Here is a 144,179-nt window from a genome sequence, read left to right as displayed (position 1 = left end):
ATGTAGAACAATGTGATCAATGCTTTCAGATTTAGTGTAATAGAGTTCAAGCCTATTGACCAAACAAAATCCCCTTTTATTTAGGTTATCAATAGTAAGAATATGACCATCAGCAGTCACCCACCAAAAATAATTGATTTTTGGGATTAGCCCCTTAATCTAGATTGCCTTCCATAATACATTTTTTTCATTGTTTTCCTCCAAGAAATGGTAAGTAGACTTCACAGTGAAGTTCCCAAACACACTCTCTTTCCAAATCCATTCATCCTTCCCATTAGGAGTGTAAAGAGTATAGTTAGGAAGCAAGGCAGCGAGATCGACAACTTCCTTCAAAATTAGTCTTCTAGTGGAGGGTTGAACCTCCGGTCTAGATGAAACAAAACCACTTAGATCAATCCAAGAAGTGTGTCCCCTATCCCAAGTTATGAAATCATGTACCTTTCCCCCCCAATGTCTAATTAGGAACTTTTTGATATTCACCAAATGGGGGAGGGAATTTAAAGAATGATCAAGCAACTAAATGTCTTTCCGAAAATCAGTCTTTGTACCATTTCATTTAATCATCCTACCATTTATTTTGATATCATGTCCGATTTTAACCACACTATTCCAAATAGAAGAACCAAAGGGAATCTCTTCTTGGTTAAAGAATTTGTCCTCCTAGTTACTCTATAAGTTTTGGCTTTCAAAATTTTAGTCCAATCTTTCTTCTCCTTAGTTAATTGCCAACCAATTTTAGGAATAAGAGCTTTAATTAAAAGATTAAATCTTTCTTATGCCTAGTCCACCACAATTCTAGGGTCTACAAACAACATCCAAAGAGACCAGGGAGAGTGTACTTTTTTCTTCCATACTAGACTATAGGAAACTCCTTTTTATCCTTTCAATTTTTTAGCAACCACCCCAATTATCTTGAATAGAGATAGGTAATAAATAGGAAAATTTTGAAGGAAAGATTTAACTAGTTTATATTTCCTGCCAATATAGGAAGCTTCCCTTTCCAGCCAGCTAACTTCTTTTGAAATCTTTCAAGCAAACCATTCCAAAAAAAATTATTAGGATTTTTGGAGACAAGGGGCAACCCGAGATAGGAATCAGGGAGGGTGGAAATTTGACAACCAAGAATGGAGGATATTTTGATTTGGAGGGTGGGTTTGACATTAAGAAAAAATAGTTTACTCTTAACAAAGTTAATATGTTGGCTTGAGATGATAGCATATCTATCTAGGGTCTTTTTACATTGCTTTGCCACATACATAAAAGGTTCACCAAAGATAAAAGTATCATCAACAAATTGTTGATGGGTAGTAGGGATTAGAGAAGAGGCAACTTTAAAGCCTTTTATAACAACCTAACATCAAAGTTTTTCAATTTTTCTCCATAGCACTTTAGAGGGAATGATGAAAAGATAGGGAGAGTGGGGGTCACCCTGATGAAGCCCTTTGCCACAAGAAAAGTAGCCCTTGGGACAACCATTAAGGAGGATTGAGAACTTAGGGTGCAAACACATTTCTCAATTAGGTCTAAGAAATTTCCTTTGAACCCAAATCTCTTTAGAACTTGAGAGAAATTCCTAGGACTCACTATCATAGGCATTAGAAATATCCAGTTTTAAATCCATCTAAGGTTTCTTAATGCTATCCATGGAATGAAAAAGTTCATGGGCCATAATGACCGCATCTAAAATGTGTCTTCCTTCCACAAAACCATTTTGAATTTTGGAGATCATTTTATCAAGCAGGGGTTTTAACTACTATGGTTTTGGAAATAATTTTATAAATAGTATTACATAAACTAATAGCCCAAAAATCCTTACTGGATTTAGAAATGTCATTCTTCAAAATCAAAGCAACAAAGGTGACATTTAGTTGTTTAAGGAGACTACTAGTTCTAAAGAAGTCTCTGATGGCATTGAATAAGTCACCCCTATTCACAACACATTCCCCTTTCTTTCTATGTGCAGGAAATAAATGCATAGTTGTACTTCTCGATTCTATAACTCACTCTTTTCACATACTTTATATTCATTTTCAACACTTTTCCTTAATCCAATTAATCAACTTGGAAAAGAGGGTCAATTGCATTCCAATCACAACTAATATACTTACTTTTTAGTCCTTGCATCCTTTGGGATTGGATTTATTAGACTCATCCCACTCTTTTGAATGTAAAGTTTCCTGAAATGAAAATTGAGCTTAGTAAATTCCCACCCTTCCATATGGACAATTGGCTAAGTTCCTACTTTTCAACTTTACTAATAGAGTTTTTAGGGTCTTGGAAACTCCCCCTTTTCTTGTGGATGTTATAACTCACAATGCTATCAAAGAGAACTTTCTCCACAGCTGCCCCAATGGAAAGAATGACTCCCCATTCCTACTCTCTAGGAGGATAGGGATACTATCAATCGGTGGCAAATTGATTGGAACATTAACAACTCAATCCACAAAACCAAGTAGTGTAGACAAAATGTTGTATGGCATCCTCCCTCTATGGGCTGGATCAAAATCAATGTGGATGGGGTGGCTAAAAGTAATCCTGGGTGGACTACATGTGGGGGAATGGCTAGGAATCACTCTGGTCAGCTGGTTTTCGTAGTGGCACTACCCCTGGGCACCCAGACTAACCACTACGTAGAAGCTAGTTCTGCCCACATTGGGCTACACATGGCTAAAAGAGAGGAGTTTATTAAAGTGTGGTTGGAGTTCGACTTACTAAACACTGTCAACTGCTTGAGTGGTCACATGGATCCTAGGTTGACGATTGCCAGGATTGCCGAAATATAATTAATTAACTGATAGAATTCAAAATCTCGCACATATACTGGGAAGGCAATAAGGTGGCAGATCTACTGGCCAATCTGGTAGTGGGATACATGGCAACCAACTAGTGGAGTAGCAAGGATACTTTCCCCAAAAATATGTGTGATCTGGCACGTAATGATTACTGCATCAATCAATGATCCCTCATCATGACATGACTGAGTTGATAGGGAAATGACTCTTTCTAGTTTTCCCACATGACTGAGTTGTGTGGTTTTTCTACTACTGTTTTGATATCCTCTGGGTGTGGCCCATTTTCTGTGATTGGTTGGTGATTGTGAGCCCCTTCTCCTATTACCTGGCGACTAGGAGAATAATAGGAGGGGACAAGAACATACAAGAATCCTCGACTTGTGAGAAGTGGAAAATGAATAAAGATGTTTGGCAGGAAGTCATCGATGGTGGTCTTGTCCCCTACCTGGACCAACTTCATGGCCCCTCTCCTCTAATTACAGAGGCCTTTGTTAACAAATAGAAAAAAGGGAGTCTCAGGGCTTATGATGCCAATTATCAGATTTATGAACTTTTGGTGGTGATGGTCACTGGTCTGGCTACGACTGGAAGAAGTTTTTACAGGGATGGAAAAATTGGGGAGGAGGACTTGTCAATTTTCTTTGACAAAGACAAAGAGTACTCCAAAGTAACCAAGATGACTCATGGTGGGTATAATAGAAAATACTTCATGGCCCCTTGGGTTGACATGACAGAGTTTATAATTAGTTATATTACCCTATATGAAAGGTATGCAAGCATCTTCTCCTACCATTTCACTATCCTAAAAAAATTTTTGTTACGGTAAAATTATCTATATTCCCTATTATCTTGCCTCCTCCCTTGAGAATAGCCTAGAAAAGCACCTATAGAACCCTAACAACCCTATTCTTCATGAGGGACTTATTGTCCTTATCATGGAACACGCTAAATCCCTTGAAATTGTGCCCCCACTTGCCAAGATTGGTCTATAGATGGAGGTCCAAGATGTCTCTAATTCGGAGATGGACCTTGACGATAGTGGGGTTCCTATTGATGACCCTGAATATGAACCTGGAGATGAAAAGGAAAATATTGTCACTCCTGAGATGCTCGGCATCAAGAATCCCCCTAGATGGGTGGCTAGTAAATAAAAAACTAATAACAAGCTGATCTCCAAGGCTGAACCCATCACCAAAAAGAAAAAAGTTGGTGGTGAAGGATCATAGCCCAAAGATTACAAACCAAGGGATTAAACTGGACATCCCTATCAAAGTCTAGAAAGATAATCAAGGGAAGGATCGTAGTCTTATGAATCTTGTCATGGAAGCTACCAGATGCTAGGAGTGTTGTTGGAAGGGGGTCGAGCGTGAAATTGATACCCTCAAAATGAGGGTTAAAGAAATAATTAACATTTTTACTGCTACCCCTGAACCGAGCGAGCTAGAAAAAATCATGATCATGACTCAAAAACTCTCTCAGAATGTTGAGGTAATGAAATTTAACCACAAACAAAAGATTGATAAGGTGGAACAATCCATGACTGAGATTAAGAAAAATCTCAAGAATCTGGTCGACATTAGTAAAGAAGCCATGAACAACAACATTCAAGGGCTTGAAAAGATTAATGACATGGTTGCTGATTATAGATCCTTCCATAGTGACTCGGTGAGAGATCTTGGAGGAAATGATGTGGCTACTGGAGACAACAAAACCACTGGACCCAATTCCAAAACTAGGAGCAGAAGCAACAACAAGGGTACCTCCAGATTCATCATGGAGGAGCTTGAGGAAATAAACAGGATTTCCATCCAAAAGAACAAAGATCTGGTGCTCTCGCTTAACTGAGAGCTTTATTGCTTTGGCTTGTTTGTCTGCATTTCTTTTGTTTTTGTTTTTTTTGGGGGTTGCTCCCCTGTTTTGTTGTTGTTCCTTGTTGGATTGGCTGTTGGTCGGCTGTTGTAAGACTTTAGGTTTCGGGTCCTTGTAAAACCCGTTTATCCTTATAAAAACATTTACAAAACATAAAATGAGAGAATGGTTATTGTAGTCACATAAATCTGTCCAACTTAATTAAATAAATATTCGCTATTTATTTGATTAAAAATCCACTAGCCATCAATTAATTAAATTAATATTTAATTAATTCATCCCCAAACATTCTTCTATTAATTAAATAAATTATTCAATTTATTTTAATTAATTCATTAAAATCAAATTCCAATCAATTAAATAAATAAAATCTATTTATTTAATTAAATCCCCTTTTCCTCTTTTAAATAAATTAAATAAAACATTTATTTAAATCATTATCCCCACCCCACTTGCATTTTCCTACAAATGCAACTTGCACACATTTATTAAAATAAATGAATTTTTATTTTTAATAAAATCCTATTTTCCCTCACCCACCAAATCCACTTGCAAAATCTAATCCCCTTCTAGATTCTTCTAACCCCTTCCTAATTAGCCTAATCCATCTCCTAAATATTGTCACATTCCTAAGCAAAATGGAGTCACTTCTCAAAGTCTAAAAGTCTTTGATAACCATTAAAGGCTTTCAACCTTCAACCACTAAATTCCTCAAAGTCTTTGATAACCATTGAAGGCTTCCAACTTTCAACCACTTAATCCCCAAAGTCTCCAATAACCATTAATGGTTAATTCAACCCTCCCACATGGTTAAAACATTTGTTTTGACTCAACCTCTACCCAACCCAAAGGTCTCATCAGGCCATTAATGCTTTGACCATGATTATCTCTTAATCATTTGCACAAAGGTTTATCCTTGGATTAACTCCTAATCCAGTGGGTAATCCTAATTTAGGCTTGACCCTTAGCCTTTAGATAACCATGAAGTCTTCTCAGGCCTTTAATGCCTCCAACCTCTTCTTTCAACCCAACCCTATGTTGACACTTGTCACCATTTCATTGGTGCAAATTGTGCACATGGATCCCCAACTTTCAAACTTGGCCCTTGATTAAACCTTTCAATCCTGGCCATCCATTGCTCCATTTTTCCTATAAATAGAGCCCATTCCTTCATAATCCAGATCCTGAAAAATTGTATGCATTTAGACTATAGACATTTTAGAGAGCATTTTAGCATAAGCAATCTAACATCTTGTCTTTTTGTTTAAAATACATCATTTTAGCATTAGTATTAGCTTTTTATTTCATTTAGAGCTATACTACAATCTCAATCCTCCATAAGCATCCATAGTGCAAAAAGCTGCTGAGAGCTACACTATTTTGGAACTTGGAGAGGAGAGGAACAAGGGAGAAGAAACTAAGGCCATGCTAAGAGACAGTTGGAGATGTCTCATGATCTTTGTTTTACTTATTTGATATATTAGCATGTTTCTTTGTGTCTCTTTTGGAATGCCTTCATAGTTTAGTTTTAAGATTGACTAACGCTAATGTTTTGTGTGTTTGGTGTTCTTTGATCTTAGACTAACCTTGTGCCATTTAGGAGGGCATCATTTGGTGAACCCGACGTGAATCGAACACGTAACCTTCTGATTATTTTTTAAAAAAAATTAACATTTTGTTTGTTGAAACTGCCACATAGGTCGCGCTTCGGCGCTAATGAACACGTTTTAGCGCTATCAAAACAATTTATTTTAGCGCTATTGACCCTAAGATAGCGCTATTGAAAATGTTTTAGCGCTATTGACAACATTCCAGCGCTTTTGTCACAGTTCTGGCGCTATTGACACACTTCTAGCACTTTTGACTTCTCAGGTTTTTCTTTTCTTTCAGCGCTACGGTGCGAATTAGCGCTTCTACGACTGCAGACTAGCGCTATTGTATTAATTAGTGCTTCTGTCTAAAAAGCAGAATAGCGCTATTGCGACAGAGCGTTGTCTAAGTCGCTTTGTAACCAAAAAATTGAGTGTTTTAGGCTTGTGGAAGCCCCCCTTGAGCATTGGTTTTTATTAACTTGTTTTTTTTTTTTTGTGCAGGTTAACAACCCAACAAAAATCACAAAATTTTCATTTAGTGCTTAAAAAGAACTTAAAAACACAACAAAAACATTTTTTCATTGTTTTCTAGTTAGGCCTCATTTTCTTTTTGGTGCTTAAAATTAACAACACAAATTTGATTTCATTGCATCAATTGGGACCTAAAATTTACAATCCACACTTTGAAAATTTGGTGCAATAAAAAGAACAATCCACTTGCTTTGATTTTTTGGCAAAAACAAATTTTCCTTCAAGCAAAACGTGTTTTTCATTAAGTTGACCAGGATTTCCAAATTATAGATTACAAAACACATTGCCTTTGGAGTTAAAATGAACACCATGACTGTTGAAGCAACATCTCCAAATAGTTAGATCACATTGCAAATGCTGGATTAAAAAGAACAAGTGTTTTACATATTTGGCATGCTTGTGCAAAAAAAAGTCAGTCGAGTGGACCTACTTCTAACACACACTATCATCTCCCTTGGCTCTCGTGGTCCTAGGTGCAAGAGAAAAATGTTAGTAACACTCAAAATTTTATCTTTTTAAGAGAGGCCTGCCAAGGGATCGATACTCTTGGGAACGACCTCGAGCGGTAAATCCTTCGAGCCGCTATAGAAATCAGGTGAGAGCGAAAGCTGTAGCCTTGGGTATAGCTGTTCCTATAGTGTAACTGGCCGAAAGGACAAATGGGCCCCACCACCAGTTACAAGGCTCTTAAGTGAGTCACTACAGAATGAACTTATGTCCAAAGCCATCGAACATGACTAAACACCTTTAAGTAGTAGCCCACCTGTTCTATTGATTGAGGATATTTGAGATATAATTTAGTGCAAGAGCATAGATGGTTTTGCTCCCAAGATACTCACCATACATATTTCCTTGAGTAGAAACATAGCTTTCTGAAAAGTCACTTGTGGCTTGATAAAAGTGGTGACTCCCCCATCATAGGGATCATCTATTTGTTATGCTCGCACAAGACTTAGTATATCACATCCTTACCTGCCACGGCAGGATTCATAAGGTATGTAGTACCAAAATCGAAGAAATATCAAGATGTGGGCTAAATTTATCACAACTGGCCATTTGACCTTAGGGATACAAAGTGTTTGAAGTGTGTTCGTTTTACAGACCTAGTGCAAATTGAGCCAACTTCAGGCTTTGGAAATACACCTTAAAATATATCTAAAGGAAGGGTCATATACAAGTCCAAGGATTGGGTTGATCTAGACCCATATCATTTGTGCCTTTGGGGGCAACATTCTTGTGTTTGTGTGCTTGCTTTGTTTTCTTGTCAAAGAAAAATCAGAAAATCAATCCCAAAAACAAAGTATTCATCCAACATTTCTCAAAAACAAATAAAATACCAAAAACAAAGTACAAACAACAAAGAGTCAAATTTTATGACCATTCTTCACATCTTGCAAAAGAAGAAGTGTCATCAGAATACCACCTTGAAAAGGAGACCACTAAGCTCAAAGGCTTTAATCAAAAGGAGGAAATTCTTCTATCTCAATAGACAAATTTTTGTCTCACATAGAATCTTTCTACATCACATGCGTCTATACCTTCAAGGAAAAACAAACGAGTTTTATTCAGAATCATTGAACTGCAGAGCTTTTATGCAATATAGAGCTCTGAGTTATCACAAAAATCAAGGAGGAAAGATTAATCCCAACTTCTTCCCAAACATCTATATCACCTACAACACAGCTTGAGAAGTGCCACCAATGCTTGAAAGGGAAGAAGTAGAGTTTGTTCCATTTGTAACACAGTTTTTATTGAAAGTTGAAAACAAAGCATCCATCATCTTACTCATACATCATTATTCCATCATCAATCCATCCCAAAACTCTCAAAACATTACGAGGTTCTTGTCCCAAGATTCCTTTTTAGATATTGCTTGAAATCAAACACATCACATCACTTTTAGATTGTTTCTACATCTAGGATAAACTCATCCTAAGAGACACATCTACGCAGGTTAAAACTAGTTCATGAGTGAATCCTCTCATTGCTAGGTAGTCAAAATCTGTAACACATCTCAGATTTCTCTACACCTTATCACATCCAAAATCATCAAAACAAACAAGCAATTCAAAGAAGGAATTTCGGTTACATCTACCTTAAAAAGTGCTAGAGATCCCCATACAATACAAATCACCAACCATCAATCTTTCATTTCATCAACAACTCATCATCATCTTCAATCAACTTCAAACACAAAATGGCTCAAACTCGATCACGATCAAGGCAACAAGAAATAGAAATTGAGGAAGAAGAGGACAACCTCAATGAATTTCAAGAAGCACTTGGAGGAAATGTAAATGACGAAAATCCAAGTACTCCCACTCCTTCAACAATCGAAAGGGTTCAACATAACCCTCATTTTAACAGATTGTTTGATGAAATACTCAGGAGCAATGTGGATGCTCACTTCTTAAAACTTGCTCAAGAAGGGGCCAAACTCCCCTCTAACTTTGATCTTGCCCAATTAAGACAAGCATCAGAAAGACAAAGTCGCCATGAGGAGGAAAGGGGTAGAAATCAAATCAGATATAACATTCCTCGAGGTAATCCACCACCTCCTCCTCCAAATGAAATGGAGATGTTGCGGCAACAGGTCGAGAATCTTGCCCAACAACTTCATAGTGGTGTTAAGACCAATCAATTCTCACTTAATGACATCTGTCCCTATCCTTTTGATAGGAATCTTTATATGCCACCCTTTCCACGAGGATTCGAAACACCCAAATTTGAAAAATATAGAGGAAAGGGGGATCCCCGTGATCATGTCCGAGAATTTCATTCCGCTTGTCTCGGAGTGGCTTATGAGGACACATACCTAATGCGCCTTTTTCCCCAAAGCTTGGGAGGAACAACCACATCATGGTTTTCCCGACTACCAGGTGGCATTAGAACATTTGAGGAACTCATCCAGAAGTTCCTATCTCATTACTCTTATAAAATTGAACGCGACATCACCATGGCTGATTTGTGCAACACCAAACAAAAACCAGGTGAATTATTCTCAGTATTCCTGCAACGATGGCGCCAAATGTCTAGCAGACGTTCTCTTCAGTTACCTGAATGAGAACTAGTGGAAATTTTCATTTCCAACTTAAACGAAGAAATGGAATTTCACCTGGATGTCAAAGACACAGACTCCTTTAACGATATGATCACCAAAGGTATAAAATGTGAAAGGGCACTCATCAAAAAAGGACTCATCAAAATCTTTAATGAACCAAAAGATGGTCCTCGCCCGCGCTTCAATAGTGATAAACCAAACTTCTGGAACAAGAATAAGAATATCGTCAACGATGGGGTTGTGGATGCTCGAACTATCCAAAATGCACAACCTGTGGTTCGGTTTGCAGGACAAAATCCTCCACCTCAAAATAACACAAATGTTCCTTCCAATCAAGGTCGCATCACATCTCATGATGAACCAAGACCTCGTCCACAAAAACAAAAATACACATACACTCCCTTAGGGGAACCCATTGAAACAGTGATGCGACAACTCATTTCTCAGAATTTGATCACTCTACCTAAACTATCCAACTATGAGCCTCAGGTCAAACCAGCATGGTGGAGAGATACTGAGCACTGTGAGTTCCATCAAGGAAGAGGACACAAGACAAGTAATTGTCACCGATTGAAAGATCTCATTCAAGATCTTATTGATCGAGGAGAAATTGAGATTGAAGGACATGACCCAAAAACAACAAATAATGATCATCTGATGTTCAAAAATCTACTTCCATCACAAGATCAAAGGGGTCCTTCCACTTCCCGGTGAGGCACTGATACCACTGATTATACGCAGGCTGCGTATAACTACACTGTAAATCACCAGTATGATGCCAGTGAACAAATTGCAACTATAACCTTCAAAAATCCCACCTCAAATTGCAATGTTGTTACACGTCGCGGCAAAGTCACCATCAAGGCAGCTCCACAAGGCACCACCTCCATCTCAAAGCAATACAATCTTGTGGAACAATTAGACAAAACCCCTGCACTCATATCCCTTTTAGAGCTATTACGCCTATCACCATCTCATAAAACAATCTTGGATCAAGCACTCCAAGAGGTGTCAGTCCCTGCAAACCTTAATACGGACCAGTTTCAAGCCATGGTTGGAAATCTAAAGTCATCACCTTGTCTCACTTTTTCTGAAAGTGACAACTCTTCTTTCCAACAACCTCATAATGCTTCGCTACACATTGAAGGCTTTATCAACCAACACAGGATCAAGCGAGTCTTGATAGATAATGGAGTAGGCCTAAACATTTGTACACTGCAATTGGTCACAGCATTAGGATATGCAATAGAATCAGTAGATCCTCGCAAGAAGATCACCATCAAAGCCTATGATGATGCAGAGCGTTCATCCAAAGGAGCTGTGGTACTACCAATCCGAGTAGGCCCTGTGGTAAAGCACATCATCTGTCAGGTTCTGGACCTTCCTCTGCCATATAATCTATTATTAGGGAGACCTTGGATACATGCCATGCAAGCCATTCCATCTACCTACCATCAATGTATCAAGTTCCCACATAATGGTGCAGAGATCACAATCCTGGGTGATGCAAATCCCTTTGCTTTTTGCCATAATATCAGCCATTAACCGGAGACTACTGTTCCTAATAATAGGGAAGCCATTTCCTCCACATCATATGTAAATCCCACCTCTCTTGCCAGTTTGAACATCCCTATACCCAAGCAAGAAAAGCTTAAGATGAAAGTCGCAGAGGAAGGTCCCGGGGAATATAACTTGAGTCAGCTCTTTTGTGTGGGACAAATGCCCACCTCTCCTAGAATACATGGTAAACCATAGCAGTTACTCCAAAAACCCATAGTCACGCCCGCATGTGCCTTGACGCCTTTCGTCCTTGGAAAGATTCAAGAGGAAGAAACACAAGATGAGGACCTCGCGGAATGGATCTATAAAGATCCCATCACCACTGACAAACTGTAAGTTACACTTCCTATGGAACAGTATGGTAAAGGTTTCCTCATTATGCAAAGAATGGGATATGATGGTCAGAGTGTTTTGGGATCCTGCAAACAAGGACGACATGAACCGCTGCTGCCAGAGTTCAAACCCAAAGGTAATACAGGCCTAGGCTTTGAAAAAGAAGTCCTTCCTAAACTCAGATTCAAAGGCAAACCCAGCAAACCATTTTGCCCACCTACTACAAAGAGGACACCTTTCATAATCAAAGCACCATCAAGCATTATCCCCACTACCCCATCAAGGCTCATGATTCCACCGCAACCATCACTAGTGCCAAACATCCCACCAATCAAGCCAATAATCCCATCAGCAACACCATTTGTAGCAACAACTGTATCAGAACCCGCAGCAGCATCTATGGCACCAACCATTCCAACAGAAGCCACTAAATCAACACTGTCGATACTTCCAGTGACAAATCCTTTAAACCCCATCACAGTTCCTGTAGCACCGATCACCTCAAAGGTACATAAACCAATCACACCTGTAGTATTCAACTCCAGCGACATCCCAGTATGGTATAGCAATCGGATGCTGGAAAGTGATTCAAAGACCGACTCACATGAGTGGGAATTTGATTCTGTATAGCTTAACACTTCAGATGAGGAAGACACATCACCACCTCCACCACGCAAAGACATTCCTATTTACAGAGAAGCATAGATAAAGACCACTTGGGTACCTGAGCTGGAAACATCTTCCACAGACCCTACGTCTCATCCTACGCCCGATTCTGACAGGGAGAGTACCATCAACGACCTTCACCACACTGTCTTAACCCTCACTGATACCTCTAACGAACTTAATCTAATCGATGAAGTAATGCCCATTATCCACCCTGAACTCATCGAATGGAACCAACCAAATCCCCCATGCCTTGACCTCTTCCAAAATGATAAGGCTATCATTGACTTTTTGGAATTAAGGGATAATCTACCAAGCGGGGATCACAAAGATGGATTCGCCATTGAACTTAATAGCACAGCATACTTCAGGGCGGATGCCAAACCCTTCAGCTGCAAAAATATAACATTAAAACATGGATCTTCCAATGAAAACCACACTGTGGCACTGTTTGATCCGACAAAAGTAAAAAGAAAGAGCGTATCCAACGGTGAAAACCTCTCTGAGGCACCTGAGGATGAAGGGTTTGACATTCTCCCTGCTAGTACACAACAGGAACGATCGACGATTCTCATTGAGGAGACTAAAGAATACAATGTGGGGACTCCTGAAAACCCTCATATCATACATCTGGCATCTCTTCTCACTCTAGAGGAACAGCCTCAATTTATAGAGTTCTTCCAGCAGCGTCAGATCAACTTTGCATGGTCATATGCATACATGCCTGGACTTGATCCTGATTTAGTTATGCATCATCTCACAGTAGCAGAAGGAGCCAAACCTATCAAGCAGAAGCTTCGTAAGATGCATCCTCAGATTGCCGTGCTAGTCAAAACAGAACTCAAGAAACTCCTAGATGTTGGTTTCATTAGACCAATTGATTATGCAGAATGGATCTCCAACATTGTGCCAGTCGGCAAACCAAAAGGGGGCATCCGCATTTGTACTGACTTCAAAGATCTGAATAAGGCATGTCCTAAGGATGACTTCCCTCTACCAAATATCGACATCATAGTAGATTTGACAGCAGAACATGCCATGCTTTCACTCATGGATGGCTTTTCAGGATACAATCAAATAAAGATCGCACCAGAAGATTAGCATAAGACAGCCTTCACCTGTCCATGGGGCACATACTGCTGGAATGTAATGCCTTTTGGTCTAAAGAATGCAGGAGCGACCTTTCAAAGAGCAATGACCACCATATTCCATGACATGATGCATACTATGATGGAAGATTATGTGGATGATTTACTAGCAAAATCACTTACTAGAGAAGGACATCTTCACATCTTAGATAAAATCTTTGATAGACTGGAACAATACCATGTTCGACTCAACCCAAAGAAATGTGTCTTTGGAGTGACCTCCGGGAAGCTTCTAGGATATATTGTCTCAAGCAAAGGTATTGAGGTTGATCCAGCAAAGGTTAAAGCTATCATGGACATGCCACCACCAAAGAATATCAGTCAGTTAAGGACACTACAAGGGTGGCTTCAATCCATCCGCAGATTCATTGCACAATTGGCTGATAAGTGTCACCCATTCACACACCTGCTACACAAAAACATCTGCTTTTAGTGGGATGACAAATGCCAACAAGCATTTCAGGCGCTCAAAGACTATCTCATGAATCCACCATTGCTGATGCCACTAGATCCAAGTAGACCGTTGTTACTTTATATCTCAGCAACAAGTACAGCATTAGGTGTACTACTGGCACAACATAATGCAGAAGGTAAAGAGTGTGCTGTATACTACATCTCTCGCACACTAGTTGGCTATGAACTCAATTACACACCTATTGAGCGAGCTTGCCTAGCAGTGATCTTGGCAGCCACTAAATTGCGACACTATCTGTTGACGCACAAGGTACAACTCATCGCAAAGATTGATCCACTCAAGTACTTACTTAGCAAAGCAGCATTGACAAGCCGCTTGGCCAAATGGGTAATGATTCTAAGTGAATTTGACATTGAGTATGTGGACCGTAAAGCTATCAAAGGGCAAGTTATTGCAGATCAGTTGGCCAATGCACCACTCATAGGTGATCATCCCCTCATTTCCAATTTTCCAGATGAAGAGATATTCATGATCACAGAAGCACAACCATGGAAACTATATTTTGATGGTTCATACACTAGGCACGGCTCGGGGGCAAGCATTCTATTTATCACACCTCAAGGTGATAGCATCTCGAAGTCTTACAGGATCACATTTCCATGCACAAACAACATAGCAGAATATGAGGCTTTGATCACAGGACTCAGATTAGCCATACAATGGAAATTACAAGAACTACAAGTATATGGCGATTCCCAACTGGTCATTCGACAAGCAACAGATGACTATCAGACCAAAGATGATAAACTCATGCCATACAAGCAAATGGTGGACAATCTAAAGACATCATTTACTACTATCACTTTTGAGCAGATACCAAGAGATCAGAATCAAGCTGCTGACACCATGGCTACCATCGCATCTCTGCTAGATCTTCCACATAATTCAACACGCTATGAGTTCTTGGTAGAACAGCTTTGGATTCCCGCTTATGATATCCCCGAATCTGAAATGATATGTCGCCTTGTCGGTTCTGAATCGCCATGGTACGGTGAGTTCTACACCTATCTCCGTGATCACACCCTTCCTCCCGACCAATCAAATAACCAACGTAAAACATCCATTCGCCAAACTGCTCGATATACCATTATTGCTGAAACCCTATACTGACGCAGTCTTGATGGTACTCTCCTTCGATGTCTGGAACAAGATGAGATAACAAAGGCTTTGGAAGCGGTACATGAAGGAATTTGCGGGACTCATTCAAGTGGTCCATCACTAGCCAAGAAACTCATGCGAGCTAGATACTATTGGCCATCTATGGAAAAGGATTCCTACTACTTTGTCAGGAAATGCAAGAAATGTCAAGTTCATGGTGACCTAATACATGCACCCGCACAAGAATTGCAACCAATCACAACACCATGGCCTTTTTGTCAATGGGGCCTTGACCTTGTGGGTAAGATTCATCCATCTTCATCCAATGGCCATAAATTTATTATTACCGCCACCGAATAATTCACCAAATGGATCGAAGCTGTTCCACTTACCCAAGTCACCGGCAAGCAGATCGCCTCATTTATCCTCAACTACATCATCTGTCGGTATGGTGTGCCCATGTCCATTGTCACAGATAACGGTCTTCCTTTCAAAAATTAGGATGTCCGTGAGCTTTGTGAGAAATTTAATATCCAACACCGCTTTTCCACCCCCTATTACCCACAAGGCAATGGTCAGGCCGAAGCATCCAATGAAAACATATTGAGGATCCTAAAGAAGACAGTCAATGATGCCGGTCGTGATTGGCATGTTGCAAGAATCTTAGTTATCGATTTAAAAAGATAAAAAAAAACTTGTATGTTTCTAAATTGTAAACATAAAATTTAATTTTTCTAAATTTAAAAAATCAAAATCACATATTTGAACAAATAATTGTAGTGATCAAAATATAATGTTTCTATATTGAAAAAATAAAATTTATATGCACATGTGATTTTTCAAGATCAAAAAATATTTTTTATGTTTCTAAATTGTAGTAATAAAAATATAATGTTTGTAAATTATATTTGCATAGAATGATAGAGCATACCGTTTTTCTCTTTTTTGTTAAGATAATGTTGCAAGAATCTTAGTGTAAACATAGAATTTAATTTTTCTAAATTTCAAAAATCAAAATCACATGTTTAAACAAATAATTTTAGTCATCAAAATATAATGTTTCTATATTGAAAAAATCAAATTTATACACGCGTGACTTTTCAAGATCAAAAATAATTTTTAAGTTTCTAAATTGTAGTAATAAAAATAAAATGTTTCTAAATTATATTTGCATAGAGTGATAGAACATACCGTTTTTCTCTTTTTTGTTAAGATAATGTTGCAAGAATCTTAGTTATCAATTTAAAAAGATAAAAAAGAACTTGTATGTTTCTAAATTGTAAACATAAAATTTAATTTTTCAAAATTTAAAAAATCAAAATCACATATTTAAACAAATAATTTTAGTCATCCAAATATAAGGTTTCTATATTGAAAAAATCAAATCTATGTTTCTAAGTTGTAGTAATAAAAATATAATGTTTCTAAATTATATTTGCATACAGTGATAGAACATACCGTTTTTCTCCTAAACAAACTTGTATGTTTCTAAATTGTAAACATAAAATTTAACTTTTCTAAATTTAAAAAATCAAAATCACATATTTAAACAAATATTTTTAGTCATCAAAATATAATGTTTCGATATTGAAAGAAACAAATTTATATACATGTGATTTTTCAAGATCAAAAGGAATTTTTATGTTTCTAAATTATATTTGCATAGAGTGAGAGAACATACCGTTTTTCTCTTTTTTGTTAAGATAATGTTGCAAGAATATTAGTTATCAATTTAGAAAGATAAAAACAAACTTGTATGTTTCTAAATTGTAAACATAAAATTTAATTTTTCTAAATTAAAAAAATCAAAATCACATATTTAAACAAATAATTTTAGTCATCAAAATATAATGTTTCTATATTGAAAAAACAAAATTTATATTTCTCAAATGTTATACCCTTAAATAAGATTGTGGTTTAGTTACGGTTAGGGTTAGGGTTGTATTAGGGATAGCATTAATGTTGTATTGGGTTATCATTTAATTTTTATAAGAGTAGAGTTAGAATAAAACAAGTAATCTAAATCAAAAGAAAGTTTAAACTATTTTCGTATTTGTATTAATAAGATTATTTTAATTAAAACTAAGTTTAATCTATTTTAAAATGCCTTTATTTTATTACAACAAAATTTAAATGTATCAATCTCATAAAAATATTTAAATAATGAAAACCAATTCATAACAAAAGTACATAATAGTGAAGGATTTTTTAAATATTTTATAATAAACTGATAATAAGTTTTATGAATGCATTATCCTATAATAACAACTGCAACATAACCATAACTCTAAATATTTATTATCCTTGACAATAAAACCTAACCACAACCCTATAAACTTAACCCTAAATATAATGCAAAACATATTGCTAACCCTAACTCTATCCCTAACAATGATGTATACCCTATCCCTAAACATAATCCTAACCCTAACTTTAAATTCTAACCCTAAACCCTAGCCTTAGCCCTAACCTTAACACTAATACTAAACATGAAGTAAACCTATCCCTCGCCATAACCATAGTCCTAATCCTAACCATAATCCTAACCAAAAACATAAACCTTAATCATAAAAATAATCATAATCCTAACCCTAATCCTAACATTAATTGAACCATAACCCTAACAATAATCCTTATATAGATTTGCCTAGTTAAACCTTAACTTTGACCTTAAAATAAAGCTTTATTATATAATCCTAACCTACACACCATGCTTTATCCTTAAACCCTAACCCTATTTGAATACTATTATAGCTTGCATATAAAAAATTGAGATTTAAGTGCGTTAATTGAATAGATACTAATAATGCACAAAATAAATGGTACTAAAATAATATTACTCTTTTGATAAGCATAGAAATCAAATCAATGATGGTGCTTTAAGTAGATTATTATCTGTTTTATGTTATCAAGATTTTATTTCATATATTTAATATAAATTAATTTTAAATCATATTAATAATGGTTCCAATTGAATCTATGAGTACAATTTGCTAATTTGAATATTGTAAAGTTGGACATTTTCTTGGCGGTCAATTTTCTTGTCGATAAATATGTCTATCTCATATATATTAACAATAGAAAATCAATGTTAATTAATATTTTTACAATGCATTCAAAATTTTCTCTCATAAGATATCCAAATGAATTATACAATGCTCATAAATTTTACCGCTTGTGTAGTACCACGGATACATAGAAAGGTTGACCTAGATTCTTTCATAATTTTAGGACTTCAAGTTCATTTTTTGTGAAAAGTTTGATTGATAAGAACTTACAAATTGCTTAGAAGGTTTGAGCTCAATCTATGCAATTACCACCATCTTAGTCATGGATATGCACATGTAACTTATTTTGAATATTTCATAAAATTTATATAAATTATAGTATATACTATTTTATAAAATTTCATGTTTTTGGGTATAAAAATTAAAATCTGTTTTAATAGATTTATTATAATTTTAGATTTATTTTTGGTTTTGTATTTTCTTAAATGATTATATCCATTTCAAGTTAATTAAAACATATTGTAAATTTACAAATATGTGACTCACTAAACTTGGGGTTCTATCTTTGATACCAAGGTTCTATCCCTATCCCAAACCTTGAATCTAATTTTAATCCTAATGATGATCCAAGCCCTAACCCTAATTATAATTATATCCGTAACCCTTCTCAAACCCTAACCATAACCTTAATCATAATTATTATTCTCCTAATCTAAATATAAATGAATCTAAGCATTATAGCACAATAGTAACCCTAATTCTAGCCTAACCATAACCCTAAGTAAATGTAACCATAACCCTCAATATGCTTGAATCATAATTATAATTAAGCTATAACTTGAGCTATATTTAAACCCTAAAACTAACTACAATCTTAACCATAACCCTAAACCCTAACCCTAACCAAAACCCAAAACCTATCCTTAATCCTAAGAGTAAATCCTACCCATAATCCTAATGCTAACCCTAAACCCTAACTCAAACCATTACCCTAACCCTATCCTTAATCTCAAACCCTAACATTAACCATAATCCTCACCCTAACCCTAACCCTAAACCTAACTCAAACAATGATATTAACAATGACCCTAGCCCAAATCCTAACCCTAACCTTGACCCAACCCTAATCTTAACCTTGACCCTAGCTTGATGTAAATCCTAACCCTAACCATAATCCTAACTATGACCCTAAGCCTAAGCCTAATCCAAAGCCAAACCATCATCCTAAACCTAACCTTAGTGCTAAACATGATTTCAATAATAAACTTAACCATAACCCTAATCATAATCCTAACCCCAACCCCAACCCTAATCCTAACTCTAACCTAACCATAATCCTAAACCCTAACCCTGACAAAAATCCTGCCCTAAATGTAACCCTAATTCAAATGGAGATTTTATCGTAATCTATTCCTAACCTTAACCTAGCCCAAACCCTAATCCTAATAGAACATTAATACCAATTTAACCATAACCGTAATTCTAACCCTAACTTTGATGTAAACCCTAAACTTAATTGTAACCCTGACACTAAACCCTAACCATAAACTTATGTTCCTTATAAGTAAACCTTAACCCTGACCATAATCCTAACCCTAAAATTAACCTTAACCATAATTACTATTTCAACCCTAATTTGAATGTCAACCATAACCCTGAAGTGACCTCGATTATAAATTCAACCTATGGTTTACCTTATCCCCAATCTTTATGCTAACATAACCCATAACCCTAACTAAATTCTAATGCTAACCTTCAAACAAAGCTCTATTAATTTAGTTGTAATTCTAACCTTAATCCTAATTAAACCCTATCCCTAACCCTAATACTGATTCTAATTGAACCTGAACCTTTACCCCAAGCATTATCCTACCAATTACAACTATTATTTTAGTTATAATACTATTACCCCCTCTAATCTAGACCCTAACCCTAACCTGATAATGACCCTAAACCTAACCTTATATCTAACCCTAACCCTAACAACCCTAATCCTAACACAAACCCTAACTCTTACACCTCTCATCACAGAATATCTTTCCTTCCAATCTTAAGCCTAACCCTAACCCTGATCCTAATTTTAATTCTAACCCTAACCCTAACCCTAATTTAAATTATAATCACTATTTATAATCTTTAAAAATTACCCTAATTATAATCACTAAGACTAACCCCAATACCAACCTTCAACCTAACCCTAATTATAACTTTTACACTAATTATAATTATTAACCCTAACCCTAACCCTAATTCTAACCCTAACCCTAAAACCTAATCCTAACCATAACCCTAACAACATGCTTTATCCTTGAATCCTAACCCTTCCTGAGTCATAACACTAAATGTAACCTTAATTTAGTTGTAATGCTAACCCTAATCCTAATTAAACCCTATCCCTATTCCTAATATTGATTCTAATTGAACCTGAACCTGAACACTTACCCCAAGCATTATCCTACAATAATAAATATATTCGTTAACTAAAACCATTTATAACTATCATTTTATCTATAATACTATAGCTCCCTCTAATCTAAACCCTAACCCTAACAACCCTAATCCTGACGCAAACCCTAACTCTCGTAGCTATCATCATAGACTATCTATCTATGCAATCTTAACCCTAACCCTATCCCTAATCCTAATTATAATTCTAGACCTAACCCTAACCCTAATCCTAATTTTAATTATAATCTTTAAAATTTACCCTAATTATAATCACCAAGACTAACCCCAATACTAACCCTAACACTAACCATGATCCCATGCGAAAAACAAAACTTGATGCTAACCCTAACCATGATATACACCCCAATTGTTATTATATTCCTTACCCTAACCATGATATAAGGCTTAACCCTGACCATAATACTAACCTTAACCCTAATCCAAAACATAACCATAAACTGAATCCTAATCCTAAGCATACCCTCAGTTATAACTGTCACCCTGACACTAAACCCTAACACTAAACCCTAACCTTAACCATAAATTGAACCGTAATATTAAACCGTAACCATGACCCTAACCCTAACCATAATCCTAACTGTAATCCTAAACCTTAATGCTAACCATAATCCTAAACCAAAACCAAACCCTAATGTTGATGCTAACCCTAACCATGATATAAACCCTAAGCATTATCATAACCCAAACCCTAATCATAAACCTAACCCGAACCATTATGTAAACCTTAACCCTAACCATAACACTAACCTTAACCCTAATGCTAACCATAACCATATTACTCCAATTAAATAAAGTTTAATATTATCATTAAATAAAGTTTAATATATCTTAGATTTTAGTATTTGCTTTGATCTTGCAACACATAAATTATATAAAATAGTCTAAATAGATATTTAAAATTTCATATATCCTTATCGCCTATTTTAATCATGTACCCGAATTCTAATAGGCGTCTCCATAAGGATATCTGAATGTATTATATATATATTTGATTAAAATAAAATATATGTAAGCTAGGTCTTACTTTTTTAAAATTAGGAAGCCCGGCACTTGAATTAATTTTGGGAGATTTCTTTCATGCTTTCTTAAGATGCAATTAGTTAGTCAAAGCTTCTAATTTGAATAGGGAGCAGATCGTAATTTTTTTCGTCTCCACTACGGACAACACATTGAATGCATCATTTGACGGAACAAAGGTCCTCGTAGGAGCTTCTTAAATTTGGGGCTCCCTGTATATATAGATGAGAGTATTGCATTGGATGTCATATCAGTTTCCGGCTGCTAACTGATCATTTAGTTGAAACGTAAAGTGTTTTCCGTGCGCTTAACACAATAAAGAAATTATGGAGAATTTCATGCGTTGGAAACTGATAGTACTGTTTTTTGTGTACTTCCTTCTGTTTATAGTGCATGTTTCGGCCAGGTGCAGCCATACCACTATTCCATGTCCTTCGCCCCAACCGCCCCCAAAGAAATCTATTTTATCAGAGACGGATTGGGCACCTGTGCGGCCTCAGCAACCATATTCCATGGCCGTACCGCTCTCCAAGAAGTCTGTTTTATCAGACCAAAACTGGTCACATGTGCGCCTCTTTCGTAATGCTGAAGACCCTGCTTCCGAATCTCACCGTATGGACAGCCACTGAAACCAATTTTCGCTCCTCTCCTGTTCTCATCCATTCTCAAGACAGACAAATAAAACTGGATTCGTTCATTCTATAGTGCATCAATAGTCCACCCGGTGGTGCGGCTGTATTTACAAGATCGGTGTAAATTTTCAACCGTTTCTTTCACTTGTAAATTTTTATTCATTCACGTAGTCGAAATAAATGTTGATTTATTCTTCCCGGATTAGAATACATATTTAATACGTATGGTGCATAAATAAAGAATAAACTGCAGCCACCCGTTGGCACGGCAGTATACCGAAGATCGGTATAAATTTTCTAATACGCAAGCACAACCAATTCCATGAAGAACCTAAAGGCTATAAAATAATGTTGAGAAGTTTATACATGAATAAATAGTAAACAATTTTTGAAATGCCAAAAGATTATGTGTTGGAAAAGGTCAGTTTTAGAAGCAAGATATGATCTGTTCCTTGTTCAAATCTTGTGACTGAAAGTTCCAATCTTAATGAACGGAGAAAAGAATATCAAAGGCTAGTTGTTAAGGGAAACAATGCCATTCCAGGTATGGAAATAATTAATTAATTAATAACATATTCTATTTATTTAAGGTTATTGTCTTAGTCTTTTTTTTTATTATTAGATAAGCAGGGAGATGGCCCTGAATGAAAAGAGAAGCAGAATTACATCATAAACCAAACACCAACTATAAAATAGCTAACAAAAAGGAACCAGTTCTAATAAAAAATGATCAAAAATTTTCCTACCCCTGAGACTATTTCTACGGATGCTAGTATCATACCCAATGTTAATAGCAGAAGTATCACAATACCGATTATCATAAGCTATACTACTAATGATGTTTCCAGCATTATCTTTATCAACATAACCGAGCTAGTCTTAGTATAATTAATTAACATAAAGTCTGTCAAATTGGGCACGCAGGCCCCAAGTAGCCATCTAAAGAAAAACTTAACAAAAAGACCAAAATAGAGAAAACCAAGAGACCATTACTTCTTTATTAGATTCCATTCCCACTCGAGCCTGCCGACATTCTGCTTCCATGTCTCCTTTTGACCTTCTTCGTCCTCCTCTGTCATTTCTCTTATACCCTTCTTTCCATTCTTCTTCCTAATTTTATTCGGTCTACCTTTACCAGAAACCGTACCTAGGACTGCATTCTTCATTATCACATCTGTGATATTACAGAGAGAATTAAAAGCATCGCACTAAAGTTTCATTATACTATCATGTTCATCATATTTCTTTTCTAGCCTTGCAATTTTCTCCTTCATGTCATTCAATTGCTCCTAACTAGTGTTGTTAGCCTCCTGGGTCGACCTCAAAGGCAAACACGGACCCATTTCCATATCTTTAGAGGACACTAGGCCATTGTGCTCTTTGAAAAGGGACTAATGTTCCCTTTCCGATTTGTTGTTTTCTTCTTTAATTTCCTCTTCTTTGTCCATGTTCTCATTAGGGATTTCATTCTGTTTTTCCTCATCCACATTAACATCCTCATCATTAGAATTATCCTGAGAGTCAGCCTCATCTTCAATATAATAAATTTCATAAAAATTAGTCTCAGTCTTGGTAGGTTGATTCCTCTCTTTGTCACAAAGCCTAGCTGACCTTCTTTCCCCCAAGCTACTCTCAACTTTTTCTTGCTTTGTTCCTTTCACATCTTCCTCTTCCAAGTTATGAATCTCCGAGTCAATGGTCAAGCTCTTTTTGGTAGACTCACTACTAGACCTCTTAGCTTTCCTCAATTTAGAAAGATAAAAAAAAGCTTTTATGTTTCTAAATTGTAAACATAAAATTTAATTTTTTCTAAATTTAAAAAATCAAAATCACATATTTAAACAAATAATTTTAGTCATCCAGATATAAGGCTTCTATATTGAAAAAATCAAATTTATACACACGTGAGTTTTCAAGATCAAAAATCTTTTTTATGTTTCTAAATTGTAGTAATAAAAATATAATGTTTCTAAATTATATTTGCATACAGTGATAGAACATACCGTTTTTCTCTTTTTTCTTAAGATAATGTTGCAAGAATCTTAGTTATCGATTTAAAAAGATAAAAAAAAACTTGTATGTTTCTAAATTGTAAACATAAAATTTAATTTTTCTAAATTTAAAAAATCAAAATCACATATTTGAACAAATAATTGTAGTAATTTTTCTAAATTTAAAAAATCAAAATCACATATTTGAACAAATAATTGTAGTGATCAAAATATAATGTTTCTATATTGAAAAAATAAAATTTATACGCACATGTGATTTTTCAAGATCAAAAAATAATTTTTATCTTTCTAAATTGTAGTAATAAAAATATAATGTTTGTAAATTATATTTGCATAGAATGATAGAGCATACCGTTTTTCTCTTTTTTGTTAAGATAATGTTGCAAGAATCTTAGTTATCAATTTAGAAAGATAAAAATAAACTTTTATCTTTCTAAATTGTAAACATAAAATTTAATTTTTCTAAATTCTAAAAATCAAAATCACATGTTTAAACAAATAATTTTAGTCATCAAAATATAATGTTTCTATATTGAAAAAATCAAATTTATACACGCGTGACTTTTCAAGATCAAAAATAATTTTTAAGTTTCTAAATTGTAGTAATAAAAATAAAATGTTTCTAAATTATATTTGCATAGAGTGATAGAACATACCGTTTTTCTCTTTTTTGTTAAGATAATGTTGCAAGAATCTTAGTTATCAATTTAAAAAGATAAAAAAGAACTTGTATGTTTCTAAATTGTAAACATAAAATTTAATTTTTCTAAATTTAAAAAATCAAAATCACATATTTAAACAAATAATTTTAGTCATCCAAATATAAGGTTTCTATATTGAAAAAATTAAATCTATGTTTCTAAGTTGTAGTAATAAAAATATAATGTTTCTAAATTATATTTGCATACAGTGATAGAACATACCATTTTTCTCCTAAACAAACTTGTATGTTTCTAAATTGTAAACATAAAATTTAATTTTTCTAAATTTAAAAAATCAAAATCACATATTTAAACAAATATTTTTAGTCATCAAAATATAATGTTTCGATATTGAAAGAAACAAATTTATATACACGTGATTTTTCAAGATCAAAAGGAATTTTTATGTTTCTAAATTATATTTGCATAGAGTGATAGAACATACCGTTTTTCTCTTTTTTGTTAAGATAATGTTGCAAGAATCGTAGTTATCAATTTAGAAAGATAAAAAACAAACTTGTATGTTTCTAAATTGTAAACATAAAATTTAAGTTTTCTAAATTTAAAAAATCAAAATCACATATTTGAACAAATAATTTTAGTCATCAAGATATAATGTTTCTATATTGAAAAAATCAAATTTATACACATGTGATTTTTCAATTTCTAAATTGTAGTAATAAAAATGTAATGTTTCTAAATTGTATTTGCATAGAATGATAGAACATACTATTTTTCTCGTTTTTGTTAAGATAATGTTGCAAGAATATTAGTTATCAATTTAGAAAGATAAAAACAAACTGAATATTTATTAAAATTATCAACCCGAATAAAAGAAACAGGAAAAACGGTCTGCGTTTTCTCGCGCTGCATCCTCGAATGAACTCTGCATCCGAATAAGCATTGCAACGTGGCGACCGCATCAACTAGGGCTCCTCTACCGATGTCACAGGTGTGCACGTTCCATTCTCCTTTTTTTTTAAAAAAAATATAAGATGTCTAGCCCGCCTTTATTACCCTCTGCAGAAGACGTTAGTTCTGCCATAACGCCCATTAATGCCTCTGTTGCATCCCCTGCATCTAAACTGATTAACAGCAAAAATGATAATCACAATGTTTTTTCATCAACAAAAACCTTCTCTGAAGCGGTGGCCAACACCACTGTCACTGCTTCAGCTAAATTTTGTATATCGCATCAGCAAGATGAGGCCGAGCCAGGTAAGGGCTCTGTGAACACCTTGAAACCTTTTTCCATTTCGCCTAATCCTGAAATGCTAGGTGAAATTGTGAGGGAAAAAAATAGATTAAAAAATTTTGCCATTTTCTTTGCTACTGTTGATATAGAAAGATGCCCTGCTAGGAAATTTCTTGATGATTGGTTTTACAATTATTGGAATCTCAAGCTAGGGCATAGCATATCTTTCTGTAGGCAGGTGCAGAAGGGGTTGTTTGTTATCTTCTTTAAAACTACGGAAGCGCAGGAAGCTGTTCTCAAACGGTAGTATTGGAATGTGGGTAATACTACCTTTCGCGCATTAGCATGGACTTCGGAAGCTATCCATGTAGAGGTGCTTGCTCTGTCGGCACCAAGATGGATCATTGTTAAAAATCTGCCCCCATATCTTTGGCGTTTCATTACCCAACTCCTGGAACCACTTGGTAAGGTTATTAGATTTGATGATTCTACTCGGCTGGTTCCTCACATGGACGCTAGGGCTTTAGTTTCGATTAAACCTGGTATAGAAATTCCTTCGGCCCTCGAGATCAACATTCTTGGAGAGGTTATCTCATGTCCGCTGGAAATCCTTGGGGGTCTGAATGCTTGTTTTTTGTGTAAAAAGGAAGGACATCTTCGCCGAGAATGCCCCATTATCAATAAAAAAAATGGGGCTAATCCTAATCCTAAACCTGTTGATTTAGCAACTATGAAAAACCCTGTCCCTCCTGCTAATACCATTGTGGTATCTCCAGTGCTATCTCCCACACCTGTTACGCTCATGAATGATCAAGCCTCTACCAAAATGGCCGAACCCACTATAGATGTTAATATGACAGATGGGTTTCAAGAAGTCCAAAGGAAATCAGACAAAAAAAGAGAAGAAGAATTACATCATAAACCAAATACCAACTATAAAATAGCTAGCAAAAAGGAACCAGTTCTAATAAAAAATGATAAAATTTTTTCCCACCCCTGAAACTATTTCTACAGACGCTAGTGTCGTACCCAATGTTAATAGCAGAAGGATCACAATACCTATTATCATAAGCTATACTACTAATGATGTTTCCAACATTATCTTTATCAACCATAACCGAGTCAATCTTAGTATAATTAATTAACATAGAGTCTATCAAATTGGGCACATAGGCCCCAAGTAACCATCTAAAGCAAGACATAACAAAAAGACCAAAATAGAGAAAACCAAGAGACCATTACTTCTTTATGAGATTCCATTCCCGCTCAAGCCTACCGTCATTCTCTTTCGATGTCTCCTTCTGATCTTCTTCATCCTCCTTCATCATCTCTCTTGTACCATTCTTGCCCTTCTTCTTCCTAATTTTATTCAGTCTACCTTTACCAAAAAGCGTACCCAGGACCACATTCTTCATTATCCCATATGTGATATTACAAAGAGAATTAAAAGCATCACACAAAAGTTTCAAATTACTATCATGTTCATCATATTTCTTTTCTAGCCTTGTAATTGTCTCCTTCATGTCCTTCAATTGCTCCTGAACAGTGTTGTTAGCCTCCTGGGTCAACTTGAAAGGTGAATAGGGAACCATTTCCATATCTTTAGAGGAGACTGGGCCATTGTGCTCTTTGAAAGGAGACTCTTGTTTACTTTCCGATTTGTTGTTTTCTTCTTCAATTTCCTCTTCTTTGTCCATGTTCTCATTAGGGTTTACAGTCTGTTTTTCCTCATCCTCAGAATTATCCTGAGAGTCAGCCTCATCTTCCATATCATAAATTTCATACGAATTGGTCTTAGTCTTGGTAGGTTGATTCCTCTCTTAGGCACAAAGCCTAGCTGACCTTCTTTCCCCTAAGCTACTCTCAACTTTTTCTTGGTTTGTTCCTTTCACATCTTCCTCTTTCAAGTTTTGAATCTCCAAGTCAATGGTCAAGCTCTTTTTGGTAGACTCACTACTAGACCTCTTAGCTTTCCTCTGGGTGTTTTAGGTATTTCACTTTTCCTTTTGTCTGGGGTTAAATCCAACAAGGCCAGCTCAAAGGAATTCTTTTCCAAGGTCATAACATGGCTTTTACCCATGCTTTTACTAGGACCTGAGAGGATAGATGTCTCGTTAGGGTTCTCAGAGATTAAACTAGGATTATTTTTAGGATTTTTCTGATAGCTACCATAACTACTAAAGACCAAAGCAATATAGCTTATGATGGAGGTATGATAAATGACATACTTATGCATTAAGAAAATAAAACCCTGATGTGAAGATGAATTCGCCCCATTTTGAATAGAGGAACCAAGGGACAAAAACAAATATAATGACATATTAATCTTATGGTGTCTAATGTGGTTCGAAATGGGGAAGTGATAGCCATGGATGGTAGGATTATGACCCTCTAAGATAAAATGCTACATAACATGATAGTTGAGCGCAGGAAAAGGCTTAGGAAGGGTTGAACAATCATACCCATTTTGGAAGCAACCATTCTTTTGCCTTTCTCAAAGAATTTCTTCATGAAGCCTCTATAGTCTCCCTTGGTCTTTTTCTCAAGTTTCTCTCCTTCATTCTACAATCTGGTCACCTCTACTACGTACTCAAGTGACACCATGAAGGTAATTCTTCCCACCATAATTACCCCATGTGGCTAGGAATTACAAACCCTGGCCGAGAGCTCCTTGTTGTAGCCCTCCATGTCCAAGAAGAAAGGAGTGATGCCCATAATTTGAAAGAGCTCTCATAGCTTTTTGTTATCTCTCAAATCTGCACAGTTACTCAGTTCAACACATTTTAGAGGGCCCCCCATTTTATCAAAGGAAAAAACATAGAAATACCAAACTTTATGAAAGCGACTGAGCAAAAAGCAGCAAAAATGACAACTGTTACTTCTTTCGCAAGAGAAGAACTTAAAAAACCCTTTCCTGATAACCCCCAAATAATTTTTCTCGCATGTGTAACACATGGGTTCATCATTTCCTAAAAAGTTGATGTAAACATCACTCCTTTTCGCGTTCTCCAAAGTGAAAAAATTAGTCCTTTTTAGAGCCCTTCTAATAAATACTTTATCATCCCAAATCCAAGCATAGATCTCATCTATTGCCATCACGCTTGTATCAAGAAAGCTCATTTCAAAGACATTATCCACGTAGGCCATGCAACTATTGATGTAACCATAGTCATCAATGTGTTGAGTCATCTCCTTATAAGCCCACCCCCTGTGTGGGCCCAACTGGCAAATCAAGATTACAAAAAATAGGGGCATTAAAAAACTCATTCAAACAGGTCAATACTCCAACTTCCTGCTTTATTTTTTAAATTTCCTCCATCTTGTTCAAGGATTTCCTTCAACTCTCTAGAGCTATTTTCAAACTTAAAGATCTTCCCATCCATCATATGGAGATTCTAATTGGCAATGAGGTCAGCTAACCTATTACCTTCTCTATAGGTATGATGTATGTTAATGTTTTCAAATAATCCAATCTACCATTTACATTTGTCTATTATGTCTCTAATCTCCTAAGGAGGAGAGATTACATAATTGATGCAGTCAATAATTAGTTTTGAATCTCCTTCAAAAATTACATTCTTTTGAGTGATATCATATAGTTTCTAAAGACTCATCCAGGCTGCCCAAGCTTTCACCTTGTTGTTAGTAGCTTTCCCTAGACCAAAACCAAACCCAACAACCAAGAAGCTTTTATGATCATGGAATAAACCTCCTACTCCCAAGATCCCAGGGTTGCCTTTAGAGAACCCATCAAAATTACACTTAATCCATCCAATTTTAGGATATTTCCATAAACATTCAAAAAGTTGTGTCAAATTCTCATAACCTATTTTAATCTAAGATCTAGAAGAGATAGGAGGATTCTAGAGAAACTAGCTGACTCAACATTAATATTTTCCTTAATCTATTGAATAATGATGGTGGCCAAGATCTTTTTGTTTCTCTTCTCTTCTTTGACTATCTTTTTGTCTCGTTATTTCTAGATTTTCCAAGCAAGAAGGGGGGAGTTTGATGCCAAATACTCTTAGCAATCAGGTGGGAGTAAGTGGAAGCCTACCATGCCTCTAGGAAATCTTTGAAGTAATTGAGTTGCACCCAATTAATATTAAGCTTATTTAATATTTCTTCCCAAATATCCTGAGCAAAGATAGAATGTAGAACAATGTGATCAATGCTTTCAGATTTAGTGTAATAGAGTTCAAGCCTATTGACCAAACAAAATCCCCTTTTATTTAGGTTATCAATAGTAAGAATATGACCATCAGCAGTCACCCACCAAAAATAATTGATTTTTGGGATTAGCCCCTTAATCTAGATTGCCTTCCATAATACATTTTTTTCATTGTTTTCCTCCAAGAAATGGTAAGTAGACTTCACAGTGAAGTTCCCAAACACACTCTCTTTCCAAATCCATTCATCCTTCCCATTAGGAGTGTAAAGAGTATAGTTAGGAAGCAAGGCAGCGAGATCGACAACTTCCTTCAAAATTAGTCTTCTAGTGGAGGGTTGAACCTCCGGTCTAGATGAAACAAAACCACTTAGATCAATCCAAGAAGTGTGTCCCCTATCCCAAGTTATGAAATCATGTACCTTTCCCCCCCAATGTCTAATTAGGAACTTTTTGATATTCACCAAATGGGGGAGGGAATTTAAAGAATGATCAAGCAACTAAATGTCTTTCCGAAAATCAGTCTTTGTACCATTTCATTTAATCATCCTACCATTTATTTTGATATCATGTCCGATTTGATATCTATCTAGGGTCTTTTTACATTGCTTTGCCACATACATAAAAGGTTCACCAAAGATAAAAGTATCATCAACAAATTGTTGATGGGTAGTAGGGATTAGAGAAGAGGCAACTTTAAAGCCTTTTATAACAACCTAACATCAAAGTTTTTCAATTTTTCTCCATAGCACTTTAGAGGGAATGATGAAAAGATAGGGAGAGTGGGGGTCACCCTGATGAAGCCCTTTGCCACAAGAAAAGTAGCCCTTGGGACAACCATTAAGGAGGATTGAGAACTTAGGGTGCAAACACATTTCTCAATTAGGTCTAAGAAATTTCCTTTGAACCCAAATCTCTTTAGAACTTGAGAGAAATTCTTAGGACTCACTATCATAGGCATTAGAAATATCCAGTTTTAAATCCATCTAAGGTTTCTTAATGCTATCCATGGAATGAAAAAGTTCATGGGCCATAATGACCGCATCTAAAATGTGTCTTCCTTCCACAAAACCATTTTGAATTTTGGAGATCATTTTATCAAGCAGGGGTTTTAACTACTATGGTTTTGGAAATAATTTTATAAATAGTATTACATAAACTAATAGCCCAAAAATCCTTACTGGATTTAGAAATGTCATTCTTCAAAATCAAAGCAACAAAGGTGACATTTAGTTGTTTAAGGAGACTACTAGTTCTAAAGAAGTCTCTGATGGCATTGAATAAGTCACCCCTATTCACAACACATTCCCCTTTCTTTCTATGTGCAGGAAATAAATGCATAGTTGTACTTCTCGATTCTATAACTCACTCTTTTCACATACTTTATATTCATTTTCAACACTTTTCCTTAATCCAATTAATCAACTTGGAAAAGAGGGTCAATTGCATTCCAATCACAACTAATATACTTACTTTTTAGTCCTTGCATCCTTTGGGATTGGATTTATTAGACTCATCCCACTCTTTTGAATGTAAAGTTTCCTGAAATGAAAATTGAGCTTAGTAAATTCCCACCCTTCCATATGGACAATTGGCTAAGTTCCTACTTTTCAACTTTACTAATAGAGTTTTTAGGGTCTTGGAAACTCCCCCTTTTCTTGTGGATGTTATAACTCACAATGCTATCAAAGAGAACTTTCTCCACAGCTGCCCCAATGGAAAGAATGACTCCCCATTCCTACTCTCTAGGAGGATAGGGATACTATCAATCGGTGGCAAATTGATTGGAACATTAACAACTCAATCCACAAAACCAAGTAGTGTAGACAAAATGTTGTATGGCATCCTCCCTCTATGGGCTGGATCAAAATCAATGTGGATGGGGTGGCTAAAAGTAATCCTGGGTGGACTACATGTGGGGGAATGGCTAGGAATCACTCTGGTCAGCTGGTTTTCGTAGTGGCACTACCCCTGGGCACCCAGACTAACCACTACGTAGAAGCTAGTTCTGCCCACATTGGGCTACACATGGCTAAAAGAGAGGAGTTTATTAAAGTGTGGTTGGAGTCCGACTTACTAAACACTGTCAACTGCTTGAGTGGTCACATGGATCCTAGGTTGACGATTGCCAGGATTGCCGAAATATAATTAATTAACTGATAGAATTCAAAATCTCGCACATATACTGGGAAGGCAATAAGGTGGCAGATCTACTGGCCAATCTGGTAGTGGGATACATGGCAACCAACTAGTGGAGTAGCAAGGATACTTTCCCCAAAAATATGTGTGATCTGGCACGTAATGATTACTGCATCAATCAATGATCCCTCATCATGACATGACTGAGTTGATAGGGAAATGACTCTTTCTAGTTTTCCCACATGACTGAGTTGTGTGGTTTTTCTACTACTGTTTTGATATCCTCTGGGTGTGGCCCATTTTCTGTGATTGGTTGGTGATTGTGAGCCCCTTCTCCTATTACCTGGCGACTAGGAGAATAATAGGAGGGGACAAGAACATACAAGAATCCTCGACTTGTGAGAAGTGGAAAATGAATAAAGATGTTTGGCAGGAAGTCATCGATGGTGGTCTTGTCCCCTACCTGGACCAACTTCATGGCCCCTCTCCTCTAATTACAGAGGCCTTTGTTAACAAATAGAAAAAAGGGAGTCTCAGGGCTTATGATGCCAATTATCAGATTTATGAACTTTTGGTGGTGATGGTCACTGGTCTGGCTACGACTGGAAGAAGTTTTTACAGGGATGGAAAAATTGGGGAGGAGGACTTGTCAATTTTCTTTGACAAAGACAAAGAGTACTCCAAAGTAACCAAGATGACTCATGGTGGGTATAATAGAAAATACTTCATGGCCCCTTGGGTTGACATGACAGAGTTTATAATTAGTTATATTACCCTATATGAAAGGTATGCAAGCATCTTCTCCTACCATTTCACTATCCTAAAAAATTTTTTGTTACGGTAAAATTATCTATATTCCCTATTATCTTGCCTCCTCCCTTGAGAATAGCCTAGAAAAGCACCTATAGAACCCTAACAACCCTATTCTTCATGAGGGACTTATTGTCCTTATCATGGAACACGCTAAATCCCTTGAAATTGTGCCCCCACTTGCCAAGATTGGTCTATAGATGGAGGTCCAAGATGTCTCTAATTCGGAGATGGACCTTGACGATAGTGGGGTTCCTATTGATGACCCTGAATATGAACCTGGAGATGAAAAGGAAAATATTGTCACTCCTGAGATGCTCAGCATCAAGAATCCCCCTAGATGGGTGGCTAGTAAATAAAAAACTAATAACAAGCTGATCTCCAAGGCTGAACCCATCACCAAAAAGAAAAAAGTTGGTGGTGAAGGATCATAGCCCAAAGATTACAAACCAAGGGATTAAACTGGACATCCCTATCAAAGTCTAGAAAGATAATCAAGGGAAGGATCGTAGTCTTATGAATCTTGTCATGGAAGCTACCAGATGCTAGGAGTGTTGTTGGAAGGGGGTCGAGCGTGAAATTGATACCCTCAAAATGAGGGTTAAAGAAATAATTAACATTTTTACTGCTACCCCTGAACCGAGCGAGCTAGAAAAAATCATGATCATGACTCAAAAACTCTCTCAGAATGTTGAGGTAATGAAATTTAACCACAAAAAAAAGATTGATAAGGTGGAACAATCCATGACTGAGATTAAGAAAAATCTCAAGAATCTGGTCGACATTAGTAAAGAAGCCATGAACAACAACATTCAAGGGCTTGAAAAGATTAATGACATGGTTGCTGATTATAGATCCTTCCATAGTGACTCGGTGAGAGATCTTGGAGGAAATGATGTGGCTACTGGAGACAACAAAACCACTGGACCCAATTCCAAAACTAGGAGCAGAAGCAACAACAAGGGTACCTCCAGATTCATCATGGAGGAGCTTGAGGAAATAAATAGGATTTCCATCCAAAAGAACAAAGATCTGGTGCTCTCGCTTAACTGAGAGCTTTATTGCTTTGGCTTGTTTGTCTGCATTTCTTTTGTTTTTGTTTTTTTTGGGGGTTGCTCCCCTGTTTTGTTGTTGTTCCTTGTTGGATTGGCTGTTGGTCGGCTGTTGTAAGACTTTAGGTTTCGGGTCCTTGTAAAACCCGTTTATCCTTATAAAAACATTTACAAAACATAAAATGAGAGAATGGTTATTGTAGTCACATAAATCTGTCCAACTTAATTAAATAAATATTCGCTATTTATTTGATTAAAAATCCACTAGCCATCAATTAATTAAATTAATATTTAATTAATTCATCCCCAAACATTCTTCTATTAATTAAATAAATTATTCAATTTATTTTAATTAATTCATTAAAATCAAATTCCAATCAATTAAATAAATAAAATCTATTTATTTAATTAAATCCCCTTTTCCTCTTTTAAATAAATTAAATAAAACATTTATTTAAATCATTATCCCCACCCCACTTGCATTTTCCTACAAATGCAACTTGCACACATTTATTAAAATAAATGAATTTTTATTTTTAATAAAATCCTATTTTCCCTCACCCACCAAATCCACTTGCAAAATCTAATCCCCTTCTAGATTCTTCTAACCCCTTCCTAATTAGCCTAATCCATCTCCTAAATATTGTCACATTCCTAAGCAAAATGGAGTCACTTCTCAAAGTCTAAAAGTCTTTGATAACCATTAAAGGCTTTCAACCTTCAACCACTAAATTCCTCAAAGTCTTTGATAACCATTGAAGGCTTCCAACTTTCAACCACTTAATCCCCAAAGTCTCCAATAACCATTAATGGTTAATTCAACCCTCCCACATGGTTAAAACATTTGTTTTGACTCAACCTCTACCCAACCCAAAGGTCTCATCAGGCCATTAATGCTTTGACCATGATTATCTCTTAATCATTTGCACAAAGGTTTATCCTTGGATTAACTCCTAATCCAGTGGGTAATCCTAATTTAGGCTTGACCCTTAGCCTTTAGATAACCATGAAGTCTTCTCAGGCCTTTAATGCCTCCAACCTCTTCTTTCAACCCAACCCTATGTTGACACTTGTCACCATTTCATTGGTGCAAATTGTGCACATGGATCCCCAACTTTCAAACTTGGCCCTTGATTAAACCTTTCAATCCTGGCCATCCATTGCTCCATTTTTCCTATAAATAGAGCCCATTCCTTCATAATCCAGATCCTGAAAAATTGTATGCATTTAGACTATAGACATTTTAGAGAGCATTTTAGCATAAGCAATCTAACATCTTGTCTTTTTGTTTAAAATACATCATTTTAGCATTAGTATTAGCTTTTTATTTCATTTAGAGCTATACTACAATCTCAATCCTCCATAAGCATCCATAGTGCAAAAAGTTGCTGAGAGCTACACTATTTTGGAACTTGGAGAGGAGAGGAACAAGGGAGAAGAAACTAAGGCCATGCTAAGAGACAGTTGGAGATGTCTCATGATCTTTGTTTTACTTATTTGATATATTAGCATGTTTCTTTGTGTCTCTTTTGGAATGCCTTCATAGTTTAGTTTTAAGATTGACTAACGCTAATGTTTTGTGTGTTTGGTGTTCTTTGATCTTAGACTAACCTTGTGCCATTTAGGAGGGCATCATTTGGTGAACCCGACGTGAATCGAACACGTAACCTTCTGATTATTTTTTAAAAAAACTTAACATTTTGTTTGTTGAAACTGCCACATAGGTCGCGCTTCGGCGCTAATGAACACGTTTTAGCGCTATCAAAACAATTTCTTTTAGCGCTATTGACCCTAAGATAGCGCTATTGAAAATGTTTTAGCGCTATTGACAACATTCCAGCGCTTTTGTCACAGTTCTGGCGCTATTGACACACTTCTAGCACTTTTGACTTCTCAGGTTTTTCTTTTCTTTCAGCGCTACGGTGCGAATTAGCGCTTCTACGACTGCAGACTAGCGCTATTGTATTAATTAGTGCTTCTGTCTAAAAAGCAGAATAGCGCTATTGCGACAGAGCGTTGTCTAAGTCGCTTTGTAACCAAAAAATTGAGTGTTTTAGGCTTGTGGAAGCCCCCCTTGAGCATTGGTTTTTATTAACTTGTTTTTTTTTTTTTGTGCAGGTTAACAACCCAACAAAAATCACAAAATTTTCATTTAGTGCTTAAAAAGAACTTAAAAACACAACAAAAACATTTTTTCATTGTTTTCTAGTTAGGCCTCATTTTCTTTTTGGTGCTTAAAATTAACAACACAAATTTGATTTCATTGCATCAATTGGGACCTAAAATTTACAATCCACACTTTGAAAATTTGGTGCAATAAAAAGAACAATCCACTTGCTTTGATTTTTTGGCAAAAACAAATTTTCCTTCAAGCAAAACGTGTTTTTCATTAAGTTGACCAGGATTTCCAAATTATAGATTACAAAACACATTGCCTTTGGAGTTAAAATGAACACCATGACTGTTGAAGCAACATCTCCAAATAGTTAGATCACATTGCAAATGCTGGATTAAAAAGAACAAGTGTTTTACATATTTGGCATGCTTGTGCAAAAAAAAGTCAGTCGAGTGGACCTACTTCTAACACACACTATCATCTCCCTTGGCTCTCGTGGTCCTAGGTGCAAGAGAAAAGTGTTAGTAACACTCAAAATTTTATCTTTTTAAGAGAGGCCTGCCAAGGGATCGATACTCTTGGGAACGACCTCGAGCGGTAAATCCTTCGAGCCGCTATAGAAATCAGGTGAGAGCGAAAGCTGTAGCCTTGGGTATAGCTGTTCCTATAGTGTAACTGGCCGAAAGGACAAATGGGCCCCACCACCAGTTACAAGGCTCTTAAGTGAGTCACTGCAGAATGAACTTATGTCCAAAGCCATCGAACATGACTAAACACCTTTAAGTAGTAGCCCACCTGTTCTATTGATTGAGGATATTTGAGATATAATTTAGTGCAAGAGCATAGATGGTTTTGCTCCCAAGATACTCACCATACATATTTCCTTGAGTAGAAACATAGCTTTCTGAAAAGTCACTTGTGGCTTGATAAAAGTGGTGACTCCCCCATCATAGGGATCATCTATTTGTTATGCTCGCACAAGACTTAGTATATCACATCCTTACCTGCCACAGCAGGATTCATAAGGTATGTAGTACCAAAATCGAAGAAATATCAAGATGTGGGCTAAATTTATCACAACTGGCCATTTGACCTTAGGGATACAAAGTGTTTGAAGTGTGTTCGTTTTACAGACCTAGTGCAAATTGAGCCAACTTCAGGCTTTGGAAATACACCTTAAAATATATCTAAAGGAAGGGTCATATACAAGTCCAAGGATTGGGTTGATCTAGACCCATATCATTTGTGCCTTTGGGGGCAACATTCTTGTGTTTGTGTGCTTGCTTTGTTTTCTTGTCAAAGAAAAATCAGAAAATCAATCCCAAAAACAAAGTATTCATCCAACATTTCTCAAAAACAAATAAAATACCAAAAACAAAGTACAAACAACAAAGAGTCAAATTTTATGACCATTCTTCACATCTTGCAAAAGAAGAAGTGTCATCAGAATACCACCTTGAAAAGGAGACCACTAAGCTCAAAGGCTTTAATCAAAAGGAGGAAATTCTTCTATCTCAATAGACAAATTTTTGTCTCACATAGAATCTTTCTACATCACATGCGTCTATACCTTCAAGGAAAAACAAACGAGTTTTATTCAGAATCATTGAACCGCAGAGCTTTTATGCAATATAGAGCTCTGAGTTATCACAAAAATCAAGGAGGAAAGATTAATCCCAACTTCTTCCCAAACATCTGTATCACCTACAACACAGCTTGAGAAGTGCCACCAATGCTTGAAAGGGAAGAAGTAGAGTTTGTTCCATTTGTAACACAGTTTTTATTGAAAGTTGAAAACAAAGCATCCATCATCTTACTCATACATCATTATTCCATCATCAATCCATCCCAAAACTCTCAAAACATTACGAGGTTCTTGTCCCAAGATTCCTTTTTAGATATTGCTTGAAATCAAACACATCACATCACTTTTAGATTGTTTCTACATCTAGGATAAACTCATCCTAAGAGACACATCTACGCAGGTTAAAACTAGTTCATGAGTGAATCCTCTCATTGCTAGGTAGTCAAAATCTGTAACACATCTCAGATTTCTCTACACCTTATCACATCCAAAATCATCAAAACAAACAAGCAATTCAAAGAAGGAATTTCGGTTACATCTACCTTAAAAAGTGCTAGAGATCCCCATACAATACAAATCACCAACCATCAATCTTTCATTTCATCAACAACTCATCATCATCTTCAATCAACTTCAAACACAAAATGGCTCAAACTCGATCACGATCAAGGCAACAAGAAATAGAAATTGAGGAAGAAGAGGACAACCTCAATGAATTTCAAGAAGCACTTGGAGGAAATGTAAATGACGAAAATCCAAGTACTCCCACTCCTTCAACAATCGAAAGGGTTCAACATAACCCTCATTTTAACAGATTGTTTGATGAAATACTCAGGAGCAATGTGGATGCTCACTTCTTAAAACTTGCTCAAGAAGGGGCCAAACTCCCCTCTAACTTTGATCTTGCCCAATTAAGACAAGCATCAGAAAGACAAACTCGCCATGAGGAGGAAAGGGGTAGAAATCAAATCAGATATAACATTCCTCGAGGTAATCCACCACCTCCTCCTCCAAATGAAATGGAGATGTTGCGGCAACAAGTCGAGAATCTTGCCCAACAACTTCATAGTGGTGTTAAGACCAATCAATTCTCACTTAATGACATCTGTCCCTATCCTTTTGATAGGAATCTTTATATGCCACCCTTTCCACGAGGATTCGAAACACCCAAATTTGAAAAATATAGAGGAAAGGGGGATCCCCGTGATCATGTCCGAGAATTTCATTCCGCTTGTCTCGGAGTGGCTTATGAGGACACATACCTAATGCGCCTTTTTCCCCAAAGCTTGGGAGGAACAACCACATCATGGTTTTCCCGACTACCAGGTGGCATTAGAACATTTGAGGAACTCATCCAGAAGTTCCTATCTCATTACTCTTATAAAATTGAACGCGACATCACCATGGCTGATTTGTGCAACACCAAACAAAAACCAGGTGAATTATTCTTAGTATTCCTGCAACGATGGCGCCAAATGTCTAGCAGACGTTCTCTTCAGTTACCTGAATGAGAACTAGTGGAAATTTTCATTTCCAACTTAAACGAAGAAATGGAATTTCACCTGGATGTCAAAGACACAGACTCCTTTAACGATATGATCACCAAAGGTATAAAATGTGAAAGGGCACTCATCAAAAAAGGACTCATCAAAATCTTTAATGAACCAAAAGATGGTCCTCGCCCGCGCTTCAATAGTGATAAACCAAACTTCTGGAACAAGAATAAGAATATCGTCAACGATGGGGTTGTGGATGCTCGAACTATCCAAAATGCACAACCTGTGGTTCGGTTTGCAGGACAAAATCCTCCACCTCAAAATAACACAAATGTTCCTTCCAATCAAGGTCGCATCACATCTCATGATGAACCAAGACCTCGTCCACAAAAACAAAAATACACATACACTCCCTTAGGGGAACCCATTGAAACAGTGATGCGACAACTCATTTCTCAGAATTTGATCACTCTACCTAAACTATCCAACTATGAGCCTCAGGTCAAACCAGCATGGTGGAGAGATACTGAGCACTGTGAGTTCCATCAAGGAAGAGGACACAAGACAAGTAATTGTCACCGATTGAAAGATCTCATTCAAGATCTTATTGATCGAGGAGAAATTGAGATTGAAGGACATGACCCAAAAACAACAAATAATGATCATCTGATGTTCAAAAATCTACTTCCATCACAAGATCAAAGGGGTCCTTCCACTTCCCGGCGAGGCACTGATACCACTGATTATACGCAGGCTGCGTATAACTACACTGTAAATCACCAGTATGATGCCAGTGAACAAATTGCAACTATAACCTTCAAAAATCCCACCTCAAATTGCAATGTTGTTACACGTCGTGGCAAAGTCACCATCAAGGCAGCTCCACAAGGCACCACCTCCATCTCAAAGCAATACAATCTTGTGGAACAATTAGACAAAACCCCTGCACTCATATCCATTTTAGAGCTATTACGCCTATCACCATCTCATAAAACAATCTTGGATCAAGCACTCCAAGAGGTGTCAGTCCCTGCAAACCTTAATACGGACCAGTTTCAAGCCATGGTTGCAAATCTAAAGTCATCACCTTGTCTCACTTTTTCTGAAAGTGACAACTCTTCTTTCCAACAACCTCATAATGCTTCGCTACACATTGAAGGCTTTATCAACCAACACAGGATCAAGCGAGTCTTGATAGATAATGGAGTAGGCCTAAACATTTGTACACTGCAATTGGTCACAGCATTGGGATATGCAATAGAATCAGTAGATCCTCGCAAGAAGATCACCATCAAAGCCTATGATGATGCAGAGCGTTCATCCAAAGGAGCTGTGGTACTACCAATCCGAGTAGGCCCTGTGGTAAAGCACATCATCTGTCAGGTTCTGGACCTTCCTCTGCCATATAATCTATTATTAGGGAGACCTTGGATACATGCCATGCAAGCCATTCCATCTACCTACCATCAATGTATCAAGTTCCCACATAATGGTGCAGAGATCACAATCCTGGGTGATGCAAATCCCTTTGCTTTTTGCCATAATATCAGCCATTAACCGGAGACTACTGTTCCTAATAATAGGGAAGCCATTTCCTCCACATCATATGTAAATCCCACCTCTCTTGCCAGTTTGAACATCCCTATACCCAAGCAAGAAAAGCTTAAGATGAAAGTCGCAGAGGAAGGTCCCGGGGAATATAACTTGAGTCAGCTCTTTTGTGTGGGACAAATGCCCACCTCTCCTAGAATACATGGTAAACCACAGCAGTTACTCCAAAAACCCATAGTCACGCCCGCATGTGCCTTGACGCCTTTCGTCCTTGGAAAGATTCAAGAGGAAGAAACACAAGATGAGGACCTCGCGGAATGGATCTATAAAGATCCCATCACCACTGACAAACTGTAAGTTACACTTCCTATGGAACAGTATGGTAAAGGTTTCCTCATTATGCAAAGAATGGGATATGATGGTCAGAGTGTTTTGGGATCCTGCAAACAAGGACGACATGAACCGCTGCTGCCAGAGTTCAAACCCAAAGGTAATACAGGCCTAGGCTTTGAAAAAGAAGTCCTTCCTAAACTCAGATTCAAAGGCAAACCCAGCAAACCATTTTGCCCACCTACTACAAAGAGGACACCTTTCATAATCAAAGCACCATCAAGCATTATCCCCACTACCCCATCAAGGCTCATGATTCCACCGCAACCATCACTAGTGCCAAACATCCCACCAATCAAGCCAATAATCCCATCAGCAACACCATTTGTAGCAACAACTGTATCAGAACCTGCAGCAGCATCTATGGCACCAACCATTCCAACAGAAGCCACTAAATCAACACTGTCGATACTTCCAGTGACAAATCCTTTAAACCCCATCACAGTTCCTGTAGCACCGATCACCTCAAAGGTACATAAACCAATCACACCTGTAGTATTCAACTCCAGCGACATCCCAGTATGGTATAGCAATCGGATGCTGGAAAGTGATTCAGAGACCGACTCACATGAGTGGGAATTTGATTTTGTATAGCTTAACACTTCAGATGAGGAAGACACATCACCACCTCCACCACGCAAAGACATTCCTATTTACAGAGAAGCATAGATAAAGACCACTTGGGTACCTGAGCTGGAAACATCTTCCACAGACCCTACGTCTCATCCTACGCCCGATTCTGACAGGGAGAGTACCATCAACGACCTTCACCACACTGTCTTAACCCTCACTGATACCTCTAACGAACTTAATCTAATCGATGAAGTAATGCCCATTATCCACCCTGAACTCATCGAATGGAACCAACCAAATCCCCCATGCCTTGACCTCTTCCAAAATGATAAGGCTATCATTGACTTTTTGGAATTAAGGGATAATCTACCAAGCGGGGATCACAAAGATGGATTCGCCATTGAACTTAATAGCACAGCATACTTCAGGGCGGATGCCAAACCCTTCAGCTGCAAAAATATAACATTAAAACATGGATCTTCCAATGAAAACCACACTGTGGCACTGTTTGATCCGACAAAAGTAAAAAGAAAGAGCGTATCCAACGGTGAAAACCTCTCTGAGGCACCTGAGGATGAAGGGTTTGACATTCTCCCTGCTAGTACACAACAGGAACGATCGACGATTCTCATTAAGGATACTAAAGAATACAATGTGGGGACTCCTGAAAACCCTCATATCATACATCTGGCGTCTCTTCTCACTCTAGAGGAACAGCCTCAATTTATAGAGTTCTTCCAGCAGCGTCAGATCAACTTTGCATGGTCATATGCATACATGCCTGGACTTGATCCTGATTTAGTTATGCATCATCTCACAGTAGCAGAAGGAGCCAAACCTATCAAGCAGAAGCTTCGTAAGATGCATCCTCAGATTGCCGTGCTAGTCAAAACAGAACTCAAGAAACTCCTAGATGTTGGTTTCATTAGACCAATTGATTATGCAGAATGGATCTCCAACATTGTGCCAGTCGGCAAACCAAAAGGGGGCATCCGCATTTGTACTGACTTCAAAGATCTGAATAAGGCATGTCCTAAGGATGACTTCCCTCTACCAAATATCGACATCATAGTAGATTTGACAGCAGAACATGCCATGCTTTCACTCATGGATGGCTTTTCAGGATACAATCAAATAAAGATCGCACCAGAAGATTAGCATAAGACAGCCTTCACCTGTCCATGGGGCACATACTGCTGGAATGTAATGCCTTTTGGTCTAAAGAATGCAGGAGCGACCTTTCAAAGAGCAATGACCACCATATTCCATGACATGATGCATACTATGATGGAAGATTATGTGGATGATTTACTAGCAAAATCACTTACTAGAGAAGGACATCTTCACATCTTAGATAAAATCTTTGATAGACTGGAACAATACCATGTTCGACTCAACCAAAAGAAATGTGTCTTTGGAGTGACCTCCGGGAAGCTTCTAGGATATATTGTCTCAAGCAAAGGTATTGAGGTTGATCCAGCAAAGGTTAAAGCTATCATGGACATGCCACCACCAAAGAATATCAGTCAGTTAAGGACACTACAAGGGTGGCTTCAATCCATCCGCAGATTCATTGCACAATTGGCTGATAAGTGTCACCCATTCACACACCTGCTACACAAAAACATCTGCTTTTAGTGGGATGACAAATGCCAACAAGCATTTCAGGCGCTCAAAGACTATCTCATGAATCCACCATTGCTGATGCCACTAGATCCAAGTAGACCGTTGTTACTTTATATCTCAGCAACAAGTACAGCATTAGGTGTACTACTGGCACAACATAATGCAGAAGGTAAAGAGTGTGCTGTATACTACATCTCTCGCACACTAGTTGGCTATGAACTCAATTACACACCTATTGAGCGAGCTTGCCTAGCAGTGATCTTGGCAGCCACTAAATTGCGACACTATCTGTTGACGCACAAGGTACAACTCATCGCAAAGATTGATCCACTCAAGTACTTACTTAGCAAAGCAGCATTGACAAGCCGCTTGGCCAAATGGGTAATGATTCTAAGTGAATTTGACATTGAGTATGTGGACCGTAAAGCTATCAAAGGGCAAGTTATTGCAGATCAGTTGGCCGATGCACCACTCATAGGTGATCATCCCCTCATTTCCAATTTTCCAGATGAAGAGATATTCATGATCACAGAAGCACAACCATGGAAACTATATTTTGATGGTTCATACACTAGGCACGGCTCGGGGGCAAGCATTCTATTTATCACACCTCAAGGTGATAGCATCTCGAAGTCTTACAGGATCACATTTCCATGCACAAACAACATAGCAGAATATGAGGCTTTGATCACAGGACTCAGATTAGCCATACAATGGAAATTACAAGAACTACAAGTATATGGCGATTCCCAACTGGTCATTCGACAAGCAACAGATGACTATCAGACCAAAGATGATAAACTCATGCCATACAAGCAAATGGTGGACAATCTAAAGACATCATTTACTACTATCACTTTTGAGCAGATACCAAGAGATCAGAATCAAGCTGCTGACACCATGGCTACCATCGCATCTCTGCTAGATCTTCCACATAATTCAACACGCTATGAGTTCTTGGTAGAACAGCTTTGGATTCCCGCTTATGATATCCCCGAATCTGAAATGATATGTCGCCTTGTCGGTTCTGAATCGCCATGGTACGGTGAGTTCTACACCTATCTCCGTGATCACACCCTTCCTCCCGACCAATCAAATAACCAACGTAAAACATCCATTCGCCAAACTGCTCGATATACCATTATTGCTGAAACCCTATACTGACGCAGTCTTGATGGTACTCTCCTTCGATGTCTGGAACAAGATGAGATAACAAAGGCTTTGGAAGCGGTACATGAAGGAATTTGCGGGACTCATTCAAGTGGTCCATCACTAGCCAAGAAACTCATGTGAGCTAGATACTATTGGCCATCTATGGAAAAGGATTCCTACTACTTTGTCAGGAAATGCAAGAAATGTCAAGTTCATGGTGACCTAATACATGCACCCGCACAAGAATTGCAACCAATCACAACACCATGGCCTTTTTGTCAATGGGGCCTTGACCTTGTGGGTAAGATTCATCCATCTTCATCCAATGGCCATAAATTTATTATTACCGCCACCGAATAATTCACCAAATGGATCGAAGCTATTCCACTTACCCAAGTCACCGGCAAGCAGATCGCCTCATTTATCCTCAACTACATCATCTGTCGGTATGGTGTGCCCATGTCCATTGTCACAGATAACGGTCTTCCTTTCAAAAATTAGGATGTCCGTGAGCTTTGTGAGAAATTTAATATCCAACACCGCTTTTCCACCCCCTATTACCCACAAGGCAATGGTCAGGCCGAAGCATCCAATAAAAACATATTGAGGATCCTAAAGAAGACAGTCAATGATGCCGGTCGTGATTGGCATGTTGCAAGAATCTTAGTTATCGATTTAAAAAGATAAAAAAAAACTTGTATGTTTCTAAATTGTAAACATAAAATTTAATTTTTCTAAATTTAAAAAATCAAAATCACATATTTGAACAAATAATTGTAGTGATCAAAATATAATGTTTCTATATTGAAAAAATAAAATTTATACGCACATGTGATTTTTCAAGATCAAAAAATATTTTTTATGTTTCTAAATTGTAGTAATAAAAAGATAATGTTTGTAAATTATATTTGCATAGAATGATAGAGCATACCGTTTTTCTCTTTTTTGTTAAGATAATGTTGCAAGAATCTTAGTGTAAACATAGAATTTAATTTTTCTAAATTTCAAAAATCAAAATCACATGTTTAAACAAATAATTTTAGTCATCAAAATATAATGTTTCTATATTGAAAAAATCAAATTTATACACGCGTGACATTTCAAGATCAAAAATAATTTTTAAGTTTCTAAATTGTAGTAATAAAAATAAAATGTTTCTAAATTATATTTGCATAGAGTGATAGAACATACCGTTTTTCTCTTTTTTGTTAAGATAATGTTGCAAGAATCTTAGTTATCAATTTAAAAAGATAAAAAAGAACTTGTATGTTTCTAAATTGTAAACATAAAATTTAATTTTTCAAAATTTAAAAAATCAAAATCACATATTTAAACAAATAATTTTAGTCATCCAAATATAAGGTTTCTATATTGAAAAAATCAAATCTATGTTTCTAAGTTGTAGTAATAAAAATATAATGTTTCTAAATTATATTTGCATACAGTGATAGAACATACCGTTTTTCTCCTAAACAAACTTGTATGTTTCTAAATTGTAAACATAAAATTTAACTTTTCTAAATTTAAAAAATCAAAATCACATATTTAAACAAATATTTTTAGTCATCAAAATATAATGTTTCGATATTGAAAGAAACAAATTTATATACATGTGATTTTTCAAGATCAAAAGGAATTTTTATGTTTCTAAATTATATTTGCATAGAGTGAGAGAACATACCGTTTTTCTCTTTTTTGTTAAGATAATGTTGCAAGAATCGTAGTTATCAATTTAGAAAGATAAGAAACAAACTTGTATGTTTCTAAATTGTAAACATAAAATTTAAGTTTTCGAAATTTAAAAAATCAAAATCACATATTTGAACAAATAATTTTAGTCATCAAGATATAATGTTTCTATATTGAAAAAATCAAATTTATACACATGTGATTTTTCAATTTCTAAATTGTAGTAATAAAAATGTAATGATTCTAAATTGTATTTGCATAGAATGATAGAACATACTGTTTTTCTCGTTTTTGTTAAGATAATGTTGCAAGAATATTAGTTATCAATTTAGAAAGATAAAAACAAACTTGTATGTTTCTAAATTGTAAACATAAAATTTAATTTTTCTAAATTAAAAAAATCAAAATCACATATTTAAACAAATAATTTTAGTCATCAAAATATAATGTTTCTATATTGAAAAAACAAAATTTATATTTCTCAAATGTTATACCCTTAAATAAGATTGTGGTTTAGTTACGGTTAGGGTTAGGGTTGTATTAGGGATAGCATTAATGTTGTATTGGGTTATCATTTAATTTTTATAAGAGTAGAGTTAGAATAAAACAAGTAATCTAAATCAAAAGAAAGTTTAAACTATTTTCGTATTTGTATTAATAAGATTATTTTAATTAAAACTAAGTTTAATCTATTTTAAAATGCCTTTATTTTATTACAACAAAATTTAAATGTATCAATCTCATAAAAATATTTAAATAATGAAAACCAATTCATAACAAAAGTACATAATAGTGAAGGATTTTTTAAATATTTTATAATAAACTGATAATAAGTTTTATGAATGCATTATCCTATAATAACAACTGCAACATAACCATAACTCTAAATATTTATTATCCTTGACAATAAAACCTAACCACAACCCTATAAACTTAACCCTAAATATAATGCAAAACATATTGCTAACCCTAACTCTATCCCTAACAATGATGTATACCCTATCCCTAAACATAATCCTAACCCTAACTTTAAATTCTAACCCTAAACCCTAGCCTTAGCCCTAACCTTAACACTAATACTAAACATGAAGTAAACCTATCCCTCGCCATAACCATAGTCCTAATCCTAACCATAATCCTAACCAAAAACATAAACCTTAATCATAAAAATAATCATAATCCTAACCCTAATCCTAACATTAATTGAACCATAACCCTAACAATAATCCTTATATAGATTTGCCTAGTTAAACCTTAACTTTGACCTTAAAATAAAGCTTTATTATATAATCCTAACCTACACACCATGCTTTATCCTTAAACCCTAACCCTATTTGAATACTATTATAGCTTGCATATAAAAAATTGAGATTTAAGTGCGTTAATTGAATAGATACTAATAATGCACAAAATAAATGGTACTAAAATAATATTACTCTTTTGATAAGCATAGAAATCAAATCAATGATGGTGCTTTAAGTAGATTATTATCTGTTTTATGTTATCAAGATTTTATTTCATATATTTAATATAAATTAATTTTAAATCATATTAATAATGGTTCCAATTGAATCTATGAATACAATTTGCTAATTTGAATATTGTAAAGTTGGACATTTTCTTGGCGGTCAATTTTCTTGTCGATAAATATGTCTATCTCATATATATTAACAATAGAAAATCAATGTTAATTAATATTTTTACAATGCATTCAAAATTTTCTCTCATAAGATATCCAAATGAATTATACAATGCTCATAAATTTTACCGCTTGTGTAGTACCACAGATACATAGAAAGGTTGACCTAGATTCTTTCATAATTTTAGGACTTCAAGTTCATTTTTTGTGAAAAGTTTGATTGATAAGAACTTACCAATTGCTTAGAAGGTTTGAGCTCAATCTATGCAATTACCACCATCTTAATCATGGATATGCACATGTAACTTATTTTGAATATTTCATAAAATTTATATAAATTATAGTATATACTATTTTATAAAATTTCATGTTTTTGGGTATAAAAATTAAAATCTGTTTTAATAGATTTATTATAATTTTAGATTTATTTTTGGTTTTGTATTTTCTTAAATGATTATATCCATTTCAAGTTAATTAAAACATATTGTAAATTTACAAATATGTGACTCACTAAACTTGGGGTTCTATCTTTGATACCAAGGTTCTATCCCTATCCCAAACCTTGAATCTAATTTTAATCCTAATGATGATCCAAGCCCTAACCCTAATTATAATTATATCCGTAACCCTTCTCAAACCCTAACCATAACCTTAATCATAATTATTATTCTCCTAATCTAAATATAAATGAATCTAAGCAGTATAGCACAATAGTAACCCTAATTCTAGCCTAACCATAACCCTAAGTAAATGTAACCATAACCCTCAATATGCTTGAATCATAATTATAATTAAGCTATAACTTGAGCTATATTTAAACCCTAAAACTAACTACAATCTTAACCATAACCCTAAACCCTAACCCTAACCAAAACCCAAAACCTATCCTTAATCCTAAGAGTAAATCCTACCCATAATCCTAATGCTAACCCTAAACCCTAACTCAAACCATTACCCTAACCCTATCCTTAATCTCAAACCCTAACATTAACCATAATCCTCACCCTAACCCTAACCCTAAACCTAACTCAAACAATGATATTAACAATGACCCTAGCCCAAATCCTAACCCTAACCTTGACCCAACCCTAATCTTAACCTTGACCCTAGCTTGATGTAAATCCTAACCCTAACCATAATCCTAACTATGACCCTAAGCCTAAGCCTAATCCAAAGCCAAACCATCATCCTAAACCTAACCTTAGTGCTAAACATGATTTCAATAATAAACTTAACCATAACCCTAATCATAATCCTAACCCCAACCCCAACCCTAATCCTAACTCTAACCTAACCATAATCCTAAACCCTAACCCTGACAAAAATCCTGCCCTAAATGTAACCCTAATTCAAATGGAGATTTTATCGTAATCTATTCCTAACCTTAACCTAGCCCAAACCCTAATCCTAATAGAACATTAATACCAATTTAACCATAACCGTAATTCTAACCCTAACTTTGATGTAAACCCTAAACTTAATTGTAACCCTGACACTAAACCCTAACCATAAACTTATGTTCCTTATAAGTAAACCTTAACCCTGACCATAATCCTAACCCTAAAATTAACCTTAACCATAATTACTATTTCAACCCTAATTTGAATGTCAACCATAACCCTGAAGTGACCTCGATTATAAATTCAACCTATGGTTTACCTTATCCCCAATCTTTATGCTAACATAACCCATAACCCTAACTAAATTCTAATGCTAACCTTCAAACAAAGCTCTATTAATTTAGTTGTAATTCTAACCTTAATCCTAATTAAACCCTATCCCTAACCCTAATACTGATTCTAATTGAACCTAAACCTTTACCCCAAGCATTATCCTACCAATTACAACTATTATTTTAGTTATAATACTATTACCCCCTCTAATCTAGACCCTAACCCTAACCTGATAATGACCCTAAACCTAACCTTATATCTAACCCTAACCCTAACAACCCTAATCCTAACACAAACCCTAACTCTTACACCTCTCATCACAGAATATCTTTCCTTCCAATCTTAAGCCTAACCCTAACCCTGATCCTAATTTTAATTCTAACCCTAACCCTAACCCTAACCCTAACCCTAATTTAAATTATAATCACTATTTATAATCTTTAAAAATTACCCTAATTATAATCACTAAGACTAACCCCAATACCAACCTTCAACCTAACCCTAATTATAACTTTTACACTAATTATAATTATTAACCCTAACCCTTACCCTAATTCTAACCCTAACCCTAAAACCTAATCCTAACCATAACCCTAACAACATGCTTTATCCTTGAATCCTAACCCTTCCTGAGTCATAACACTAAATGTAACCTTAATTTAGTTGTAATGCTAACCCTAATCCTAATTAAACCCTATCCCTATTCCTAATATTGATTCTAATTGAACCTGAACCTGAACACTTACCCCAAGCATTATCCTACAATAATAAATATATTCGTTAACTAAAACCATTTATAACTATCATTTTATCTATAATACTATAGCTCCCTCTAATCTAAACCCTAACCCTAACAACCCTAATCCTGACGCAAACCCTAACTCTCGTAGCTATCATCATAGACTATCTATCTATGCAATCTTAACCCTAACCCTATCCCTAATCCTAATTATAATTCTAGACCTAACCCTAACCCTAATCCTAATTTTAATTATAATCTTTAAAATTTACCCTAATTATAATCACCAAGACTAACCCCAATACTAACCCTAACACTAACCATGATCCCATGCGAAAAACAAAACTTGATGCTAACCCTAACCATGATATACACCCCAATTGTTATTATATTCCTTACCCTAACCATGATATAAACCTTAACCCTGACCATAATACTAACCTTAACCCTAATCCAAAACATAACCATAAACTGAATCCTAATCCTAAGCATACCCTCAGTTATAACTGTCACCCTGACACTAAACCCTAACACTAAACCCTAACCTTAACCATAAATTGAACCGTAATATTAAACCGTAACCATGACCCTAACCCTAACCATAATCCTAACTGTAATCCTAAACCTTAATGCTAACCATAATCCTAAACCAAAACCAAACCCTAATGTTGATGCTAACCCTAACCATGATATAAACCCTAAGCATTATCATAACCCAAACCCTAATCATAAACCTAACCCGAACCATTATGTAAACCTTAACCCTAACCATAACACTAACCTTAACCCTAATGCTAACCATAACCATATTACTCCAATTAAATAAAGTTTAATATTATCATTAAATAAAGTTTAATATATCTTAGATTTTAGTATTTGCTTTGATCTTGCAACACATAAATTATATAAAATAGTCTAAATAGATATTTAAAATTTCATATATCCTTATCGCCTATTTTAATCATGTACCCGAATTCTAATAGGCGTCTCCATAAGGATATCTGAATGTATTATATATATATTTGATTAAAATAAAATATATGTAAGCTAGGTCTTACTTTTTTAAAATTAGGAAGCCCGGCACTTGAATTAATTTTGGGAGATTTCTTTCATGCTTTCTTAAGATGCAATTAGTTAGTCAAAGCTTCTAATTTGAATAGGGAGCAGATCGTAATTTTTTTCGTCTCCACTACGCACAACACATTGAATGCATCATTTGACGGAACAAAGGTCCTCGTAGGAAAGGTCCTCGTAGGAGCTTCTTAAATTTGGGGCTCCCTGTATATATAGATGAGAGTATTGCATTGGATGTCATATCAGTTTCCGGCTGCTAACTGATCATTTAGTTGAAACGTAAAGTGTTTTCCGTGCGCTTAACACAATAAAGAAATTATGGAGAATTTCATGCGTTGGAAACTGATAGTACTGTTTTTTGTGTACTTCCTTCTGTTTATAGTGCATGTTTCGGCCAGGTGCAGCCATACCACTATTCCATGTCCTTCGCCCCAACCGCCCCCAAAGAAATCTATTTTATCAGAGACGGATTGGGCACCTGTGCGGCCTCAGCAACCATATTCCATGGCCGTACCGCTCTCCAAGAAGTCTGTTTTATCAGACCAAAACTGGTCACATGTGCGCCTCTTTCGTAATGCTGAAGACCCTGCTTCCGAATCTCACCGTATGGACAGCCACTGAAACCAATTTTCGCTCCTCTCCTGTTCTCATCCATTCTCAACACAGACAAATAAAACTGGATTCGTTCATTCTATAGTGCATCAATAGTCCACCCGGTGGTGCGGCTGTATTTACAAGATCGGTGTAAATTTTCAACCGTTTCTTTCACTTGTAAATTTTTATTCATTCACGTAGTCGAAATAAATGTTGATTTATTCTTCCCGGATTAGAATACATATTTAATACGTATCGTGCATAAATAAAGAATAAACTGCAGCCACCCGTTGGCACGGCAGTATACCGAAGATCGGTATAAATTTTCTAATACGCAAGCACAACCAATTCCATGAAGAACCTAAAGGCTATAAAGGCTACAAAATAATGTTGAGAAGTTTATACATGAATAAATAGTAAACAATTTTTGAAATGCCAAAAGATTATGTGTTGGAAAAGGTTAGTTTTAGAAGCAAGATATGATCTGTTCCTTGTTCAAATCTTGTGACTGAAAGTTCCAATCTTAATGAACGGAGAAAAGAATATCAAAGGCTAGTTGTTAAGGGAAACAATGCCATCCCAGGTATGGAAATAATTAATTAATTAATAACATATTCTATTTATTTAAGGTTATTGTCTTAGTCTTTTTTTTTATTATTAGATAAGCAGGGAGATGGCCCTGAATGAAAAGAGAAGCAGAATTACATCATAAACCAAACACCAACTATAAAATAGCTAACAAAAAGGAACCAGTTCTAATAAAAAATGATCAAAAATTTTCCTACCCCTGAGACTATTTCTACGGATGCTAGTATCATACCCAATGTTAATAGCAGAAGTATCACAATACCGATTATCATAAGCTTTACTACTAATGATGTTTCCAGCATTATCTTTATCAACATAACCGAGCTAGTCTTAGTATAATTAATTAACATAAAGTCTGTCAAATTGGGCACGCAGGCCCCAAGTAGCCATCTAAAGAAAAACATAACAAAAAGACCAAAATAGAGAAAACCAAGAGACCATTACTTCTTTATTAGATTCCATTCCCACTCGAGCCTGCCGACATTCTGCTTCCATGTCTCCTTCTGATCTTCTTCGTCCTCCTCCGTCATCTCTCTTATACCCTTCTTTCCATTCTTCTTCCTAATTTTATTCGGTCTACCTTTACCAGAAACCGTACCTAGGACTGCATTCTTCATTATCCCATCTGTGATATTACAGAGAGAATTAAAAGCATCGCACTAAAGTTTCATTATACTATCATGTTCATCATATTTCTTTTCTAGCCTTGCAATTTTCTCCTTCATGTCATTCAATTGCTCCTAACTAGTGTTGTTAGCCTCCTGGGTCGACCTCAAAGGCAAACAGGGACCCATTTCCATATCTTTAGAGGAGACTAGGCCATTGTGCTCTTTGAAAAGGGACTAATGTTCCCTTTCTGATTTGTTGTTTTCTTCTTTAATTTCCTCTTCTTCATCCATGTTCTCATTAGGGATTTCAGTCTATTTTTCCTCATCCACATTAACATCCTCATCCTTAGAATTATCCTGAGAGTCAGCCTCATCTTCAATATAATAAATTTCATAAAAATTAGTCCCAGTCTTGGTAGGTTGATTCCTCTCTTTGTCACAAAGCCTAGCTGACCTTCTTTCCCTCGAGCTACTCTCAACTTTTTCTTGCTTTGTTCCTTTCACATCTTCCTCTTCCAAGTTATGAATCTCCGAGTCAATGGTCAAGCTCTTTTTGGTAGACTCACTACTAGACCTCTTAGCTTTCCTCAATTTAGAAAGATAAAAAAAAGCTTGTATGTTTCTAAATTGTAAACATAAAATTTAATTTTTTCTAAATTTAAAAAATCAAAATCACATATTTAAACAAATAATTTTAGTCATCCAGATATAAGGCTTCTATATTGAAAAAATCAAATTTATACACACGTGAGTTTTCAAGATCAAAAATCTTTTTTATGTTTCTAAATTGTAGTAATAAAAATATAATGTTTCTAAATTATATTTGCATACAGTGATAGAACATACCGTTTTTCTCTTTTTTCTTAAGATAATGTTGCAAGAATCTTAGTTATCGATTTAAAAAGATAAAAAAAAACTTGTATGTTTCTAAATTGTAAACATAAAATTTAATTTTTCTAAATTTAAAAAATCAAAATCACATATTTGAACAAATAATTGTAGTGATCAAAATATAATGTTTCTATATTGAAAAAATAAAATTTATACGCACATGTGATTTTTCAAGATCAAAAAATATTTTTTATGTTTCTAAATTGTAGTAATAAAAATATAATGTTTGTAAATTATATTTGCATAGAATGATAGAGCATACCGTTTTTCTCTTTTTTGTTAAGATAATGTTGCAAGAATCTTAGTGTAAACATAGAATTTAATTTTTCTAAATTTCAAAAATCAAAATCACATGTTTAAACAAATAATTTTAGTCATCAAAATATAATGTTTCTATATTGAAAAAATCAAATTTATACACGCGTGACTTTTCAAGATCAAAAATAATTTTTAAGTTTCTAAATTGTAGTAATAAAAATAAAATGTTTCTAAATTATATTTGCATAGAGTGATAGAACATACCGTTTTTCTCTTTTTTGTTAAGATAATGTTGCAAGAATCTTAGTTATCAATTTAAAAAGATAAAAAAGAACTTGTATGTTTCTAAATTGTAAACATAAAATTTAATTTTTCAAAATTTAAAAAATCAAAATCACATATTTAAACAAATAATTTTAGTCATCCAAATATAAGGTTTCTATATTGAAAAAATCAAATCTATGTTTCTAAGTTGTAGTAATAAAAATATAATGTTTCTAAATTATATTTGCATACAGTGATAGAACATACCGTTTTTCTCCTAAACAAACTTGTATGTTTCTAAATTGTAAACATAAAATTTAACTTTTCTAAATTTAAAAAATCAAAATCACATATTTAAACAAATATTTTTAGTCATCAAAATATAATGTTTCGATATTGAAAGAAACAAATTTATATACATGTGATTTTTCAAGATCAAAAGGAATTTTTATGTTTCTAAATTATATTTGCATAGAGTGAGAGAACATACCGTTTTTCTCTTTTTTGTTAAGATAATGTTGCAAGAATCGTAGTTATCAATTTAGAAAGATAAAAAACAAACTTGTATGTTTCTAAATTGTAAACATAAAATTTAAGTTTTCGAAATTTAAAAAATCAAAATCACATATTTGAACAAATAATTTTAGTCATCAAGATATAATGTTTCTATATTGAAAAAATCAAATTTATACACATGTGATTTTTCAATTTCTAAATTGTAGTAATAAAAATGTAATGTTTCTAAATTGTATTTGCATAGAATGATAGAACATACTGTTTTTCTCGTTTTTGTTAAGATAATGTTGCAAGAATATTAGTTATCAATTTAGAAAGATAAAAACAAACTTGTATGTTTCTAAATTGTAAACATAAAATTTAATTTTTCTAAATTAAAAAAATCAAAATCACATATTTAAACAAATAATTTTAGTCATCAAAATATAATGTTTCTATATTGAAAAAACAAAATTTATATTTCTCAAATGTTATACCCTTAAATAAGATTGTGGTTTAGTTACGGTTAGGGTTAGGGTTGTATTAGGGATAGCATTAATGTTGTATTGGGTTATCATTTAATTTTTATAAGAGTAGAGTTAGAATAAAACAAGTAATCTAAATCAAAAGAAAGTTTAAACTATTTTCGTATTTGTATTAATAAGATTATTTTAATTAAAACTAAGTTTAATCTATTTTAAAATGCCTTTATTTTATTACAACAAAATTTAAATGTATCAATCTCATAAAAATATTTAAATAATGAAAACCAATTCATAACAAAAGTACATAATAGTGAAGGATTTTTTAAATATTTTATAATAAACTGATAATAAGTTTTATGAATGCATTATCCTATAATAACAACTGCAACATAACCATAACTCTAAATATTTATTATCCTTGACAATAAAACCTAACCACAACCCTATAAACTTAACCCTAAATATAATGCAAAACATATTGCTAACCCTAACTCTATCCCTAACAATGATGTATACCCTATCCCTAAACATAATCCTAACCCTAACTTTAAATTCTAACCCTAAACCCTAGCCTTAGCCCTAACCTTAACACTAATACTAAACATGAAGTAAACCTATCCCTCGCCATAACCATAGTCCTAATCCTAACCATAATCCTAACCAAAAACATAAACCTTAATCATAAAAATAATCATAATCCTAACCCTAATCCTAACATTAATTGAACCATAACCCTAACAATAATCCTTATATAGATTTGCCTAGTTAAACCTTAACTTTGACCTTAAAATAAAGCTTTATTATATAATCCTAACCTACACACCATGCTTTATCCTTAAACCCTAACCCTATTTGAATACTATTATAGCTTGCATATAAAAAATTGAGATTTAAGTGCGTTAATTGAATAGATACTAATAATGCACAAAATAAATGGTACTAAAATAATATTACTCTTTTGATAAGCATAGAAATCAAATCAATGATGGTGCTTTAAGTAGATTATTATCTGTTTTATGTTATCAAGATTTTATTTCATATATTTAATATAAATTAATTTTAAATCATATTAATAATGGTTCCAATTGAATCTATGAATACAATTTGCTAATTTGAATATTGTAAAGTTGGACATTTTCTTGGCGGTCAATTTTCTTGTCGATAAATATGTCTATCTCATATATATTAACAATAGAAAATCAATGTTAATTAATATTTTTACAATGCATTCAAAATTTTCTCTCATAAGATATCCAAATGAATTATACAATGCTCATAAATTTTACCGCTTGTGTAGTACCACGGATACATAGAAAGGTTGACCTAGATTCTTTCATAATTTTAGGACTTCAAGTTCATTTTTTGTGAAAAGTTTGATTGATAAGAACTTACCAATTGCTTAGAAGGTTTGAGCTCAATCTATGCAATTACCACCATCTTAATCATGGATATGCACATGTAACTTATTTTGAATATTTCATAAAATTTATATAAATTATAGTATATACTATTTTATAAAATTTCATGTTTTTGGGTATAAAAATTAAAATCTGTTTTAATAGATTTATTATAATTTTAGATTTATTTTTGGTTTTGTATTTTCTTAAATGATTATATCCATTTCAAGTTAATTAAAACATATTGTAAATTTACAAATATGTGACTCACTAAACTTGGGGTTCTATCTTTGATACCAAGGTTCTATCCCTATCCCAAACCTTGAATCTAATTTTAATCCTAATGATGATCCAAGCCCTAACCCTAATTATAATTATATCCGTAACCCTTCTCAAACCCTAACCATAACCTTAATCATAATTATTATTCTCCTAATCTAAATATAAAGGAATCTAAGCATTATAGCACAATAGTAACCCTAATTCTAGCCTAACCATAACCCTAAGTAAATGTAACCATAACCCTCAATATGCTTGAATCATAATTATAATTAAGCTATAACTTGAGCTATATTTAAACCCTAAAACTAACTACAATCTTAACCATAACCCTAAACCCTAACCCTAACCAAAACCCAAAACCTATCCTTAATCCTAAGAGTAAATCCTACCCATAATCCTAATGCTAACCCTAAACCCTAACTCAAACCATTACCCTAACCCTATCCTTAATCTCAAACCCTAACATTAACCATAATCCTCACCCTAACCCTAAGCCTAAACCTAACTCAAACAATGATATTAACAATGACCCTAGCCCAAATCCTAACCCTAACCTTGACCCAACCCTAATCTTAACCTTGACCCTAGCTTGATGTAAATCCTAACCCTAACCATAATCCTAACTATGACCCTAAGCCTAAGCCTAATCCAAAGCCAAACCATCATCCTAAACCTAACCTTAGTGCTAAACATGATTTCAATAATAAACTTAACCATAACCCTAATCATAATCCTAACCCCAACCCCAACCCTAATCCTAACTCTAACCTAACCATAATCCTAAACCCTAACCCTGACAAAAATCCTGCCCTAAATGTAACCCTAATTCAAATGGAGATTTTATCGTAATCTATTCCTAACCTTAACCTAGCCCAAACCCTAATCCTAATAGAACATTAATACCAATTTAACCATAACCGTAATTCTAACCCTAACTTTGATGTAAACCCTAAACTTAATTGTAACCCTGACACTAAACCCTAACCATAAACTTATGTTCCTTATAAGTAAACCTTAACCCTGACCATAATCCTAACCCTAAAATTAACCTTAACCATAATTACTATTTCAACCCTAATTTGAATGTCAACCATAACCCTGAAGTGACCTCGATTATAAATTCAACCTATGGTTTACCTTATCCCCAATCTTTATGCTAACATAACCCATAACCCTAACTAAATTCTAATGCTAACCTTCAAACAAAGCTCTATTAATTTAGTTGTAATTCTAACCTTAATCCTAATTAAACCCTATCCCTAACCCTAATACTGATTCTAATTGAACCTGAACCTTTACCCCAAGCATTATCCTACCAATTACAACTATTATTTTAGTTATAATACTATTACCCCCTCTAATCTAGACCCTAACCCTAACCTGATAATGACCCTAAACCTAACCTTATATCTAACCCTAACCCTAACAACCCTAATCCTAACACAAACCCTAACTCTTACACCTCTCATCACAGAATATCTTTCCTTCCAATCTTAAGCCTAACCCTAACCCTGATCCTAATTTTAATTCTAACCCTAACCCTAACCCTAACCCTAACCCTAATTTAAATTATAATCACTATTTATAATCTTTAAAAATTACCCTAATTATAATCACTAAGACTAACCCCAATACCAACCTTCAACCTAACCCTAATTATAACTTTTACACTAATTATAATTATTAACCCTAACCCTAACCCTAATTCTAACCCTAACCCTAAAACCTAATCCTAACCATAACCCTAACAACATGCTTTATCCTTGAATCCTAACCCTTCCTGAGTCATAACACTAAATGTAACCTTAATTTAGTTGTAATGCTAACCCTAATCCTAATTAAACCCTATCCCTATTCCTAATATTGATTCTAATTGAACCTGAACCTGAACACTTACCCCAAGCATTATCCTACAATAATAAATATATTCGTTAACTAAAACCATTTATAACTATCATTTTATCTATAATACTATAGCTCCCTCTAATCTAAACCCTAACCCTAACAACCCTAATCCTGACGCAAACCCTAACTCTCGTAGCTATCATCATAGACTATCTATCTATGCAATCTTAACCCTAACCCTATCCCTAATCCTAATTATAATTCTAGACCTAACCCTAACCCTAATCCTAATTTTAATTATAATCTTTAAAATTTACCCTAATTATAATCACCAAGACTAACCCCAATACTAACCCTAACACTAACCATGATCCCATGCGAAAAACAAAACTTGATGCTAACCCTAACCATGATATACACCCCAATTGTTATTATATTCCTTACCCTAACCATGATATAAGCCTTAACCCTGACCATAATACTAACCTTAACCCTAATCCAAAACATAACCATAAACTGAATCCTAATCCTAAGCATACCCTCAGTTATAACTGTCACCCTGACACTAAACCCTAACACTAAACCCTAACCTTAACCATAAATTGAACCGTAATATTAAACCGTAACCATGACCCTAACCCTAACCATAATCCTAACTGTAATCCTAAACCTTAATGCTAACCATAATCCTAAACCAAAACCAAACCCTAATGTTGATGCTAACCCTAACCATGATATAAACCCTAAGCATTATCATAACCCAAACCCTAATCATAAACCTAACCCGAACCATTATGTAAACCTTAACCCTAACCATAACACTAACCTTAACCCTAATGCTAACCATAACCATATTACTCCAATTAAATAAAGTTTAATATTATCATTAAATAAAGTTTAATATATCTTAGATTTTAGTATTTGCTTTGATCTTGCAACACATAAATTATATAAAATAGTCTAAATAGATATTTAAAATTTCATATATCCTTATCGCCTATTTTAATCATGTACCCGAATTCTAATAGGCGTCTCCATAAGGATATCTGAATGTATTATATATATATTTGATTAAAATAAAATATATATAAGCTAGGTCTTACTTTTTTAAAATTAGGAAGCCCGGCACTTGAATTAATTTTGGGAGATTTCTTTCATGCTTTCTTAAGATGCAATTAGTTAGTCAAAGCTTCTAATTTGAATAGGGAGCAGATCGTAATTTTTTTCGTCTCCACTACGGACAACACATTGAATGCATCATTTGACGGAACAAAGGTCCTCGTAGGAGCTTCTTAAATTTGGGGCTCCCTGTATATATAGATGAGAGTATTGCATTGGATGTCATATCAGTTTCCGGCTGCTAACTGATCATTTAGTTGAAACGTAAAGTGTTTTCCGTGCGCTTAACACAATAAAGAAATTATGGAGAATTTCATGCGTTGGAAACTGATAGTACTGTTTTTTGTGTACTTCCTTCTGTTTATAGTGCATGTTTCGGCCAGGTGCAGCCATACCACTATTCCATGTCCTTCGCCCCAACCGCCCCCAAAGAAATCTATTTTATCAGAGACGGATTGGGCACCTGTGCGGCCTCAGCAACCATATTCCATGGCCGTACCGCTCTCCAAGAAGTCTGTTTTATCAGACCAAAACTGGTCACATGTGCGCCTCTTTCGTAATGCTGAAGACCCTGCTTCCGAATCTCACCGTATGGACAGCCACTGAAACCAATTTTCGCTCCTCTCCTGTTCTCATCCATTCTCAACACAGACAAATAAAACTGGATTCGTTCATTCTATAGTGCATCAATAGTCCACCCGGTGGTGCGGCTGTATTTACAAGATCGGTGTAAATTTTCAACCGTTTCTTTCACTTGTAAATTTTTATTCATTCACGTAGTCGAAATAAATGTTGATTTATTCTTCCCGGATTAGAATACATATTTAATACGTATCGTGCATAAATAAAGAATAAACTGCAGCCACCCGTTGGCACGGCAGTATACCGAAGATCGGTATAAATTTTCTAATACGCAAGCACAACCAATTCCATGAAGAACCTAAAGGCTATAAAATAATGTTGAGAAGTTTATACATGAATAAATAGTAAACAATTTTTGAAATGCCAAAAGATTATGTGTTGGAAAAGGTCAGTTTTAGAAGCAAGATATGATCTGTTCCTTGTTCAAATCTTGTGACTGAAAGTTCCAATCTTAATGAACGGAGAAAAGAATATCAAAGGCTAGTTGTTAAGGGAAACAATGCCATTCCAGGTATGGAAATAATTAATTAATTAATAACATATTCTATTTATTTAAGGTTATTGTCTTAGTCTTTTTTTTTATTATTAGATAAGCAGGGAGATGGCCCTGAATGAAAAGAGAAGCAGAATTACATCATAAACCAAACACCAACTATAAAATAGCTAACAAAAAGGAACCAGTTCTAATAAAAAATGATCAAAAATTTTCCTACCCCTGAGACTATTTCTACGGATGCTAGTATCATACCCAATGTTAATAGCAGAAGTATCACAATACCGATTATCATAAGCTATACTACTAATGATGTTTCCAGTATTATCTTTATCAACATAACCGAGCTAGTCTTAGTATAATTAATTAACATAAAGTCTGTCAAATTGGGCACGCAGGCCCCAAGTAGCCATCTAAAGAAAAACTTAACAAAAAGACCAAAATAGAGAAAACCAAGAGACCATTACTTCTTTATTAGATTCCATTCCCACTCGAGCCTGCCGACATTCTGCTTCCATGTCTCCTTTTGACCTTCTTCGTCCTCCTCTGTCATTTCTCTTATACCCTTCTTTCCATTCTTCTTCCTAATTTTATTCGGTCTACCTTTACCAGAAACCGTACCTAGGACTGCATTCTTCATTATCACATCTGTGATATTACAGAGAGAATTAAAAGCATCGCACTAAAGTTTCATTATACTATCATGTTCATCATATTTCTTTTCTAGCCTTGCAATTTTCTCCTTCATGTCATTCAATTGCTCCTAACTAGTGTTGTTAGCCTCCTGGGTCGACCTCAAAGGCAAACAGGGACCCATTTCCATATCTTTAGAGGACACTAGGCCATTGTGCTCTTTGAAAAGGGACTAATGTTCCCTTTCCGATTTGTTGTTTTCTTCTTTAATTTCCTCTTCTTTGTCCATGTTCTCATTAGGGATTTCATTCTGTTTTTCCTCATCCACATTAACATCCTCATCATTAGAATTATCCTGAGAGTCAGCCTCATCTTCAATATAATAAATTTCATAAAAATTAGTCTCAGTCTTGGTAGGTTGATTCCTCTCTTTGTCACAAAGCCTAGCTGACCTTCTTTCCCCCAAGCTACTCTCAACTTTTTCTTGCTTTGTTCCTTTCACATCTTCCTCTTCCAAGTTATGAATCTCCGAGTCAATGGTCAAGCTCTTTTTGGTAGACTCACTACTAGACCTCTTAGCTTTCCTCAATTTAGAAAGATAAAAAAAAGCTTTTATCTTTCTAAATTGTAAACATAAAATTTAATTTTTTCTAAATTTAAAAAATCAAAATCACATATTTAAACAAATAATTTTAGTCATCCAGATATAAGGCTTCTATATTGAAAAAATCAAATTTATACACACGTGAGTTTTCAAGATCAAAAATCTTTTTTATGTTTCTAAATTGTAGTAATAAAAATATAATGTTTCTAAATTATATTTGCATACAATGATAGAACATACTGTTTTTCTCTTTTTTCTTAAGATAATGTTGCAAGAATCTTAGTTATCGATTTAAAAAGATAAAAAAAAACTTGTATGTTTCTAAATTGTAAACATAAAATTTAATTTTTCTAAATTTAAAAAATCAAAATCACATATTTGAACAAATAATTGTAGTAATTTTTCTAAATTTAAAAAATCAAAATCACATATTTGAACAAATAATTGTAGTGATCAAAATATAATGTTTCTATATTGAAAAAATAAAATTTATACGCACATGTGATTTTTCAAGATCAAAAAATAATTTTTATCTTTCTAAATTGTAGTAATAAAAATATAATGTTTGTAAATTATATTTGCATAGAATGATAGAGCATACCGTTTTTCTCTTTTTTGTTAAGATAATGTTGCAAGAATCTTAGTTATCAATTTAGAAAGATAAAAATAAACTTTTATCTTTCTAAATTGTAAACATAAAATTTAATTTTTCTAAATTTTAAAAATCAAAATCACATGTTTAAACAAATAATTTTAGTCATCAAAATATAATGTTTCTATATTGAAAAAATCAAATTTATACACGCGTGACTTTTCAAGATCAAAAATAATTTTTAAGTTTCTAAATTGTAGTAATAAAAATAAAATGTTTCTAAATTATATTTGCATAGAGTGATAGAACATACCGTTTTTCTCTTTTTTGTTAAGATAATGTTGCAAGAATCTTAGTTATCAATTTAAAAAGATAAAAAAGAACTTGTATGTTTCTAAATTGTAAACATAAAATTTAATTTTTCTAAATTTAAAAAATCAAAATCACATATTTAAACAAATAATTTTAGTCATCCAAATATAAGGTTTCTATATTGAAAAAATTAAATCTATGTTTCTAAGTTGTAGTAATAAAAATATAATGTTTCTAAATTATATTTGCATACAGTGATAGAACATACCATTTTTCTCCTAAACAAACTTGTATGTTTCTAAATTGTAAACATAAAATTTAATTTTTCTAAATTTAAAAAATCAAAATCACATATTTAAACAAATATTTTTAGTCATCAAAATATAATGTTTCGATATTGAAAGAAACAAATTTATATACACGTGATTTTTCAAGATCAAAAGGAATTTTTATGTTTCTAAATTATATTTGCATAGAGTGATAGAACATACCGTTTTTCTCTTTTTTGTTAAGATAATGTTGCAAGAATCGTAGTTATCAATTTAGAAAGATAAAAAACAAACTTGTATGTTTCTAAATTGTAAACATAAAATTTAAGTTTTCTAAATTTAAAAAATCAAAATCACATATTTGAACAAATAATTTTAGTCATCAAGATATAATGTTTCTATATTGAAAAAATCAAATTTATACACATGTGATTTTTCAATTTCTAAATTGTAGTAATAAAAATGTAATGTTTCTAAATTGTATTTGCATAGAATGATAGAACATACTATTTTTCTCGTTTTTGTTAAGATAATGTTGCAAGAATATTAGTTATCAATTTAGAAAGATAAAAACAAACTGAATATTTATTAAAATTATCAACCCGAATAAAAGAAACAGGAAAAATGGTCTGCGTTTTCTCGCGCTGCATCCTCGAATGAACTCTGCATCCGAATAAGCATTGCAACGTGGCGACCGCATCAACTAGGGCTCCTCTACCGATGTCACAGGTGTGCACGTTCCATTCTCCTTTTGTTTTTTTAAAAATATAAGATGTCTAGCCCGCCTTTATTACCCTCTGCAGAAGACGTTAGTTCTGCCATAACGCCCATTAATGCCTCTGTTGCATCCCCTGCATCTAAACTGATTAACAGCAAAAATGATAATCACAATGTTTTTTCATCAACAAAAACCTTCTCTGAAGCGGTGGCCAACACCACTGTCACTGCTTCAGCTAAATTTTGTATATCGCATCAGCAAGATGAGGCCGAGCCAGGTAAGGGCTCTGTGAACACCTTGAAACCTTTTTCCATTTCGCCTAATCCTGAAATGCTAGGTGAAATTGTGAGGGAAAAAAATAGATTAAAAAGTTTTGCCATTTTCTTTGCTACTGTTGATATAGAAAGATGCCCTGCTAGGAAATTTCTTGATGATTGGTTTTACAATTATTGGAATCTCAAGCTAGGGCATAGCATATCTTTCTGTAGGCAGGTGCAGAAGGGGTTGTTTGTTATCTTCTTTAAAACTACGGAAGCGCAGGAAGCTGTTCTCAAACGGCAGTATTGGAATGTGGGTAATACTACCTTTCGCGCATTAGCATGGACTTCGGAAGCTATCCATGAAGAGGTGCTTGCTCTGTTGGCACCAAGATGGATCAATGTTAAAAATCTGCCCCCATATCTTTGGCGTTTCATTACCCAACTCCTGGAACCACTTGGTAAGGTTATTAGATTTGATGATTCTACTCGGCTGGTTCCTCACATGGACGCTAGGGCTTTAGTTTCGATTAAACCTGGTATAGAAATTCCTTCGGCCCTCGAGATCAACATTCTTGGAGAGGTTATCTCATGTCCGCTGGAAATCCTTGGGGGTCTGAATGCTTGTTTTTTGTGTAAAAAGGAAGGACATCTTCGCCGAGAATGCCCCATTATCAATAAAAAAAATGGGGCTAATCCTAATCCTAAACCTGTTGATTTAGCAACTATGAAAAACCCTGTCCCTCCTGCTAATACCATTGTGGTATCTCCAGTGCTATCTCCCACACCTGTTACGCTCATGAATGATCAAGCCTCTACCAAAATGGCCGAACCCACTATAGATGTTAATATGACAGATGGGTTTCAAGAAGTCCAAAGGAAATCAGACAAAAAAAGAAGAAGGAAAATTGAAAACCCGGAAGCTCAAGATAACAAAACTAACAAAGCTAACATTCCACCTGTGACTCCTACGACCTATGTTCCTCCCACACCAGTTAATATTAACCCTACCTCCACTAAAACTAAGACCTTCAAAGAAATTGATGAAGGATATTATCTGGAAATAGTTCCAGCAAATAAAAGTAACAAGACAACTATTCCTACCGAGCCTACAAAAGACCAAAATATCTCTACTCTGTCGCTTAGACTTGAAAGTGGGAATGTCTGCTCTAAGATTTCTGAAGCGGAAGCAGATGACTTAGAATGGCAGAAAGATTTCCCCAGATCTAAGAGACGGGGTAGACCTCCGAGGTCAAAAAACAAAAGTCCTGGCGGGTGCGGGACTGAAGAATTATCCTCTCAAAGCATTTCTAACAGGACAGAAGGGTCCATGGAACTTATTTGCGTTCCCACTGACAACAATCTAGAATGAATTTTATCTCATGGAACGTAAGGGGTCTTGAATCCCCGGATAGGAAATATATTCCTAAGCGTTTTTTAGACACTATTAAGAACAAAGATTTCATTATGTTACAAGAACTCAAAGCTGTTGATTTTATGTTAGATTGTAGTCTTGACATTATCTGGAAAGACTCCATAAAAATCTGTACTGCTCACTCAAAAGGTAGGGGTGGTACTGCGCTGCTTATCAATCTGAAATGGACCAAGTACATTATGGATAAAGGTCGATCTCCATGCAATAGTTCGGTGTGGGCATCTTTCTGTTTCAATAATGTTTCCTTTGGAATATGCTCTGTCTATGCCCCTAATGACCCTATGGAGAGGGCTAACCTTTGGCTTTGGTTAACCTCCCTTCCAGACATCCCATGGATTTTGGGAGGAGACTTCAACATGATTGAATCTCAAATTGATAAATCGGGTGGCAGACCCTTTAGCTGGAAGCCGGCTGAGATTGACCATTGGAATAATATGATCCAATATAAAAAACTTTTTGATCCTATTAAAAATGATGTCAATATTTCTCCTAATCTTAGGTACACCTGGTGTAACTTTCAGCAAGGCACTTCTCGTATATATGCTAGACTTGATAGATTCTACGCTCATTCGAATAGCTTTTCCTTTATCCCTGATAAATTTGGCAATGCTATTTCGGTTCATCCTACGGCCCTCTCGGATCATCATCCCATATCTGCCTGTATCAAACTCACATGTATTCCTCAAGCCCCTCGGAATGGTAACTCTAGATATATCCTCAATACTTCCTTGCTGGAAGATGATGACATCTTGATTGCTATCCAACTCATTAGTTCGGTCAATAAGAATGGATACCTGTCCCTTTCATGCTGTGATAGATGGCAAAAAAATATGCTTGCTTGGAAAACCCTGCTTCAAACAATTGGACAAAAAGAGGCCAAGAATTATAGATTGGCTGAGAGAAATCTTGCTGATAAGCTTAAAACTGCTAAAACTCTTCTGCAAAATGACCCTTCCAATCATAACTTAGTCACTATTGTTTCGACTGCTAGGGACAACCTTCGCTTGCATCAACAAAAACTTGTCAATGGTGCCAAGCTTAGATGCAGGACACATTGGATACAAAACGGTGATAAAGGCTCCAAATTCTTTTTTAACTATCTTAAGCAAAAACATATTAATGAAAATATTACTAGCATTTATGTTGATAATAAGGAGTTAGTTGATCCTAATGACATTAAGAAAGCTTTTTCTAACTATTACTGTACTCTGTTTACTTCCGAGGATAACAGAGAATCCTCTGCTCTCAGGAACACAATTAGTTCCATTATCCCCAAAAAATTAACGCAGACCGATTCGGACACTCTGGGGCAAAGTATAACTAAACAGGAAATTATTAATGCTATCTCTTCTCTTAAGAAAGATAAAACTCATGGTCCTGATGGGATCCCGGCTGAGTTTTATCAAGCTAATATTGGATGGATAAGCTCGGATCTCCTTGACCTTTATAATGAAGCCTTTAATAAAGGGTCTTTGGGCAGTATTATCAACAGAGGTATTATCAACCTTATCCCTAAAGAGGGAGACAAAAAAAATATAAAAATTTGGAGACCAATTACCTTATTGAATGTCTCATATAAAATTCTTGCCAAAGTATTAGCTTACAGATTGGAAAGCATCTTGCCTAAATTTGTTGGATCCACTCAAACTGGATTTATTAAAGGTAGATATATCTTGGAAAACCTCATAACCAGCTGGTAAGCAATGAACTGGGCTAAGTCTTCCAATCAGAACGTTGCTATATTTCTCTTAGACTTTGAGAAAGCATATGATAGAATTGAATGGAATTTTATTGATATTATGCTCAAGGCCTTTGGATTCCCTAACATCTTCTGTAACTACATAAAAATCCTTCTTAAAGATGCTATGGCTCAAGTTGAAATTAATGGATCCTTATCTGATCCCTTTCCTTTGACCCGATCTATTAGACAGGGATGTCCTCTTGCCCCTGCTCTTTTTGTCATTGCTTCTGAAGCTTTATCCTATATTCTTACTGATAATACTATATCCCCGGCTATCAAAGGCATCACCTTACCTAACAATGAAGAGTTGAACATCTGCCAATTCGCTGATGATACTAGCTTATTTGTTAAAATGGAAGATATTAACTTTAGTTATCTTACCAAAAAGCTTGACCTTTTCTGCAAGATTTCGGGTGCTAGACTCTCTCAAGGCAAATGCATTTGTCTTGGCTGGAACGAGCAACCTCCGGGTTGGTTTTTGAACTATGGATTCCAATGGGGGGGCCCCAACAATATTCTCAAATACCTGGGTATCCCTTTCGCTGTTGATCCTTCTATTAAGGATATGTGGATCTGGGTTAAGTCCAAGATCACCAAAAAGATTAATAACTGGTACAACCGATCCTTGTCTCTTGCTGGAAGACTTCAAGTTTGCCAAAAAATATTATCTTCATACAACATATACTACGCTTCAGCTTGGATGTTTAACAACTACCAAATATTGGAAATCCAGAAGACCATAAGGAGCTTCCTTTGGTCTGACGGTAAAGGTAACAAAAAGCATCACGCCGTTAATTGGGATTGGTGCAGTACTGATAAAAAATATGGTGGGCTAGGCCTGAAAGACCTCAGGCTCCAAGGTATAGCTCTTGCCACCAAATGGGTCTCTCACTATGTTGAAGGAGATGAACCTTGGAAAGTACTTGTCAGAAACAATATTTTGAGGGGCTACCCAAAAAAGGCTAAATCATGGAAAGAGCTACCATTTGTTGATATATTATTTGGCAAATTACCAACATATGTTCATGGATCTCTTGTCTTTAAAACCATATGGAAAGCTTGGGAGTCCTCGCGACACTGTATTTCTGATAATTCCTTTCACTCGGACAACCTTCTTCATGGTGAGAGGTCCATATGGTGGAATCTGTATCGCCAAGGGAAGCCTCTTGCCCTGACTCAAGGCTGCTCGGCTAAATTCTGGAATAAATTAGGAATCTCCACCTTCATTGATTTATTTGAGAATGACTGCTTGATCAGTTGGGAAGAGTTAAAAAATAAATACAATCTTCTGGCCGCTCATAAAAAAACTTACTTCATGATATCTAGAGCTTGCTCAAATATCCCCTCCAGATGTTTCATTGACTCACACAGATACAGCAATAGCAAATGGACGGATGGCACCCTACTATATAAAATCAAAGCTAAAAATGTATATAATTCTTTGAATAATAACCAAGATATTATAAAGCATGTGAATAACTTGTGGTATACTGATCTGGAGATGAAGGATTGGAATAAAATTTTTAATAGAATCTGGAAATCCTCTATTGATCCCAAGATCAGATGTTTTAAATGGCCTATGATGCTTAATAGGCTCCCCATCAATAGGTACTTGAGGCCTAATGATTTCTGTTATCTTTGTAATAAACCTGAATCATGTAGACACATATTCTTTGAATGTAAATTTGCAAAGAAGATTTGGGCCTTATGTGGAATAACATACCCTAAATTCATTGATATTTTTGAAATAGCTACGGGCTATATAAATGGTCTTAAAAATGATTCTAATATGTTATGGTTCATTATCTCCTCTAACATTTTATGGCAGCTTTGGAAATGTAGAAATGAAGAAAGGTTTCAAGGTGTGCATAGATCTCATACTGAGTTGTTCTTAAAACTCACCCTTCTTAAAATTTCCTCGCAGGTTTGTATCACAATGATGATCGAGAAGGAAAAACTTATCAGATTACTCAAAATGGGACGCTCCACAATGTTCGTGTTTGAAATGAAAGACGGGTACGATTACCGTAGGCACATGAACAACTTGGATCTCTTCAACAAAACGGTGAAAAAATTACACAAGGAGGTAACCAAAAATAAAAGTGCAACTTATGATCAGATAAAAAAGATTGCTCAAATCCAAGCCAATAAAAGCATAGCTTGGATGGAAGGGCCTCTTGGATGGACTGCTTGGGTGGATTAGTTTGAAGATTTACTTTATTAATCTCTTTCAATTTTCTGCTCTTTTGTAAATATTGGTTCCGAATGTAATGTAACTTATATACTCAACTTTTTTGGGTTGTGAGACTCTCTCTGTGTGAGGCTTGCCTCCGGAGCTGATTTCTTCTTGGGACTTCTTCAGGCTATTACTTATCTTTTTGATTACTCTATTTTTAATATAAAAAAAAAAGATAAAAACAAACTTGTATGTTTCTAAATTGTAAACATAAAATTTAATTTTTCTAAATTAAAAAACTCAAAATCACATATTTAAACAAATAATTTTAGTCATCAAAATATAATGTTTCTATATTGAAAAAACAAAATTTATATTTCTCAAATGTTATACCCTTAAATAAGATTGTGGTTTAGTTACGGTTAGGGTTAGGGTTGTATTAGGGATAGCATTAATGTTGTATTGGGTTATCATTTAATTTTTATAAGAGTAGAGTTAGAATAAAACAAGTAATCTAAATCAAAAGAAAGTTTAAACTATTTTCATATTTGTATTAATAAGATTATTTTAATTAAAACTAAGTTTAATCTATTTTAAAATGCCTTTATTTTATTACAACAAAATTTAAATGTATCAATCTCATAAAAATATTTAAATAATGAAAACCAATTCATAACAAAAGTACATAATAGTGAAGGATTTTTTAAATATTTTATATTAAATTGATAATAAGTTTTATGAATGCATTATCCTATAATAACAACTGCAACATAACCATAACTCTAAATATTTATTATCCTTGACAATAAAACCTAACCATAACCCTATAAACTTAACCCTAAATATAATGCAAAACATATTGCTAACCCTAACTCTATCCCTAACAATGATGTATACCCTATCCCTAAACATAATCCTAACCCTAACTTTAAATTCTAACCCTAAACCCTAGCCTTAGCCCTAACCTTAACACTAATACTAAACATGAAGTAAACCTATCCCTCGCCATAACCATAGTCCTAATCCTAACCATAATCCTAACCAAAAACATAAACCTTAATCATAAAAATAATCATAATCCTAACCCTAATCCTAACATTAATTGAACCATAACCCTAACAATAATCCTTATATAGATTTGCCTAGTTAAACCTTAACTTTGACCTTAAAATAAAGCTTTATTATATAATCCTAACCTGGACACCATGCTTTATCCTTAAACCCTAACCCTATTTGAATACTATTATAGCTTGCATATAAAAAATTGAGATTTAAGTGCGTTAATTGAATAGATACTAATAATGCACAAAATAAATGGTACTAAAATAATATTACTCTTTTGATAAGCATAGAAATCAAATCAATGATGGTGCTTTAAGTAGATTATTATCTGTTTTACGTTATCAAGATTTTATTTCATATATTTAATATAAATTAATTTTAAATCATATTAATAATGGTTCCAATTGAATCTATGAATACAATTTGCTAATTTGAATATTGTAAATTTGGACATTTTCTTGGTGGTCAATTTTCTTGTCGATAAATATGTCTATCTCATATATATTAACAATAGAAAATCAATGTTAATTAATATTTTTACAATGCATTCAAAATTTTCTCTCATAAGATATCCAAATGAATTATACAATGCTCATAAATTTTACCACTTGTGTAGTACCACGGATACATAGAAAGGTTGACCTAGATTCTTTCATAATTTTAGGACTTTAAGTTCATTTTTTGTGAAAAGTTTGATTGATAAGAACTTACCAATTGCTTAGAAGGTTTGAGCTCAATCTATGCAATTACCACCATCTTAGTCATGGATATGCACATGTAACTTATTTTGAATATTTCATAAAATCTATATAAATTATAGTATATACTATTTTATAAAATTTCATGTTTTTGGGTATAAAAATTAAAATCTATTTTAATAGATTTATTATAATTTTAGATTTATTTTTGGTTTTGTATTTTCTTAAATGATTATATCCATTTCAAATTAATTAAAACATATTGTAAATTTACAAATATGTGACTCACTAAACTTGGGGTTCTATCTTTGATACCAAGGTTCTATCCCTATCCCAAACCTTGAATCTAATTTTAATCCTAATGATGATCCAAACCCTAACCCTAATTATAATTCTATCCGTAACCCTTCTCAAACCCTAACCATAACCTTAATCATAATTATTATTCTCCTAATCTAAATATAAATGAATCTAAGCATTATAGCACAATAGTAACCCTAATTCTAGACTAACCATAACCCTAAGTAAATGTAACCATAACCCTCAATATGCTCGAATCATAATTATAATTAAGCTATAACTTGAGCTATATTTAAACCCTAAAACTAACTACAATCTTAACCATAACCCTAAACCCTAACCCTAACCAAAACCCAAAACCTATCCTTAATCCTAAGAGTAAATCCTACCCATAATCCTAATGCTAACCCTAAACCCTAACTCAAACCATTACCCTAACCCTATCATTAATCTCAAACCCTAACATTAACCATAATCCTCACCCTAACCGTAACCCTAAACCTAACTCAAACAATGATATTAACAATGACCCTAGCCCAAATCCTAACCCTAACCTTGACCCAAACCCTAATCTTAACCTTGACCCTAGCTTGATGTAAATCCTAACCCTAACCATAATCCTAACTATGACCCTAAGCCTAAGCCTAAGCCAAAGCCAAACCATCATCCTAAACCTAACCTTAGTGCTAAACATGATTTCAATAATAAACTTAACCATAACCCTAATCATAATCCTAACCCCAACCCCAACCCTAATCCTAACTCTAACCTAACCATAATCCTAAACCCTAACCCTGACAAAAATCCTGCCCTAAATGTAACCCTAATTCAAATGGAGATTTTATCGTAATCTATTCCTAACCTTAACCTAGCCCAAACCCTAATCCTAATAGAACATTAATACCAATTTAACCATAACCGTAATTCTAACCCTAACTTTGATGTAAACCCTAAACTTAATTGTAACCCTGACACTAAACCCTAACCATAAACTTATGTTCCTTATAAGTAAACCTTAACCCTGACCATAATCCTAACCCTAAAACTAACCTTAACCATATTTACTATTTCAACCCTAATTTGAATGTCAACCATAACCCTGAAGCGACCTCGATTATAAATCCAACCTATGGTTTACCTTATCCCCAATCTTTATGCTAACATAACCCATAACCCTAACTAAATTCTAATGCTAACCTTCAAACAAAGCTCTATTAATTTAGTTGTAATTCTAACCTTAATCCTAATTAAACCCTATCCCTAACCCTAATACTGATTCTAATTGAACCTGAACCTTTACCCCAAGCATTATCCTACCAATTACAACTATTATTTTAGTTATAATACTATTACACCCTCTAATCTAGACCCTATCCCTAACCCTAACCTGATAATGACCCTAAACCTAACCTTATATCTAACCCTAACCCTAACAACCCTAATCCTAACACAAACCCTAACTCTTACACCTCTCATCACAGAATATCTTTCATTCCAATCTTAAACCTAACCCTAACCCTGATCCTAATTTTAATTCTAACCCTAACCCTAATTTAAATTATAATCACTATTTATAATCTTTAAAACTTACCCTAATTATAATCACTAAGACTAACCCCAATACCAACCTTAAACCTAACCCTAATTATAACTTTTACACTAATTATAATTATTAACCCTAACCCTAACAATAATACTTAGTCTTAACCCTAAAACCTAATCCTAACCATAACCCTAACAACATGCTTTATCCTTGAATCCTAACCCTTCCTGAGTCATAACACTAAATGTAACCTTAATTTAGTTGTAATGCTAACCCTAATCCTAATTAAACCCTACCCCTATTCCTAATATTGATTCTAATTGAACCTGAACCTGAACCCTTACCCCAAGCATTATCCTACAATAATAACTATAATCGTTAACTAAAACCAATTATAACTATCATTTTATCTATAATACTATAACTCCCTCTAATATAATCCCTAACCCTAACAACCCTAATCCTGACGCAAACCCTAACTCTTGTAGCTATCATCATAGACTATCTTTCTATGCAATCTTAACCCTAACCCTATCCCTAATCCTAATTATAATTCTAGACCTAACCCTAACCCTAATCCTAATTTTAATTATAATCTTTAAACTTTACCCTAATTATAATCACCAAGACTAACCCCAATACTAACCCTAACACTAACCATGATCCCATGCGAAAAACAAAACTTGATGCTAACCCTAACCATGATATACACCCCAATTGTTATTATATTCCTAACCCTAACCATGATATAAACCTTAACCCTGACCATAATACTAACCTTAACCCTAATCCAAAACATAACCATAAACTGAATCCTAATCCTAACCATACCCCCAGTTATAATTGTCACCCTGACACTAAACCCTAACACTAAACCCTAACCTTAACAATAAATTGAACCGTAATATTAAACCGTAACCATGACCCTAACCCTAACCATAATCCTAACTGTAATCCTAATCCTTAATGCTAACCATAATCCTAAACCAAAACCAAACCCTAATGTTGATGCTAACCCTAACCATGATATAAACCCTAAACATTATCATAACCCAAACCCTAATCATAAATCTAACCCGAACCATTATGTAAACCTTAACCCTAACCATAACACTAACCTTAACCCTAATGCTAACCATAACCATATTACTCAAATTAAATAAAGTTTAATATTATCATTAAATAAAGTTTAATATATCTTAGATTTTAGTATTTGCTTTGATCTTGCAACACATAAATTATATAAAATAGTCTAAATAGATATTTAAAATTTCATATATCCTTATCGCCTATTTTTATCATGTACCCGAATTCTAATAGGCGTCTCCATAAGGATATCTGAATGTATTATATATATATTTGATTAAAATAAAATATATGTACGCTAGGTCTTACTTTTTTAAAATTAGGAAGCCCGGCACTTTGAATTAATTTTGGGAGATTTCTTTCATGCTTTCTTAAGATGTAATTAGTTAGTCAAAGCTTCTAATTTGAATAGGGAGCAGATCGTAATTTTTTTGGTCTCCACTACGCACAACACATTGAATGCATCATTTGACGGAACAAAGGTCCTCGTAGGAGTTTCTTAAATTTGGGGCTCCCTCTATATATAGATGAGAGTATTGCATTGGATGTCATATCAGTTTCCGGCTGCTAACTGATCATTTAGTTGAAACGTAAAGTGTTTTCTGTGCGCTTAACACAATAAAGAAATTATGGAGAATTTCATGCGTTGGAAACTGATAGTACTGTTTTTTGTGTACTTCCTTCTGTTTATAGTGCATGTTTCGGCCAGGTGCAGCCATACCACTATTCCATGTCCTTCGCCCCAACCGCCCCCAAAGAAATCTATTTTATCAGAGACGGATTGGGCACCTGTGCGGCCTCAGCAACCATATTCCATGGCCGTACCGCTCTCCAAGAAGTCTGTTTTATCAGACCAAAACTGGTCACATGTGCGCCTCTTTCGTAATGCTGAAGACCCTGCTTCCGAATCTCACCGTATGGACAGCCACTGAAACCAATTTTCGCTCCTCTCCTGTTCTCATCCATTCTCAAGACAGACAAATAAAACTGGATTCGTTCATTCTATAGTGCATCAATAGTCCACCCGGTGGTGCGGCTGTATTTACAAGATCGGTGTAAATTTTCAACCGTTTCTTTCACTTGTATATTTTTATTCATTCACGTAGTCGAAATAAATGTTGATTTAGTCTTCCCGGATTAGAATACATATTTAATACGTATCGTGCATAAATAAAGAATAAACTGCAGCCACCCGTTGGCACGGCAGTATACAGAAGATCGGTATAAATTTTCTAATACGCAAGCACAACCAATTCCATGAAGAACCTAAAGGCTATAAAATAATGTTGAGAAGCTTATACAAGAATAAATAGTAAACAAATTTTGAAATTCCAAAAGATTATGTGTTGGAAAAGGTCAGTTTTAGAAGCAAGATATGATCTGTTCCTTGTTCAAATCTTGTGACTGAAAGTTCCAATCTTAATGAACGGAGAAAAGAATATCAAAGGCTAGTTGTTAAGGGAAACAATGCCATTCCAGGTATGGAAATAATTAATTAATTAATAACATATTCTATTTATTTAAGGTTATTGTCTTAGTCTTTTTTTTTATTATTAGATAAGCAGGGAGATGGCCCTGAATGAAAAGAGAAGCAGAATTACATCATAAACCAAACACCAACTATAAAATAGCTAACAAAAAGGAACCAGTTCTAATAAAAAATGATCAAAAATTTTCCTACCCCTGAGACTATTTCTACGGATGCTAGTATCATACCCAATGTTAATAGCAGAAGTATCACAATACCGATTATCATAAGCTATACTACTAATGATGTTTCCAGCATTATCTTTATCAACATAACCGAGCTAGTCTTAGTATAATTAATTAACATAAAGTCTGTCAAATTGGGCACGCAGGCCCCAAGTAGCCATCTAAAGAAAAACATAACAAAAAGACCAAAATAGAGAAAATAAAGAGACCATTACTTCTTTATTAGATTCCATTCCCACTCGAGCCTGCCGACATTCTGCTTCCATGTCTCCTTCTGATCTTCTTCGTCCTCCTCCGTCATCTCTCTTATACCCTTCTTTCCATTCTTCTTCCTAATTTTATTCGGTCTACCTTTACCAGAAACCGTACCTAGGACTGCATTGTTCATTATCCCATCTGTGATATTACAGAGAGAATTAAAAGCATCGCACTAAAGTTTCATTATACTATCATGTTCATCATATTTCTTTTCTAGCCTTGCAATTTTCTCCTTCATGTCATTCAATTGCTCCTAACTAGTGTTGTTAGCCTCCTGGGTCAACCATAAAGGCAAACAGGGACCCATTTCCATATCTTTAGAGGAGACTAGGCCATTGTGCTCTTTGAAAAGGGACTAATGTTCACTTTCCGATTTGTTGTTTTCTTCTTTAATTTCCTCTTCTTCGTCCATGTTCTCATTAGGGATTTCAGTCTGTTTTTCCTCATCCACATTAACATCCTCATCCTTAGAATTATCCTGAGAGTCAGCCTCATCTTCAATATAATAAATTTCATAAAAATTAGTCTCAGTCTTGGTAGGTTGATTCCTCTCTTTGTCACAAAGCCTAGCTGACCTTCTTTCCCTCGAGCTACTCTCAACTTTTTCTTGCTTTGTTCCTTTCACATCTTCCTCTTCCAAGTTATGAATCTCCGAGTCAATGGTCAAGCTCTTTTTGGTAGACTCACTACTAGACCTCTTAGCTTTCCTCAATTTAGAAAGATAAAAAAAAGCTTGTATGTTTCTAAATTGTAAACATAAAATTTAATTTTTTCTAAATTTAAAAAATCAAAATCACATATTTAAACAAATAATTTTAGTCATCCAGATATAAGGCTTCTATATTGAAAAAATCAAATTTATACACACGTGAGTTTTCATCCTAATTTTAATTATAATCTTTAAACTTTACCCTAATTATAATCACCAAGACTAACCCCAATACTAACCCTAACACTAACCATGATCCCATGCGAAAAACAAAACTTGATGCTAACCCTAACCATGATATACACCCCAATTGTTATTATATTCCTTACCCTAACCATGATATAAACCTTAACCCTGACCATAATACTAACCTTAACCCTAATCCAAAACATAACCATAAACTGAATCCTAATCCTAAGCATACCCTCAGTTATAACTGTCACCCTGACACTAAACCCTAACACTAAACCCTAACCTTAACCATAAATTGAACCGTAATATTAAACCGTAACCATGACCCTAACCCTAACCATAATCCTAACTGTAATCCTAAACCTTAATGCTAACCATAATCCTAAACCAAAACCATACCCTAATGTTGATGCTAACCCTAACCATGATATAAACCCTAAGCATTATCATAACCCAAACCCTAATCATAAACCTAACCCGAACCATTATGTAAACCTTAACCCTAACCATAACACTAACCTTAACCCTAATGCTAACCATAACCATATTACTCCAATTAAATAAAGTTTAATATTATCATGAAATAAAGTTTAATATATCTTAGATTTTAGTATTTGCTTTGATCTTGCAACACATAAATTATATAAAATAGTCTAAATAGATATTTAAAATTTCATATATCCTTATCGCCTATTTTAATCATGTACCCGAATTCTAATAGGCGTCTCCATAAGGATATCTGAATGTATTATATATATATTTGATTAAAATAAAATATATGTAAGCTAGGTCTTACTTTTTTAAAATTAGGAAGCCCGGCACTTGAATTAATTTTGGGAGATTTCTTTCATGCTTTCTTAAGATGCAATTAGTTAGTCAAAGCTTCTAATTTGAATAGGGAGCAGATCGTAATTTTTTTCGTCTCCACTACGCAGAACACATTGAATGCATCATTTGACGGAACAAAGGTCCTCGTAGGAGCTTCTTAAATTTGGGGCTCCCTGTATATATAGATGAGAGTATTGCATTGGATGTCATATCAGTTTCCGGCTGCTAACTGATCATTTAGTTAAAACGTAAAGTGTTTTCCGTGCGCTTAACACAATAAAGAAATTATGGAGAATTTCATGCGTTGGAAACTGATAGTACTGTTTTTTGTGTACTTCCTTCTGTTTATAGTGCATGTTTCGGCCAGGTGCAGCCATACCACTATTCCATGTCCTTCGCCCCAACCGCCCCCAAAGAAATCTATTTTATCAGAGACGGATTGGGCACCTGTGCGGCCTCAGCAACCATATTCCATGGCCGTACCGCTCTCCAAGAAGTCTGTTTTATCAGACCAAAACTGGTCACATGTGCGCCTCTTTCGTAATGCTGAAGACCCTGCTTCCGAATCTCACCGTATGGACAGCCACTGAAACCAATTTTCGCTCCTCTCCTGTTCTCATCCATTCTCAAGACAGACAAATAAAACTGGATTCGTTCATTCTATAGTGCATCAATAGTCCACCCAGTGGTGCGGCTGTATTTACAAGATCGGTGTAAATTTTCAACCGTTTCTTTCACTTGTAAATTTTTATTCATTCACGTAGTCGAAATAAATGTTGATTTAGTCTTCCCGGATTAGAATACATATTTAATACGTATCGTGCATAAATAAAGAATAAACTACAGCCACCCGTTGGCACGGCAGTATACCGAAGATCGGTATAAATTTTCTAATACGCAAGCACAACCAATTCCATGAAGAACCTAAAGGCTATAAAATAATGTTGAGAAGTTTATACATGAATAAATAGTAAACAATTTTTGAAATGCCAAAAGATTATGTGTTGGAAAAGGTTAGTTTTAGAAGCAAGATATGATCTGTTCCTTGTTCAAATCTTGTGACTGAAAGTTCCAATCTTAATGAACGGAGAAAAGAATATCAAAGGCTAGTTGTTAAGGGAAACAATGCCATTCCAGGTATGGAAATAATTAATTAATTAATAACATATTCTATTTATTTAAGGTTATTGTCTTAGTCTTTTTTTTTATTATTAGATAAGCAGGGAGATGGCCCTGAATGAAAAGAGAAGCAGAATTACATCATAAACCAAACACCAACTATAAAATAGCTAACAAAAAGGAACCAGTTCTAATAAAAAATGATCAAAAATTTTCCTACCCCTGAGACTATTTCTACGGATGCTAGTATCATACCCAATGTTAATAGCAGAAGTATCACAATACCGATTATCATAAGCTATACTACTAATGATGTTTCCAGCATTATCTTTATCAACATAACCGAGCTAGTCTTAGTATAATTAATTAACATAAAGTCTGTCAAATTGGGCACGCAGGCCCCAAGTAGCCATCTAAAGAAAAACATAACAAAAAGACCAAAATAGAGAAAATAAAGAGACCATTACTTCTTTATTAGATTCCATTCCCACTCGAGCCTGCCGACATTCTGCTTCCATGTCTCCTTCTGATCTTCTTCGTCCTCCTCCGTCATCTCTCTTATACCCTTCTTTCCATTCTTCTTCCTAATTTTATTCGGTCTACCTTTACCAGAAACCGTACCTAGGACTGCATTCTTCATTATCCCATCTGTGATATTACAGAGAGAATTAAAAGCATCGCACTAAAGTTTCATTATACTATCATGTTCATCATATTTCTTTTCTAGCCTTGCAATTTTCTCCTTCATGTCATTCAATTGCTCCTAACTAGTGTTGTTAGCCTCCTGGGTCGACCTCAAAGGCAAACAGGGACCCATTTCCATATCTTTAGAGGAGACTAGGCCATTGTGCTCTTTGAAAAGGGACTAATGTTCCCTTTCCGATTTGTTGTTTTCTTCTTTAATTTCCTCTTCTTCGTCCATGTTCTCATTAGGGATTTCAGTCTGTTTTTCCTCATCCACATTAACATCCTCATCCTTAGAATTATCCTGAGAGTCAGCCTCATCTTCAATATAATAAATTTCATAAAAATTAGTCCCAGTCTTGGTAGGTTGATTCCTCTCTTTGTCACAAAGCCTAGCTGACCTTCTTTCCCTCGAGCTACTCTCAACTTTTTCTTGCTTTGTTCCTTTCACATCTTCCTCTGTCAAGTTATGAATCTCCGAGTCAATGGTCAAGCTCTTTTTGGTAGACTCACTACTAGACCTCTTAGCTTTCCTCAATTTAGAAAGATAAAAAAAAGCTTGTATGTTTCTAAATTGTAAACATAAAATTTAATTTTTTCTAAATTTAAAAAATCAAAATCACATATTTAAACAAATAATTTTAGTCATGCAGATATAAGGCTTCTATATTGAAAAAATCAAATTTATACACACGTGAGTTTTCAAGATCAAAAATCTTTTTTATGTTTCTAAATTGTAGTAATAAAAATATAATGTTTCTAAATTATATTTGCATACAGTGATAGAACATACCGTTTTTCTGTTTTTTCTTAAGATAATGTTGCAAGAATCTTAGTTATCGATTTAAAAAGATAAAAAAAAACTTGTATGTTTCTAAATTGTAAACATAAAATTTAATTTTTCTAAATTTAAAAAATCAAAATCACATATTTGAACAAATAATTGTAGTGATCAAAATATAATGTTTCTATATTGAAAAAATAAAATTTATACGCACATGTGATTTTTCAAGATCAAATTTTTTTTTTTATTTTTCTAAATTGTAGTAATAAAAATATAATGTTTGTAAATTATATTTGCATAGAATGATAGAGCATACCGTTTTTCTCTTTTTTGTTAAGATAATGTTGCAAGAATCTTAGTGTAAACATAGAATTTAATTTTTCTAAATTTCAAAAATCAAAATCACATGTTTAAACAAATAATTTTAGTCATCAAAATATAATGTTTCTATATTGAAAAAATCAAATTTATACACGCGTGACTTTTCAAGATCAAAAATAATTTTTAAGTTTCTAAATTGTAGTAATAAAAATAAAATGTTTCTAAATTATATTTGCATAGAGTGATAGAACATACCGTTTTTCTCTTTTTTGTTAAGATAATGTTGCAAGAATCTTAGTTATCAATTTAAAAAGATAAAAAAGAACTTGTATGTTTCTAAATTGTAAACATAAAATTTAATTTTTCAAAATTTAAAAAATCAAAATCACATATTTAAACAAATAATTTTAGTCATCCAAATATAAGGTTTCTATATTGAAAAAATCAAATCTATGTTTCTAAGTTGTAGTAATAAAAATATAATGTTTCTAAATTATATTTGCATACAGTGATAGAACATACCGTTTTTCTCCTAAACAAACTTGTATGTTTCTAAATTGTAAACATAAAATTTAACTTTTCTAAATTTAAAAAATCAAAATCACATATTTAAACAAATATTTTTAGTCATCAAAATATAATGTTTCGATATTGAAAGAAACAAATTTATATACACGTGATTTTTCAAGATCAAAAGGAATTTTTATGTTTCTAAATTATATTTGCATAGAGTGAGAGAACATACTGTTTTTCTCTTTTTTGTTAAGATAATGTTGCAAGAATCGTAGTTATCAATTTAGAAAGATAAAAAACAAACTTGTATGTTTCTAAATTGTAAACATAAAATTTAAGTTTTCAAAATTTAAAAAATCAAAATCACATATTTGAACAAATAATTTTAGTCATCAAGATATAATGTTTCTATATTGAAAAAATCAAATTTATACACATGTGATTTTTCAATTTCTAAATTGTAGTAATAAAAATGTAATGTTTCTAAATTGTATTTGCATAGAATGATAGAACATACTGTTTTTCTCATTTTTGTTAAGATAATGTTGCAAGAATATTAGTTATCAATTTAGAAAGATAAAAACAAACTTGTATGTTTCTAAATTGTAAACATAAAATTTAATTTTTCTAAATTAAAAAAATCAAAATCACATATTTAAACAAATAATTTTAGTCATCAAAATATAATGTTTCTATATTGAAAAAACAAAATTTATATTTCTCAAATGTTATACCCTTAAATAAGATTGTGGTTTAGTTACGGTTAGGGTTAGGGTTGTATTAGGGATAGCATTAATGTTGTATTGGGTTATCATTTAATTTTTATAAGAGTAGAGTTAGAATAAAACAAGTAATCTAAATCAAAAGAAAGTTTAAACTATTTTCGTATTTGTATTAATAAGATTATTTTAATTAAAACTAAGTTTAATCTATTTTAAAATGCCTTTATTTTATTACAACAAAATTTAAATGTATCAATCTCATAAAAATATTTAAATAATGAAAACCAATTCATAACAAAAGTACATAATAGTGAAGGATTTTTTAAATATTTTATAATAAACTGATAATAAGTTTTATGAATGCATTATCCTATAATAACAACTGCAACATAACCATAACTCTAAATATTTATTATCCTTGACAATAAAACCTAACCAAAACCCTATAAACTTAACCCTAAATATAATGCAAAACATATTGCTAACCCTAACTCTATCCCTAACAATGATGTATACCCTATCCCTAAACATAATCCTAACCCTAACTTTAAATTCTAACCCTAAACCCTAGCCTTAGCCCTAACCTTAACACTAATACTAAACATGAAGTAAACCTATCCCTCGCCATAACCATAGTCCTAATCCTAACCATAATCCTAACAAAAAACATAAACCTTAATCATAAAAATAATCATAATCCTAACCCTAATCCTAACATTAATTGAACCATAACCCTAACAATAATCCCTATATAGATTTGCCTAGTTAAACCTTAACTTTGACCTTAAAATAAAGCTTTATTATATAATCCTAACCTGCACACCATGCTTTATCCTTAAACCCTAACCCTATTTGAATACTATTATAGCTTGCATATAAAAAATTGAGATTTAAGTGCGTTAATTGAATAGATACTAATAATGCACAAAATAAATGGTACTAAAATAATATTACTCTTTTGATAAGCATAGAAATCAAATCAATGATGGTGCTTTAAGTAGATTATTATCTGTTTTATGTTATCAAGATTTTATTTCATATATTTAATATAAATTAATTTTAAATCATATTAATAATGGTTCCAATTGAATCTATGAATACAATTTGCTAATTTGAATATTGTAAAGTTGGACATTTTCTTGGCGGTCAATTTTAGGACTTTAAGTTCATTTTTTGTGAAAAGTTTGATTGATAAGAACTTACCAATTGCTTAGAAGGTTTGAGCTCAATCTATGCAATTACCACCATCTTAGTCATGGATATGCACATGTAACTTATTTTGAATATTTCATAAAATTTATATAAATTATAGTATATACTATTTTATAAAATTTCATGTTTTTGGGTATAAAAATTAAAATCTGTTTTAATAGATTTATTATAATTTTAGATTTATTTTTGGTTTTGTATTTTCTTAAATGATTATATCCATTTCAAGTTAATTAAAACATATTGTAAATTTACAAATATGTGACTCACTAAACTTGGGGTTCTATCTTTGACACCAAGGTTCTATCCCTATCCCAAACCTTGAATCTAATTTTAATCCTAATGATGATCCAAGCCCTAACCCTAATTATAATTATATCCGTAACCCTTCTCAAACCATAACCATAACCTTAATCATAATTATTATTCTCCTAATCTAAATATAAATGAATCTAAGCATTATAGCACAATAGTAACCCTAATTCTAGCTTAACCATAACCCTAAGTAAATGTAACCATAACCCTCAATATGCTCGAATCATAATTATAATTAAGCTATAACTTGAGCTATATTTAAACCCTAAAACTAACTACAATCTTAACCATAACCCTAAACCCTAACCCTAACCAAAACCCAAAACCTATCCTTAATCCTAAGAGTAAATCCTACCCATAATCCTAATGCTAACCCTAAACCCTAACTCAAACCATTACCCTAACCCTATCATTAATCTCAAACCCTAACATTAACCATAATCCTCACCCTAACCGTAACCCTAAACCTAACTCAAACAATGATATTAACAATGACCCTAGCCCAAATCCTAACCCTAACCTTGACCCAAACCCTAATCTTAACCTTGACCCTAGCTTGATGTAAATCCTAACCCTAACCATAATCCTAACTATGACCCTAAGCCTAAGCCTAAGCCAAAGCCAAACCATCATCCTAAACCTAACCTTAGTGCTAAACATGATTTCAATAATAAACTTAACCATAACCCTAATCATAATCCTAACCCCAACCCCAACCCTAATCCTAACTCTAACCTAACCATAATCCTAAACCCTAACCCTGACAAAAATCCTGCCCTAAATGTAACCCTAATTCAAATGGAGATTTTATCGTAATCTATTCCTAACCTTAACCTAGCCCAAACCCTAATCCTAATAGAACATTAATACCAATTTAACCATAACCGTAATTCTAACCCTAACTTTGATGTAAACCCTAAACTTAATTGTAACCCTAACACTAAACCCTAACCATAAACTTATGTTCCTTATAAGTAAGCCTTAACCCTGACCATAATCCTAACCCTAAAATTAACCTTAACCATAATTACTATTTCAACCCTAATTTGAATGTCAACCATAACCCTGAAGTGACCTCGATTATAAATCCAACCTATGGTTTACCTTATCCCCAATCTTTATGCTAACATAACCCATAACCCTAACTAAATTCTAATGCTAACCTTCAAACAAAGCTCTATTAATTTAGTTGTAATTCTAACCTTAATCCTAATTAAACCCTATCCCTAACCCTAATACTGATTCTAATTGAACCTGAACCTTTACCCCAAGCATTATCCTACCAATTACAACTATTATTTTAGTTATAATACTATAACACCCTCTAATCTAGACCCTAACCCTAACCTGATAATGACCCTAAACCTAACCTTATATCTAACCCTAACCCTAACAACCCTAATCCTAACACAAACCCTAACTCTTACACCTCTCATCACAGAATATCTTTCCTTCCAATCTTAAGCCTAACCCTAACCCTGATCCTAATTTTAATTCTAACCCTAACCCTAACCCTAACCCTAACCCTAATTTAAATTATAATCACTATTTATAATCTTTAAAAATTACCCTAATTATAATCACTAAGACTAACCCCAATACCAACCTTCAACCTAACCCTAATTATAACTTTTACACTAATTATAATTATTAACCCTAACCCTAACCCTAATTCTAACCCTAACCCTAAAACCTAATCCTAACCATAACCCTAACAACATGCTTTATCCTTGAATCCTAACCCTTCCTGAGTCATAACACTAAATGTAACCTTAATTTAGTTGTAATGCTAACCCTAATCCTAATTAAACCCTATCCCTATTCCTAATATTGATTCTAATTGAACCTGAACCTGAACACTTACCCCAAGCATTATCCTACAATAATAAATATATTCGTTAACTAAAACCAATTATAACTATCATTTTATCTATAATACTATAGCTCCCTCTAATCTAAACCCTAACCCTAACAACCCTAATCCTGACGCAAACCCTAACTCTTGTAGCTATCATCATAGACTATCTTTCTATGCAATCTTAACCCTAACCCTATCCCTAATCCTAATTATAATTCTAGACCTAACCCTAACCCTAATCCTAATTTTAATTATAATCTTTAAACTTTACCCTAATTATAATCACCAAGACTAACCCCAATACTAACCCTAACACTAACCATGATCCCATGCGAAAAACAAAACTTGATGCTAACCCTAACCATGATATACACCCCAATTGTTATTATATTCCTAACCCTAACCATGATATAAACCTTAACCCTGACCATAATACTAACCTTAACCCTAATCCAAAACATAACCATAAACTGAATCCTAATCCTAACCATACCCCCAGTTATAATTGTCACCCTGACACTAAACCCTAACACTAAACCCTAACCTTAACCATAAATTGAACCATAATATTAAACCGTAACCATGACCCTAACCCTAACCATAATCCTAACTGTAATCCTAAACCTTAATGCTAACCATAATCCTAAACCAAAACCAAACCCTAATGTTGATGCTAACCCTAACCATGATATAAACCCTAAACATTATCATAACCCAAACCCTAATCATAAATCTAACCCGAACCATTATGTAAACCTTAACCCTAACCATAACACTAACCTTAACCCTAATGCTAACCATAACCATATTACTCCAATTAAATAAAGTTTAATATTATCATTAAATAAAGTTTAATATATCTTAGATTTTAGTATTTGCTTTGATCTTGCAACACATAAATTATATAAAATAGTCTAAATAGATATTTAAAATTTCATATATCCTTATCGCCTATTTTAATCATGTACCCGAATTCTAATAGGCGTCTCCATAAGGATATCTGAATGTATTATATATATATTTGATTAAAATAAAATATATGTAAGCTAGGTCTTACTTTTTTAAAATTAGGAAGCCCCGCACTTTGAATTAATTTTGGGAGATTTCTTTCATGCTTTCTTAAGATGTAATTAGTTAGTCAAAGCTTCTAATTTGAATAGGGAGCAGATCGTAATTTTTTTGGTCTCCACTACGCACAACACATTGAATGCATCATTTGACGGAACAAAGGTCCTCGTAGGAGCTTCTTAAATTTGGGGCTCCCTCTATATATAGATGAGAGTATTGCATTGGATGTCATATCAGTTTCCGGCTGCTAACTGATCATTTAGTTGAAACGTAAAGTGTTTTCTGTGCGCTTAACACAATAAAGAAATTATGGAGAATTTCATGCGTTGGAAACTGATAGTACTGTTTTTTGTGTACTTCCTTCTGTTTATAGTGCATGTTTCGGCCAGGTGCAGGCATACCACTATTCCATGTCCTTCGCCCCAACCGCCCCCAAAGAAATCTATTTTATCAGAGACGGATTAGGCACCTGTGCGGCCTCAGCAACCATATTCCATGGCCGTACCGCTCTCAAAGAAGTCTGTTTTATCAGACCAAAACTGGTCACATGTGCGCCTCTTTCGTAATGCTGAAGACCCTGCTTCCGAATCTCACCGTATGGACAGCCACTGAAACCAATTTTCGCTCCTCTCCTGTTCTCATCCATTCTCAAGACAGACAAATAAAACTGGATTCGTTCATTCTATAGTGCATCAATAGTCCACCCGGTGGTGCGGCTGTATTTACAAGATCGGTGTAAATTTTCAACCGTTTCTTTAACTTGTAAATTTTTATTCATTCACGTAGTCGAAATAAATGTTGATTTATTCTTCCCGGATTAGAATACATATTTAATACGTATCGTGCATAAATAAAGAATAAACTGCAGCCACCCGTTGGCACGGCAGTATACCGAAGATCGGTATAAATTTTCTAATACGCAAGCACAACCAATTCCATGAAGAACCTAAAGGCTATAAAATAATGTTGAGAAGTTTATACATGAATAAATAGTAAACAATTTTTGAAATGCCAAAAGATTATGTGTTGGAAAAGGTTAGTTTTAGAAGCAAGATATGATCTGTTCCTTGTTCAAATCTTGTGACTGAAAGTTCCAATCTTAATGAACGGAGAAAAGAATATCAAAGGCTAGTTGTTAAGGGAAACAATGCCATCCCAGGTATGGAAATAATTAATTAATTAATAACATATTCTATTTATTTAAGGTTATTGTCTTAGTCTTTTTTTTTATTATTAGATAAGCAGGGAGATGGCCCTGAATGAAAAGAGAAGCAGAATTACATCATAAACCAAACACCAACTATAAAATAGCTAACAAAAAGGAACCAGTTCTAATAAAAAATGATCAAAAATTTTCCTACCCCTGAGACTATTTCTACGGATGCTATTATCATACCCAATGTTAATAGCAGAAGTATCACAATACCGATTATCATAAGCTATACTACTAATGATGTTTCCAGCATTATCTTTATCAACATAACCGAGCTAGTCTTAGTATAATTAATTAACATAAAGTCTGTCAAATTGGGCACGCAGGCCCCAAGTAGCCATCTAAAGAAAAACATAACAAAAAGACCAAAATAGAGAAAACCAAGAGACCATTACTTCTTTATTAGATTCCATTCCCACTCGAGCCTGCCGACATTCTGCTTCCATGTCTCCTTCTGATCTTCTTCGTCCTCCTCCGTCATCTCTCTTATACCCTTCTTTCCATTCTTCTTCCTAATTTTATTCGGTCTACCTTTACCAGAAACCGTACCTAGGACTGCATTCTTCATTATCCCATCTGTGATATTACAGAGAGAATTAAAAGCATCGCACTAAAGTTTCATTATACTATCATGTTCATCATATTTCTTTTCTAGCCTTGCAATTTTCTCCTTCATGTCATTCAATTGCTCCTAACTAGTGTTGTTAGCCTCCTGGGTCGACCTCAAAGGCAAACAGGGACCCATTTCCATATCTTTAGAGGAGACTAGGCCATTGTGCTCTTTGAAAAGGGACTAATGTTCCCTTTCCGATTTGTTGTTTTCTTCTTTAATTTCCTCTTCTTCGTCCATGTTCTCATTAGGGATTTCAGTCTGTTTTTCCTCATCCACATTAACATCCTCATCCTTAGAATTATCCTGAGAGTCAGCCTCATCTTCAATATAATAAATTTCATAAAAATTAGTCCCAGTCTTGGTAGGTTGATTCCTCTCTTTGTCACAAAGCCTAGCTGACCTTCTTTCCCTCGAGCTACTCTCAACTTTTTCTTGCTTTGTTCCTTTCACATCTTCCTCTGTCAAGTTATGAATCTCCGAGTCAATGGTCAAGCTCTTTTTGGTAGACTCACTACTAGACCTCTTAGCTTTCCTCAATTTAGAAAGATAAAAAAAAGCTTGTATGTTTCTAAATTGTAAACATAAAATTTAATTTTTTCTAAATTTAAAAAATCAAAATCACATATTTAAACAAATAATTTTAGTCATGCAGATATAAGGCTTCTATATTGAAAAAATCAAATTTATACACACGTGAGTTTTCAAGATCAAAAATCTTTTTTATGTTTCTAAATTGTAGTAATAAAAATATAATGTTTCTAAATTATATTTGCATACAGTGATAGAACATACCGTTTTTCTGTTTTTTCTTAAGATAATGTTGCAAGAATCTTAGTTATCGATTTAAAAAGATAAAAAAAAACTTGTATGTTTCTAAATTGTAAACATAAAATTTAATTTTTCTAAATTTAAAAAATCAAAATCACATATTTGAACAAATAATTGTAGTGATCAAAATATAATGTTTCTATATTGAAAAAATAAAATTTATACGCACATGTGATTTTTCAAGATCAAAAAATATTTTTTATGTTTCTAAATTGTAGTAATAAAAATATAATGTTTGTAAATTATATTTGCATAGAATGATAGAGCATACCGTTTTTCTCTTTTTTGTTAAGATAATGTTGCAAGAATCTTAGTGTAAACATAGAATTTAATTTTTCTAAATTTCAAAAATCAAAATCACATGTTTAAACAAATAATTTTAGTCATCAAAATATAATGTTTCTATATTGAAAAAATCAAATTTATACACGCGTGACTTTTCAAGATCAAAAATAATTTTTAAGTTTCTAAATTGTAGTAATAAAAATAAAATGTTTCTAAATTATATTTGCATAGAGTGATAGAACATACCGTTTTTCTCTTTTTTGTTAAGATAATGTTGCAAGAATCTTAGTTATCAATTTAAAAAGATAAAAAAGAACTTGTATGTTTCTAAATTGTAAACATAAAATTTAATTTTTCAAAATTTAAAAAATCAAAATCACATATTTAAACAAATAATTTTAGTCATCCAAATATAAGGTTTCTATATTGAAAAAATCAAATCTATGTTTCTAAGTTGTAGTAATAAAAATATAATGTTTCTAAATTATATTTGCATACAGTGATAGAACATACCGTTTTTCTCCTAAACAAACTTGTATGTTTCTAAATTGTAAACATAAAATTTAACTTTTCTAAATTTAAAAAATCAAAATCACATATTTAAACAAATATTTTTAGTCATCAAAATATAATGTTTCGATATTGAAAGAAACAAATTTATATACATGTGATTTTTCAAGATCAAAAGGAATTTTTATGTTTCTAAATTATATTTGCATAGAGTGAGAGAACATACCGTTTTTCTCTTTTTTGTTAAGATAATGTTGCAAGAATCGTAGTTATCAATTTAGAAAGATAAAAAACAAACTTGTATGTTTCTAAATTGTAAACATAAAATTTAAGTTTTCGAAATTTAAAAAATCAAAATCACATATTTGAACAAATAATTTTAGTCATCAAGATATAATGTTTCTATATTGAAAAAATCAAATTTATACACATGTGATTTTTCAATTTCTAAATTGTAGTAATAAAAATGTAATGTTTCTAAATTGTATTTGCATAGAATGATAGAACATACTGTTTTTCTCGTTTTTGTTAAGATAATGTTGCAAGAATATTAGTTATCAATTTAGAAAGATAAAAACAAACTTGTATGTTTCTAAATTGTAAACATAAAATTTAATTTTTCTAAATTAAAAAAATCAAAATCACATATTTAAACAAATAATTTTAGTCATCAAAATATAATGTTTCTATATTGAAAAAACAAAATTTATATTTCTCAAATGTTATACCCTTAAATAAGATTGTGGTTTAGTTACGGTTAGGGTTAGGGTTGTATTAGGGATAGCATTAATGTTGTATTGGGTTATCATTTAATTTTTATAAGAGTAGAGTTAGAATAAAACAAGTAATCTAAATCAAAAGAAAGTTTAAACTATTTTCGTATTTGTATTAATAAGATTATTTTAATTAAAACTAAGTTTAATCTATTTTAAAATGCCTTTATTTTATTACAACAAAATTTAAATGTATCAATCTCATAAAAATATTTAAATAATGAAAACCAATTCATAACAAAAGTACATAATAGTGAAGGATTTTTTAAATATTTTATAATAAACTGATAATAAGTTTTATGAATGCATTATCCTATAATAACAACTGCAACATAACCATAACTCTAAATATTTATTATCCTTGACAATAAAACCTAACCACAACCCTATAAACTTAACCCTAAATATAATGCAAAACATATTGCTAACCCTAACTCTATCCCTAACAATGATGTATACCCTATCCCTAAACATAATCCTAACCCTAACTTTAAATTCTAACCCTAAACCCTAGCCTTAGCCCTAACCTTAACACTAATACTAAACATGAAGTAAACCTATCCCTCGCCATAACCATAGTCCTAATCCTAACCATAATCCTAACCAAAAACATAAACCTTAATCATAAAAATAATCATAATCCTAACCCTAATCCTAACATTAATTGAACCATAACCCTAACAATAATCCTTATATAGATTTGCCTAGTTAAACCTTAACTTTGACCTTAAAATAAAGCTTTATTATATAATCCTAACCTGCACACCATGCTTTATCCTTAAACCCTAACCCTATTTGAATACTATTATAGCTTGCATATAAAAAATTGAGATTTAAGTGCGTTAAGTTAATAGATACTAATAATGCACAAAATAAATGGTACTAAAATAATATTACTCTTTTGATAAGCATAGAAATCAAATCAATGATGGTGCTTTAAGTAGATTATTATCTGTTTTATGTTATCAAGATTTTATTTCATATATTTAATATAAATTAATTTTAAATCATATTAATAATGGTTCCAATTGAATCTATGAATACAATTTGCTAATTTGAATATTGTAAAGTTGGACATTTTCTTGGCGGTCAATTTTCTTGTCGATAAATATGTCTATCTCATATATATTAACAATAGAAAATCAATGTTAATTAATATTTTTACAATGCATTCAAAATTTTCTCTCATAAGATATCCAAATGAATTATACAATGCTCATAAATTTTACCGCTTGTGTAGTACCACGGATACATAGAAAGGTTGACCTAGATTCTTTCATAATTTTAGGACTTCAAGTTCATTTTTTGTGAAAAGTTTGATTGATAAGAACTTACCAATTGCTTAGAAGGTTTGAGCTCAATCTATGCAATTATCACCATCTTAGTCATGGATATGCACATGTAACTTATTTTGAATATTTCATAAAATTTATATAAATTATAGTATATACTATTTTATAAAATTTCATGTTTTTGGGTATAAAAATTAAAATCTGTTTTAATAGATTTATTATAATTTTAGATTTATTTTTGGTTTTGTATTTTCTTAAATGATTATATCCATTTCAAGTTAATTAAAACATATTGTAAATTTACAAATATGTGACTCACTAAACTTGGGGTTCTATCTTTGATACCAAGGTTCTATCCCTATCCCAAACCTTGAATCTAATTTTAATCCTAATGATGATCCAAGCCCTAACCCTAATTATAATTATATCCGTAACCCTTCTCAAACCCTAACCATAACCTTAATCATAATTATTATTCTCCTAATCTAAATATAAATGAACCTAAGCATTATAGCACAATAGTAACCCTAATTCTAGCCTAACCATAACCCTAAGTAAATGTAACCATAACCCTCAATATGCTTGAATCATAATTATAATTAAGCTATAACTTGAGCTATATTTAAACCCTAAAACTAACTACAATCTTAACCATAACCCTAAACCCTAACCCTAACCAAAACCCAAAACCTATCCTTAATCCTAAGAGTAAATCCTACCCATAATCCTAATGCTAACCCTAAACCCTAACTCAAACCATTACCCTAACCCTATCCTTAATCTCAAACCCTAACATTAACCATAATCCTCACCCTAACCCTAACCCTAAACCTAACTCAAACAATGATATAATAATGACCCTAGCCCAAATCCTAACCCTAACCTTGACCCAAACCCTAATCTTAACCTTGACCCTAGCTTGATGTAAATCCTAACCCTAACCATAATCCTAACTATGACCCTAAGCCTAAGCCTAATCCAAAGCCAAACCATCATCCTAAACCTAACCTTAGTGCTAAACATGATTTCAATAATAAACTTAACCATAACCCTAATCATAATCCTAACCCCAACCCCAACCCTAATCCTAACTCTAACCTAACCATAATCCTAAACCCTAACCCTGACAAAAATCCTGCCCTAAATGTAACCCTAATTCAAATGGAGATTTTATCGTAATCTATTCCTAACCTTAACCTAGCCCAAACCCTAATCCTAATAGAACATTAATACCAATTTAACCATAACCGTAATTCTAACCCTAACTTTGATGTAAACCCTAAACTTAATTGTAACCCTGACACTAAACCCTAACCATAAACTTATGTTCCTTATAAGTAAACCTTAACCCTGACCATAATCCTAACCCTAAAATTAACCTTAACCATAATTACTATTTCAACCCTAATTTGAATGTCAACCATAACCCTGAAGTGACCTCGATTATAAATTCAACCTATGGTTTACCTTATCCCCAATCTTTATGCTAACATAACCCATAACCCTAACTAAATTCTAATGCTAACCTTCAAAGAAAGCTCTATTAATTTAGTTGTAATTCTAACCTTAATCCTAATTAAACCCTATCCCTAACCCTAATACTGATTCTAATTGAACCTGAACCTTTACCCCAAGCATTATCCTACCAATTACAACTATTATTTTAGTTATAATACTATTACCCCCTCTAATCTAGACCCTAACCCTAACCTGATAATGACCCTAAACCTAACCTTATATCTAACCCTAACCCTAACAACCCTAATCCTAACACAAACCCTAACTCTTACACCTCTCATCACAGAATATCTTTCCTTCCAATCTTAAGCCTAACCCTAACCCTGATCCTAATTTTAATTCTAACCCTAACCCTAACCCTAACCCTAACCCTAATTTAAATTATAATCACTATTTATAATCTTTAAAAATTACCCTAATTATAATCACTAAGACTAACCCCAATACCAACCTTCAACCTAACCCTAATTATAACTTTTACACTAATTATAATTATTAACCCTAACCCTAACCCTAATTCTAACCCTAACCCTAAAACCTAATCCTAACCATAACCCTAACAACATGCTTTATCCTTGAATCCTAACCCTTCCTGAGTCATAACACTAAATGTAACCTTAATTTAGTTGTAATGCTAACCCTAATCCTAATTAAACCCTATCCCTATTCCTAATATTGATTCTAATTGAACCTGAACCTGAACACTTACCCCAAGCATTATCCTACAATAATAAATATATTCGTTAACTAAAACCATTTATAACTATCATTTTATCTATAATACTATAGCTCCCTCTAATCTAAACCCTAACCCTAACAACCCTAATCCTGACGCAAACCCTAACTCTCGTAGCTATCATCATAGACTATCTATCTATGCAATCTTAACCCTAACCCTATCCCTAATCCTAATTATAATTCTAGACCTAACCCTAACCCTAATCCTAATTTTAATTATAATCTTTAAAATTTACCCTAATTATAATCACCAAGACTAACCCCAATACTAACCCTAACACTAACCATGATCCCATGCGAAAAACAAAACTTGATGCTAACCCTAACCATGATATACACCCCAATTGTTATTATATTCCCTACCCTAACCATGATATAAACCTTAACCCTGACCATAATACTAACCTTAACCCTAATCCAAAACATAACCATAAACTGAATCCTAATCCTAAGCATACCCTCAGTTATAACTGTCACCCTGACACTAAACCCTAACACTAAACCCTAACCTTAACCATAAATTGAACCGTAATATTAAACCGTAACCATGACCCTAACCCTAACCATAATCCTAACTGTAATCCTAAACCTTAATGCTAACCATAATCCTAAACCAAAACCAAACCCTAATGTTGATGCTAACCCTAACCATGATATAAACCCTAAGCATTATCATAACCCAAACCCTAATCATAAACCTAACCCGAACCATTATGTAAACCTTAACCCTAACCATAACACTAACCTTAACCCTAATGCTAACCATAACCATATTACTCCAATTAAATAAAGTTTAATATTATCATTAAATAAAGTTTAATATATCTTAGATTTTAGTATTTGCTTTGATCTTGCAACACATAAATTATATAAAATAGTCTAAATAGATATTTAAAATTTCATATATCCTTATCGCCTATTTTAATCATGTACCCGAATTCTAATAGGCGTCTCCATAAGGATATCTGAATGTATTATATATATATTTGATTAAAATAAAATATATGTAAGCTAGGTCTTACTTTTTTAAAATTAGGAAGCCCGGCACTTGAATTAATTTTGGGAGATTTCTTTCATGCTTTCTTAAGATGCAATTAGTTAGTCAAAGCTTCTAATTTGAATAGGGAGCAGATCGTAATTTTTTTCGTCTCCACTACGGACAACACATTGAATGCATCATTTGACGGAACAAAGGTCCTCGTAGGAGCTTCTTAAATTTGGGGCTCCCTGTATATATAGATGAGAGTATTGCATTGGATGTCATATCAGTTTCCGGCTGCTAACTGATCATTTAGTTGAAACGTAAAGTGTTTTCCGTGCGCTTAACACAATAAAGAAATTATGGAGAATTTCATCCGTTGGAAACTGATAGTACTGTTTTTTGTGTACTTCCTTCTGTTTATAGTGCATGTTTCGGCCAGGTGCAGCCATACCACTATTCCATGTCCTTCGCCCCAACCGCCCCCAAAGAAATCTATTTTATCAGAGACGGATTGGGCACCTGTGCGGCCTCAGCAACCATATTCCATGGCCGTACCGCTCTCCAAGAAGTCTGTTTTATCAGACCAAAACTGGTCACATGTGCGCCTCTTTCGTAATGCTGAAGACCCTGCTTCCGAATCTCACCGTATGGACAGCCACTGAAACCAATTTTCGCTCCTCTCTTGTTCTCATCCATTCTCAAGACAGACAAATAAAACTGGATTCGTTCATTCTATAGTGCATCAATAGTCCACCCGGTGGTGCGGCTGTATTTACAAGATCGGTGTAAATTTTCAACCGTTTCTTTCACTTGTAAATTTTTATTCATTCACGTAGTCGAAATAAATGTTGATTTATTCTTCCCGGATTAGAATACATATTTAATACGTATCGTGCATAAATAAACAATAAACTGCAGCCACCCGTTGGCACGGCAGTATACCGAAGATCGGTATAAATTTTCTAATACGCAAGCACAACCAATTCCATGAAGAACCTAAAGGCTATAAAATAATGTTGAGAAGTTTATACATGAATAAATAGTAAACAATTTTTGAAATGCCAAAAGATTATGTGTTGGAAAAGGTCAGTTTTAGAAGCAAGATATGATCTGTTCCTTGTTCAAATCTTGTGACTGAAAGTTCCAATCTTAATGAACGGAGAAAAGAATATCAAAGGCTAGTTGTTAAGGGAAACAATGCCATTCCAGGTATGGAAATAATTAATTAATTAATAACATATTCTATTTATTTAAGGTTATTGTCTTAGTCTTTTTTTTTATTATTAGATAAGCAGGGAGATGGCCCTGAATGAAAAGAGAAGCAGAATTACATCATAAACCAAACACCAACTATAAAATAGCTAACAAAAAGGAACCAGTTCTAATAAAAAATGATCAAAAATTTTCCTACCCCTGAGACTATTTCTACGGATGCTAGTATCATACCCAATGTTAATAGCAGAAGTATCACAATACCGATTATCATAAGCTATACTACTAATGATGTTTCCAGCATTATCTTTATCAACATAACCGAGCTAGTCTTAGTATAATTAATTAACATAAAGTCTGTCAAATTGGGCACGCAGGCCCCAAGTAGCCATCTAAAGAAAAACTTAACAAAAAGACCAAAATAGAGAAAACCAAGAGACCATTACTTCTTTATTAGATTCCATTCCCACTCGAGCCTGCCGACATTCTGCTTCCATGTCTCCTTTTGACCTTCTTCGTCCTCCTCTGTCATTTCTCTTATACCCTTCTTTCCATTCTTCTTCCTAATTTTATTCGGTCTACCTTTACCAGAAACCGTACCTAGGACTGCATTCTTCATTATCACATCTGTGATATTACAGAGAGAATTAAAAGCATCGCACTAAAGTTTCATTATACTATCATGTTCATCATATTTCTTTTCTAGCCTTGCAATTTTCTCCTTCATGTCATTCAATTGCTCCTAACTAGTGTTGTTAGCCTCCTGGGTCGACCTCAAAGGCAAACAGGGACCCATTTCCATATCTTTAGAGGACACTAGGCCATTGTGCTCTTTGAAAAGGGACTAATGTTCCCTTTCCGATTTGTTGTTTTCTTCTTTAATTTCCTCTTCTTTGTCCATGTTCTCATTAGGGATTTCATTCTGTTTTTCCTCATCCACATTAACATCCTCATCATTAGAATTATCCTGAGAGTCAGCCTCATCTTCAATATAATAAATTTCATAAAAATTAGTCTCAGTCTTGGTAGGTTGATTCCTCTCTTTGTCACAAAGCCTAGCTGACCTTCTTTCCCCCAAGCTACTCTCAACTTTTTCTTGCTTTGTTCCTTTCACATCTTCCTCTTCCAAGTTATGAATCTCCGAGTCAATGGTCAAGCTCTTTTTGGTAGACTCACTACTAGACCTCTTAGCTTTCCTCAATTTAGAAAGATAAAAAAAAGCTTTTATGTTTCTAAATTGTAAACATAAAATTTAATTTTTTCTAAATTTAAAAAATCAAAATCACATATTTAAACAAATAATTTTAGTCATCCAGATATAAGGCTTCTATATTGAAAAAATCAAATTTATACACACGTGAGTTTTCAAGATCAAAAATCTTTTTTATGTTTCTAAATTGTAGTAATAAAAATATAATGTTTCTAAATTATATTTGCATACAGTGATAGAACATACCGTTTTTCTCTTTTTTCTTAAGATAATGTTGCAAGAATCTTAGTTATCGATTTAAAAAGATAAAAAAAAACTTGTATGTTTCTAAATTGTAAACATAAAATTTAATTTTTCTAAATTTAAAAAATCAAAATCACATATTTGAACAAATAATTGTAGTAATTTTTCTAAATTTAAAAAATCAAAATCACATATTTGAACAAATAATTGTAGTGATCAAAATATAATGTTTCTATATTGAAAAAATAAAATTTATACGCACATGTGATTTTTCAAGATCAAAAAATAATTTTTATCTTTCTAAATTGTAGTAATAAAAATATAATGTTTGTAAATTATATTTGCATAGAATGATAGAGCATACCGTTTTTCTCTTTTTTGTTAAGATAATGTTGCAAGAATCTTAGTTATCAATTTAGAAAGATAAAAATAAACTTTTATCTTTCTAAATTGTAAACATAAAATTTAATTTTTCTAAATTTTAAAAATCAAAATCACATGTTTAAACAAATAATTTTAGTCATCAAAATATAATGTTTCTATATTGAAAAAATCAAATTTATACACGCGTGACTTTTCAAGATCAAAAATAATTTTTAAGTTTCTAAATTGTAGTAATAAAAATAAAATGTTTCTAAATTATATTTGCATAGAGTGATAGAACATACCGTTTTTCTCTTTTTTGTTAAGATAATGTTGCAAGAATCTTAGTTATCAATTTAAAAAGATAAAAAAGAACTTGTATGTTTCTAAATTGTAAACATAAAATTTAATTTTTCTAAATTTAAAAAATCAAAATCACATATTTAAACAAATAATTTTAGTCATCCAAATATAAGGTTTCTATATTGAAAAAATTAAATCTATGTTTCTAAGTTGTAGTAATAAAAATATAATGTTTCTAAATTATATTTGCATACAGTGATAGAACATACCATTTTTCTCCTAAACAAACTTGTATGTTTCTAAATTGTAAACATAAAATTTAATTTTTCTAAATTTAAAAAATCAAAATCACATATTTAAACAAATATTTTTAGTCATCAAAATATAATGTTTCAATATTGAAAGAAACAAATTTATATACACGTGATTTTTCAAGATCAAAAGGAATTTTTATGTTTCTAAATAATATTTGCATAGAGTGATAGAACATACCGTTTTTCTCTTTTTTGTTAAGATAATGTTGCAAGAATCGTAGTTATCAATTTAGAAAGATAAAAAACAAACTTGTATGTTTCTAAATTGTAAACATAAAATTTAAGTTTTCTAAATTTAAAAAATCAAAATCACATATTTGAACAAATAATTTTAGTCATCAAGATATAATGTTTCTATATTGAAAAAATCAAATTTATACACATGTGATTTTTCAATTTCTAAATTGTAGTAATAAAAATGTAATGTTTCTAAATTGTATTTGCATAGAATGATAGAACATACTATTTTTCTCGTTTTTGTTAAGATAATGTTGCAAGAATATTAGTTATCAATTTAGAAAGATAAAAACAAACTGAATATTTATTAAAATTATCAACCCGAATAAAAGAAACAGGAAAAACGGTCTGCGTTTTCTCGCGCTGCATCCTCGAATGAACTCTGCATCCGAATAAGCATTGCAACGTGGCGACCGCATCAACAAGGGCTCCTCTACCGATGTCACAGGTGTGCACGTTCCATTCTCCTTTTGTTTTTTTAAAAATATAAGATGTCTAGCCCGCCTTTATTACCCTCTGCAGAAGACGTTAGTTCTGCCATAACGCCCATTAATGCCTCTGTTGCATCCCCTGCATCTAAACTGATTAACAGCAAAAATGATAATCACAATGTTTTTTCATCAACAAAAACCTTCTCTGAAGCGGTGGCCAACACCACTGTCACTGCTTCAGCTAAATTTTGTATATCGCATCAGCAAGATGAGGCCGAGCCAGGTAAGGGCTCTGTGAACACCTTGAAACCTTTTTCCATTTCGCCTAATCCTGAAATGCTAGGTGAAATTGTGAGGGAAAAAAATAGATTAAAAAATTTTGCCATTTTCTTTGCTACTGTTGATATAGAAAGATGCCCTGCTAGGAAATTTCTTGATGATTGGTTTTACAATTATTGGAGTCTCAAGCTAGGGCATAGCATATCTTTCTGTAGGCAGGTGCAGAAGGGGTTGTTTGTTATCTTCTTTAAAACTACGGAAGCGCAGGAAGCTGTTCTCAAACGGCAGTATTGGAATGTGGGTAATACTACCTTTCGCGCATTAGCATGGACTTCGGAAGCTATCCATGAAGAGGTGCTTGCTCTGTCGGCACCAAGATGGATCATTGTTAAAAATCTGCCCCCATATCTTTGGCGTTTCATTACCCAACTCCTGGAACCACTTGGTAAGGTTATTAGATTTGATGATTCTACTCGGCTGGTTCCTCACATGGACGCTAGGGATTTAGTTTCGATTAAACCTGGTATAGAAATTCCTTCGGCCCTCGAGATCAACATTCTTGGAGAGGTTATCTCATGTCCGCTGGAAATCCTTGGGGGTCTGAATGCTTGTTTTTTGTGTAAAAAGGAAGGACATCTTCGCCGAGAATGCCCCATTATCAATAAAAAAAATGGGGCTAATCCTAATCCTAAACCTGTTGATTTAGCAACTATGAAAAACCCTGTCCCTCGTGCTAATACCATTGTGGTATCTCCAGTGCTATCTCCCACACCTGTTACGCTCATGAATGATCAAGCCTCTACCAAAATGGCCGAACCCACTATAGATGTTAATATGACAGATGGGATTCAAGAAGTCCAAAGGAAATCAGACAAAAAAAGAAGAAGGAAAATTGAAAACCCGGAAGCTCAAGATAACAAAACTAACAAAGCTAACATTCCACCTGTGACTCCTACGACCTATGTTCCTCCCACACCAGTTAATATTAACCCTACCTCCACTAAAACTAAGACCTTCAAAGAAATTGATGAAGGATATTATCTGGAAATAGTTCCAGCAAATAAAAGTAACAAGACAACTATTCCTACCGAGCCTACAAAAGACCAAAATATCTCTACTCTGTCGCTTAGACCTGAAAGTGGGAATGTCTGCTCTAAGATTTCTGAAGCGGAAGCAGATGACTTAGAATGGCAGAAAGATTTCCCCAGATCTAAGAGACGGGGTAGACCTCCGGGGTCAAAAAACAAAAGTCCTGGCGGGTGCGGGACTGAAGAATTATCCTCTCAAAGCATTTCTAACAGGACAGAAGGGTCCATGGAACTTATTTGCGTTCCCACTGACAACAATCTAGAATGAATTTTATCTCATGGAACGTAAGGGGTCTTGAATCCCCGGATAGGAAATATATTCCTAAGCGTTTTTTAGACACTATTAAGAACAAAGATTTCATTATGTTACAAGAACTCAAAGCTGTTGATTTTATGTTAGATTGTAGTCTTGACATTATCTGGAAAGACTCCATAAAAATCTGTACTGCTCACTCAAAAGGTAGGGGTGGTACTGCGCTGCTTATCAATCTGAAATGGACCAAGTACATTATGGATAAAGGTCGATCTCCATGCAATAGTTCGGTGTGGGCATCTTTCTGTTTCAATAATGTTTCCTTTGGAATATGCTCTGTCTATGCCCCTAATGACCCTATGGAGAGGGCTAACCTTTGGCTTTGGTTAACCTCCCTTCCAGACATCCCATGGATTTTGGGAGGAGACTTCAACATGATTGAATCTCAAATTGATAAATCGGGTGGCAGACCCTTTAGCTGGAAGCCGGCTGAGATTGACCATTGGAATAATATGATCCAATATAAAAAACTTTTTGATCCTATTAAAAATGATGTCAATATTTCTCCTAATCTTAGGTACACCTGGTGTAACTTTCAGCAAGGCACTTCTCGTATATATGCTAGACTTGATAGATTCTACGCTCATTCGAATAGGTTTTCCTTTATCCCTGATAAATTTGGCAATGCTATTTCGGTTCATCCTACGGCCCTCTCGGATCATCATCCCATATCTGCCTGTATCAAACTCACATGTATTCCTCAAGCCCCTCGGAATGGTAACTCTAGATATATCCTCAATACTTCCTTGCTGGAAGATGATGACATCTTGATTGCTATCCAACTCATTAGTTCGGTCAATAAGAATGGATACCTGTCCCTTTCATGCTGTGATAGATGGCAAAAAAATATGCTTGCTTGGAAAACCCTGCTTCAAACAATTGGACAAAAAGAGGCCAAGAATTATAGATTGGCTGAGAGAAAACTTGCTGATAAGCTTAAAACTGCTAAAACTCTTCTGCAAAATGACCCTTCCAATCATAACTTAGTCACTATTGTTTCGACTGCTAGGGACAACCTTCGCTTGCATCAACAAAAACTTGTCAATGGTGCCAAGCTTAGATGCAGGACACATTGGATACAAAACGGTGATAAAGGCTCCAAATTCTTTTTTAACTATCTTAAGCAAAAACATATTAATGAAAATATTACTAGCATTTATGTTGATAATAAGGAGTTAGTTGATCCTAATGACATTAAGAAAGCTTTTTCTAACTATTACTGTACTCTGTTTACTTCCGAGGATAACAGAGAATCCTCTGCTCTCAGGAACACAATTAGTTCCATTATCCCCAAAAAATTAACGCAGACCGATTCGGACACTCTGGGGCAAAGTATAACTAAACAGGAAATTATTAATGCTATCTCTTCTCTTAAGAAAGATAAAACTCATGGTCCTGATGGGATCCCGGCTGAGTTTTATCAAGCTAATATTGGATGGATAAGCTCGGATCTCCTTGACCTTTATAATGAAGCCTTTAATAAAGGGTCTTTGGGCAGTATTATCAACAGAGGTATTATCAACCTTATCCCTAAAGAGGGAGACAAAAAAAATATAAAAATTTGGAGACCAATTACCTTATTGAATGTCTCATATAAAATTCTTGCCAAAGTATTAGCTTACAGATTGGAAAGCATCTTGCCTAAATTTGTTGGATCCACTCAAACTGGATTTATTAAAGGTAGATATATCTTGGAAAACCTCATAACCAGCTGGTAAGCAATGAACTGGGCTAAGTCTTCCAATCAGAACGTTGCTATATTTCTCTTAGACTTTGAGAAAGCATATGATAGAATTGAATGGAATTTTATTGATATTATGCTCAAGGCCTTTGGATTCCCTAACATCTTCTGTAACTACATAAAGATCCTTCTTAAAGATGCTATGGCTCAAGTTGAAATTAATGGATCCTTATCTGATCCCTTTCCTCTGACCCGATCTATTAGACAGGGATGTCCTCTTGCCCCTGCTCTTTTTGTCATTGCTTCTGAAGCTTTATCCTATATTCTTACTGATAATACTATATCCCCGGCTATCAAAGGCATCACCTTACCTAACAATGAAGAGTTGAACATCTGCCAATTCGCTGATGATACTAGCTTATTTGTTAAAATGGAAGATATTAACTTTAGTTATCTTACCAAAAAGCTTGACCTTTTCTGCAAGATTTCGGGTGCTAGACTCTCTCAAGGCAAATGCATTTGTCTTGGCTGGAACGAGCAACCTCCGGGTTGGTTTTTGAACTATGGATTCCAATGGGGGGGCCCCAACAATATTCTCAAATACCTGGGTATCCCTTTCGCTGTTGATCCTTCTATTAAGGATATGTGGATCTGGGTTAAGTCCAAGATCACCAAAAAGATTAATAACTGGTACAACCGATCCTTGTCTCTTGCTGGAAGACTTCAAGTTTGCCAAAAAATATTATCTTCATACAACATATACTACGCTTCAGCTTGGATGTTTAACAACTACCAAATATTGGAAATCCAGAAGACCATAAGGAGCTTCCTTTGGTCTGACGGTAAAGGTAACAAAAAGCATCACGCCGTTAATTGGGATTGGTGCAGTACTGATAAAAAATATGGTGGGCTAGGCCTGAAAGACCTCAGGCTCCAAGGTATAGCTCTTGCCACCAAATGGGTCTCTCACTATGTTGAAGGAGATGAACCTTGGAAAGTACTTGTCAGAAACAATATTTTGAGGGGCTACCCAAAAAAGGCTAAATCATGGAAAGAGCTACCATTTGTTGATATATTATTTGGCAAATTACCAACATATGTTCATGGATCTCTTGTCTTTAAAACCATATGGAAAGCTTGGGAGTCCTCGCGACACTGTATTTCTGATAATTCCTTTCACTCGGACAACCTTCTTCATGGTGAGAGGTCCATATGGTGGAATCTGTATCGCCAAGGGAAGCCTCTTGCCCTGACTCAAGGCTGCTCGGCTAAATTCTGGAATAAATTAGGAATCTCCACCTTCATTGATTTATTTGAGAATGACTGCTTGATCAGTTGGGAAGAGTTAAAAAATAAATACAATCTTCTGGCCGCTCATAAAAAAACTTACTTCATGATATCTAGAGCTTGCTCAAATATCCCCTCCAGATGTTTCATTGACTCACACAGATACAGCAATAGCAAATGGACAGATGGCACCCTACTATATAAAATCAAAGCTAAAAATGTATATAATTCTTTGAATAATAACCAAGATATTATAAAGCATGTGAATAACTTGTGGTATACTGATCTGGAGATGAAGGATTGGAATAAAATTTTTAATAGAATCTGGAAATCCTCTATTGATCCCAAGATCAGATGTTTTAAATGGCCTATGATGCTTAATAGGCTCCCCATCAATAGGTACTTGAGGCCTAATGATTTCTGTTATCTTTGTGATAAACCTGAATCATGTAGACACATATTCTTTGAATGTAAATTTGCAAAGAAGATTTGGGCCTTATGTGGAATAACATACCCTAAATTCATTGATATTTTTGAAATAGCTACGGGCTATATACATGGTCTTAAAAATGATTCTAATATGTTATGGTTCATTATCTCCTCTAACATTTTATGGCAGCTTTGGAAATGTAGAAACGAAGAAAGGTTTCAAGGTGTGCATAGATCTATTACTAAGTTGTTCTTAAAACTCACCCTTCTTAAAATTTCCTCACAGGTTTGTATCACAATGATGATCGAGAAGGAAAAACTTATCAGATTACTCAAAATGGGACGCTCCACAATGTTCGTGTTTGAAATGAAAGACGGGTACGATTACCGTAGGCACATGAACAACTTGGATCTCTTCAACAAAACGGTGAAAAAATTACACAAGGAGGTAACCAAAAATAAAAGTGCAACTTATGATCAGATAAAAAAGATTGCTCAAATCCAAGCCAATAAAAGCATAGCTTGGATGGAAGGGCCTCTTGGATGGACTGCTTGGGTGGATTAGTTTGAAGATTTACTTTATTAATCTCTTTCAATTTTCTGCTCTTTTGTAAATATTGGTTCCGAATGTAATGTAACTTATATACTCAACTTTTTTAGGTTGTGACACTCTCTCCGTGTGAGGCTTGCCTCCGGAGCTGATTTCTTCTTGGGACTTCTTCAGGCTATTACTTATCTTTTTGATTACTCTATTTTTAATATTAAAAAAAAAGATAAAAACAAACTTGTATGTTTCTAAATTGTAAACATAAAATTTAATTTTTCTAAATTAAAAAACTCAAAATCACATATTTAAACAAATAATTTTAGTCATCAAAATATAATGTTTCTATATTGAAAAAACAAAATTTATATTTCTCAAATGTTATACCCTTAAATAAGATTGTGGTTTAGTTACGGTTAGGGTTAGGGTTGTATTAGGGATAGCATTAATGTTGTATTGGGTTATCATTTAATTTTTATAAGAGTAGAGTTAGAATAAAACAAGTAATCTAAATCAAAAGAAAGTTTAAACTATTTTCATATTTGTATTAATAAGATTATTTTAATTAAAACTAAGTTTAATCTATTTTAAAATGCCTTTATTTTATTACAACAAAATTTAAATGTATCAATCTCATAAAAATATTTAAATAATGAAAACCAATTCATAACAAAAGTACATAATAGTGAAGGATTTTTTAAATATTTTATATTAAACTGATAATAAGTTTTATGAATGCATTATCCTATAATAACAACTGCAACATAACCATAACTCTAAATATTTATTATCCTTGACAATAAAACCTAACCATAACCCTATAAACTTAACCCTAAATATAATGCAAAACATATTGCTAACCCTAACTCTATCCCTAACAATGATGTATACCCTATCCCTAAACATAATCCTAACCCTAACTTTAAATTCTAACCCTAAACCCTAGCCTTAGCCCTAACCTTAACACTAATACTAAACATGAAGTAAACCTATCCCTCGCCATAACCATAGTCCTAATCCTAACCATAATCCTAACCAAAAACATAAACCTTAATCATAAAAATAATCATAATCCTAACCCTAATCCTAACATTAATTGAACCATAACCCTAACAATAATCCTTATATAGATTTGCCTAGTTAAACCTTAACTTTGACCTTAAAATAAAGCTTTATTATATAATCCTAACCTGGACACCATGCTTTATCCTTAAACCCTAACCCTATTTGAATACTATTATAGCTTGCATATAAAAAATTGAGATTTAAGTGCGTTAATTGAATAGATACTAATAATGCACAAAATAAATGGTACTAAAATAATATTACTCTTTTGATAAGCATAGAAATCAAATCAATGATGGTGCTTTAAGTAGATTATTATCTGTTTTATGTTATCAAGATTTTATTTCATATATTTAATATAAATTAATTTTAAATCATATTAATAATGGTTCCAATTGAATCTATGAATACAATTTGCTAATTTGAATATTGTAAATTTGGACATTTTCTTGGTGGTCAATTTTCTTGTCGATAAATATGTCTATCTCATATATATTAACAATAGAAAATCAATGTTAATTAATATTTTTACAATGCATTCAAAATTTTCTCTCATAAGATATCCAAATGAATTATACAATGCTCATAAATTTTACCACTTGTGTAGTACCACGGATACATAGAAAGGTTGACCTAGATTCTTTCATAATTTTAGGACTTTAAGTTCATTTTTTGTGAAAAGTTTGATTGATAAGAACTTACCAATTGCTTAGAAGGTTTGAGCTCAATCTATGCAATTACCACCATCTTAGTCATGGATATGCACATGTAACTTATTTTGAATATTTCATAAAATCTATATAAATTATAGTATATACTATTTTATAAAATTTCATGTTTTTGGGTATAAAAATTAAAATCTATTTTAATAGATTTATTATAATTTTAGATTTATTTTTGGTTTTGTATTTTCTTAAATGATTATATCCATTTCAAATTAATTAAAACATATTTTAAATTTACAAATATGTGACTCACTAAACTTGGGGTTCTATCTTTGATACCAAGGTTCTATCCCTATCCCAAACCTTGAATCTAATTTTAATCCTAATGATGATCCAAACCCTAACCCTAATTATAATTCTATCTGTAACCCTTCTCAAACCCTAACCATAACCTTAATCATAATTATTATTCTCCTAATCTAAATATAAATGAATCTAAGCATTATAGCACAATAGTAACCCTAATTCTAGACTAACCATAACCCTAAGTAAATGTAACCATAACCCTCAATATGCTCGAATCATAATTATAATTAAGCTATAACTTGAGCTATATTTAAACCCTAAAACTAACTACAATCTTAACCATAACCCTAAACCCTAACCCTAACCCTAACCAAAACCCAAAACCTATCCTTAATCCTAAGAGTAAATCCTACCCATAATCCTAATGCTAACCCTAAACCCTAACTCAAACCATTACCCTAACCCTATCCTTAATCTCAAACCCTAACATTAACCATAATCCTCACCCTAACCCTAAGCCTAAACCTAACTCAAACAATGATATTAACAATGACCCTAGCCCAAATCCTAACCCTAACCTTGACCCAAACCCTAATCTTAACCTTGACCCTAGCTTGATGTAAATCCTAACCCTAACCATAATCCTAACTATGACCCTAAGCCTAAGCCTAAGCCAAAGCCAAACCATCATCCTAAACCTAACCTTAGTGCTAAACATGATTTCAATAATAAACTTAACCATAGCCCTAATCATAATCCTAACCCCAACCCCAACCCTAATCCTAACTCTAACCTAACCATAATCGTAAACCCTAACCCTGACAAAAATCCTGCCCTAAATGTAACCCTAATTCAAATGGAGATTTTATCGTAATCTATTCCTAACCTTAACCTAGCCCAAACCCTAATCCTAATAGAACATTAATACCAATTTAACCATAACCGTAATTCTAACCCTAACTTTGATGTAAACCCTAAACTTAATTGTAACCCTAACACTAAACCCTAACCATAAACTTATGTTCCTTATAAGTAAACCTTAACCCTGACCATAATCCTAACCCTAAAATTAACCTTAACCATAATTACTATTTCAACCCTAATTTGAATGTCAACCATAACCCTGAAGTGACCTCGATTATAAATCCAACCTATGGTTTACCTTATCCCCAATCTTTATGCTAACATAACCCATAACCCTAACTAAATTCTAATGCTAACCTTCAAACAAAGCTCTATTAATTTAGTTGTAATTCTAACCTTAATCCTAATTAAACCCTATCCCTAACCCTAATACTGATTCTAATTGAACCTGAACCTTTACCCCAAGCATTATCCTACCAATTACAACTATTATTTTAGTTATAATACTATTACCCCCTCTAATCTAGACCCTAACCCTAACCTGATAATGACCCTAAACCTAACCTTATATCTAACCCTAACCCTAACAACCCTAATCCTAACACAAACCCTAACTCTTACACCTCTCATCACAGAATATCTTTCCTTCCAATCTTAAGCCTAACCCTAACCCTGATCCTAATATTAATTCTAACCCTAACCCTAACCCTAACCCTAACCCTAATTTAAATTATAATCACTATTTATAATCTTTAAAAATTACCCTAATTATAATCACTAAGACTAACCCTAATACCAACCTTCAACCTAACCCTAATTATAACTTTTACACTAATTATAATTATTAACCCTAACCCTAACCCTAATTCTAACCCTAACCCTAAAACCTAATCCTAACCATAACCCTAACAACATGCTTTATCCTTGAATCCTAACCCTTCCTGAGTCATAACACTAAATGTAACCTTAATTTAGTTGTAATGCTAACCCTAATCCTAATTAAACCCTATCCCTATTCCTAATATTGATTCTAATTGAACCTGAACCTGAACACTTACCCCAAGCATTATCCTACAATAATAAATATATTCGTTAACTAAAACCATTTATAACTATCATTTTATCTATAATACTATAGCTCCCTCTAATCTAAACCCTAACCCTAACAACCCTAATCCTGACGCAAACCCTAACTCTCGTAGCTATCATCATAAAATATCTATCTATGCAATCTTAACCCTAACCCTATCCCTAATCCTAATTATAATTCTAGACCTAACCCTAACCCTAATCCTAATTTTAATTATAATCTTTAAAATTTACCCTAATTATAATCACCAAGACTAACCCCAATACTAACCCTAACACTAACCATGATCCCATGCGAAAAACAAAACTTGATGCTAACCCTAACCATGATATACACCCCAATTGTTATTATATTCCTTACCCTAACCATGATATAAGCCTTAACCCTGACCATAATACTAACCTTAACCCTAATCCAAAACATAACCATAAACTGAATCCTAATCCTAAGCATACCCTCAGTTATAACTGTCACCCTGACACTAAACCCTAACACTAAACCCTAACCTTAACCATAAATTGAACCGTAATATTAAACCGTAACCATGACCCTAACCCTAACTATAATCCTAACTGTAATCCTAAACCTTAATGCTAACCATAATCCTAAACCAAAACCAAACCCTAATGTTGATGCTAACCCTAACCATGATATAAACCCTAAGCATTATCATAACCCAAACCCTAATCATAAACCTAACCCGAACCATTATGTAAACCTTAACCCTAACCATAACACTAACCTTAACCCTAATGCTAACCATAACCATATTACTCCAATTAAATAAAGTTTAATATTATCATTAAATAAAGTTTAATATATCTTAGATTTTAGTATTTGCTTTGATCTTGCAACACATAAATTATATAAAATAGTCTAAATAGATATTTAAAATTTCATATATCCTTATCGCCTATTTTAATCATGTACCCGAATTCTAATAGGCGTCTCCATAAGGATATCTGAATGTATTATATATATATTTGATTAAAATAAAATATATGTAAGCTAGGTCTTACTTTTTTAAAATTAGGAAGCCCGGCACTTGAATTAATTTTGGGAGATTTCTTTCATGCTTTCTTAACATGCAATTAGTTAGTCAAAGCTTCTAATTTGAATAGGGAGCAGATCGTAATTTTTTTCGTCTCCACTACGGACAACACATTGAATGCATCATTTGACGGAACAAAGGTCCTCGTAGGAGCTTCTTAAATTTGGGGCTCCCTGTATATATAGATGAGAGTATTGCATTGGATGTCATATCAGTTTCCGGCTGCTAACTGATCATTTAGTTGAAACGTAAAGTGTTTTCCGTGCGCTTAACACAATAAAGAAATTATGGAGAATTTCATGCGTTGGAAACTGATAGTACTGTTTTTTGTGTACTTCCTTCTGTTTATAGTGCATGTTTCGGCCAGGTGCAGCCATACCACTATTCCATGTCCTTCGCCCCAACCGCCCCCAAAGAAATCTATTTTATCAGAGACGGATTGGGCACCTGTGCGGCCTCAGCAACCATATTCCATGGCCGTACCGCTCTCCAAGAAGTCTGTTTTATCAGACCAAAACTGGTCACATGTGCGCCTCTTTCGTAATGCTGAAGACCCTGCTTCCGAATCTCACCGTATGGACAGCCACTGAAACCAGTTTTCGCTCCTCTCCTGTTCTCATCCATTCTCAAGACAGACAAATAAAACTGGATTCGTTCATTCTATAGTGCATCAATAGTTCACCCGGTGGTGCGGCTGTATTTACAAGATCGGTGTAAATTTTCAACCGTTTCTTTCACTTGTAAATTTTTATTCATTCACGTAGTCGAAATAAATGTTGATTTATTCTTCCCGGATTAGAATACATATTTAATACGTATCGTGCATAAATAAAGAATAAACTGCAGCCACCCGTTGGCACGGCAGTATACCGAAGATCGGTATAAATTTTCTAATACGCAAGCACAACCAATTCCATGAAGAACCTAAAGGCTATAAAATAATGTTGAGAAGTTTATACATGAATAAATAGTAAACAATTTTTGAAATGCCAAAAGATTATGTGTTGGAAAAGGTCAGTTTTAGAAGCAAGATATGATCTGTTCCTTGTTCAAATCTTGTGACTGAAAGTTCCAATCTTAATGAACGGAGAAAAGAATATCAAAGGCTAGTTGTTAAGGGAAACAATGCCATTCCAGGTATGGAAATAATTAATTAATTAATAACATATTCTATTTATTTAAGGTTATTGTCTTAGTCTTTTTTTTTATTATTAGATAAGCAGGGAGATGGCCCTGAATGAAAAGAGAAGCAGAATTACATCATAAACCAAACACCAACTATAAAATAGCTAACAAAAAGGAACCAGTTCTAATAAAAAATGATCAAAAATTTTCCTACCCCTGAGACTATTTCTACGGATGCTAGTATCATACCCAATGTTAATAGCAGAAGTATCACAATACCGATTATCATAAGCTATACTACTAATGATGTTTCCAGCATTATCTTTATCAACATAACCGAGCTAGTCTTAGTATAATTAATTAACATAAAGTCTGTCAAATTGGGCACGCAGGCCCCAAGTAGCCATCTAAAGAAAAACTTAACAAAAAGACCAAAATAGAGAAAACCAAGAGACCATTACTTCTTTATTAGATTCCATTCCCACTCGAGCCTGCCGACATTCTGCTTCCATGTCTCCTTTTGACCTTCTTCGTCCTCCTCTGTCATTTCTCTTATACCCTTCTTTCCATTCTTCTTCCTAATTTTATTCGGTCTACCTTTACCAGAAACCGTACCTAGGACTGCATTCTTCATTATCACATCTGTGATATTACAGAGAGAATTAAAAGCATCGCACTAAAGTTTCATTATACTATCATGTTCATCATATTTCTTTTCTAGCCTTGCAATTTTCTCCTTCATGTCATTCAATTGCTCCTAACTAGTGTTGTTAGCCTCCTGGGTCGACCTCAAAGGCAAACAGGGACCCATTTCCATATCTTTAGAGGACACTAGGCCATTGCGCTCTTTGAAAAGGGACTAATGTTCCCTTTCCGATTTGTTGTTTTCTTCTTTAATTTCCTCTTCTTTGTCCATGTTCTCATTAGGGATTTCATTCTGTTTTTCCTCATCCACATTAACATCCTCATCCTTAGAATTATCCTGAGAGTCAGCCTCATCTTCAATATAATAAATTTCATAAAAATTAGTCTCAGTCTTGGTAGGTTGATTCCTCTCTTTGTCACAAAGCCTAGCTGACCTTCTTTCCCCCAAGCTACTCTCAACTTTTTCTTGCTTTGTTCCTTTCACATCTTCCTCTTCCAAGTTATGAATCTCCGAGTCAATGGTCAAGCTCTTTTTGGTAGACTCACTACTAGACCTCTTAGCTTTCCTCAATTTAGAAAGATAAAAAAAAGCTTTTATGTTTCTAAATTGTAAACATAAAATTTAATTTTTTCTAAATTTAAAAAATCAAAATCACATATTTAAACAAATAATTTTAGTCATCCAGATATAAGGCTTCTATATTGAAAAAATCAAATTTATACACACGTGAGTTTTCAAGATCAAAAATCTTTTTTATGTTTCTAAATTGTAGTAATAAAAATATAATGTTTCTAAATTATATTTGCATACAGTGATAGAACATACCGTTTTTCTCTTTTTTCTTAAGATAATGTTGCAAGAATCTTAGTTGTCGATTTAAAAAGATAAAAAAAAACTTGTATGTTTCTAAATTGTAAACATAAAATTTAATTTTTCTAAATTTAAAAAATCAAAATCACATATTTGAACAAATAATTGTAGTAATTTTTCTAAATTTAAAAAATCAAAATCACATATTTGAACAAATAATTGTAGTGATCAAAATATAATGTTTCTATATTGAAAAAATAAAATTTATACGCACATGTGATTTTTCAAGATCAAAAAATAATTTTTATCTTTCTAAATTGTAGTAATAAAAATATAATGTTTGTAAATTATATTTGCATAGAATGATAGAGCATACCGTTTTTCTCTTTTTTGTTAAGATAATGTTGCAAGAATCTTAGTTATCAATTTAGAAAGATAAAAATAAACTTTTATCTTTCTAAATTGTAAACATAAAATTTAATTTTTCTAAATTTTAAAAATCAAAATCACATGTTTAAACAAATAATTTTAGTCATCAAAATATAATGTTTCTATATTGAAAAAATCAAATTTATACACGTGTGACTTTTCAAGATGAAAAATAATTTTTAAGTTTCTAAATTGTAGTAATAAAAATAAAATGTTTCTAAATTATATTTGCATAGAGTGATAGAACATACCGTTTTTCTCTTTTTTGTTAAGATAATGTTGCAAGAATCTTAGTTATCAATTTAAAAAGATAAAAAAGAACTTGTATGTTTCTAAATTGTAAACATAAAATTAAATTTTTCTAAATTTAAAAAATCAAAATCACATATTTAAACAAATAATTTTAGTCATCCAAATATAAGGTTTCTATATTGAAAAAATTAAATCTATGTTTCTAAGTTGTAGTAATAAAAATATAATGTTTCTAAATTATATTTGCATACAGTGATAGAACATACCATTTTTCTCCTAAACAAACTTGTATGTTTCTAAATTGTAAACATAAAATTTAATTTTTCTAAATTTAAAAAATCAAAATCACATATTTAAACAAATATTTTTAGTCATCAAAATATAATGTTTCGATATTGAAAGAAACAAATTTATATACACGTGATTTTTCAAGATCAAAAGGAATTTTTATGTTTCTAAATTATATTTGCATAGAGTGATAGAACATACCGTTTTTCTCTTTTTTGTTAAGATAATGTTGCAAGAATCGTAGTTATCAATTTAGAAAGATAAAAAACAAACTTGTATGTTTCTAAATTGTAAACATAAAATTTAAGTTTTCTAAATTTAAAAAATCAAAATCACATATTTGAACAAATAATTTTAGTCATCAAGATATAATGTTTCTATATTGAAAAAATCAAATTTATACACATGTGATTTTTCAATTTCTAAATTGTAGTAATAAAAATGTAATGTTTCTAAATTGTATTTGCATAGAATGATAGAACATACTATTTTTCTCATTTTTGTTAAGATAATGTTGCAAGAATATTAGTTATCAATTTAGAAAGATAAAAACAAACTGAATATTTATTAAAATTATCAACCCGAATAAAAGAAACAGGAAAAACGGTCTGCGTTTTCTCGCGCTGCATCCTCGAATGAACTCTGCATCCGAATAAGCATTGCAACGTGGCGACCGCATCAACTAGGGCTCCTCTACCGATGTCACAGGTGTGCACGTTCCATTCTCCTTTTGTTTTTTTAAAAATATAAGATGTCTAGCCCGCCTTTATTACCCTCTGCAGAAGACGTTAGTTCTGCCATAACGCCCATTAATGCCTCTGTTGCATCCCCTGCATCTAAACTGATTAACAGCAAAAATGATAATCACAATGTTTTTTCATCAACAAAAACCTTCTCTGAAGCGGTGGCCAACACCACTGTCACTGCTTCAGCTAAATTTTGTATATCGCATCAGCAAGATGAGGCCGAGCCAGGTAAGGGCTCTGTGAACACCTTGAAACCTTTTTCCATTTCGCCTAATCCTGAAATGCTAGGTGAAATTGTGAGGGAAAAAAATAGATTAAAAAATTTTGCCATTTTCTTTGCTACTGTTGATATAGAAAGATGCCCTGCTAGGAAATTTCTTGATGATTGGTTTTACAATTATTGGAATCTCAAGCTAGGGCATAGCATATCTTTCTGTAGGCAGGTGCAGAAGGGGTTGTTTGTTATCTTCTTTAAAACTACGGAAGCGCAGGAAGCTGTTCTCAAACGGTAGTATTGGAATGTGGGTAATACTACCTTTCGCGCATTAGCATGGACTTCGGAAGCTATCCATGAAGAGGTGCTTGCTCTGTCGGCACCAAGATGGATCATTGTTAAAAATCTGCCCCCATATCTTTGGCGTTTCATTACCCAACTCCTGGAACCACTTGGTAAGGTTATTAGATTTGATGATTCTACTCGGCTGGTTCCTCACATGGACGCTAGGGATTTAGTTTCGATTAAACCTGGTATAGAAATTCCTTCGGCCCTCGAGATCAACATTCTTGGAGAGGTTATCTCATGTCCGCTGGAAATCCTTGGGGGTCTGAATGCTTGTTTTTTGTGTAAAAAGGAAGGACATCTTCGCCGAGAATGCCCCATTATCAATAAAAAAAATGGGGCTAATCCTAATCCTAAACCTGTTGATTTAGCAACTATGAAAAACCCTGTCCCTCGTGCTAATACCATTGTGGTATCTCCAGTGCTATCTCCCACACCTGTTACGCTCATGAATGATCAAGCCTCTACCAAAATGGCCGAACCCACTATAGATGTTAATATGACAGATGGGATTCAAGAAGTCCAAAGGAAATCAGACAAAAAAAGAAGAAGGAAAATTGAAAACCCGGAAGCTCAAGATAACAAAACTAACAAAGCTAACATTCCACCTGTGACTCCTACGACCTATGTTCCTCCCACACCAGTTAATATTAACCCTACCTCCACTAAAACTAAGACCTTCAAAGAAATTGATGAAGGATATTATCTGGAAATAGTTCCAGCAAATAAAAGTAACAAGACAACTATTCCTACCGAGCCTACAAAAGACCAAAATATCTCTACTCTGTTGCTTAGACCTGAAAGTGGGAATGTCTGCTCTAAGATTTCTGAAGCGGAAGCAGATGACTTAGAATGGCAGAAAGATTTCCCCAGATCTAAGAGACGGGGTAGACCTCCGGGGTCAAAAAACAAAAGTCCTGGCGGGTGCGGGACTGAAGAATTATCCTCTCAAAGCATTTCTAACAGGACAGAAGGGTCCATGGAACTTATTTGCGTTCCCACTGACAACAATCTAGAATGAATTTTATCTCATGGAACGTAAGGGGTCTTGAATCCCCGGATAGGAAATATATTCCTAAGCGTTTTTTAGACACTATTAAGAACAAAGATTTCATTATGTTACAAGAACTCAAAGCTGTTGATTTTATGTTAGATTGTAGTCTTGACATTATCTGGAAAGACTCCATAAAAATCTGTACTGCTCACTCAAAAGGTAGGGGTGGTACTGCGCTGCTTATCAATCTGAAATGGACCAAGTACATTATGGATAAAGGTCGATCTCCATGCAATAGTTCGGTGTGGGCATCTTTCTGTTTCAATAATGTTTCCTTTGGAATATGCTCTGTCTATGCCCCTAATGACCCTATGGAGAGGGCTAACCTTTGGCTTTGGTTAACCTCCCTTCCAGACATCCCATGGATTTTGGGAGGAGACTTCAACATGATTGAATCTCAAATTGATAAATCGGGTGGCAGACCCTTTAGCTGGAAGCCGGCTGAGATTGACCATTGGAATAATATGATCCAATATAAAAAACTTTTTGATCCTATTAAAAATGATGTCAATATTTCTCCTAATCTTAGGTACACCTGGTGTAACTTTCAGCAAGGCACTTCTCGTATATATGCTAGACTTGATAGATTCTACGCTCATTCGAATAGGTTTTCCTTTATCCCTGATAAATTTGGCAATGCTATTTCGGTTCATCCTACGGCCCTCTCGGATCATCATCCCATATCTGCCTGTATCAAACTCACATGTATTCCTCAAGCCCCTCGGAATGGTAACTCTAGATATATCCTCAATACTTCCTTGCTGGAAGATGATGACATCTTGATTGCTATCCAACTCATTAGTTCGGTCAATAAGAATGGATACCTGTCCCTTTCATGCTGTGATAGATGGCAAAAAAATATGCTTGCTTGGAAAACCCTGCTTCAAACAATTGGACAAAAAGAGGCCAAGAATTATAGATTGGCTGAGAGAAATCTTGCTGATAAGCTTAAAACTGCTAAAACTCTTCTGCAAAATGACCCTTCCAATCATAACTTAGTCACTATTGTTTCGACTGCTAGGGACAACCTTCGCTTGCATCAACAAAAACTTGTCAATGGTGCCAAGCTTAGATGCAGGACACATTGGATACAAAACGGTGATAAAGGCTCCAAATTCTTTTTTAACTATCTTAAGCAAAAACATATTAATGAAAATATTACTAGCATTTATGTTGATAATAAGGAGTTAGTTGATCCTAATGACATTAAGAAAGCTTTTTCTAACTATTACTGTACTCTGTTTACTTCCGAGGATAACAGAGAATCCTCTGCTCTCAGGAACACAATTAGTTCCATTATCCCCAAAAAATTAACGCAGACCGATTCGGACACTCTGGGGCAAAGTATAACTAAACAGGAAATTATTAATGCTATCTCTTCTCTTAAGAAAGATAAAACTCATGGTCCTGATGGGATCCCGGCTGAGTTTTATCAAGCTAATATTGGATGGATAAGCTCGGATCTCCTTGACCTTTATAATGAAGCCTTTAATAAAGGGTCTTTGGGCAGTATTATCAACAGAGGTATTATCAACCTTATCCCTAAAGAGGGAGACAAAAAAAATATAAAAATTTGGAGACCAATTACCTTATTGAATGTCTCATATAAAATTCTTGCCAAAGTATTAGCTTACAGATTGGAAAGCATCTTGCCTAAATTTGTTGGATCCACTCAAACTGGATTTATTAAAGGTAGATATATCTTGGAAAACCTCATAACCAGCTGGTAAGCAATGAACTGGGCTAAGTCTTCCAATCAGAACGTTGCTATATTTCTCTTAGACTTTGAGAAAGCATATGATAGAATTGAATGGAATTTTATTGATATTATGCTCAAGGCCTTTGGATTCCCTAACATCTTCTGTAACTACATAAAGATCCTTCTTAAAGATGCTATGGCTCAAGTTGAAATTAATGGATCCTTATCTGATCCCTTTCCTCTGACCCGATCTATTAGACAGGGATGTCCTCTTGCCCCTGCTCTTTTTGTCATTGCTTCTGAAGCTTTATCCTATATTCTTACTGATAATACTATATCCCCGGCTATCAAAGGCATCACCTTACCTAACAATGAAGAGTTGAACATCTGCCAATTCGCTGATGATACTAGCTTATTTGTTAAAATGGAAGATATTAACTTTAGTTATCTTACCAAAAAGCTTGACCTTTTCTGCAAGATTTCGGGTGCTAGACTCTCTCAAGGCAAATGCATTTGTCTTGGCTGGAACGAGCAACCTCCGGGTTGGTTTTTGAACTATGGATTCCAATGGGGGGGCCCCAACAATATTCTCAAATACCTGGGTATCCCTTTCGCTGTTGATCCTTCTATTAAGGATATGTGGATCTGGGTTAAGTCCAAGATCACCAAAAAGATTAATAACTGGTACAACCGATCCTTGTCTCTTGCTGGAAGACTTCAAGTTTGCCAAAAAATATTATCTTCATACAACATATACTACGCTTCAGCTTGGATGTTTAACAACTACCAAATATTGGAAATCCAGAAGACCATAAGGAGCTTCCTTTGGTCTGACGGTAAAGGTAACAAAAAGCATCACGCCGTTAATTGGGATTGGTGCAGTACTGATAAAAAATATGGTGGGCTAGGCCTGAAAGACCTCAGGCTCCAAGGTATAGCTCTTGCCACCAAATGGGTCTCTCACTATGTTGAAGGAGATGAACCTTGGAAAGTACTTGTCAGAAACAATATTTTGAGGGGCTACCCAAAAAAGGCTAAATCATGGAAAGAGCTACCATTTGTTGATATATTATTTGGCAAATTACCAACATATGTTCATGGATCTCTTGTCTTTAAAACCATATGGAAAGCTTGGGAGTCCTCGCGACACTGTATTTCTGATAATTCCTTTCACTCGGACAACCTTCTTCATGGTGAGAGGTCCATATGGTGGAATCTGTATCGCCAAGGGAAGCCTCTTGCCCTGACTCAAGGTTGCTCGGCTAAATTCTGGAATAAATTAGGAATCTCCACCTTCATTGATTTATTTGAGAATGACTGCTTGATCAGTTGGGAAGAGTTAAAAAATAAATACAATCTTCTGGCCGCTCATAAAAAAACTTACTTCATGATATCTAGAGCTTGCTCAAATATCCCCTCCAGATGTTTCATTGACTCACACAGATACAGCAATAGCAAATGGACAGATGGCACCCTACTATATAAAATCAAAGCTAAAAATGTATATAATTCTTTGAATAATAACCAAGATATTATAAAGCATGTGAATAACTTGTGGTATACTGATCTGGAGATGAAGGATTGGAATAAAATTTTTAATAGAATCTGGAAATCCTCTATTGATCCCAAGATCAGATGTTTTAAATGGCCTATGATGCTTAATAGGCTCCCCATCAATAGGTACTTGAGGCCTAATGATTTCTGTTATCTTTGTGATAAACCTGAATCATGTAGACACATATTCTTTGAATGTAAATTTGCAAAGAAGATTTGGGCCTTATGTGGAATAACATACCCTAAATTCATTGATATTTTTGAAATAGCTTCGGGCTATATACATGGTCTTAAAAATGATTCTAATATGTTATGGTTCATTATCTCCTCTAACATTTTATGGCAGCTTTGGAAATGTAGAAACGAAGAAAGGTTTCAAGGTGTGCATAGATCTCTTACTAAGTTGTTCTTAAAACTCACCCTTCTTAAAATTTCCTCGCAGGTTTGTATCACAATGATGATCGAGAAGGAAAAACTTATCAGATTACTCAAAATGGGACGCTCCACAATGTTCGTGTTTGAAATGAAAGACGGGTACGATTACCGTAGGCACATGAACAACTTGGATCTCTTCAACAAAACGGTGAAAAAATTACACAAGGAGGTAACCAAAAATAAAAGTGCAACTTATGATCAGATAAAAAAGATTGCTCAAATCCAAGCCAATAAAAGCATAGCTTGGATGGAAGGGCCTCTTGGATGGACTGCTTGGGTGGATTAGTTTGAAGATTTACTTTATTAATCTCTTTCAATTTTCTGCTCTTTTGTAAATATTGGTTCCGAATGTAATGTAACTTATATACTCAACTTTTTTAGGTTGTGACACTCTCTCCGTGTGAGGCTTGCCTCCGGAGCTGATTTCTTCTTGGGACTTCTTCAGGCTATTACTTATCTTTTTGATTACTCTATTTTTAATATTAAAAAAAAAGATAAAAACAAACTTGTATGTTTCTAAATTGTAAACATAAAATTTAATTTTTCTAAATTAAAAAACTCAAAATCACATATTTAAACAAATAATTTTAGTCATCAAAATATAATGTTTCTATATTGAAAAAACAAAATTTATATTTCTCAAATGTTATACCCTTAAATAAGATTGTGGTTTAGTTACGGTTAGGGTTAGGGTTGTATTAGGGATAGCATTAATGTTGTATTGGGTTATCATTTAATTTTTATAAGAGTAGAGTTAGAATAAAACAAGTAATCTAAATCAAAAGAAAGTTTAAACTATTTTCATATTTGTATTAATAAGATTATTTTAATTAAAACTAAGTTTAATCTATTTTAAAATGCCTTTATTTTATTACAACAAAATTTAAATGTATCAATCTCATAAAAATATTTAAATAATGAAAACCAATTCATAACAAAAGTACATAATAGTGAATGATTTTTTAAATATTTTATATTAAACTGATAATAAGTTTTATGAATGCATTATCCTATAATAACAACTGCAACATAACCATAACTCTAAATATTTATTATCCTTGACAATAAAACCTAACCATAACCCTATAAACTTAACCCTAAATATAATGCAAAACATATTGCTAACCCTAACTCTATCCCTAACAATGATGTATACCCTATCCCTAAACATAATCCTAACCCTAACTTTAAATTCTAACCCTAAACCCTAGCCTTAGCCCTAACCTTAACACTAATACTAAACATGAAGTAAACCTATCCCTCGCCATAACCATAGTCCTAATCCTAACCATAATCCTAACCAAAAACATAAACCTTAATCATAAAAATAATCATAATCCTAACCCTAATCCTAACATTAATTGAACCATAACCCTAACAATAATCCTTATATAGATTTGCCTAGTTAAACCTTAACTTTGACCTTAAAATAAAGCTTTATTATATAATCCTAACCTGGACACCATGCTTTATCCTTAAACCCTAACCCTATTTGAATACTATTATAGCTTGCATATAAAAAATTGAGATTTAAGTGCGTTAATTGAATAGATACTAATAATGCACAAAATAAATGGTACTAAAATAATATTACTCTTTTGATAAGCATAGAAATCAAATCAATGATGGTGCTTTAAGTAGATTATTATCTGTTTTATGTTATCAAGATTTTATTTCATATATTTAATATAAATTAATTTTAAATCATATTAATAATGGTTCCAATTGAATCTATGAATACAATTTGCTAATTTGAATATTGTAAATTTGGACATTTTCTTGGTGGTCAATTTTCTTGTCGATAAATATGTCTATCTCATATATATTAACAATAGAAAATCAATGTTAATTAATATTTTTACAATGCATTCAAAATTTTCTCTCATAAGATATCCAAATGAATTATACAATGCTCATAAATTTTACCACTTGTGTAGTACCACGGATACATAGAAAGGTTGACCTAGATTCTTTCATAATTTTAGGACTTTAAGTTCATTTTTTGTGAAAAGTTTGATTGATAAGAACTTACCAATTGCTTAGAAGGTTTGAGCTCAATCTATGCAATTACCACCATCTTAGTCATGGATATGCACATGTAACTTATTTTGAATATTTCATAAAATCTATATAAATTATAGTATATACTATTTTATAAAATTTCATGTTTTTGGGTATAAAAATTAAAATCTATTTTAATAGATTTATTATAATTTTAGATTTATTTTTGGTTTTGTATTTTCTTAAATGATTATATCCATTTCAAATTAATTAAAACATATTGTAAATTTACAAATATGTGACTCACTAAACTTGGGGTTCTATCTTTGATACCAAGGTTCTATCCCTATCCCAAACCTTGAATCTAATTTTAATCCTAATGATGATCCAAACCCTAACCCTAATTATAATTCTATCCGTAACCCTTCTCAAACCCTAACCATAACCTTAATCATAATTATTATTCTCCTAATCTAAATATAAATGAATCTAAGCATTATAGCACAATAGTAACCCTAATTCTAGACTAACCATAACCCTAAGTAAATGTAACCATAACCCTCAATATGCTCGAATCATAATTATAATTAAGCTATAACTTGAGCTATATTTAAACCCTAAAACTAACTACAATCTTAACCATAACCCTAAACCCTAACCCTAACCCTAACCAAAACCCAAAACCTATCCTTAATCCTAAGAGTAAATCCTACCCATAATCCTAATGCTAACCCTAAACCCTAACTCAAACCATTACCCTAACCCTATCCTTAATCTCAAACCCTAACATTAACCATAATCCTCACCCTAACCCTAAGCCTAAACCTAACTCAAACAATGATATTAACAATGACCCTAGCCCAAATCCTAACCCTAACCTTGACCCAAACCCTAATCTTAACCTTGACCCTAGCTTGATGTAAATCCTAACCCTAACCATAATCCTAACTATGACCCTAAGCCTAAGCCTAAGCCAAAGCCAAACCATCATCCTAAACCTAACCTTAGTGCTAAACATGATTTCAATAATAAACTTAACCATAACCCTAATCATAATCCTAACCCCAACCCCAACCCTAATCCTAACTCTAACCTAACCATAATCCTAAACCCTAACCCTGACAAAAATCCTGCCCTAAATGTAACCCTAATTCAAATGGAGATTTTATCGTAATCTATTCCTAACCTTAACCTAGCCCAAACCCTAATCCTAATAGAACATTAATACCAATTTAACCATAACCGTAATTCTAACCCTAACTTTGATGTAAACCCTAAACTTAATTGTAACCCTAACACTAAACCCTAACCATAAACTTATGTTCCTTATAAGTAAACCTTAACCCTGACCATAATCCTAACCCTAAAATTAACCTTAACCATAATTACTATTTCAACCCTAATTTGAATGTCAACCATAACCCTGAAGTGACCTCGATTATAAATCCAACCTATGGTTTACCTTATCCCCAATCTTTATGCTAACATAACCCATAACCCTAACTAAATTCTAATGCTAACCTTCAAACAAAGCTCTATTAATTTAGTTGTAATTCTAACCTTAATCCTAATTAAACCCTATCCCTAACCCTAATACTGATTCTAATTGAACCTGAACCTTTACCCCAAGCATTATCCTACCAATTACAACTATTATTTTAGTTATAATACTATTACCCCCTCTAATCTAGACCCTAACCCTAACCTGATAATGACCCTAAACCTAACCTTATATCTAACCCTAACCCTAACAACCCTAATCCTAACACAAACCCTAACTCTTACACCTCTCATCACAGAATATCTTTCCTTCCAATCTTAAACCTAACCCTAACCCTGATCCTAATTTTAATTCTAACCCTAACCCTAATTTAAATTATAATCACTATTTATAATCTTTAAAACTTACCCTAATTATAATCACTAAGACTAACCCCAATACCAACCTTAAACCTAACCCTAATTATAACTTTTACACTAATTATAATTATTAACCCTAACCCTAACAATAATACTTAGTCTTAACCCTAAAACCTAATCCTAACCATAACCCTAACAACATGCTTTATCCTTGAATCCTAACCCTTCCTGAGTCATAACACTAAATGTAACCTTAATTTAGTTGTAATGCTAACCCTAATCCTAATTAAACCCTACCCCTATTCCTAATATTGATTCTAATTGAACCTGAACCTGAACCCTTACCCCAAGCATTATCCTACAATAATAACTATAATCGTTAACTAAAACCAATTATAACTATCATTTTATCTATAATACTATAACTCCCTCTAATATAATCCCTAACCCTAACAACCCTAATCCTGACGCAAACCCTAACTCTTGTAGCTATCATCATAGACTATCTTTCTATGCAATCTTAACCCTAACCCTATCCCTAATCCTAATTATAATTCTAGACCTAACCCTAACCCTAATCCTAATTTTAATTATAATCTTTAAACTTTACCCTAATTATAATCACCAAGACTAACCCCAATACTAACCCTAACACTAACCATGATCCCATGCGAAAAACAAAACTTGATGCTAACCCTAACCATGATATACACCCCAATTGTTATTATATTCCTAACCCTAACCATGATATAAACCTTAACCCTGACCATAATACTAACCTTAACCCTAATCCAAAACATAACCATAAACTGAATCCTAATCCTAACCATACCCCCAGTTATAATTGTCACCCTGACACTAAACCCTAACACTAAACCCTAACCTTAACCATAAATTGAACTGTAATATTAAACCGTAACCATGACCCTAACCCTAACCATAATCCTAACTGTAATCCTAATCCTTAATGCTAACCATAATCCTAAACCAAAACCAAACCCTAACGTTGATGCTAACCCTAACCATGATATAAACCCTAAACATTATCATAACCCAAACCCTAATCATAAATCTAACCCGAACCATTATGTAAACCTTAACCCTAACCATAACACTAACCTTAACCCTAATGCTAACCATAACCATATTACTCAAATTAAATAAAGTTTAATATTATCATTAAATAAAGTTTAATATATCTTAGATTTTAGTATTTGCTTTGATCTTGCAACACATAAATTATATAAAATAGTCTAAATAGATATTTAAAATTTCATATATCCTTATCGCCTATTTTAATCATGTACCCGAATTCTAATAGGCGTCTCCATAAGGATATCTGAATGTATTATATATATATTTGATTAAAATAAAATATATGTAAGCTAGGTCTTACTTTTTTAAAATTAGGAAGCCCGGCACTTTGAATTAATTTTGGGAGATTTCTTTCATGCTTTCTTAAGATGTAATTAGTTAGTCAAAGCTTCTAATTTGAATAGGGAGCAGATCGTAATTTTTTTGGTCTCCACTACGCACAACACATTGAATGCATCATTTGACGGAACAAAGGTCCTCGTAGGAGCTTCTTAAATTTGGGGCTCCCTCTATATATAGATGAGAGTATTGCATTGGATGTCATATCAGTTTCCGGCTGCTAACTGATCATTTAGTTGAAACGTAAAGTGTTTTCTGTGCGCTTAACACAATAAAGAAATTATGGAGAATTTCATGCGTTGGAAACTGATAGTACTGTTTTTTGTGTACTTCCTTCTGTTTATAGTGCATGTTTCGGCCAGGTGCAGCCATACCACTATTCCATGTCCTTCGCCCCAACCGCCCCCAAAGAAATCTATTTTATCAGAGACGGATTGGGCACCTGTGCGGCCTCAGCAACCATATTCCATGGCCGTACCGCTCTCCAAGAAGTCTGTTTTATCAGACCAAAACTGGTCACATGTGCGCCTCTTTCGTAATGCTGAAGACCCTGCTTCCGAATCTCACCGTATGGACAGCCACTGAAACCAGTTTTCGCTCCTCTCCTGTTCTCATCCATTCTCAAGACAGACAAATAAAACTGGATTCGTTCATTCTATAGTGCATCAATAGTCCACCCGGTGGTGCGGCTGTATTTACAAGATCGGTGTAAATTTTCAACCGTTTCTTTCACTTGTATATTTTTATTCATTCACGTAGTCGAAATAAATGTTGATTTAGTCTTCCCGGATTAGAATACATATTTAATACGTATCGTGCATAAATAAAGAATAAACTGCAGCCACCCGTTGGCACGGCAGTATACAGAAGATCGGTATAAATTTTCTAATACGCAAGCACAACCAATTCCATGAAGAACCTAAAGGCTATAAAATAATGTTGAGAAGCTTATACAAGAATAAATAGTAAACAAATTTTGAAATTCCAAAAGATTATGTGTTGGAAAAGGTCAGTTTTAGAAGCAAGATATGATCTGTTCCTTGTTCAAATCTTGTGACTGAAAGTTCCATCTTAATGAACGGTGAAAAGAATATCAAAGGTTAGTTGTTAAGGGAAACAATGCCATTCCAGGTATGGAAATAATTAATTAATTAATAACATATTCTATTTATTTAAGGTTATTGTCTTAGTCTTATTTTTTTTTATTAGATAAGCAGGGAGATGACCCTGAATGAAAAGAGAAGCAGAATTACATCATAAACCAAACACCAACTATAAAATAGCTAACAAAAAGGAACCAGTTCTAATAAAAAATGATCAAAAATTTTCCTACCCCTGAGACTATTTCTACGGATGCTAGTATCATATCCAATGTTAATAGCAGAAGTATCACAATACCGATTATCATAAGCTATACTACTAATGATGTTTCCAGCATTATCCTTATCAACATAACCGAGCCAGTCTTAGTATAATTAATTAACATAAAGTCTGTCAAATTGGGCACACAGGTCCCAAGTAGCCATCTAAAGAAAAACATAACAAAAAGACCAAAATAGAGAAAACCAAGAGACCATTACTTCTTTATTAGATTCCATTCCCACTCGAGCCTGCAGACATTCTGCTTCCATGTCTCCTTCTGATCTTCTTCGTCCTCCTCTGTCATTTCTCTTATACCTTTCTTTCCATTCTTCTTCCTAATTTTATTCGGTCTACCTTTACCAGAAACCGTACCTAGGACTGCATTCTTCATTATCCCATCTGTGATATTACAGAGAGAATTAAAAGCATCACACTAAAGTTTCATTATAGTATCATGTTCATCATATTTCTTTTCTAGCCTTGCAATTTTCTCCTTCATGTCATTCAATTGCTCCTAACTAGTGTTGTTAGCCTCCTGGGTCAACCTCAATGGAAAACAGGGACCCATTTCCATATCTTTAGAGGACACTAGGCCATTGTGCTCTTTGAAAAGGGACTAATGTTCACTTTCCGATTTGTTGTTTTCTTCTTTAATTTCCTCTTCTTCGTCCATGTTCTCATTAGGGATTTCAGTCTGTTTTTCCTCATCCACATTAACATCCTCATCCTTAGAATTATCCTGAGAGTCAGCCTCATCTTCAATATAATAAATTTGATAAAAATTAGTCTCAGTCTTGGTAGGTTGATTCCTCTCTTTGTCACAAAGCCTAGCTGACCTTCTTTCCCCCAAGCTACTCTCAACTTTTTCTTGCTTTGTTCCTTTCACATCTTCCTCTTCCAAGTTATGAATCTCCGAGTCAATGGTCAAGCTCTTTTTGGTAGACTCACTACTAGACCTCTTAGCTTTCCTCAATTTAGAAAGATAAAAAAAAGCTTGTATGTTTCTAAATTGTAAACATAAAATTTAATTTTTTCTAAATTTAAAAAATCAAAATCACATATTTAAACAAATAATTTTAGTCATCCAGATATAAGGCTTCTATATTGAAAAAATCAAATTTATACACACGTGAGTTTTCATCCTAATTTTATTTATAATCTTTAAACTTTACCCTAATTATAATCACCAAGACTAACCCCAATACTAACCCTAACACTAACCATGATCCCATGCGAAAAACAAAACTTGATGCTAACCCTAACCATGATATGCACCCCAATTGTTATTATATTCCTTACCCTAACCATGATATAAACCTTAACCCTGACCATAATACTAACCTTAACCCTAATCCAAAACATAACCATAAACTGAATCCTAATCCTAAGCATACCCTCAGTTATAACTGTCACCCTGACACTAAACCCTAACACTAAACCCTAACCTTAACCATAAATTGAACCGTAATATTAAACCGTAACCATGACCCTAACCCTAACCATAATCCTAACTGTAATCCTAAACCTTAATGCTAACCATAATCCTAAACCAAAACCAAACCCTAATGTTGATGCTAACCCTAACCATGATATAAACCCTAAGCATTATCATAACCCAAACCCTAATCATAAACCTAACCCGAACCATTATGTAAACCTTAACCCTAACCATAACACTAACCTTAACCCTAATGCTAACCATAACCATATTACTCCAATTAAATAAAGTTTAATATTATCATGAAATAAAGTTTAATATATCTTAGATTTTAGTATTTGCTTTGATCTTGCAACACATAAATTATATAAAATAGTCTAAATAGATATTTAAAATTTCATATATCCTTATCGCCTATTTTAATCATGTACCCGAATTCTAATAGGCGTCTCCATAAGGATATCTGAATGTATTATATATATATTTGATTAAAATAAAATATATGTAAGCTAGGTCTTACTTTTTTAAAATTAGGAAGCCCGGCACTTGAATTAATTTTGGGAGATTTCTTTCATGCTTTCTTAACATGCAATTAGTTAGTCAAAGCTTCTAATTTGAATAGGGAGCAGATCGTAATTTTTTTCGTCTCCACTACGCACAACACATTGAATGCATCATTTGACGGAACAAAGGTCCTCGTAGGAGCTTCTTAAATTTGGGGCTCCCCGTATATATAGATGAGAGTATTGCATTGGATGTCATATCAGTTTCCGGCTGCTAACTGATCATTTAGTTAAAACGTAAAGTGTTTTCCGTGCGCTTAACACAATAAAGAAATTATGGAGAATTTCATGCGTTGGAAACTGATAGTACTGTTTTTTGTGTACTTCCTTCTGTTTATAGTGCATGTTTCGGCCAGGTGCAGCCATACCACTATTCCATATCCTTCGCCCCAACCGCCCCCAAAGGAATCTATTTTCTCAGAGACGGATTGGGCACCTGTGCGGCCTCAGCAACCATATTCCATGGCCGTACCGCTCTCCAAGAAGTCTGTTTTATCAGACCAAAACTGGTCACATGTGCGCCTCTTTCGTAATGCTGAAGACCCTGCTTCCGAATCTCACCGTATGGACAGCCACTGAAACCAATTTTCGCTCCTCTCCTGTTCTCATCCATTCTCAAGACAGACAAATAAAACTGGATTCGTTCATTCTATAGTGCATCAATAGTCCACCCGGTGGTGCGGCTGTATTTACAAGATCGGTGTAAATTTTCAACCGTTTCTTTCACTTGTAAATTTTTATTCATTCACGTAGTCGAAATAAATGTTGATTTAGTCTTCCCGGATTAGAATACATATTTAATACGTATCGTGCATAAATAAAGAATAAACTACAGCCACCCGTTGGCACGGCAGTATACCGAAGATCGGTATAAATTTTCTAATACGCAAGCACAACCAATTCCATGAAGAACCTAAAGGCTATAAAATAATGTTGAGAAGTTTATACATGAATAAATAGTAAACAATTTTTGAAATGCCAAAAGATTATGTGTTGGAAAAGGTCAGTTTTAGAAGCAATATATGATCTGTTCCTTGTTCAAATCTTGTGACTGAAAGTTCCAATCTTAATGAACGGAGAAAAGAATATCAAAGGCTAGTTGTTAAGGGAAACAATGCCATTCCAGGTATGGAAATAATTAATTAATTAATAACATATTCTATTTATTTAAGGTTATTGTCTTAGTCTTTTTTTTTATTATTAGATAAGCAGGGAGATGGCCCTGAATGAAAAGAGAAGCAGAATTACATCATAAACCAAACACCAACTATAAAATAGCTAACAAAAAGGAACCAGTTCTAACAAAAAATGATCAAAAATTTTCCTACCCCTGAGACTATTTCTACGGATGCTAGTATCATACCCAATGTTAATAGCAGAAGTATCACAATACCGATTATCATAAGCTATACTACTAATGATGTTTCCAGCATTATCTTTATCAACATAACCGAGCTAGTCTTAGTATAATTAATTAACATAAAGTCTGTCAAATTGGGCACGCAGGCCCCAAGTAGCCATCTAAAGAAAAACATAACAAAAAGACCAAAATAGAGAAAATAAAGAGACCATTACTTCTTTATTAGATTCCATTCCCACTCGAGCCTGCCGACATTCTACTTCCATGTCTCCTTCTGATCTTCTTCGTCCTCCTCCGTCATCTCTCTTATACCCTTCTTTCCATTCTTCTTCCTAATTTTATTCGGTCTACCTTTACCAGAAACCGTACCTAGGACTGCATTGTTCATTATCCCATCTGTGATATTACAGAGAGAATTAAAAGCATCGCACTAAAGTTTCATTATACTATCATGTTCATCATATTTCTTTTCTAGCCTTGCAATTTTCTCCTTCATGTCATTCAATTGCTCCTAACTAGTGTTGTTAGCCTCCTGGGTCAACCATAAAGGCAAACAGGGACCCATTTCCATATCTTTAGAGGAGACTAGGCCATTGTGCTCTTTGAAAAGGGACTAATGTTCACTTTTCGATTTGTTGTTTTCTTCTTTAATTTCCTCTTCTTCGTCCATGTTCTTATTAGGGATTTCAGTCTGTTTTTCCTCATCCACATTAACATCCTCATCCTTAGAATTATCCTGAGAGTCAGCCTCATCTTCAATATAATAAATTTCATAAAAATTAGTCTCAGTCTTGGTAGGTTGATTCCTCTCTTTGTCACAAAGCCTAGCTGACCTTCTTTCCCTCGAGCTACTCTCAACTTTTTCTTGCTTTGTTCCTTTCACATCTTCCTCTTCCAAGTTATGAATCTCCGAGTCAATGGTCAAGCTCTTTTTCGTAGACTCACTACTAGACCTCTTAGCTTTCCTCAATTTAGAAAGATAAAAAAAAGCTTGTATGTTTCTAAATTGTAAACATAAAATTTAATTTTTCTAAATTTAAAAAATCAAAATCACATATTTGAGCAAATAATTGTAGTGATCAAAATATAATGTTTCTATATTGAAAAAATAAAATTTATACGCACATGTAATTTTTCAAGATCAATTTTTTTTTTTTTTTTTTCTAAATTGTAGTAATAAAAATATAATGTTTGTAAATTATATTTGCATAGAATGATAGAGCATACCGTTTTTCTCTTTTTTGTTAAGATAATGTTGCAAGAATCTTAGTGTAAACATAGAATTTAATTTTTCTAAATTTCAAAAATCAAAATCACATGTTTAAAAAAATAATTTTAGTCATCAAAATATAATGTTTCTATATTGAAAAAATCAAATTTATACATGCGTGACATTTCAAGATCAAAAATAATTTTTAAGTTTCTAAATTGTAGTAATAAAAATAAAATGTTTCTAAATTATATTTGCATAGAGTGATAGAACATACCGTTTTTCTCTTTTTTGTTAAGATAATGTTGCAAGAATCTTAGTTATCAATTTAAAAAGATAAAAAAGAACTTGTATGTTTCTAAATTGTAAACATAAAATTTAATTTTTCAAAATTTAAAAAATCAAAATCACATATTTAAACAAATAATTTTAGTCATCCAAATATAAGGTTTCTATATTGAAAAAATCAAATCTATGTTTCTAAGTTGTAGTAATAAAAATATAATGTTTCTAAATTATATTTGCATACAGTGATAGAACATACCGTTTTTCTCCTAAACAAACTTGTATGTTTCTAAATTGTAAACATAAAATTTAACTTTTCTAAATTTAAAAAATCAAAATCACATATTTAAACAAATATTTTTAGTCATCAAAATATAATGTTTCGATATTGAAAGAAACAAATTTATATACACGTGATTTTTCAAGATCAAAAGGAATTTTTATGTTTCTAAATTATATTTGCATAGAGTGATAGAACATACCGTTTTTCTCTTTTTTGTTAAGATAATGTTGCAAGAATCGTAGTTATCAATTTAGAAAGATAAAAAACAAACTTGTATGTTTCTAAATTGTAAACATAAAATTTAAGTTTTCTAAATTTAAAAAATCAAAATCACATATTAGAACAAATAATTTTAGTCATCAAGATATAATGTTTCTATATTGAAAAAATCAAATTTATACACATGTGATTTTTCAATTTCTAAATTGTAGTAATAAAAATGTAATGTTTCTAAATTGTATTTGCATAGAATGATAGAACATACTATTTTTCTCGTTTTTGTTAAGATAATGTTGCAAGAATATTAGTTATCAATTTAGAAAGATAAAAACAAACTTGTATGTTTCTAAATTGTAAACATAAAATTTAATTTTTCTAAATTAAAAAAATCAAAATCACATATTTAATCAAATAATTTTAGTCATCAAAATATAATGTTTCTATATTGAAAAAACAAAATTTATATTTCTCAAATGTTATACCCTTAAATAAGATTGTGGTTTAGTTACGGTTAGGGTTAGGGTTGTATTAGGGATAGCATTAATGTTGTATTGGGTTATCATTTAATTTTTATAAGAGTAGAGTTAGAATAAAACAAGTAATCTAAATCAAAAGAAAGTTTAAACTATTTTCGTATTTGTATTAATAAGATTATTTTAATTAAAACTAAGTTTAATCTATTTTAAAATGCCTTTTTTTTATTACAACAAAATTTAAATGTATCAATCTCATAAAAATATTTAAATAATGAAAACCAATTCATAACAAAAGTACATAATAGTGAAGGATTTTTTAAATATTTTATAATAAACTGATAATAAGTTTTATGAATGCATTATCCTATAATAACAACTGCAACATAACCATAACTCTAAATATTTATTATCCTTGACAACAAAACCTAACCATAACCCTATAAACTTAACCCTAAATATAATGCAAAACATATTGCTAACCCTAACTCTATCCCTAACAATGATGTATACCCTATCCCTAAACACAATCCTAACCCTAACTTTAAATTCTAACCCTAAACCCTAGCCTTAGCCCTAACCTAACACTAATACTAAACATGAAGTAAACCTATCCCTCGCCATAACCATAGTCCTAATCCTAACCATAATCCTAACCAAAAACATAAACCTTAATCATAAAAATAATCATAATCCTAACCCTAATCCTAACATTAATTGAACCATAACCCTAACAATAATCCTTATATAGATTTGCCTAGTTAAACCTTAACTTTGACCTTAAAATAAAGCTTTATTATATAATCCTAACCTGCACACCATGCTTTATCCTTAAACCCTAACCCTATTTGAATACTATTATAGCTTGCATATAAAAAATTGAGATTTAAGTGCGTTAATTGAATAGATACTAATAATGCACAAAATAAATGGTACTAAAATAATATTACTCTTTTGATAAGCATAGAAATCAAATCAATGATGGTGCTTTAAGTAGATTATTATCTGTTTTATGTTATCAAGATTTTATTTCATATATTTAATATAAATTAATTTTAAATCATATTAATAATGGTTCCAATTGAATCTATGAATACAATTTGCTAATTTGAATATTGTAAATTTGGACATTTTCTTGGTGGTCAATTTTCTTGTCGATAAATATGTCTATCTCATATATATTAACAATAGAAAATCAATGTTAATTAATATTTTTACAATGCATTCAAAGTTTTCTCTCATAAGATATCCAAATGAATTATACAATGCTCATAAATTTTACCACTTGTGTAGTACCACGGATACATAGAAAGGTTGACCTAGATTCTTTCATAATTTTAGGACTTTAAGTTCATTTTTTGTGAAAAGTTTGATTGATCAGAACTTACCAATTGCTTCGAAGGTTTGAGCTCAATCTATGCAATTACCACCATCTTAGTCATGGATATGCACATGTAACTTATTTTGAATATTTCATAAAATTTATATAAATTATAGTATATACTATTTTATAAAATTTCATGTTTTTGGGTATAAAAATTAAAATCTATTTTAATAGATTTATTATAATTTTAGATTTATTTTTGGTTTTGTATTTTCTTAAATGATTATATCCATTTCAAATTAATTAAAACATATTGTAAATTTACAAATATGTGACTCACTAAACTTGGGGTTCTATCTTTGATACCAAGGTTCTATCCCTATCCCAAACCTTGAATCTAATTTTAATCCTAATGATCATCCAAGCCCTAACCCTAATTATAATTATATCCGTAACCCTTCTCAAACCCTAACCATAACCTTAATCATAATTATTATTCTCCTAATCTAAATATAAATGAATCTAAGCATTATAGCACAATAGTAACCCTAATTCTAGCCTAACCATAACCCTAAGTAAATGTAACCATAACCCTCAATATGCTTGAATCATAATTATAATTAAGCTATAACTTGAGCTATATTTAAACCCTAAAACTAACTACAATCTTAACCATAACCCTAAACCCTAACCCTAACCAAAACCCAAAACCTATCCTTAATCCTAAGAGTAAATCCTACCCATAATCCTAATGCTAACCCTAAACCCTAACTCAAACCATTACCCTAACCCTATCCTTAATCTCAAACCTTAACATTAACCATAATCCTCACCCTAACCCTAACCCTAAACCTAATTCAAACAATGATATTAACAATGACCCTAGCCCAAATCCTAACCCTAACCTTGACCCAAACCCTAATCTTAACCTTGACCCTAGCTTGATGTAAATCCTAACCCTAACCATAATCCTAACTATGACCCTAAGCCTAAGCCTAAGCCAAAGCCAAACCATCATCCTAAACCTAACCTTAGTGCTAAACATGATTTCAATAATAAACTTAACCATAACCCTAATCATAATCCTAACCCCAACCCCAACCCTAATCCTAACTCTAACCTAACCATAATCCTTAACCCTAACCCTGACAAAAATCCTGCCCTAAATGTAACCCTAATTCAAATGGAGATTTTATCGTAATCTATTCCTAACCTTAACCTAGCCCAAACCCTAATCCTAATAGAACATTAATACCAATTTAACCATAACCGTAATTCTAACCCTAACTTTGATGTAAACCCTAAACTTAATTGTAACCCTGACACTAAACCCTAACCATAAACTTATGTTCCTTATAAGTAAACCTTAACCCTGACCATAATCCTAACCCTAAAATTAACCTTAACCATATTTACTATTTCAACCCTAATTTGAATGTCAACCATAACCCTGAAGCGACCTCGATTATAAATCCAACCTATGGTTTACCTTATCCCCAATCTTTATGCTAACATAACCCATAACCCTAACTAAATTCTAATGCTAACCTTCAAACAAAGCTCTATTAATTTAGTTGTAATTCTAACCTTAATCCTAATTAAACCCTATCCCTAACCCTAATACTGATTCTAATTGAACCTGAACCTTTACCCCAAGCATTATCCTACCAATTAAAACTATTATTTTAGTTATAATACTATTACACCCTCTAATCTAGACCCTAACCCTAACCCTAACCTTATAATGACCCTAAACCTAACCTTATATCTAACCCTAACCCTAACAACCCTAATCCTAACACAAACCCTAACTCTTACACCTCTCATCACAGAATATCTTTCATTCCAATCTTAAACCTAACCCTAACCCTGATCCTAATTTTAATTCTAACCCTAACCCTAATTTAAATTATAATCACTATTTATAATCTTTAAAACTTACCCTAATTATAATCACTAAGACTAACCCCAATACCAACCTTAAACCTAACACTAATTATAACTTTTACACTAATTATAATTATTAACCCTAACCCTAACAATAATACTTAGTCTTAACCCTAAAACCTAATCCTAACCATAACCCTAACAACATGCTTTATCCTTGAATCCTAACCCTTCCTGAGTCATAACACTAAATGTAACCTTAATTTAGTTGTAATGCTAACCCTAATCCTAATTAAACCCTATCCCTATTCCTAATATTGATTCTAATTGAACCTGAACCTGAACCCTTACCCCAAGCATTATCCTACAATAATAACTATAATCGTTAACTAAAACCAATTATAACTATCATTTTATCTATAATACTATAACTCCTTTTAATCTAATCCCTAACCCTAACAACCCTAATCCTGACGCAAACCCTAACTCTTGTAGCTATCATCATAGACTATCTTTCTATGCAATCTTAACCCTAACCCTATCCCTAATCCTAATTATAATTCTAGACCTAACCCTAACCCTAATCCTAATTTTAATTATAATCTTTAAACTTTACCATAATTATAATCACCGAGACTAACCCCAATACTAACCCTAACACTAACCATGATCCCATGCGAAAAACAAAACTTGATGCTAACCCTAACCATGATATACACCCCAATTGTTATTATATTCCTAACCCTAACCATGATATAAACCTTAACCCTGACCATAATACTAACCTTAACCCTAATCCAAAACATAACCATAAACTGAATCCTAATCCTAACCATACCCCCAGTTATAATTGTCACCCTGACACTAAACCCTAACACTAAACCCTAACCTTAACCATAAATTGAACCGTAATATTAAACCGTAACCATGACCCTAACCCTAACCATAATCCTAACTGTAATCCTAAACCTTAATGCTAACCATAATCCTAAACCAAAACCAAACCCTAATGTTGATGCTAACCCTAACCATGATATAAACCCTAAACATTATCATAACCCAAACCCTAATCATAAATCTAACCCGAACCATTATGTAAACCTTAACCCTAACCATAACACTAACCTTAACCCTAATGCTAACCATAACCATATTACTCCAATTAAATAAAGTTTAATATTATCATTAAATAAAGTTTAATATATCTTAGATTTTAGTATTTGCTTTGATCTTGCAACACATAAATTATATAAAATAGTCTAAATAGATATTTAAAATTTCATATATCCTTATCGCCTATTTTTATAATGTACCCGAATTCTAATAGGCGTCTCCATAAAGATATCTGAATGTATTATATATATATTTGATTAAAATAAAATATATGTAAGCTAGGTCTTACTTTTTTAAAATTAGGAAGCCCGGCACTTTGAATTAATTTTGGGAGATTTCTTTCATGCTTTCTTAAGATGTAATTAGTTAGTCAAAGCTTCTAATTTGAATAGGGAGCAGATCGTAATTTTTTTCGTCTCCACTACGCACAACACATTGAATGCATCATTTGACGGAACAAAGGTCCTCGTAGGAGCTTCTTAAATTTGGGGCTCCCTCTATATATAGATGAGAGTATTGCATTGGATGTCATATCAGTTTCCGGCTGCTAACTGATCATTTAGTTGAAACGTAAAGTGTTTTCTGTGCGCTTAACACAATAAAGAAATTATGGAGAATTTCATGCGTTGGAAACTGATAGTACTGTTTTTTGTGTACTTCCTTCTGTTTATAGTGCATGTTTCGTCCAGGTGCAGGCATACCACTATTCCATGTCCTTCGCCCCAACCGCCCCCAAAGAAATCTATTTTATCAGAGACGGATTGGGCACCTGTGCGGCCTCAGCAACCATATTCCATGGCCGTACCGCTCTCCAAGAAGTCTGTTTTATCAGACCAAAACTGGTCACATGTGCGCCTCTTTCGTAATGCTGAAGACCCTGCTTCCGAATCTCACCGTATGGACAGCCACTGAAACCAATTTTCGCTCCTCTCCTGTTCTCATCCATTCTCAAGACAGACAAATAAAACTGGATTCGTTCATTCTATAGTGAATCAATAGTCCACCCGGTGGTGCGGCTGTATTTACAAGATCGGTGTAAATTTTCAACCGTTTCTTTCACTTGTATATTTTTATTCATTCACGTAGTCGAAATAAATGTTGATTTAGTCTTCCCGGATTAGAATACATATTTAATACGTATCGTGCATAAATAAAGAATAAACTGCAGCCACCCGTTGGCACGGCAGTATACAGAAGATCGGTATAAATTTTCTAATACGCAAGCACAACCAATTCCATGAAGAACCTAAAGGCTATAAAATAATGTTGAGAAGTTTATACAAGAATAAATAGTAAACAAATTTTGAAATGCCAAAAGATTATGTGTTGGAAAAGGTCAGTTTTAGAAGCAAGATATGATCTGTTCCTTGTTCAAATCTTGTGACTGAAAGTTCCATCTTAATGAACGGAGAAAAGAATATCAAAGGTTAGTTGTTAAGAGAAACAATGCCATTTCAGGTATGGAAATAATTAATTAATTAATAACATATTCTATTTATTTAAGGTTATTGTCTTAGTCTTTTTTTTTTTTATTAGATAAGCAGGGAGATGGCCCTGAATGAGAAGAGAAGCAGAATTACATCATAAACCAAACACCAACTATAAAATAGCTAACAAAAAGGAACCAGTTCTAATAAAAAATGATCAAAAATTTTCCTACCCCTGAGACTATTTCTACGGATGCTAGTATCATACCCAATGTTAATAGCAGAAGTATCACAATACCGATTATCATAATCTATACTACTAATGATGTTTCCAGCATTATCTTTATCAACATAACCGAGCCAGTCTTAATATAATTAATTAACATAAAGTCTGTCAAATTGGGCACACAGGTCCCAAGTAGCCATCTAAAGAAAAACATAACAAAAAGACCAAAATAGAGAAAACCAAGAGACCATTACTTCTTTATTAGATTCCATTCCCACTCGAGCCTGCCGACATTCTGCTTCCATGTCTCCTTCTGATCTTCTTCGTCCTCCTCTGTCATTTCTCTTATACCATTCTTTCCATTCTTCTTCCTAATTTTATTCGGTCTACCTTTACCAGAAACCGTACCTAGGACTGCATTCTTCATTATCCCATCTGTGATATTACAGAGAGAATTAAAAGCATCACACTAAAGTTTCATTATACTATCATGTTCATCATATTTCTTTTCTAGCCTTGCAATTTTCTCCTTCATGTCATTCAATTGCTCCTAACTAGTGTTGTTAGCCTCCTGGGTCGACCTCAAAGGCAAATAGGGACCCATTTCCATATCTTTAGAGGACACTAGGCCATTGTGCTCTTTGAAAAGGGACTAATGTTCACTTTCCGATTTGTTGTTTTCTTCTTTAATTTCCTCTTCTTCGTCCATGTTCTCATTAGGGATTTCAGTCTGTTTTTCCTCATCCACATTAACATCCTCATCCTTAGAATTATCCTAGAGAGTCAGCCTCATCTTCAATATAATAAATTTCATAAAAATTAGTCTCAGTCTTGCTAGGTTGATTCCTCTCTTTGTCACAAAGCCTAGCTGACCTTCTTTCCCCAAGCTACTCTCAACTTTTTCTTGCTTTGTTCCTTTCAGATCTTCCTCTTCCAAGTTATGAATCTCCGAGTCAATGGTCAAGCTCTTTTTGGTAGACTCACTACTAGACCTCTTAGCTTTCCTCAATTTAGAAAAATAAAAAAAAGCTTGTATGTTTCTAAATTGTAAACATAAAATTTAATTTTTTCTAAATTTAAAAAATCAAAATCACATATTTAAACAAATAATTTTAGTCATCCAGATATAAGGCTTCTATATTGAAAAAATCAAATTTATACACACGTGAGTTTTCAAGATCAAAAATCTTTTTTATTTTTCTAAATTGTAGTAATAAAAATATAATGTTTCTAAATTATATTTGCATACAGTGATAGAACATACCGTTTTTCTCTTTTTTGTTAAGATAATGTTGCAAGAATCTTAGTTATCGATTTAAAAAGATAAAAAAAAACTTGTATGTTTCTAAATTGTAAACATAAAATTTAATTTTTCTAAATTTAAAAAATCAAAATCACATATTTGAACAAATAATTGTAGTAATTTTTCTAAATTTAAAAAATCAAATCACATATTTGAACAAATAATTGTAGTGATCAAAATATAATGTTTCTATATTGAAAAAATAAAATTTATACGCACATGTGATTTTTCAAGATCAAAAAATATTTTTTATCTTTCTAAATTGTAGTAATAAAAATATAATGTTTGTAAATTATATTTGCATAGAATGATAGAGCATACCGTTTTTCTCTTTTTTGTTAAGATAATGTTGCAAGAATCTTAGTTATCAATTTAGAAAGATAAAAATAAACTTTTATCTTTCTAAATTGTAAACATAAAATTTAATTTTTCTAAATTTTAAAAATCAAAATCACATGTTTAAACAAATAATTTTAGTCATCAAAATATAATGTTTCTATATTGAAAAAATCAAATTTATATTTCTCAAATGTTATACACTTAAATAAGATTGTGGTTTAGTTACGGTTAGGGTTAGGGTTGTATTAGGGATAGCATTAATGTTGTATTGGGTTATCATTTAATTTTTATAAGAGTAGAGTTAGAATAAAACAAGTAATCTAAATCAAAAGAAAGTTTAAACTATTTTCATATTTGTATTAATAAGATTATTTTAATTAAAACTAAGTTTAATCTATTTTAAAATGCCTTTATTTTATTACAACAAAATTTAAATGTATCAATCTCATAAAAATATTTAAATAATGAAAACCAATTCATAACAAAAGTACATAATAGTGAAGGATTTTTTAAATATTTTATAATAAACTGATAATAAGTTTTATGAATGCATTATCCTATAATAACAACTGCAACATAACCATAACTCTAAATATTTATTATCCTTGACAACAAAACCTAACCATAACCCTATAAACTTAACCCTAAATATAATGCAAAACATATTGCTAACCCTAACTCTATCCCTAACAATGATGTATACCCTATCCCTAAACACAATCCTAACCCTAACTTTAAATTCTAACCCTAAACCCTAGCCTTAGCCCTAACCTAACACTAATACTAAACATGAAGTAAACCTATCCCTCGCCATAACCATAGTCCTAATCCTAACCATAATCCTAACAAAAAACATAAACCTTAATCATAAAAATAATCATAATCCTAACCCTAATCCTAACATTAATTGAACCATAACCCTAACAATAATCCTTATATAGATTTGCCTAATTAAACCTTAACTTTGACCTCAAAATAAAGCTTTATTATATAATCCTAACCTGCACACCATGCTTTATCCTTAAACCCTAACCCTATTTGAATACTATTATAGCTTGCATCTAAAAAATTGAGATTTAAGTGCGTTAATTGAATAGATACTAATAATGCACAAAATAAATGGTACTAAAATAATATTACTCTTTTGATAAGCATAGAAATCAAATCAATGATGGTGCTTTAAGTAGATTATTATCTATTTTATGTTATCAAGATTTTATTTCATATATTTAATATAAATTAATTTTAAATCATATTAATAATGGTTCCAATTGAATCTATGAATACAATTTGCTAATTTGAATATTGTAAATTTGGACATTTTCTTGGTGGTCAATTTTCTTGTCGATAAATATGTCTATCTCATATATATTAACAATAGAAAATCAATGTTAATTAATATTTTTACAATGCATTCAAAATTTTCTCTCATAAGATATCCAAATGAATTATACAATGCTCATAAATTTTACCACTTGAGTAGTACCACGGATACATAGAAAGGTTGACCTAGATTCTTTCATAATTTTAGGACTTTAAGTTCATTTTTTGTGAAAAGTTTGATTGATAAGAACTTACCAATTGCTTAGAAGGTTTGAGCTCAATCTATGCAATTACCACCATCTTAGTCATGGATATGCACATGTAACTTATTTTGAATATTTCATAAAATTTATATAAATTATAGTATATACTATTTTATAAAATTTCATGTTTTTGGGTATAAAAATTAAAATCTATTTTAATAGATTTATTATAATTTTAGATTTATTTTTGGTTTTGTATTTTCTTAAATGATTATATCCATTTCAAATTAATTAAAACATATTGTAAATTTACAAATATGTGACTCACTAAACTTGGGGTTCTATCTTTGATACCAAGGTTCTATCCCTATCCCAAACCTTGAATCTAATTTTAATCCTAATGATGATCCAAACCCTAACCCTAATTATAATTCTATCCTTAACCCTTCTCAAACCCTAACCATAACCTTAATCATAATTATTATTCTCCTAATCTAAATATAAATGAATCTAAGCATTATAGCACAATAGTAACCCTAATTCTAGCCTAACCATAACCCTAAGTAAATGTAACCATAACCCTCAATATGCACGAATCATAATTATAATTAAGCTATAACTTGAGCTATATTTAAACCCTAAAACTAACTACAATCTTAACCATAACCCTAAACCCTAACCCTAACCAAAACCCAAAACCTATCCTTAATCCTAAGAGTAAATCCTACCCATAATCCTAATGCTAACCCTAAACCCTAACTCAAACCATTACCCTCACCCTATCCTTAATCTCAAACCTTAACATTAACCATAATCCTAACCCTAACCCTAAGCCTAAACCTAATTCAAACAATGATATTAACAATGACCCTAGCCCAAATCCTAACCCTAACCTTGACCCAAACCCTAATCTTAACCTTGACCCTAGCTTGATGTAAATCCTAACCCTAACCATAATCCTAACTATGACCCTAAGCCTAAGCCTAAGCCAAAGCCAAACCATCATCCTAAACCTAACCTTAGTGCTAAACATGATTTCAATAATAAACTTAACCATAACCCTAATCATAATCCTAACCCCAACCCCAACCCTAATCCTAACTCTAACCTAACCATAATCCTAAACCCTAACCCTGACAAAAATCCTGCCCTAAATGTAACCCTAATTCAAATGGAGATTTTATCGTAATCTATTCCTAACCTTAACCTAGCCCAAACCCTAATCCTAATAGAACATTAATACCAATTTAACCATAACCGTAATTCTAACCCTAACTTTGATGTAAACCCTAAACTTAATTGTAACCCTGACACTAAACCCTAACCATAAACTTATGTTCCTTATAAGTAAAACTTAACCCTGACCATAATCCTAACCCTAAAATTAACCTTAACCATATTTACTCTTTCAACCCTAATTTGAATGTCAACCATAACCCTGAAGCGACCTCGATTATAAATCCAACCAATGGTTTACCTTATCCCCAATCTTTATGCTAACATAACCCATAACCCTAACTAAATTCTAATGCTAACCTTCAAACAAAGCTCTATTAATTTAGTTGTAATTCTAACCTTAATCCTAATTAAACTCTATCCCTAACCCTAATACTGATTCTAATTGAACCTCAACCTTTACCCCAAGCATTATCCTACCAATTACAACTATTATTTTAGTTATAATACTATTACACCCTCTAATCTAGACCCTAACCCTAACCCTAACCTGATAATGACCCTAAACCTAACCTTATATCTAACCCTAACCCTAACAACCCTAATCCTAACACAAACCCTAACTCTTACACCTCTCATCACAAAATATCTTTTATTCCAATCTCAAACCTAACCCTAACCCTAATCCTAATTTTAATTCTAACCCTAACCCTAATTGAAATTATAATCACTATT

The sequence above is a fragment of the Cryptomeria japonica genome, unplaced genomic scaffold, assembly GCF_030272615.1.
Source record: "Cryptomeria japonica unplaced genomic scaffold, Sugi_1.0 HiC_scaffold_38, whole genome shotgun sequence".
Classification (NCBI taxonomy): Eukaryota; Viridiplantae; Streptophyta; class Pinopsida; order Cupressales; family Cupressaceae; genus Cryptomeria; species Cryptomeria japonica.
This window is presented reverse-complemented; position numbering follows the sequence as displayed.